Consider the following 121896-nt stretch of genomic DNA (forward strand, 5'->3'; position numbering starts at 1 on the left):
ACTTAGTACACTTAAAGTATATGGCTGTGTGTGCTAATGTACATACCCGACAGTTATAAATGAAATTAAATTATATATTTAACACTAGAAGCTCCGAGCCCTTGTGAAAAAAAAACACCTTAGTGTATTACAAATAAATTGAAATCCTCGATAGTACATTGCAAATATACTAACAAAAAAATTGTACCATCAGTTAATATATAAAAAGGAACTATCTAACATCATGCTTTTACCAAATTTTGGAATTAAACTTAAATCTACTTTAAAATAATTGTATTATAGTACACTTTCCAAAAATAAATAATTGGAAAATATACTTTAAGTAAAGGGTTGGTCTAATTTCCAAAGTATACTTATTTAAACTTTGTTTTTCAATTTATTTTTGGTATATTTAAAAAAAATATGCTCGAAATAATCATATTACAAAATGTACAGAAAGTACACATTTATGAATTAAAGGAAGACAATTTTTACTATATGGTAGTCTCTGTATATTATCGGTTAAATTTTAATTTACTTATTCATATGTACTCATATTTAGTGCACTACTCTCTCTCTGTCACTACTCTCAAACTCATTTTTGTGCGCTAAAAATCACTTTTGCCCATTCAAGATAATTTATGTTTGCACTCTCTCACTTATCTGTGCGCTCACTGTCATAAAGCTACACTTGGACAAACTGCAGCATCGTTATAAGTCTGCAACTATTCCAGCCAACCAGAGACTAGAATCAGTGCAACACCAGCCAATCATCTGTTTCCTAATTTTTTTTAGGAGAATTCACTGTTCTGTTCAATAATAGCAACATATTTCCAAAATCAATAAGTAATCTGGTAAAATAATCGTGATTTAAATCATGACCAAAATAATCCTGATTATGATTTTTTCCATAATCCAGCAGCCCTAGCTCTCGGCCTGTTTTCAGTCTCTGTGTAACAGCTAGAATAAACACACCAGGATTAAACTAATACTGTACCTGTATATTATAATGCTAATGTCTGTCTGTGTTAAGACAACAGTTCAAATTTAAATTTAAATTTGTGTGTTTGTAAACACGTTTTGTTAAAACACAAATAAACTATAGTAGTTCTTTTTTGTAACCTTGTGCAAATTAAATCTGTTGAACTTGAATAAAATCAGCCTCATAATTACTGATGTAATGCTTTTCAAAAACATGTTATAGTGTAGAAAATGCATTTAGCATTTGTCAATTATCCTAAACACCTTTAGTGTACTGGTAACAAATTTGCAATACTGTAGTATAGAAGGTTGTGTGTACTGTATGATATAATAAAGTATATTTGTATTAAACTCACAGTGTACTTTTTTAGTATTTGGAATTGACCAGAAGTATAACAACATTCTACTGCTGCAATAAGAATATACCCATAGTATATTAATCGTGTATTTTGTAACACAATAAAAATATCTGTAATGTACTTATAATATATTAAATATATACTTCAATTGTATTAATTATTGTCAGGTATGTAAGTTAGTACACACACAGCCATATACTTTAAGTGTACTAAGTGTACTTAAAGTTGTCTCAATTTAGCACATAAAAGTATACTAAATACACTTAAAGTTATGCTTTACTACCACTTAATTACAATTAAAATATATTTAGCACAAAATTAGTATGTCGAAAATAGCACACTTCAAATTAACTAATCATTAATACACTTAAGGTATACGGACAATTAGTATGGCTGCAAGCATACTTAGCACATTTTTTTTCACAAGGGAGTACTGGTCATTTGACCGCAATGGGGGTAAAAAAAAAAAAAAAAAAATCTTTACACTTGATCAAATTCCAAGTGGGGATAACTGCAGGCTGGAGCAAAAGGCGTGCCGAAAGGTAGGGGGCGTGTCGAAAGGTTTCTCATTGGTGAATGGAGTAAGTACCGTTAGTTTAGCGTAGAAGAACATGACGGCGATAAGGCCTGGTGTGGTTGGTCAATATAAATAATTTTTTTCTTTATTTTCGTCAATTAATCGTTGTCCACAGAAACATATTACTGTGGCACGGACGGAAAGGAGTGTTCACAGCATTTTATTCTGACAGAGTTTGACGGATTCGGTCTATGGACTGCTACTACAGCATGAATGAATGAGCAGATTGGGTGGAGGGGTTATTAATTGTTTTTTAACTTGTGAAGACAAGCTCTTAAACGGAGCAGCTCTGCCTCCACATTTGGAACTAAATAAATGTTTTATTGGCTAAAATTGTGTCTGTTTACTAAATTAGTGCCACTTCAAAAGGTTACTAAACTGTACTCCTCCTCATTGTGGTATTTTATGAACCATATTTGTCCTTATCAGGCAATGTGTTTTCAGTTTTTTTTATGCACTTTTAGTAAAACTACAGAAAAACAACCGTCAGTTTAAAACATTCTAAATGACTAATTCTGTAACTTTTTTTGGTCTTGTTTAACCAATACAAAGTTAATAGTATTCCAAAAATATTAAAATTACACTAAAAATTTTATGAACAGCTTGTGGTACTATATTCTATAAAATAATTGTAATTAGATTTTGATTATGGGTTTAATATAGTTAAGGCTAGAAGGAATACAGCTCGAGCTCTATTGGGCATGCGCACATCAACCTAACGATATTTTTCTCTCACTATACAACGATAAAACTTTTTGTATTACAGAAAGGATTCGATTTAGACGTGAAAAAAAGATCTAATAGATATAACAATTAGTTTCACTGTCAGTTACCGGTCGGAGCTATATATCCCTTCTAGCCACGACCATGGCTCAAACACGCGCGGATGGCATCAGTAACCCTTGGCAACGCAGTAGAATGTTTAGAAAGGAAATATTAATATTTTACAGGAAAAAAATGGAATTTTAATATAGAGGATTATGTTGGCTGCATTATTTAAACGCATTAGAAAGAACAATAGCGTTTAATATTAGCCTTTGTGTGAAACAGGCAACTTGTGCAACCAATGATAAAGACCTTTGGGCACGCCCCAACCTTTCGACACGCCCATTACTCCGATCTGCAGCTTCCCCCTCTCTCTTAAATTCCAGGAACCTCCTTTCATGACTTTTCCTAGATCTGTGAGCTTAATCACCCAGCATGCTTACGTTTTCAAAATCGCACCAGTAAAAGCCTTCAATCCATATATTATATATATCTCCACAGTGGTTACGCATAAACCTAAAGCTCTTCAGTTTCAAATAATCATTCAACGCTGAACCCAAACAGCAAAAGACAAACAGCACAACATGCGTAGTATTGTTATTAATCACTATACACTGTTTCTAATCACTCTACAATGTTTTACATGTTTTTTTGTAAAATAGCATAAAAAATCATGGGTTGTGTATAAGGCGTGTTATGATATGATAAGGAAACTTTCTTTCTCTTCCAATCCAGTGATTAAAAAACGGTAAAAATGTAAATTTTGGAATCTGCAGAAGCTCAGTGGTCCGAGAACAACGTAATAATCTTTGTATTATAAAATGACTCGTGGCATGACTCTGTACACCCACGACTGCGTGGCCACTACCAGCTCCACCACCATCATCAAGTTTGCTGACGACACTGTTGTGGTGGGCCTGATCACGAACAACGATGAGACGGCCTACCTGGAGGAGGTTGGAAATCTGGAGAACTGGTGCCAGAGAAACAATCTCCTCCTAAACGTCAGTAAGACAAAGGAGCTGATAGTGGACTTCAGTACAAAGCAGGTGAGGAACTACCAGACCCCCGTCGTCAACAGAAGCCCAGTGGAGAGAGTGGACAGCTTCAGATACCTCGGTGTTCACATCACGCAGGACCTGGCATGGTCCTGTCACATCAACACCGTGGTAAAAAAGGCCCGGCAGCGTCTCTACCACCTCAGACGCTTGAGAGACTTTAGACTGCCCTCCAAGGTGCTCAGGAATTTCTACTCCTGCACCATAGAGAGCATCCTGATGGGAAACATCACGACCTGGTTCGGGAACAGCACCATGCAGGACAGACGAGCTCTACAGAGGGTGGTGCGATCAGCTGAGCGCATCATCCGCATCGAGCTCCCTGACCTGCACTCGATCTACAGCAAGCGGTGCTTGGCCAAGGCCAGGAAGATCGTAAAGGACCTCAGCCACCCCAATAACGGATTGTTTACTCTGTTGCGGTCTGGGAAGCGATTCCGCTCCCTGAAGGCCAACACAGAGAGACTGAGGAGGAGCTTCTTCCCGCAGGCGATCTCAACCACAACTACACCACTATGCAGAACTAACACAATCTTTTCATAATTTATCAAATCTATCAATCTTTTTACATCCATGAACACTATGGACAATTACACGCACACCTACCTTCACAACTACACTACATGTTTACGTTTACATCCTGGACCAGTGCACAAAGACACTTTAATAACCTCTGCACAAAGACACTTTGGTTCTATGCATATTTGCACACCCAGTACAGTATATTTCAATTTGTACAGTATATTTCTATTTTTATTTTTAGTTCTATTTTTCTTAGTTTAATTTAATTTTTCTATTTAATTTCTATCGTATTTCTTTTATTTATATTTATTTGTTATTTGTAAACTTTAATTCTCTTTTAGGGTCAATGGCAGTCATATAAGCATTTCACTACATTTCGTACTGTGTATGACTGTGTATGTGACAAATAAAATTTGAATTTGAATGAATCTACATGAAGGCTTCAGTTTCAAATAATCATTCCACGCTGAACCCAAACAGCAAAAGAACATAATAATAATCAAAAGAATAATAATTTCTGTCCAGCATTGAATAATTATTTAATTATTATTAATAATTAAAGCTGCTCACATCGCGCGCGCTTTCACTTATAAAAAAATGCAGTGTTTAATCAGCAAGTATATCTCGCCTCTCTTTATGATAGATGAATATTCTGACAAACAAAGCTGCTTATATCGGGAGCATTTTAATCAAAGGGGAGGTGAAAAGTGGAAAGTGAAAGTGTGTACCAACAACACAGCACAATGCATGTGTGTGAATGGCTGAAAACTTGAAAAAAGCCATAGCCAACTACAGGGGACATGGGGATCAACTCTGGTATCACTTTTACTTCTTGTGTCTGACAACTTTGCAGGTTACACAATATCATTCAAAGTGGATTCAACTAAGTGAGAGAGAGAGCTAGGTCAATAACCTTAAATGAAAAAACAGAAAAGGGTACATCAATATTCCTGATAAATAACAGTTAAATCACTACTTCTAAAAAACAACATTTAAATAAAATGTAAACAAATACAACAGAATTATTTAACTAAGTTTCTAGCACAACTAACTAACACACTATTCTACAAACCTTTTAAAAGACATGTAATACACATTATATTACATTTTTTGTGAATACATGGAAACAAACAACAATCACAGCATACGTTACTTTTTCTCTCGTAATGAGCACTATGGTGAATAAATTAAATAGCAAGTAACTCAATCAAGATTCAAGTGATCAGTCCTTCGTATAAGTAAAGAGCGGTATTATCATACCATCAGTGTCCCTGAGATGACCAGCAGCCGATGCGCTTTTCTGTCTCACATATGCTTGCACATGGTGCTTGTTTGCTCTATTAGTGACTGTGAGGTGATGCATACTGTGATGTCATACTCTGTGATGTCACAGTTGTTGTCACTGTCGCCCTCGGGTTGCTCACCAGGGACAAACTGACCATTTTGATTCATACACATTCACATTTCATACAAACTTAAATAATTCTTTTGATTGTGTAAAGCTGCTTTGCGGCAATGACAATTGCAAAAAGCGCTATACAAATAAAATTAAATTGAATTGAATTGTTCCTTGTCGACTGACTTTAGCTCCCCCATTCCACTTATTTAACTTTACAATATCCTCAGGAGGGGTCATTACATTGTTTTAGCGATAATTTCACCGAAGCGAGTTTAGAACTAAATCGCTGCTCCTACTCCATCTAAAGCACTGTAACACTAAAAAAACATCCAAGCCGTTCAGAAGCTTCAAATAGAATGAACGAACTAATGAATTTTCTCAATATAAAATTAAGTTTTTTTCCATTTTTTTTCTTTCTTTGTCCCCTTAGAGACTCTGTAGTAGGTTTTCTCAGTTGAATATGAAAAAACATCGCTGATTAGCGCGGAAATGAATGGTGTATTGTCCAAGTGCAAGTTGATCTTGTAGCTAAACTATTTGCTTTGGGTGAAAGCGCCATCTAGCGATCATTGTGTGTCAGCGACAGCTTCCCATTCAAAACAATAGGCGGTCAAATGACCGGTGAATCGCTTTAAAAGTAGGTGACACTGGTGCGTCGCTTTAAGTATTATTGTATTACAGGTACATTACAGCAATTTGTTACTGTTACTAATACACAAGTAATATACCATGAATATATTCTTATTGCAGCAGTAGCATGCTGTTATACAACTCGTCCATTACAAATACTAAAAAAGAAAAAAAAAAAAAAAAAAAAACAGTACACTTTGTGGTCAATATAAATATACTTTATTATATCATACAGTACACGGTCTTTTTACCAGTACACTAAAGGTGTTTAGGATAATTTGCAAATGCTAAATGCATTTTCTATAAATACTGTAAATACTGGGGAGCCAATCAGAAAATGGACGGTCTGAATCTGCCCGCCTCCAGTTTCTGATTGCCTGGTATTGCCCCTACTCTATTCTCTGATTGGCTGGAATAGTTACAGAGTTATAACGCTGCTGCAGTTTGTTTTACAATAGCTTTACGATATTAAGTGCACAGAAGAGACAGATCAAACACACAAATAAGTGATGTGAAGTTTAAATCATTTTAGTGATTCGGTTCTCGTTCGGATCTCGTTCATTAAAATGAAAAATCTTTTTTTTTTGTGCGTCATTAAGTTCATTTCGTTCTCGTTTCGTACAAAATTTTGGCTATAGTTCCAGTATTGAAAATATTACAAAGCAGTCGAGGACATACTATGATAAACAGAATGAGCAGTTAATCTTTCATATCTTCTAGTCCGAGTTGTTCATTCTTTTCAATCTATTGCACAGCATAGCATCTATTGGAGTCACATGACAAAAGAAAGAATGATTCGGACCAAAAGACTCAAAGGTAACTACTAGTTTCTATTTCCTGTACATAAACTACGGAGGTTTTGCAATGCATAGCGTTTGCGCGCTCAGTAGAAAATGAACACATCACTGAGAATACTTGTTCTTTTAAGTCACGTTTAGACTCGTTCAAAAAGGTTCATAAATGACCCATCACTAACAAATGATCTTGAATGCGATTAAATGAGTTTCAGGGCACAAAAATGAGTTTGAGAGTGAAAATTTGAATATATTTGTGATATACTAAAATGTGTTGTTTTTTTTTTTACTAGGGAAAACAAAAAAAAGTTACTTGCCACCACATAAGGTAATGCAAAATTGCTTTCTACCTCGAAAAACTCTGCTGTAGGCATCCAAAATATGTAATAATCTCCTCTGAACAGTTGATATTAAAATGAGTCTGTTACTTATGCTCTGCAAAGCCTTTATACCAGCTGTAATATAAGTTGCTGTTAATTGGTGATTTTTAAAGCTAGTAACTCTAATTGAACTTCTGCTTTGAGGCAAGTTTTAATCTTTCCTGAGATGGTCTTCATGAAAGCCAGTTCCATCATGCTGGAGCACATTTACATGCTTTTGTTTAATATTCCATCATCCTGTGACATATCCCAATGGGAAGGGGAAAGGGGAAAAAAAAAAATCGGTGTCACTCTTGGGGAAGGATTGATCTATAGATAACACCCTGTAATATAGATAGCACCCTGCGCCACCCAGGTACACCACACAACCTGTATATCTTTTGAGCGCGTTATGCACATCACCCAAAACCCATCACAACTTGCATACTTCACACAATATGACATTATAGGGCTGATGTCATCACATTCAGTGACATCATGGTGTGAAGCATCTGGTTTTTCCAGCATTTGAGGCTTTTTAGAGGTCTAAACATGTACTGTAATCCCCCCTTTTCTAAAATTATGTAATAATATATTAATCGTATTGGGATATTCAATTCAATTCAATTTTATTTGTATAGCGCTTTTAACAATTGATGTCGCAAAGCAGCTTTACCCAATTAAAGGTATTTATTAAAGTTTGTGAATGTGTATAAATCAAAATTATAAGATTGCCCCTGATGAGCAAGCCGAGGACGACAGTGACAAGGAAAAAATCCGACATGGCAATAGGAAGAAACCTTGAGAGGAACCAGACTCAACAAGGAACCCATCCTCATATATGTGATAACAGACAGCAGGGATTAAAGGGACATTCTCTTTAAATGCATGTGCCCACTGTGCCTGCTGTCTTTCTGGACTGCCCGGGTCACAATGGCACAGGGTGCTCGGGCCCACTCATCGTTGCTTGCATCTATTTTTTCTAGCTTATTGGAAATTTCATTTTAAGTTTAACTGTGTTCTTCTAGTGCAGTTTTTTTCTTTTTACTGTAGTCAAATCTCTCTATTTTATCCACAGATGCACTGTTGATGCATGTGCAAAATTAATTAAATGATTTAGTTTAATTTCAGACATTCAAACAGGATCATCATTATGCATGTCAATCAAGGAAGCATGGTAAGAAAAAACAAAAACAAAACTGAACTAGTCTACACTAATTCAGTCACCATAAGCAAGCCAGATTTATTCTTATACCCTGCAAGATGTGCCGTTCCTCCCAGCATTTCTGGCGCTATTTTTTTTTTTTTTTTTTTTTTAAACAGTCTTGTGTTTGAGTCTGGCCAACCAAAAGAAACATAGTTAGGGCTTATAGTTCAGGACTGGAGTTTCCTACAGGCTACCTGACCCTCCAATAATGAACTGGACTCCATATTAACTTAAACACATCTCCTGTTCTACTGAACTTCCAGCCTCACCCAAATGAGGATGGGTTCCCTAGTGAGTCTGGTTCCTCTCAAGGTTTCTTCCTATTGCCATCTCAGGGAGTTTTTCCTTGCCACTGTGGTCGTCGTCCTCGCCTTACTCATCAGGGCCAATCTGAACATTTTGATTTATACAAATTCATATTTCATAAAAACTTCCATATTTCCCATGATTGCGTAAAGGTGCTTTGCGACAATGACAATTGTTAAAAGTGCTATACAAATTACATTTAATTCAATTCATATTTGGCTGAGATCAGGGTGGGTTTTGGTTAGCCAAAGAGTAAATAAAAGGTTTGCTTTACAGTAAAACAGACTTGTGTAAGATGTGTGTGTAGTTAAGTAGTTTATAGTTATTTTATCCATCATTATAAAGATCATTTTGTCAAAAATAATGAACTGAAAACATGTTTCCTGTAGTTAACATCATTTTAAAATATTTATTATTTTACCAAAAGCAATTTAAAATCTAGGAATTCAAGTAATGAATTATAAGGGCAGTGATAAAAGTGTTTTAAAGAACAGAATTAATCATTCTATTGACAAGATTATTTGATGGGCAAGAAATTTATTTTGAAAGACAAAGTTTCAATGTGCAGAATGAAAAAAAAAGGAAATGTTTGCAGAATGACAAAGAAACAAATAGTTCAGTCTGCAGCATCATATAGAACAAAAATCTAAATGGACTTTAAGAGTTAGTTTTAATTGCATTTTTAAAAGTAGTATTGATATCTTGAGATAATTTAAATAAAGTCAAGAATCTTACAACCTTAGTGTAAACAAGATTTATGACTGTAGCTAAAATTAACATCAACAACTCTAATGTAAATAACAATATATTGATCATTTGTGCCTGTTTAAATTTATGCAGCTTTAAATCCGCTTTACAAAAAGAACTACTTTTCCCAGAGCCCACCCTGTAAAACAATCTCGCAAAGCATGTCTTCTGGAAGTCGCATAGCAGTTATTCAGCCTTATACAGTATTTACCAACGCAGCCTGGAGGTGAATTTGTCAAACTGCCACCTATTTTTTTAAACCTGAACGAACATTCAACGTATATTTCACCCATTCTTTTACAGCACGCTTACTCAATTGACTTTGTTTATGTACAATTCCTTTTTGTGATTGTATTTGTTTTGCATTAGAGTTGTGAATAACTTGCGAAAAAGGGCTGTTAAAAGAATCTTTGGAAAAAGGAATTAATTCTCAACCTTCAAAGAGGCCAAACCAAGATGGCGTTGAAGCAAGTTCTACCAACCAAGTGTTTAAAGCAACCACACTTGGTCTGCATATAAAGTTAAAATTTTGTATGCAACAAGTGTGTAGAAATCCTTTTTATACAATATGTTTAATTTAAAAGGTTAAACGGTAAATAACTTTCTGGATTGTTTCAATTTTTTAATTCCGTCTTTGACAGGTAATTATAGTGAAGCACGTTGGAAGCTGCCTTTTGTAGAACAACAATCTCCAGTCAGAGGCTGAGCCTGACTCCTTGAGGCCACCAAAACAGAAAATAAAGTATGTTTGTGTATATTATGTATATTATGTTCTTTAACACAAACCTGTCTTACAGGCCCTTGTATGACTGTGCTGTTTAACATACTGTATTAACATGCACATTTCTTTGAATTCCAAAAATGTAATATTTTGCATAATAGTATTTTAATATGAATATGCCACCCTCACGCTATCAAATTTAGTAATCATTACATTTCTTGCCTTCGCTAAAGATGAAACAGCCGCCTACTGGATGATTGACATGGACGAGGAGAATACCACACCTAAAAAAAACAATTTGCCCCATGCCTCTAAAATACAGCCACTATCCAAAAGGATCTATTCAGCATATAATAAACTACAACCAAGTCCACTAAGACATAAACAAAACCACTAATCTCTATTGCACAAAAAGAGTCCAGGTTGTGGAAACTTCAAAAAAATCTTTGTTAAAGATAAGTCCTGCTTCTGAGTGGCATGAAATTAATCCCCGGGTCATCATCACACCAAGCGATTGACTTGCCTGAGCCAACTCACCAGATTTCCAAGCAGATTTCTGCCAGAGCGCCACAAGTCATTACAGATCACCACAGTGAATTTACATGGCAAGAGGACACAACTTTACAGTCTCCTGATCAGTCAGCACAGTCACCCTGGGATCAGGTAACACCAGGACCCCAGAGAAAAAGCCACTCAAGCTATAAACAGTTCATAAGATGTAAAATTTGTTCTGTTTTCTATTATCTATCGACTGATAGTGTAAGGCTCGTGTCTTAGCATGGATGGTGTGGTAGACCTTGCAATTCCTGTGTTTAATGTTTCAGCACTTCTATATGACATCAAAACTAAACAAGAAATTCTTTGCAGCAGAGGAACATTATAAGAATGGTGCAAGCTTTTAAAACAATGTTCGTAAAATCACAGAGTCAAAAGCGGTTTCCAATTGAAGCTTAAGGTCACAGTTATGCATGGTTGCCTACTGTGATGACTTACAAGTCTGGTTGTAGTTACCATCATAATTAAATGGTGTGTGTGTGTTCGTGTGTGCATGTTCGAGAAAAAAAAAATAATGTAAAAAATAAAAACTATTTAAATTTAGCCAATTTGTTGGATCTAATATCAGCAACAAACTGCATGTTTGGCTTAATAATAACATTTAGTTTTGTCTTAATAGTGACAGTATGTGTTAAAATAATTCAGGTGAACTTGGATTATTGAGTGGAGTGGATGTGAAGGACACTGTCTTGTGGATTATGAAACAGGCAATCAGAAATTACTTTGCAAAACTGGTGAACTTGAGAGGTGTAAATTGGAAAACACCTCTTCAAAGTTTGGAGCTCAAAAACATTGTGATTGGTAAGTGCATTTTTATTGTACAAGTCTTTCTTGAACTTTATTCTCTCCTTCATGACTTTTTCCCCACCTTCATATGTCATGAATTAATGTCATGAATTAAAGTCTTAGTTCTTATACCAGTGGTGTCTTGTAACATATAATTATTTTTCTATTACTATTAACTGTTCATTTTATTTGCAGGTATTTTTTCCTTAACTATGTGTATTCCTATTCAAGCGGCTGTAAGAATAAATCCTTGTGCAGACAACTGAGTTAGAGGTTAAAAAAAGTCTAACAGTGGTTTCATCTAGCTGGTGACCATGAGGGTGGCAGAAAAAGAGCCCCTTTACAAAATGTTAATGAAACTAAACATTTTAAGTTGATGTAGAGAGAGGAAGAAGCTGTTTTATGTTGTCTTTATATTTATACGTTTGTTTATTTTTCTTATATTTACACTTTTTTATTTTTGCACATCTGTAAATATAAACACATTTTATGTCTTTTTATTAATATATTTTTCTTGGTTGCACAACACATTTACCTTCTTTAAATTGCATTATTGCTTACATATTTGTTCAACAATTTAATTTATTGCTTGGCTTATTCTGTCATTTTTTTATTCTTGTATTGTGACTATTTGTTACTTTTGTTTTCCTTACTCGTTTTATTGGTTTTGAACATTGTTATTATTTTTCTTATTATTTTGTTGAGATTTTTTTTTTCTCAGCATCAATAAATCACTATACTTTACATTTGCGTAGTTTGGTCTTTTATTATCTCTATAAATAGTATAAGGTTAATTTTTGGTTCAATTGTGGGCATTCTAGCATAAAATTGGTCTAGTAATGGCTGTCTTCCAGACCATCTGGATAAGTTGTGGCTGAGTTCTGGGGTAAATGTGGTGGCAGCTTGGCTCTTGTCTGGCTAACTTCTGTGGATACCGACACTGCTGTGGGCCAGTTACAGTATGGCTGATTTCTGGGGACACTCTAAAGTTGTGGCTGAGTTTTGGTCTGATTTCGGCATTAGTCTGGTTGACCTTCAGCAAAAAGAATTTGGGCCAACTTTGAGCATTTGAGCCAATTTGCTAAGAGTGGTAAAAAGCAGATTTATCACTCACAGAGAGCTACACGAGATGTCAAGCTCTGTAGGAACATGAAAAATAATCTAATGTGCGTCAAACAAAGCAGGCACAAGCGACCAAGGTGCTCAGACTTGCTCAGGCACTACTGCTGGAATGTGATCAGACCACACGCTGGTTACATCCCCTTACCAAGCTTAAGCTGAAACTTTACTTCATTCCTCACCATTAGAATAACAATAACGCGTGTTATGCATGACTCGTGAACAAAAGAGTTTACTAAAAAGTTCAGAGCATGCTGACACAGCCTTATCACCTGCAACACTTGTGTGACTGAGATATTCTCCCCATCCAGCAGGAAACTCATTACTACAGCCTGATATCTAAATATCTGAAACACTTACTTTTATAGTGAAAGCGTTCTCTGATAAGGTCGGAATAAAATAAAAAAAAACAACAACACTGAACGTTTCTGAAAATGAAGTGTAAAGGTTAATCCGTTTCTGCGATGCGTTAAGAGGGAGGAGCGCTCTCAGGTGAGAGGACAATTAACTAATTAAACCAACCTGGGAGAAAACAGGTCGGAAAACACCATAAATACAGAAACCTGCAGTAACTCATAACGTCACACCAGGCCTGGACTGACCATAGGGCATACCGGGCAATGCTCGGTGGGCTGACGCACATTTTTGGGCCAGGGCTGTCAGTCATAAGTTAATATTTTTTAAAAAGTTCATTAGGCCAATTTATTTATTACCGCAACGGTAGAGTATCTGAGACACGAATCGCGGCCCATTGGTTGACTGTCTTAAAGGACATTAAGCTGGTCCAATGAAATCTCAGGCCACGCCCTGCCTGCCTCCTGGCCAGCCCTCATCTCCCGTTGACAAAATCTGCTATTTAGAGTTCCACCAGAGTTTGAGATGAATCCGTCTATAACAATGGATAAACCAGAAAAAGAGGGAAAAGAGTAAGGGGGGTGCAAAGAATCTGCGGGAGAAAAGACACAAAAGCCTACAAGTGGAAGCAGCAAAATGTGCGAAAATCACAGAAATGTTTGCCACCACCACACGTTTAATTGCAGCTGCTGGTGTAGGGCCATCAACATCTAGCAACAGTGCAGAGGCAGTCCAGAGTGCTCAGGCTGCCGGAGCGGCACAAGGGAGTGTAGAAAAGAGTAACCTTAACGTTAGTTACACAGGTGAAGAAGGAGTAGCTATTACAATTGATTCAGAGGAGGAGGAGGTGGTGAGAGACGTGACCCAGCAGGGACAGATTGAGGAAGGCTTTAGAATAGCTACGAGTCCGGTAAGAAGTAGCCGAAATGTTGTCAGAGTGAAGGGAGGGACATTTATGTAGGGAAGACAGAGGGCTTTTTTGTGGTGTGTGTGTGTGTCACTTGTGCACTTGAGTGTTTGTCGACAACTTGCACCACTAGACTCTCTAGCTGCTGCTGGCAAATGAACCGTCTGCCAATTAGGTACATTGCCATCCACATCAAATTAACGAGTGGTCTCACGTCTGTCACGATTATCCGAAATTGTTGTCAATCTTCACGCAGTACAAGAAATAAACCCCCAGAGCTATATCAATGACATGGCTGACTATCGGATTTCTAGGTAGACACACGTAGCCCTACACACACGCAGAATGATGATAGCCCATGGAATTAACAATGAAAATGTTAAGTGTAGCCTACATCTTCACTGAATAGTAAGCTATCTGGAGGATTTGGAGGCTAACACTGTGTAAATGCTCAAATTATTGCAGTCAGACTTAAAAACATTTAATAGTGGACTATGAGTTTTATGCAGAACTTCATCCTTGCTAGGTTGAAGGTCACTCACGTGTGTGTGGGTGTGTGTGTGTGACAGAGAGAGAGAGAAAGAGACAGAGAGAGAGAGAGAGAGAGAGAGAGAGAGAGAGAATTGCTAATAAAGACTGTATAATAACAATAATAATAATTAAGAATATATATTTTTTTGATTTTATCAAGGTTATTCACTTCCATGCAGGTTACTGTGGTTTAATGTTTGAAACAAAACAGTGAGCGCATCTATCCTTTGATGTGTCATATGTCTCAGCATATTGTTTAAATAATCATGGTGGGTCGCTATGGCCAAAAATGCCAGGGCCGTTTTTTGCTCCCAGTCCAGCCCTGTGTCACACTGTGTACTAAAAATGTATGTAAAATGAAGCGCGTGCAGGAACCACTCAGTTCCTCCTGACCGCATTAGACTCACAAACAAAGAACAAACATACAGACATATAATGTAGAGTTTTAAACACTAGGATGTGTACAGGATTCGCAGTTAGAAGAAGCAGGCGATAAAAGAGCGGTGTGTGTGTGTGTGTGTGTGTGCGCGCGCTTTACTTACCAGTCCAGAGTGGCGAGAGGAAGAAACTCTGCTGCGTGAGACACGCGCTCCCCGTGCGTTGAGTTCTCACCTGTCCGTGAAATCAAGCCACGCCCAGACCAAAACCACACCTAAAGGAGTGTGAGCGCGCGGATGTGTGTGTGTGTGTCTCTCTCTCTCTCTCTCTCTCACACCTGCTTAGGGAAAGGAAAACATTGTGGTTAAAAGTGACGTTCGATTCCCCCCCTGGGTCTGTGTGAATAGTGCGTGCGCCTCCATTGTTATCGCTTCTCGCTCACTCCATAGGCTCCCTACGTAGGCGCCCCAGGGACATTAAAGCTGTTCGAGCTCCCGCGCCGCTGAGAGGACTCCGTTAAGGCCCCTGATCCCAGCTGGGAAAACCGCCCAGCCGACCGACGTACAGGAGAGACTCGCACCTGTGGCCACGCCCAGATAGAGCTGGAAGAGGCGGTCTTGGCTCGTGTTCGGCGGGAAAGGTCGTCGTCATGGGAACGTGCTGGAGCGCTACCTCCGCGTGCTCCATCCTGCCACTCTGCCTTTCAACAGCTGTGTGCCCGCATGCCAGCTGGGCACTGCCGACGGATCTGCACGTGCACACCTTTGCTTTCTTTCCTTCTCTTTTTTCCACCCCCCCTTAACCCTTTTCTTCCTCTTTTTTATTTCTTAATAAAATTACCATTTTTCCAGCAAGACCTCGCCTCCTGTCTGTATGTCTGTGGTGCCACCTGTGCACAAAGGCTCAAACCTGTTACACTACATACATATATAAATAAATAATGCTTATAACTAAGATTGAATCAAGCCAGGTCATTTCAACCATATACAGTTCAGTACAATGAAACGAATCAAAGTTCCTCCAGGACCAAGGTGCCACACACACACACACACACACACACACACACACACACAAAAGCTGCCTCAACGTAAAACAAAAACAAGTTCCACAGCTTTAAGTTTACTCAGCTGACTTAGGCTGAGTCTTATTAACTTATAATTCAAATAATTCAATCAGCTCTAGTAGCTTTGGTTGTGGGCTCAATTAATTATATTTCTCTAGGGTTGGCTTAGCCCAACTTTTCATCTACTCAAAAAAAGTAAGCTGTCTCCCATTTTAGCCCATTATGTAGTTGGTTCAAGTGATTGTTTTTCAATAAAAACAACTTAGCTTAACTATGCCCCCAACAATTAAAACACACAAACATAAAAACTCTTTATTCTTCCAAAACTAATCAAAGTTAAGTCATGTGTATAAAACAAGAAAGCACAGGCTCTATTTTGCTTAAAGGTTAATAAAATACCAGATAACACCAGATGCTTATCAATATCTTACTGACTCTATCATATTACAATATTTTAACTTTGCTTGTTAAAAACTAGCAAAGATAAGTTTGCGGTTCGGGAGGTATGCAAATGTAGGTCGAGTGTGTCGGGTAGTGAAGAAATGATGAAGTCTCTGACCAGGCGCTCAAAGCACTTCATCACTACTGAGGTTGATACTACTACAGGGCGATAATCGTTGAGGGAAGCAGGATGAGGTTTCTTCGGGACAGGAACAATGATGGACTCTTTAAAGCATGTGGGGATCACTGACTGAGATAAAGAGATGTTGAATATCTCTGTGAACACAGGTACTAGCTGATCTGCGCAGGCTATGAGAATATGACTTGAGATGTCGTCTGGTCCTGCTGCTTGTGGTCCTACCTTCTCAGCATGTGAATCTGAGAAAAGAATATCACTCCAAGTTTAATATAAATTATTTCGATGGCTTCATAGGTGCACATCCAGTCCTTTGGAATTCAATGTACAGAGTAAAGACCTGACCAAGCATCACTCTCAAAACTGTTGTAGTCACTCAGTCGAAAAAGGACTACAGTCAGCTCCAACACCACAGCAACTTCATCAGCTTGTTCATGCTCCTTCAGTGGCTCCAAAAGGACATCCATCACTCCATATCTAGTTATGATAAAAATAAAACATATTAATCTGTTCTATATACTACCAGAGAGTGTAAAACACTGTTTCTGGAATTCTAATGATGGGATAAAGCTACGTATTGCTTCATATTCAAAAGGGTTTAATATTTTCAAAGGTTTTATTTTGTTATTTACAGGAGTAACTGTGTTGAGTTATGTCTTAAAATAACCAATAAAATAATCCATTAACTTCATACAGATATGTTAACCGATATAATACTAGTAGATTAACATTAGCGACTCTGAAGTCAAACTAACATGAATATTTTTATATCCCTTAACTTACCGGGTACTGAAGCACCGCTCAGTACTCAACTGTTAAACACTGGGTTTAAAAAAAAAAGTTTTGTTAGCTCTGCAGTGTGTGTGGGGTGGAACAGGTCAAAAGTCAGGGCAAAGTGGGAAAAAATAAATATGGTTATGAACGGTTAGCTAACTGCTGTACAGTGTATCTAAAGTTAACTAAGCTCACCTCAGTAATGTCAGGGTCCCACAGTATATCGATAAGTGGAAACACGACTGTCTCACCTATATAACGCTGTCTAAATACCTCTAAGATTACTGAAACATATTTTATTAAAAAGAAAAAAAAAGACGTACCCAGAATAAAAACACACATCTTCACTTCTTCACTGCAGTTTGATAGCGTCAGACCGGCACATGATTTCATCTCAACAAAGGTAAACTGCTGGCTCAGCTTGAGTTTCTTAGTTTATTCAGTCTGTGTTTCCAAACAAAATGTTCCCTGTTGTCTCAACAATACCAAATACCAAAGATGTGTCAACAATTCAAAAATAATTCATTCAACATTATCTAATTAGATTTTTTTACAGTGTACAGTACATATATACGACATAAATTAATACAACATTAATACAATACATTTACACTACATTAGATTAACTCTGATTTAGATTGGGTTTAATCTTGGATTGTGCGTGTGTGTGTGTGTGTGCTTGTGTGTATCAGTGAATTCAAGTGAGAGGCCACAATGGAACCCAGTCTTTACGATACGATAACCCCTTGTCGCTATGCCTGTGGTTAGGGTTTATTTACACAGTTAGCATTCATGTTTCATGTACAGTGTATATGAACTTGTTTAAAATCCATACACATGACTTATCTTTATCACAGTTGCTCAGGCATTCTAATGGCAGCTGATTTCAACCTGTCTACGAATTTTCATGAGTTTTTGAGCATGTTAAGACTCCCAAAAAGCCCCAAATGGTGGGCAATCTATAGTGCTTGGGCCCTAAAAAAACAACAACTTAGTAGATTGACTGGAAGTTAGGAACTGTCAAACACATTATTCAAACTTTATTGAGACTTTATGGAGTGTTGTGTCTATCCTATTATCAATTAAAGTTCTTACCCAACAATTAATGCAACTGGAAAAAAATATTGTGACATTGCATAAGGTTGTCATGACAATGCCTTAGTGAATATGAGCTGTAATCACAGCCGAAGGTGATCCAATGAAATATTAGTTTATGAGACTTATTTTTGCCACGCAGTGTATGTTTAATCCATCTTTAAAAAATACAGAAATCTACTGGCCTACAGACAGAGATTTAGCTTTTGATGATGTTTTTAGAAAACGAGGAGAGTGCTTCTTTATTTAATTATTAAAAAAGCAAGATGTGTGGCTCTTGGTACTTAAGATTACTAAGAGGAAAAAAACTGTAATATAACTATTAAAAATTGTAATATGCTTTGATTACTGACATACGTTTTCATTGAGATAATTGTGATTGTGTGTGGTTATAATTATAATTAGTAATGCCTGACAACTTGTCAACACTTACAGTATGAAAATCACAATGGTAGCATTATTCCATTTTGTATGACAGTGTGGATGCTCCTTTTTTATCAGAGCACCTGCCCCTGTAGAGCATTTAGCATAGCCATGTCATATGTTATTTGAGATAGCATACACGAGTCATGTGATCTTACTGTGTCTCTAAAAAGGTTTACCTAAATCAATATTGAAATGCATTTAACAAAGATAGAAATCAATATAACAAAGCCAGATGTCCACCCTGATCTGAAAAGTTTACCATATATATAGAGTGATGTTAACTTCATTGTTAGACAGTAATTACTGGAAAATTATTACTTAAAGGGCAACAATAAAAGGAACTGACACAGCGTCTAGACAGATAAACATATACAGTTTACACAGGCACATGCAAATACACAAGCTTGCATGCATTCTCTGCATACAAATCCCCTCCTTATCCCCAAAGTCTGCTCTCTTTTGTCCTTTTTCCACAACTTGCTGTTTGTGATTTAGGTGCAGTTGAATTGTGTAACTTGATGCACAAAGTCTTTAAATGCTTAATTGTTTCCCAGTGCTTAAACTAACTGGGCTAGTTAAAGTATTTTATGTATAGTTAACGACATTTTATACATACAGTGTTTTAGTGTGGGTGTGTGTGGGTGTGTGCACACAAGTGTCATTAGAGAGATTGCTTGTTAAAGAAGTTTCCAAAAGAGCAGTGTTTCCGTTTAGTGTGTAAGTGTGTGTGTGTGTGTGTGTGTCCTACACAGAAGCCCCTTTCCTCCTTCTCTCCTCTCTCGTCTTACTTCAGCATCACACACACGCATGTACGTGTGCAGACACACAAATAGAAACACTGCTCTGTGCGTATTTTTTTTTTTTAAATATAAAGTGCAGGTTAGTTTGTTTTTTCTTTTTTTAATATATTTTGTATTAATTATTTAAAAAAAACTGAATGCCCTGTGATAGATTGGCACCTTGTCCAGGGTGTACCCTGCCTTGTGCCCTGGGATAGGCTCCAGGCCCCCACAACCTGAATACAGGATAAATTGATATATTTATTGCAATGATTGAGTGAGTGATATATTTTTTGTGGAATGAATTATCAGAGTTTCCATTATTTCTTCATTATTATTTGCTTTAATATTCAAGTACTTTGATATACAAGTATACTTTCGGGAACAAATTATGCTTGCAATCCAAGGTTTAACTGTATACTGTATATGTGCATGAATATCAGCAATGAAACCAAAAATGAGTGCAAGATGTGTAAAGTCTCTTCACCTTGTACTACTATATTAAAAACACTACAATAACATTGTAGTGTTGAAAATATGCACTTATTTCAAATCTGGTGTCTCCAATGTCTTCCAAAAAAGTTGGGACAAGGACAGTGTAAGACTAACAATGTGACAAATAGAAATTAAAAGGCACTGAGAAATAAGTGCTGTTAAACAGGTGAACCAATTCCTTTAAATGCAAGAATTGGGTCAGGCTTGCCGATTTGCCAATAGATGCCCCAGCAGACTATTCAATATTTTCAGGATAACATTCCCCAACGTTATTACACAATATCATCAAGAAATTTAAGGAAATCAATCAAGTCTTAATGTGTAAAGGACAGGGCCAAAAATTATTTCTAAATATGCATCATCTCTGATTCCCCAGACAATACTGTCTTAAAGACAGTCATGCTGCTGTAGAGGAAAGGCTCCTGTGGGCTCGGGAACACTTTGAAAACCTTTGTCCATGAACAGCATTTGTCGCTGCATTTACAAATACAGGTTAAGGTTTAAGGAAGCCATACATCAATACTGCCCAAAAGGGGTCAAAAACTTATCTGGGCTCTATTTTATCCAAGATGGACAGGGCCGACGAGATAACATTTCAAATAGCCGTTGAAAGAGGTAAAGGGTCTGTGTGTGTGTGTGTGTGTGTGTGTGTGTGTGTGTGTGTGTGTGTGTGAGAGAGAGAGAGAGACAGAGAGACAGAGAGAGAGAGAGAGAGAGAGCTTTATTTGTCCTTTAAGTAGTTATTGTGCTTTAAGAGCTAAATGTGGCATTTAGGTTTTGTGGGTGAGGACTTTAGGGGAGTGTATGGCTCTTATTAGGCTGTAAGTCTTTTGCAGGGTTTATTGGTATAAACCCTTTTTTGTGAGATATTAACTGTAACCTTGATGCTGTAAGAGGAGAGTTTAAGGAAAATAAACATTAACATTAAATTACTTTTCACTGCAACTACCATACAATATAATACCAACCAGCCGCTCGAACATTTGGATAAATATAGACAAACAAAAAGTTATAAAAGATAATTAAATGCTTTTACCTCAAACAAATTTTTGGCAAATAAATGTATACATCACCATGTAACTAAGCATGAAAATAGCTTATCACATATTGGACATGGACAGTAATGGTGGTTTGTGACTTTTGACTGGCCGTGCTTGGACAGAGAGCCAGTGTGGGATTTCCATAGACTCCATGAATGGTAGCTAATGTAAATGTGTACCTGCCAGTTTGACACATTGTATGTTTCACCCTCTGTATGTGTTATGATCTACTGTTATGGGTGTAGTTTTCTTAAACTTTATATTGATTGCATTGTATTCCCTGTTAAGCCTTGAGTTCTAGTGAATTCTAGTCTATTCTAGTAAATGTCTCAATTATTTGCTATTGAATAAAAGCTATACAAAATCATTATTATGGTCTTATATATTATTTATATATACACAATAAACATGAATTCTTAGTCATATTTATTGATTACCGAAAAAAATATAGCATCCAAAACAATTCTATACTACAAACCACTTATTTATCTAACCAATACGACACTACTGTATGTCGCTACGTCATTTTAACAAATACATTCTATGATGACTTTTCTTCCGATTGAACGGGGGGGGCGAGGCGATCATGTTTATGGAGCGCAAGCATATAGAACAAGTGCAGCGCGCGCGAGCTCACACACACATATACTGTATACACACACACACACACTCGTGCGCAACTGGCATTTGGCACACTGATAAGCTGGTCCACGTCTGCTACTCTACTGGATGTAGAAAGAAAATAATTGAATTCGGAATACTTTTGTACTGGATTACCTAAACTTTTCTCGCCTTCGGATAAAGATGTATTTTTAAAAACATTTTTTTAAAAATGTTAGGACATGTTATTTGAAGAAAAATATAGAATATTTAGGGATAAACCGTGTGAATGTTATATAGTTGTTAAACAGCCAACCATCTACAATTTATAATTATGGCGCATTTAATACGGCAGAAGATTTCAAACCAAATCATTAACATAATGAACAGCGCGTCTGATAAATCCGAGGGGAAGGTGAGCGCTGTGTTTGCGCGCCTCGGCTTCCAGACGGCCACCGATGACGAGGCTCTGGCTTTCGCCGACTGCGACGTCCTGGACTACGATTACAGGCATGGGATGCGGATGGCTGAAGTAAAGACGAGTGGAGAAGGAGGGGAAACGCTGGCGGGAGACAGTCATTACCAAAGACACGGCAGCGGGAACACAGGAACCGAAAAAAACCGCGAGGTACAAGGAGACAAACCGAAATTAACAGCATGGGACGCGGGATGGAACGTCACCAATGCGATCCAGGTGCACAACCGCCGCTGCTAATGCCTTCGCCCGTTTCTAAATACCGGGAAAAAAAATTATATCAGTGTTTCCTTCAGTTTTATGTGTTTCAGCAAACAGTCCAGTTCTGTTTAGAGTAGTAATTACAGTAAGTCACTGAAATGTATTACAATAGTTATATATTTCTTTCTATTGATAGCTAATAATATTAGGTTAATTAACCTTAACGCTAATGTTTTTTAAAAAAAAATAGCGTTTAAAGTTTGAAATGATCGTTTAAAATTGGAAGAAATTAGATCACCTGCAATAAAATATTTTTTTAATTACTGCAACTTAAATTATTTACACTTAAATGATATCAAATGTGCTGAGTAAATTACTGATAACGGGTTGTGTGTACTGTATATATACACAACCCGTTATCAGTAATTTATCATCACTCCTGCTAAGACCTCATTCCATCAGATGTGATTTTATCCAGTGTCGCCCAGGGCAAAAAAAAAAATTAATGGACACCAGTGATGTGTGTGCATCAGCATTACATTTTACAATAAGTTATTTTAAAGTGTTTACAACAACAAAAAAATGCTGCGCACAGTCAGCCAAAAACTTGTACACACTTCATTGCTATACATAAATTTGCTATACACTCATATTTGATAATAATACAAAGATTTTATGAATGGATGGTTCCGTCTACATGCCACTTCGAGCATTTCTGTGGCGGTTCTTTACAGGGTTGGGTTGCTAGCTCGATGCCCAGTTGTATCTGAGCACTTGGGTGAAGGTCCTTGCGCGAGGGTCCTACAGTGGTAACTCGTGGTGCTGTCGGGGCTCGAAATGGGAACCTCCTGGTACACAATCCAACAAATTAACCACTGAGCCACACACTTGTGGGAAAATACTTGCCTTGTGTTCCATTCAGTCTCTTTTGATTTTGACAAAACAAAAATAACTATAGAGTGGATATTACACTTTTGCTTTAGGATACTGTTATATACTGTATTTTAGTTATTAAGTAAAAGGCTGTTGAGAATCAGCAATGTACAGTACAGCAGCTGGTTCGGGTCAGTTTTAACTATGCCTTTGTTCAACTGGGCTTGATAAAGCAGGTGTTTCCTGTTACAGTGTGCAATGCACACAGAAAAGCTAATGTTAACCAGGGCTACCAGCTTTCTTAAAATGCAAACAAAAAAACTGAAACCAGCCTGTAAAGTTTATGCAATCATCTTTTATTCAGACTTTGCACAGGAAACAAGGTTGTCATGATGCACACATATTTCTGACGTAAGCACAGATCAACTCCTTTAATCCAATTCTTATATTATACAGTTATTGACATCATAGACATAGGTGTATGTATGTGCCGTGAGTCAATTCCTCTTCCCATTTTCAAACACTCCATGTCTAAATAACAGTAAGAAAAGTTGAGTACAGAGTCAAAGAACAAGTGCAAAGTACACAGAAGCACACAGAAGCTGTTAGTTGTTATGAATAAGTTGTTAATCAATTAGTAAATAGATAGATAGATAGATAGATAGATAGAAAAAAAGGAAACAAGAACAAATACAAACAAATAAATAACCATGTTTTCATGAATCAACAAATAGTGTTTAAAAAGAGATTAGGTACATGAATAGTGCAATGTTAATTTACAAATTAGGGTTTAATGTCCACTGAAATTTTACCTCTTGATGCAAATATTTGTGTTGTCATGATTTTTCAAGTAATTATAATTATTTTCACCCTGCAGGGTATGTTTGTCTTGGGCCTTCCCTATGCTGTCTTGCATGGGGGGTATCTTGGCCTCTTCCTCATAATCTTCACTGCACTGGTGTGCTGCTACACAGGCAAGATCCTCATTGTGTGCCTTTATGAGGAGAACGATGACGGAGAGCGTGTACGTGTGCGTGATACCTATGTGGACATCGCAAATGCTTGCTGCACGCCACGATTCCCTGTGCTTGGTGGCCATGTTGTGAATGTGGCACAAATCATTGAGCTGGTGATGACATGCATTCTTTATGTGGTCGTCAGTGGCAACCTTATGTATAACAGCTTTCCTGACTTGCCAGTTTCACAGAAGGCATGGTCAGCGTTTGCCGCGGCAGCGCTCATGCCGTGTGCCTTCCTGCGCAACCTGAAGGCTGTTTCCAAGCTAAGTATGTTGTGTACAGTTGTTCACTTTATCATCAACGTGATAGTGATTGCCTATTGCTTGTCAAATGCACAGGACTGGGCATGGGACAAAGTCAAGTTTTACATCGATGTCAAGAAGTTTCCTATCTCTATTGGCATTATTGTTTTTAGTTACACATCACAGATTTTCCTGCCCTCACTTGAGGGTAGCATGCAGAAGCCTGCTGAGTTTCAGCGTATGTTGAAATGGACACACATCGCTGCATGCATCCTCAAGGGCCTGTTTGCCCTTGTTGCCTACCTCACATGGGCCGACGACACAAAAGAGGTGATAACAGATAACCTGCCGCCTGGTATACGTATGTGGGTGAATGTATTTTTGGTGGCCAAGGCATTGCTCTCCTACCCCTTGCCCTTCTTTGCTGCGGTAGATATTTTAGAAAGGTTATTTTTTCTAAATGGAGATGGGGCCCCATTACCAAACTGCTATGGCCCTGATGGGAGGCTTAAGTCCTGGGGTCTTGCCATGAGAATTGGGCTTGTTTTTTTCACACTCCTAATGGCTATTTTTGTCCCACACTTTGCACTGCTTATGGGTCTTACTGGAAGTCTCACTGGTGCTGGACTGTGCTTCCTGCTGCCCTGCTTATTCCATCTGAAGCTTCTCTGGCGCAAGCTTCTATGGCACGAGGTCTTTTTTGACGTCTCTATCTGTATAATTGGTGGTATATGTAGCATTTCAGGGTTTATTCACTCCACTGAAGGGCTCATTGATGCCTTTAAGTATAACATCCCAGATTAAGATACTATATATTGTTAAATGGAAATGAAATTCTTCTTGGTTGCACATATGACCAAGTTAGAGAATTTGGCTGTAGTGTTCAAGTCATACTGGGATTTTTGATTTATAACAAATTTCTTGTTAATGATGCTGTGAAACCCATTGACATTAAAAAACAAACAAACTTTAGGACCTTGCTCCAAGCAATTTCAACATGTTTGGGCGATTAAAGGAGTTCATAAAAGGCTAGTTGTTCAGATGTGAAGAATATATTCTGGTTCCAGCTGACAAAATGTTTTTGATCTTGATGGTATCCAAGCACTAGTGAAACACCAAAAAAGTGGTAGCTTTTAGTCTCATAACTGTATTCTGTTATTCTGCACAATCAAAAGTTAAGGTGTGACTTGAATGACAGTCATACAAAAAAACAACAACAACAACAACAACAAAAAAACATTTTCTTTTTCTTAAAATTTGTTGTTATAGTTAGTGTACTTACTTTTTTTATTATTAAGAACTCCTTACCAATAAATACATAAGCCAAAATGTGTCATGAGTGCCGACCCTGTACATATGCCTAATGTACAATAATTTCCAGGGGAATAAAAAGGAATATTAGTATTAGTGGTATTGGAATGTACAGTAGTATAGTCTGCTAAAAGGTTTAGAGAAACTGAATACAGCATTACAGTAAATTTGAAAGGCCATCAGGTTATTTCGACCTTGTAAAAAACTAATTACTGCCTCATTTTTACCAAACATATTTGGATTTTTCAAGCATAAAAATAAAACTGGTTAAAAAACAAATTAGAACTGTTCCAGCGTATTTAAAAGATAGAGGACAATAGAAGAATTAAAGTAACAAATGGACAGAGTTAACCATATATTTAGTGTCCGAAACCTATTTCCTTCCATTTTTTATGTTTACTTAGATTGTAATTGTTTCATATTTAGTTTGTGTATTCATGAATTTTGAAAATGTGGTGCTGGGTTGTGGAAAAGTGACTGATTGTGTGTTTAATGTAACCTAGGATGGCCTTGTTACACATTCATAATGTATACAAGAAGATAGACAATGTACACCATGAAGATATTCCTGAGGTTAATAAACTAAATATTTGTTTCAGCAGTGACCTCTTGGCTTTGTGTAAAAAAGAGTCATGGCTGAAGCTGGTCTTAATTGCTGTCCATAAATTTCATTTTAGCCATACCAATTGTGTTTAGTTTGATTTTGTTCACTTAACATAGCGCAGGTTTCTCATATAGATGAGTTGCACTACACACATTGCATGGTAATATGACATAATTACTGTACGATCAATGTTTTTATTTGAAGGTACATTATCATGTGACCATATATCCAGCTGAAACTAATGTTTTTTATACATTGAAGTATAGTGAAGTGTAGTATAGTATTGTAGTGTAACATGGTGTATTATTAATACATGTACACTAGATGGTGGTTAATCCTCAACTTGGTGAAAGAAATAAAGTGCCTGGAGATTACTTACTGTAAGGGCTTAGTTCAAATTCAGTGTAGAAAAAAATTAGTAGAAATCACAGCCTGGCAAGAAACAGTCACTGCCAGAAAACTAGAGACTAACTGTAAATGAAAAGCTTCAATTTGTCAGGAAGTATAAAACTTGGAGCAATAAAAAGGTCATGCAGTTTGATGAGTCCAGACTGAACCCATACCAGAGTATGGTTAAAAAGGGAAAGCTCGAGAAGTTATGCAGCCATCATGCATAGTGACCACTGTAAAAGCCTCTGGGGGCAATGTTATAATCTGGGGTTGCTTCGTTTGATCAGATCTATTTACTGTATGTGGCAGTTAAATAAAGAGTGAAAGAGTAGTTCTGGGAGGATGCTACATTCACATTACAAGCCACATTGCTCAATTCAGATTTTTGGACAGATCAGATCTGCATGTCATATTGGTTCACATTCGTAATTATTTGACTAATGTGGGTGCCCTTGTCCTCTGAAAAGCCACATATGTGCACATAAACAAGCTTTTGTTGGGGTTTAGGCCTCTAAATGTATAAGTTGCCTTAAAATCTTTACAGTACAGTGTACAGTGCATGTATTAGCTATTGACAAACAATAAAACAAAAAAGGTCATAAACACGCAATACATTTTACATTGGTGTGTGGGGTGCAAACGCTACCCTGACTGGTTGACCCTAGAGAAAAGTTACTATAGCACAAGCTTTTGAAAAGTACCTCTTCTCTTTTTATGAAGTGCATCAGAGCTTTCTGTGTATGGGGCTGTGTAGCCACAGACTGGTAAAAGTGGCTGTGCTGATCGTTGTCTAATGCCGAAAACGGTTACAGCAGTCGCATAATCCGCTCTGGGAAATATTCTCCTGGACAATGTTGGATCCAAACATTCATTTTTATTTTACTTTGATATGTAACACCTACCTAAACGTTGTTGCAGGCCCAGTACAGCCCTTTTTGTCAACATCATTTCCTGATGGTTCATGGTATTGACTTGGCCTTAAAACTATTCAGATCTCTATCTGATTGAGCATCTGTGGGATTTAGTGTACAAAAATTTTTCGATTTTTGGAGGCCCATCTTGCAACTTACAGGACTTAAAGGATGTGCTGCTAATGCCTTGCTCTCAGATACAGTACCATAGCACACCTTTAGAGGTCTTGTGAAGTCCTTGCCTGAATGAGCCACAAGGGGGATCTAGACAACAGGTCATTTTAAGTAGAGATGGCAAAGTATATAACTGGCAAAAAGTCAGGAACTAGGTGTAGGCTGTGATATACTCACAAGGAGTATAGAGGCAAGGGGCTAAAAGAGCTAAAAGCTAATTTACCTCATGAAGAGGTCCAACTCAATTTACTTAGTGTTAACTGCTCTATACTGTATATATATACAGTATAAGCTCACAGACATTTACAACTGGCTAATAGCCTAACTGCCATGGGAGAGGCAAATTCTATCCCCCACAACCTAAACGACTAGCCAACTATTCCCTGTTGGATTTCATCTCACATATGGCATTGGCATCTTACAATCTCCTAATGATAGCTGACAGCAGCATTTAAAATTTAGACAAAATCATATCAATACTATCTACAGTAACTCTTGAAACTATTTGGATGATTATCATTTAAAAAATGTATATAATTTTATTTGTGGAATTTGACAGAATTCATGTATTGTTTTATGTGTAATAACTAAAATAGAGTGGGTTATATTTATATTATAAACTGCAACAACAATCAAATTGATTAAAGCATTTAAATGTTTGTTAGATAACAGTTTGTATATTGCTTTGCAGCTGAGTGGACGTTGGAACATATTTCAATAAAATTTTATTTTTTATTTATCGACATCGACATCGACGACGACAACAACAACAACAACAACAACAACAATAATAATAATCATTATTATTATTATTATTATTATTATTATTATATGTAACCAGAAAATTTATTATAGTTTTTATATGAATTATTATTTAAATAATCAACTATTTATTAAGGGAGACTTGAGTACAAAACCGTTTAAGTCCAGAGCAATTTTCATGGTACTGTACCATCCACAGTCTTCTTGTATATATATTTAAGCTTCTATATGGGGCCATCTTTGGTTTTCAAGTTATAATATCTCCAACTCAAAATAGGGCATCAGAATGGATCAAGCACATCTGGAGGACAGAAGCAGTCAGGCTCATGTGTATCTCAGAAATTGCATGTGTAACTTAACAGAGAGTAAAAGAAGACCTCTTTGGTCTATATACAAACTGGAGGGGGTCAATTCAATTCAATTCAATTCAATTCAATTCAATTTTATTTCTATAGCGCTTTTAGCAATTTTCATTGCCGCAAAGCAGCTTTACACAGTCAAAAGAATTATTTAAGTTTGTATGAAATGTGAATTTGTATGAATCAAAATGGTCAGTTTGTCCCTGGTGAGCAAGCCGAGGGCGAGAGTGGCAAGGAAAAACTCCCTGAGATGGTAATAGGAAGAAACCTTGAGAGGAACCAGACTCAACAGGGAACCCATCCTCATCTGGGTGAAACAGAAAGCAGTAAATGATCTGCATTTATACAGTGTGTAGGGTGGGAGGCAGTTCAGCTATAATAGCTGATGTTAATTGATGTTAATATGGAGTCCAGGTAGTTATTGAAGACCCAGGTAGACTTGTAAGAAGTTCCAGTCCTGAACTGTCAAGTCCCCAGAAACATTTTCTAATCTGTGAAGAAGAATAGCGTGATCAACGGTGTCAAAAGCTGCAGTGAGGTCGAGTAATACAAGCATAGTTACACAACCCTGATCAGAGGCCAATAGGAGGTAATTTACTACTTTAACGAGTGCTGTCTCTGTACTGTGATGAGGCCTAAATCCTGACTGATACAGTTTATGTATGCCATTTCTATGTAGATATGAGCATAGCTGCTCCGCTACTATCTTTTCCAGAATCTTAGAGATAAAGGGGAGGTTTGATATTGGCCTGTAACTGGACAGCTGACAGGGGTCGAGGTCAGGTTTCTTAATTATTGGTCAGGGAGGGAGGAGCAAATATGAGCCTTGACTAGCCACTTGAAGCACTTTGTGATGGCTGAAGTTAGTGCCACTGGTCAATAATCATAGAGACAAACTATTTATTGTTAAGGAATAGGAACAATAAAGGTGCCTTGAACATGGTAGGGACCAGGCATCTTGGATCTTGAGTGTGGTCAGTGGACTTTACCCTCCCCTTGTAACCTCTCTTTTCATCTCTGATGGCCTTCCTGAGGTCATGAGGATTTGCTCATTGTTGCACACTGGTTAAGGAAAATGTTGTTTGCAAGTGCGAACTGGGACTCCAGCAAGACTAGTTAGGCTACAGTATGCTTAACATTAAGATCCAAAATTAAACACAGACATGAGGGTACCCATAGGCCTTTTGCTTTCATTATTTGGGGTACCAGCTCATAGCCATTACCTTCAAATCACAAGAAACCAAAAATTCAGTGCTTTATAGGTCAAAAGTGGTATTTTATAATCAACTATTCTATTAGAGCTAGTGCAGTGTGAATATGATGGTGTTGATGTGGTGATCTTCTGGTTTAGTAAGTACTACTAGTTTACTGTAGCTTCCTTACACATTTATGGTAAATCCAGATAGTAAGGCATTATAATAAATCAACCTAGATGTAACACAAAGTTAAGGTTTTAGTCCCACTTCTACATTTGTTGCTAAGAAGTAAAGCACTTTCACTTCCTTTCTTGAATAAATTTAGACATCTAAGAAGCCTTTCTGAAAAGTGCATGAAAAAAAAACAAGGCAGCGTGAACCATTTGTGTAAATGGCATATAATTGTGAATTTTGAGTAACTACAGTAGATTGTAAGTAACTAATAAACAGTATTTATGTTATTAGCTATATTTCATCTTTAACATGCTTCATATGTACAACATATTTAATCAAGTACTAAAGCTATAAGTACCCCTGCCATAAATATACATTAATTAATTAACAAAAAATGGAAACTAGCATTTAGATATGGTTAAGATATATTACTTTGACCGTGTAGGACCAGCATCTAAAGGGGAAGGTAAATTCTAGGCATGAAGAGATAAAGTAAAGCACTAGAATAAATCAGGCAGGTCTGGTATGTGAGAGAAGCAACAGCAGGATATGTGTCACGATCTGGAACTTGCATTATGTCAGGCAGCAGAATAACACCAGAGATTAGCGGGACAACAAGGAGAGGGAGAGAGAGGGAGAGAGAGAGTTATTAGGATTGTTCTGATCATACAATGGTTTAAAAGCATATATCATGAACAGAGTAAAAACCAAGGCTCTGGCAGTTATTGTTATTAACTTAATAAAAAAAAAAAAAGAGCCAGAAGGTAACCCAGGCATGGGGCACCCTGAGACATATGCCCCCTGCCATTCCACCAAATGTTTGAATGGCCTTTAAGGCTTAAATATGATCATTGCATATCATAATAGTATGTCAACCAGAAGAGCATCTGTTCCTCTTTTGGGGCTCGCTTCCTCGAATGGTTTGTTTCTCTAACAGTTTGTTGAGCTTTTTAGACAGTGCTATCTTGCCTGTTAGAGGGAATTATTACCTCCATAAATCAAATTTACACAAAATAATGTTACTTTATCTTATCAAAAATGAACCATGTGCTCTATAATTAGATTTCTTACAAAAATTAAATACAAATCATTGTTATATGACAAAATGTAAAAAAAAAAAAAAAAGATTTACATTAACACAATGTTTTTTTTTTGGTAATTATGATTATTATTAACAGAGTTAATAAACAAAAATGCATACATACCAGTATTGGAGCCATACTGCAAAAGCCTTATTAAGCAAATTTTTTAAGCAAAAGAAGTGGTACTCGCTTTGGTTTCAGATCACTATCTATAGAGGAAGTAAGTATTAAAATGAATTATGAGTCAAGCTTGAGGTACAAAATAGATACTCCTTTGGAATCAACAACCTCGGAGAGTTTTTGTAGGTATGTTTGTCACATATTAGCAACTTATTAACTGGCTAAACATTTCTATAATTATATATCTCTGTATGTTATGTGATAAGTTAAAAGGCATTTTTTTCTTAGTAGATTTATTTGTGATTTTTCTATTATTAACTCATCAGATCCTGCAAATCATTAGTCAAGACCAAAATGTGGTTGGTTACTACTTTCCTTTTAATGTCTATATCACGGACACATGCAGAATACCCTGCATTGCAGGCTGTTCTGTCACAGAAGGGGTTGCAAAAAGGTAAGAAATTTCATTTATTATCAAAGATTGACAAAAAAGTGAAAGTATCCAGAAACAGTGCAACTCTGAATATCATCCTATCTAGCATGTGTACTCTTCATAACCTCCATTGTAACAGGACTGTTGTTTTTGTGTTACTGTACATCACACTGATAAAACAACATTCCAAGTTGGTTTATACTTAAATCATGCTTAAAAATCTATGTGGCAATTAAGTTGGGCTTCTCCACTAGTATTTTTTTTGGCCTGTTTTAGTTAAGAAGCAAGTACACATCCAATAATACCTAGTGGAATGCCTTATTAATAGAATGGAAGTTATTATACCAGCAAAGCAGGGACTAAGTATGGAAATCGATGACCATGTGTCCACATACTTTTGACTACCTGGCATATGATAGAATGCATTATGCTTAAATTTTACCACAACAGAATTGTACATTAAAGGGCTTGTTTACTGTATATTAAAGTTAATAGAAAAGAGCCTACATGCTACTGTACATCACACTGATGTCACAGTAAAATATATGGGACAATAATTTCCTCTTTCCACACAATGTGTCCACAGTATTTGTACTGAACTTGATTTCGGGTCATTACCTGTAGAGGAACTAGGTATTAAAATGACTAATGGTTGAACTTTGTTAAGCACTTTTTTAAATGACACTGTCAGGAGCATACAAAATAAACAAAGACAAATTAGATTGGGGAAAACAAAACAAGAAGAATTTATTCATCAATTGATACTAAAATACAAATCAATCCTTAAAGTATCAAATATTTTGCTACTTCAACACTGATCATGCCATTTTAAATGTTTAAATCGTCATGTTAATACCACAATCTTGCGCAACATAACTCAGCCTTCAAAATTGGTCGCAACAAATCCAGCACCCACAAACTGGAATGTTTGCAGTCACCTTTATAGTAAACACATCTGGAATCAATTATTAACACTGCTATACACACAATAGCCCATAGTTTGTAACCAGTTAGTTCCTATGTATTTTGTGACTCTGATACTCTGGTTTTAATAGCCTGACCACTGCTTATTTCCTGTTGCTGTGTTAGTTCTATGTGTTGGATTTATTGCAAGATTTTCTAACAGGCCATTTTCTGTTACATCTGACACAATCAGAAGTAGTCAGAGCTATAATGAGCACTTTAGGTACTGTAGTGTTACTTATGACTGAAGTTAGTGAAAGAATAGGCATGCATTCATTTCGTTGGAATTGATAATTTCTGTTCTGATCTCAGTTCTGTAAAAAAAACAGAAAATAAACCGTGACTACAGCTATTTCCAAAGTTTGTCGGCGGATATTAATTAAAATAGATTTTTTAAAATAGAGAATTGCCAATAACATCAGTGCACATTACATTCTGAATAGCGGCGGCCATGTTTTAGGACATGCTTCTTCGTCTTCTTCGCAAAATATAAATAAATCAACAAAAATCAATAAATCAATAAAAAATAAGAATGCGCCACGTGAAAATCAGTGCCAGGCAAAGGTCCATTACTTAGAAAAAAAAAAGAACTGAATGGGTTTGATCTGTACAGTGGAACCTTGGATTATGAGCATAATTGGAAGCAGGCTTGTATTCCAAAACACTCGTAAACCAAATTTTCCCATAAGAAATAATGAAAACTCAAATGTTTCGTTCCACAGCCCCCCCCTAAAAATACATAAAAATAATTAACACAAAATATTAAGTAAAAATAAAACAAATTAACCTGCACTTTACCTTTAAAAAAAGTAAAAATGAATACAGATGTGTACTGTATACAGATAAGTATACGCAGGCGCTGTGTATGTGTGTGTGTGAATCTAAAGTAAGCTTCCCTCTCCCCTTCTCGTCTTACACAGTTACCCTTCCTCCACTCTTTTCACACACACGCGCACACACACAAAAATTTTTTTTTGCTAAAACGTATGATCTATTTTAGATTATATCCAACAATAAAAAAAGCTGACCATCTGTACAATTTTACATATTTGCTTACATCTTGATAGGGACCCAGAAATATCTTTATAATGAATTTTTACTTATATTTAAGATATTGAACACTTACTTTCAATATTTAATTTTTTAAAATACAATTCACCAGATTAACACCGGATTAAATGATAAAACGGTTGGGTATTGATATAAACACAAAAAAATACAGCAGTTCCTCATGTCAATTTTTTCACATTTCCCTCTTGCTAATGATAAAGGGGGGGAGATTCACAGAACTCCCTCTGGTGTTCAGATATTGTAAATGTAAAGTGTGAAGAATTTTATGTACAGTATGTAATGTATATACTGTATGTATGTACTTTATGTGTCTGTGTGGGTGTGTGTTAGAAAGTACAATGATGTCCTACTTATTTTTTCCTTACATGTGTTCAGTATCTCATTGGATGACTGACTGGCTTCAGAATGAACTGAGTACAATTAGGCTCCCAGAGTTCAGAGGGAGTGTTGATATTTATGTGGGCACAGTTTATTACAACCTGCACGAGTAAGTACCTTAAGCTATTATACATATTGTATTTACTAAAACAAAGCAAAAAAAAGATGGGAACCTTTTTAAATTTCGTGGTTTTCTGCATTGATTTATCATTAAATGTGATCCGATCTTCTTCAAAGTCAAGTTTGGACAAATATAATGAACCTAAAATAATAACTCAAAAAATTCTGATATTTCATGTCTTTATTCAGAACAATCATAAAAAACTCATAGTTCTAGTGGATAAGGTATGTGTATCCTTGAGTGACCGTAAAAAAATCTTATTTGAGTCAGGTGTTAGCATACCTGGACTTTTTAGAAAAAATGAGTTTGGAGATGTGGACTAGAGCTACTTTGGCAAATACTGCCCTTCTAAATCAGAGCAAGAAAGCTCTGATAGGGTTGAGTACATCTGGTCCCTTTAGGAGAAGATCATTTATGCTTAGTCTATTACATTTTTGGCTACTATTCCATACAAACCACACAGAGTGGTTGTCAAGTGGGGGGTTAGTGCCACTAACACTAACCCGTACCCAACTGGTCCCATCCACCTGTCAATCACTTCCTTGGTGAGTTTTATTGCTGCCCCTTTTTCAAACATATCATGGATCTGAGCTGGATAAATACCCTGCCATTCTAGTACTCTCTTAAGTTTTCTATTCTTAGGAAAGCACCTTCCCCTCCACCTCTATTGTAAGGAAGGGTGGATGGGTCATGGATCCATGGATACTTTGGGAATCTTACTGTGGGAATCTTTTTGAACTTAGGTAAAGTTCCTTCTCTTTAGCTAGGGCCATTTTTTTTTTATCCACTCCCAACCAAGATCCCATCTTCTCCCTCTCAGAGCAGTCTGCCATCAAGAGCTGTCTGCCCTTTTGCACCTGTCTGCTAGTTTTGGTGCAGAAAGTTCAGCCAGAAACTCCTCCTTCTTACTGTATGTCAGTCTGCTTCCTTTACTGGGGTCTCTGGTGGTGACTCTACCACCCCCACCCACGCCCATATTCTTGAATTCCTTACTTGGACAAAAGAAGGAATGGTTGTCTGACGAGGCTCCCATTTTACAGTCTTTGTACCTTCAAAGATAGTTGTCATTGCATCTCTTACCATCCTCGTAACACCCAAGCACTTTCTACACGCACCCAGTTCTTTTATGATGGATTGCTTCTCCGCTACTTTTAGCTCTTTGAACTTTTTGCAGAAGAAAATTTTGTCTATATGCTTCCTGCTCCACACACAATGCACCCACTTTCTGTGGAAACTTTCTTTGTTGTTTTGCTAAAGGTATACCTCTGAGAATTTAAGCTGCTTAAGCCTTTTAATAATCTCTTCTTCTTTCATTAGGAACTTTAATAGTGCATCAAAGTGGTTCTCTGATGTGATGCTTTTTGCAGGATCCATCATGTAGACCAACCATTCTCTTTTTACAAACTCTGGTAACTTGCACTAAATGGCCTTTATTACAAGTGGGTTCCTGATTGTGCATTCATAATAACCCTCTGAGTACATGCAAATAAAATTGTTCTTGCCACACACTCATTGCTAAATTCTTTCAGCTTCCATACACGACCCTCTAACTCTACTCTTTCAGTTGTTGGAGTCCATCTTTCCAGTTTACCAGAGCCTTGGTTGCCTCTTTCACTAGTCTCATCAAGAGTTTCAGTTGCATACTATAGCCGACGGTATCGACAGGCATGGTGACAGTGCGTTCACAAGCTGTCTCTGCGGCAGAGATAGTAGCTGACATCTCGGCTTGTCCATATATTTTCCAGAAGTTAGTTTGCACTAGCTCATCAATTAGCTCGAGCCTCCTGTTACATTTTTCCTCGGTTTCTTTAAGATCAGCTTCTTGTGTGCTGAAAGTAAGACCACTGCACCGTCTTTTTGTATTCTTCTTTAAGTTTTGTTTCCAACAACCTATGTACCTCTATACAGAGAAACTTAGATTGCTTGGTGAAACTACTTTTTGCGAAAGTTTTTTGAGTTGATCGATCGTTTTGGCAAAAGTTTCCTCAGCCATTTTCCTTGGATGTTATCGAAGCAATGTATGTTATGTATTTTATTGTCTTAACTTGTGTCAGCAGCACCTTGTCTCTGGACTTTACTGAGCCGTTGATTGCTGACCACACTGCAACAAGTGGTTATCGTCACATCAACTTCTCCTTCTAACTAAAAAAGAAAGCTGGTGGCCAACTACTGGGGACACAGGGAACAACTCCAGAATATTTTTTTAATTCTTGTATTCGGTATCAGGGCAGGTTATTAAGGTGGATTCGACTAGTGGTCGATAACCTTAAGTGGAAAATACATCACCATTTTAATGAAATGTAAACAGTTCACACTGTCACCCTGCACCTCTAGGTCCTGGGTTTAATTCCCGTGTTGGGTCTGTGTGCGTGGTGATTGCCTGTTCTCTGCATGTTGGTGGGTTTCCTCCTGGTTCCTGAGGTTAATGTTGCCAGAAAGGGGTTTACCAGTTATTCATTCCGAGGGTTGACTTACTTTTTCTTCTACCATTTTGAATTTTGAATGGATGTGTTCCATAAAGATATGAAAGATCAAAACTGTTTTTTTTGTGTTAATATTTTGGGCACAATATATTTGTCAAGACTCTTGACTTAGATGAAGATAATTTCTTAATAATTAATAATTTATCAAAATAGCCTATGATATCCCTGTTGGTTCTATACATCATCTGTATTTCATTGTTGTATTTTTGTAGCATCGTTTTAAATGTCAAAAGTATTTGGTTTATGGCGTCGCAGATAAATGGGTGCATTACGTGATAAGTTCCAGCTGTCTGTAAACCAGTTCAGAGTTGACATGCCCCTTTACTGTTAAGTGCTCCACAACAAAGAGACAAACATAGCTCACATTTCATATGTGTTATTGACATACACGCAGCTTTTGTTGATATTGGTGCTATTTAGTTTATGTTGATATGAAAGCTCTTTTCAAACAATAGCTAGAATATAGATGTTGGCATCTGCGGTTAGGGGGCCTGAATAAACAGGCTGCAAGGTTAACGATATCCAGTTAAAAAAATTTCAGCATCCACAAATGCTTTGCTCTTTTTCATTTCTTTATGACAGAATCCCATCTTAAATCCTTCAGTGTGACGAAAAGATGATTGGATAATATGTTTAAACAAAATTTTTTTTTTTCATTATTAGTGCCTGAAATTGCTGCTACACTAACTTGCTATTCTTACTATTTTATTCTAACTTCTCAGCATGACTGTTGTGCGCTGCGATTTGCCAGAACCCTCTGTAGCCTTTTCAGAGGGAACAGGTGTATCTCTGCAAGTGAGCGGACTCTCCATTGCCATCGCTGGTCTCTGGAACACAGACTTTGGAATCATGTAAGTGGGGTGGTGCTGGAGGTGGTGTTTTATTTATTTATTTATTTATTTTTATTAAACTTTATATTACATTACAGACGTGTACAGTATTTTTAGTATCATATTATATAACACTATGTTTACTATATATGATTTTAGATTAGTAATATTAGCTTTTGTTAGACACCTAACATGCATAACAGTTTTTATGCTCTGATGTTAGTGAGTGAAGTGCCAAAATGGAGTGTGCTTTCTCTTCGACATTTCTGAGTGCAAAAGTGAAAGCAAAACTAACCTCCCTTTTCTCTGTGTTTCCATAATGGAGCTGTTGAATTAGCACATGTTCAGTGAAGCAGCCTTATTAGCATACTGTACCCTGTAAAAAGTACTTTTACAGCAAATTTGATATTAAGATATTTATCTACTATACATTATTCATCAACATAAATGTACTAAATATAGCTTACAAAGGGAAGATTTGCCATTCTGTTAAACGTGTAACATCAGTTGGTTTATGCTTTACTGTTGGGCTTTCAGTTTCCATGAACGCTTTTAAAACATTTAGTGTACACATGAACTAATTTCATATTAAACTACAAGCTATGAAATATTGAAGCAACTGGAAAATGCTCAGCAACATTTTCCATATATTCCATATACAGTGGGGGAAATAAGTATTTGATCCCCTACAGATTTTCTAAGTTTGCACACTTACAAAAAAAATGAAGGATCTATAATTTTTATCATAGGGTAATGGAAAAAATCCAGAAAAAGCACATGATACAAATGTTATGAATTAAGTTGCGTTTCATAAAGGGGAAATAAGTATTTGATCCCCAAGCAAAACATGACTTACTGTAGTACTTGGTAGAGAAACCCTTGCTGGAAAGCACAGTGGGAAGATGTTTCTTGTAGTTGTTTACCAGATTTGCATACCCCCGGCTTTGGAACGAATAATTAAAATTTCCATTATTTCTTATAGGGAAATTTGCTTTGGTTCAAAAGTGTTTTGAAATACGAGCCTGCTTCCGGAACAAATTATGCTCGTAATCCACGGTTCCACTGTAAATCAAAGCGAATTTCCTCATAAGAAATTATGGAAACTCAGATAATTTGTTCCACAACCAAAAATATTCATATAAAATAATTAATATAAAATATAAAGTAAAAAATAAACAAATTAACCTGCACTTTACCTTTAAAAAATAACATGACTGGTGTTAGAGGATAGAAGAGGTAGGTGCCTAAATCCTATTGAGGATTTAGTGGAAATGTGACATTACATTGCCTTAAACAGATTCAACTCCCGCACTGCTACAGCCCTATTAACCTTTTTTTTTTCTTTATGGAGGCCGTTGTTGCAGTACAGTTACTAAAGAACAGTCACTACACTTGGACGGAAAAAGAAAGCTTTATGCGCGCATGCACACACGTGGTAACAGTGTTATAGTAAACAGTACCCGCACATGTTTAAAATGCAATGTCAATGTCAAGGGGCTCTGCTCAATTAAAAAATACGTAAATAAGACATTACTAAACTAAGACTTACATACATACTTTGGTGGCTAAGTGGAAGTCTTCTCACCTACCAGACATTTTTTTCTTATAGCTAATTTTTGGAATTTTATGGAGACAGCTGTGTCATGGTGCTATTGACAATAGCATCTAACTTCTTTTTTTTTATTATGATCATGAGAATTTCACAAACATTTGATCTGCTCAAAACAGCATCTGTAGTAAATTATTCGCCAATGAAAATAATTCAATCTACTCATACAACAGGCACACCCACAATCAAGAATCCATGTGAATTTGCCCTTATGTACCAAGCACATACTAATAACATGCAAAGTACATCTGTATATTGAAAATGTACATTAACGCACTGGCAAAATGTCTGTTGCCAATGTAGTAAAATGGTTTTACAATGGTGTAGTACAAAGGAAGCAGCCATAGCTTCTTATAGTTACTAGGCCAGTTACAGTTGTCTAATGTATGTAAACTTGCCATTATAATGTATGAACCTTGTTTACATAGCCTTAGTACTAGCCCCAAGGTTACCATGTTTGTGTACTTCCTGTATGTACACAAATCATATGTGCACTCCATATGGCAACTGAAAAACCCGAGCTTAAAGACACTCCTGTTTCTATCAGATCTCATTGTTGAAAACATTTTAGTTTTTTAAAGACTTCAATTAAGCATAGAAGTTAACTTCCCAAAAGTCCAAAAGTTTTATATATATATATATATATATATATATATATATATATATATATATATATATATACACACACAGTATATGTGGATAATCATATTGTAATTATATAGTATTACTATATTGCACTGTTTATTGTTAATTACTGCAAGTATATGTGTTAAATTATACTATGGACATAAAGTTTGTGTACTAAATTCAGAGTATACTGTAGTACATCTTAAGTCCACTACTGTGCTTTAATGCAGTCACGATGGGGGTTCGTTCGAAATGGCTATATTTGGCATCAGTCTCAACACAATGTTGGAGTTTCAGAACACTGACGAGCACCTTTCCATTTCCACTGTCATGTGTTCTGCTGATGTGGGAGATATTGAACTAGATTTCCATGGTGGTGCAAGGTAAGTCCAGATGTACTATATTTACTTTCAGTGTCTCATACCTGAGAGAGAGTCCAATACTGCTCATACCCAACTATACAATAAAATGTCTACTTTTTTCTGATACTTTCTGCAGACTACTTATTTATTTTATGGCCAAAAGTTTGTGAACATTCAGTCATCACTTTCCTACAGTATGTACTGTACATATGTAAAAAGCCATTCCAAATTTACTCCTGAGGTTGCAGGAGTACTTGCACTCTCTTGAGAAGCCTTTACATTAGATTTTGGAGTGTGGTTGTGCTGATTTGCCAATTCAGCTACAAGTTTAAACATTTGAGGTCAAGAGCTTATGTTATACTAGAAGTTCTGCTTTCAGTTCATTTCTAGGTGTTTAATGGTGTTGAAGTTGAGGGTTCTGTCAAATCACCCTTTGCAACCCATGTCTTTATGGAGTTTGCTTTGTGCACGGGGACACTGCCATGCTCAAAAAATTTTGGCGCGGAACTTGCATCTTACATCAGTAACCTGTAAACAGGATTACCAGTGTCTTTAGGGATCTGTGATGGTCTAAGGGTTAAGGGTTAAGAGATTTTTTTTGTGTGTGCATGCTGCTCACTGTATACTATTGGCATTAAGCGCAAGATTTATATTACTGCGTTTACTTCATCTAATCATTCTAAGCCATCATTTAGCTCATCTATGTATGCAGATGGCATATCATAAGTAAAGTGGATAAATAATTTCACCCTCTTATATTTTCCAGTTTTATCTTCCAACCATTTGTAAAAAGCTTCAGTGGAAAAATAAAAAATATGATCCAAGGAAGGGTAGGTAGGAAGCTTTTGGCTTAAAATTATGATTCCTTGCATCCAGTGCCAAACATTAAATCTGTTATAATGCTTTTCTCTATCCAGATATGTCCAGAATTTACAAAAGGAATTGAAGCTCTTGACACAGATCTAGCAGCAGCAGGTACTTCAATGATAGGTTGCTTACATTATTTAAAAGTTATGTAGGTAAACATGAATATTACTTTGTCATACTAAATATTATGTCCCCACACTAATCACAAATTTAATCTGGCTATCAAGTAGACACATTTACAATGTTAGAAGAGAGTTATCGATATCAGTAATTGCTCATAGAAATAAAGGATAGTAAAGGATAGTTTGCACACCAGACATACGACATAACAAAAATACTAATTAAAAACATTATTTTGCAAGGTAATTCCTTTTATTCTTATTATCACAGTACAACTTAATAAAATGAAATATGCATAATGTTTTGAATGATAGTCTTTTGAATTACAAGAAATATGTGGTAAATATCTTGTTGCCTGACATTGACATTAAAGATGTGCTTTTTAAACCGTCTGTTATGCTCTTTCATGTAACAGAAGCCATAAAAGTGGATCCCTATGTATATTTAAATGTTTCTCTGACTGACTCGCCTGTTGTGTTCGACAATGGATTTGAATTAAATGTAAAGGTACGATCAATAACTCATTTACTAATGAAATATTACTTACTTATAAAAAAGATCAGGTTCTGAGTTTAACTGACTCTGTAGATCACACAGTTTAGGGCCAATTCATCAGTTCATAAATGTACATAATATACATCCCCTGCCTGTTGAACTCTAGACTATAAGTTTGAAGCTGGACACATATTATTTTTTTAATGACTATTTTGTGATTGATATAATGATATTTTGTTTTGTTTCTTTGTAATAGGGGGAATTTTACAGTGTCAGTTCTCCTTCTGAGCCCCCATTTTTTCCCAACCAATTTGAACTGCCATGGCAAGCAGATTACATGCTCTCAGTGGGTGTATCCGAGTTCTGCGTAAACTCAGCAGCATTTGCCTATCAAAAATCTGGACTGTTCCAAATCACCATCACCAATGACATGGTAAGGATATGAGCTGAAAATATTTGTTTATTCAACTTACTTCAAGATACTTGTATATATATATATGGCAAATGATTACAGCCTCAAATTTGCAGGGTGAAGGACAGGGCATTAGTCTAGAGCAAATCAGTGATGTTTTTCACACTTCTTTTTTAGTAGTTTAGTTTTCTTATTTGCAGTCCAACCTGACATGCATAGTGTTTGTGCATTAGAACATACTGTACATTATATCCTTTTGTTGCACATGGGCCTCTCATGAGAAGTTGTGAGAAATACAGTATAAGAGGTACAGTTAGAGATTGGTGTTACTGGACAGCCACTATTACTTACAGATATTCATTAAGGTCTGCTTCTTTTACTTTACAATACTATATTGAAAGGCAGCAGAAGTAGACATGCAAGTTTATAATATATACTGACACTATGGAATTTACATAATAAATATGTATAGTTTTGTTTGAATTATTGTAATACAATTTTTAATAGACTTGCTCATAACACCATGTAACATAGTGCATTATTAAATTCTCTTAGCATCCGTGCTAACAGGTATTTCATATGAATTCTTGTTTTAAAGATCCCCAAGGCCTCTCCCATTCACCTGAACACAAGCCAATTTGGAATTCTGATTCCTCAGGTTTGTATTAGGTTTTTACAGTATATGGTATATACAGTATGGTCTAATGTAGCTGACATGATGTATAGATTAATGTACTGTAAAGTGATTTATGTCATTTCTTGGGTCATTTCTTTATTTGCAGCTTCCCAAGATGTATCCAAACATGGAAATGGAAATATTGCTGTATGCCAGCGATACCCCCCTTGTTTCCTTTAACCAAACACTCATCAATTTTAATTTACCCACTGCAGCCAAATTCTCTGCTCTCAAGACACGCGATGATTTAACCCCCCTCTTCAGCCTGGATATGGTAAGGGCTTTCTTTTCTTTTAAACATTCAACCTTGATGCACATTCTATGCCTTTTAAAATACACAGTTGCATTGGTCACTGTTCAAGTTTTCAAGTGAAAAACAATGTGGGAAAAAAAACGTTTTTGTTAAAAAGCTAACAAAAGCATTGAAATCTGTGCCACACTACATTAGAAATGATTTCAATTAAATAGGGGGATATACTGTATATTCTCTATTAACAATTTTTAAATTAGTTATAGCCCATATCTGTAGATTATGATAAGTATAAACTTCACAAATAACATTCAACATCACAGGCAAGCAAAGGATTCTGTTTTGTACATCAATGTTTTTTATCCGGAAGAAAAGGGTTTTGATTTTAATTCTCAAGTGTCTGCGCATTAGAAAAATGTTTGTGAATGCTTCTTTACAGTACATAGGTATCCCAAGGGTACCTGTGAGACTGACATGATTGTTATTTGCAGTATAAGATGTCTGCTCTCAAATCTTGTTTAATTACTTGTATTAAAAAGACAAACCATTCACTTCATAACCACTGTGACCTACTCACGGTAGAAATGATTTGATTTTCCTATATAATTGCTCTTTGAAGTCACTTGATCAATAGTCACTAGGTCAATATAATTGAAACTTGGCTTAACTGCAGTAAAGCCGTGGCCAGAAGATGCAGTAATATTTGATCAGGATCACATAATTCTAAGATAACAAGTCATAATTATCAGATAGTAAGTCACAATTATAACACATTTGCCTAAATATAAATAAACTAAATTACATTGAAAAGCACTTACCAAGTACACTGAACATACCTTAAGAACTTAAATAACATATGTTCAATTTATGCAAGGAGTGCAGATGACAACTGTAAAAAAAACACTGGTGTATAAGTAATTGTTATAATAATAATTTTATGTATAATTATAAAGTACAATGTATAAAACTCTTTCCCCTCTTCAAGCTATTTTCTTTTAATGCTAAAGTCAACATCGACCAGCAGCTACTGAAGGGTGTTTTGGAAATGAAAAAGTAAGTGTATAAGTACTTGTTTTTATAATAAAAACTTTTTTTTTTTTTTTTTTTTTTACAATAAAAGGAAAAAGTAAAACAAACAAACAAACAAAAAAATCTCTTCCTAACTTTACAAATCTTGTGTGTAGTTTGACTATAAAGCTTGGATCTACAGAAATTGGCCCATTCGATGTAAGTGCTTAAGACCTTCATAGAATTAAGGATTTATAATTAACATTAATCGATTTTAAGTATATAATAACAGTTACAGTGCTTCTTTGTTACATCTATGTGACATCATTATAATAATGTTTCAGACTGCACCAATTGAGCGTATGGTGAAGTTAGCAATGAGCACCATTGTACTTCCAAAATTGAATGGTAGGAAATAAATCAATCTGACATTAATTACATTTGTATTTTACCTATTAATTTAACATTAAACAGCAATATAATGTTACAGCTCAACTGCAGGAAGGCCTTCCACTGCCACTTTTGAAGGGTTTCAGCCTTACTAATTCAGTGATGACTATTGAAAATGTAAGTACCACAGAATTATTAGTTATTAGTCCAGTAATATGCTAAGAGAGGGTGTAATAATGTATGTTTTTAAAACTAATATAAACATGAATGATTCAGTTTAATAAACATTATGTTGAAGTCTTTGGAAAAGTGAACAGTAATCCAGCAGGAACATAAACACTGGATGACATTATCAGATAGTTTTCCTTTGGTTGCAATGCCATACATCCAAACACAACACCAGGAAAATGTTATTTTAAAAGTAAGACTCATTTTGATAAAATGATGTTTTAGATAATGTTAAAACATTATCTAAAACAACAGGATCTTGGTGCTTCTAAATGTGCAATGGAACTGTGAGTTTGATTAATTTCCTGGATGATGCTACAGCCATCCACAGCCTAAAAAACAGATTTTCTCTACTTTCTCGATAGTACACTAGCCAGTATTAGAGAAACAGCTAGCACTTTCCTCAACGTGGTCTAAGCGGAAGTTCAAAACTTTAGAAAATAATTATTCATTGCAGTGCCAGGAGAAAAGGCCTACCACTGAACCACTAATGCCTGCTAAGTATATACAGTACTCTATTGAAGTAAAGTACTTGCACCACATCTAAACAGCATAAAGTCTGGTTTCACAGAATGGGTCCCAGGTGTTATATGGGCTTTTTCTCTTTTTCCATAATAATTTAAAGATTTGTTAAATAACAGTTATCAACCACATTAAGGTAAATGAACTGAATGTCAAATGGCAAACTACTGTTTTAATCGAACTTGTGCTTGAGGTATTTTTCTTCAAAACAAATGTTTATTGGTTATATGACTTGATTTGGTTTAACATATTGTTTTATAATGCCGTGAAATTTATACATTTGTGAGTGTGGCTTTATACTTTTTGGGCTCACCGGGAAAAAAAGTCCTTTCAGTGTGAGCTAGTGATGACATAAAAAAAAAACACAACAGTCAATCACTTCATAGACATTTTCATTTATTTAAAATATATAATTTTGTACGTATTTAGCAATGTCAGTAAAGCAATGGTTAGATTCTTATACATTTTGAAGATTTGGTGATACATTCAATAGGAGTGTTGTTACAATGTGATTGCACATGTATAGGATGCATAAACTGTCTGTGAACATTAGTTGTATTTTGATAAAACTGTGTTGTCCTATCATCTTTTTGATACTACCTGTTTCCTTTTATTCCCACCCAGGGATTTTTTGTTGTTGCAACAGACATCAATAGTCTCTTCCTGCAATCGGACAAACTCTGACATTTTTGGACAACGATGAACAAGGCTTATCCCATATTGCTATCCTTAGGAGAAAAAAAAGAATTGCTGCTGCTGCCAGATTTCACTTTAATTTGTGAAATAGAAATAACTGTCAAGTAATCATTTTCTAACTAGTTTGGTATTGCAGGGTTGATTCTACAACTTATTTGATTATCTTCAAATAATCTGTCAATCTGTGTCAATCTGATCTATTGATTCACTGTTCAATCACACGCTAAATAAATTGCTTTTATTTTGGAGTTGGTTTCCATTATTATTTTTTTATCCAGTATGTTTCGTAAGGTGGACCAAAGATACTTGATTATCGCCTATGATTTAACTATGATTTGAAGGTTTTTAAGACATTGCAAGTCCTATTTGTGGAGAGATATAAGATCCTACAGCAAACCAAAAGTACATCTTATATATTATAATGTATGTAACATATGGCATAAAGTAGAAAAAAGAAGTACTGTATAAAGAATTTCATGCTCAAAGCAAAAAGACTGATAATACATAGCACTGTGGAGACAAGTTCTGAGAACCATTTATAGCAAGTATTTAAAAAGGGGAAGAACAACAACACTATTAACACTAAAATGCAAGAAATGTCAGTCTGTTTTCTTTTCCCTGGTCATTTTGATCATGGTTTCAGGTGATCGGTATAAGAATATGAGTTTTTCGAACAGTTGCTCTTCCAGTTCCATCTCGCCAGTCTCCCGGACAACAAAAATGTCGGTGCACAGTTTCAGCACACGGTCCACATTTGGAAGTTCCTCAAACATGATGGAGCGGGATATCCCATTAAAAAACTCGCGCACAAACTTACCAATCACCAGCACCACTGACATGTACAGACCCACAATCCTGCACAACACAGAAGACACAGATGTGAACTTGCAGTCTAGAGTGCTATAAACAGCTCATGCCATAATTACAAAACTCACTATACATAACTTGTGCATATAAATCAATCTACATACTGTGCCTATGTAATGCATTTTGAACACCAAGGTTACATTAAACAAATGTTTTAATAATAATTTATCACTTATAAATTTAAATGCTGCATAAATCAGTGGAAAACCAGGCAACAAGTGTTCAGCATGTCAAATAATATCTTCAATCAATAAGGCTCCTCCATGAAGCTTGTTAAAAAAAAATTGCACATTGCATTACCTGATCACAATTACTTCCAAGATCTTAAAAATATAGTGCTGTGGTCAGACATTTACATAAACTCATAGAGAACAGTAATGTCATGGTGATGTTTGGTCTTTCAATAATTTAGTTAAACTTTCTGTGGCAGAACAATTAAAGACTAAAATCTTACACAGACATAAAACAAGAACCTGGAGCACAAGGTTTAATTTTTTGTAGGTTATCAACACAGAATTTAAAACGTGCAAATGTTTTGCCAGTGAGCCAACATATAATATACATCACCATTCAAAAGTTTGGGGTCACTATCTCCATGATCGTTTCTGATTTTTTGTTTTTTCTACATTGTAAAGGAATGCTGAAGGCGTCCAAAAAATGCATTAATCTCCCTTGAACAGTTGATATTGACATGTTTCTGCTACTTCTGCTCTGGAAAGACTTCATAACGCCTCTAATCTGAGGTGCTGTTAATTGGTCATTTTTCAGGCTGATAACTCTAAATGAACTTCTTGTCTGCGGCAGAGGTAGGTTTTGGTCTCGCCCTCCTGGGATGGTCTTCATAAGAGCCAGTTTCATTATTTTGCTTGACGGATTTAGCAAATGCACTTGACAATACTGTTCTTGCAAGAACTATTACAGAAAGGCTGACCTCTGTGTCTTAAAATAACAACTAACTGTTGTTTTTGTTGTTGTTACGTAATTACCTAATCCCATATGTGTTATTTTATAGTTTTGAAATCAGTATTGTTGTAGAATGTAGAAAATACGTAAATCACTAAACAAAAACAAAGAAATTTGCAAGTGACCCCAAACTTTTGAACGGTAGTGTATATATAATAGGAAACTTTATGGAGCTCAGTGCAGAAAAAAAGGATAAATTATTTACACGAGACCGGAATGTAATTTAGACAGAAGTGCAGATTCCAAGATCAGAATCAGAATCGGAAACATAAAATACCGTAGTTCAGTTCAAACTATTGTACATGCAGTAAGTACAAATTATTTGATGTAGCCACTTAGTTTGGGTCTTTCTCCAGACAACCTTAGTTGAAAGGAAATTGGATCAGATGGTCAGGAACAACTCAGGAACCACTGAAAAGCTGGTGGAACACCAGTGTCACTGCCTACAATCATGTCAATTTTACATCACCATTGTCGAAGAATGAAGACCCTGCTCCAACAAGATCTTTAAGCTTAAATAAAGTTTGCAGCCAACCACATGGCCAAAGAAAAAACATTCTAAGGTAAAGCTTTGACAAGAGCTACAGTATGTTTGGAAAAGTAAAGGTGAGGCAATCATCCTAAGAATGCTGCAACACCTGTTGAGCATTGTCGTAGTAGCATCATGCTTTGTGTCTGTTTCTGAACTGGACGGAATAATGAGGAAGAAGAATGTGACAGAAAAACTTGGAGGAAGGAAGATGGACACAGGCAGTAGATGGAAGGCAAGTTTTATTCTTTTGCCCAATGTGAATTTTATCTTTGCTCTTCCACGCACACATAGACACACACACACGCACACACATATATATAGGGTGCTACGACTAGATTTCTCTCTCTAGCCCACTCTCTTTGCTTGCTTCTCCAGCTTACTGCAAACAAACTAACACAGTGCTCAAGCATTCCCTTCACTGCCACAGAAAACTACCTGAGAATTCATTAGTGTAACCATTAAATATTAATTAGACAGATGATTTTAAAGTTCAATGACAGAATCGGCACATGGGAAGGCAAATGTTAAGCTTTTAGTGCCTTAACCCTGTTGAAGATTTGTGGACCATGCTTACAAGTCGGGACTGTGACAGAAAACAAACTAAGTGTTTTAATTAAATTAAATATCACTTTCTTGATGTCATTGCTCCCAAGGGAGGTTTGACCAGCAATTAACTCCAAGGGTTTACATAGTTTTTCCGCCATTACTGTAAATGTTTACTAAGTGTGTTTAATAAAGACATGAGAGATTCGAATTTGTTTGTGTGTTATTAACTAAAGTACATCGTGACTTTAATGAAGATTAGATAATGTTATGGCAAATTAATGCCAATGCAGAAAACCAGTTAAGATATTTTTTTTCTTCCCACTGTATCCAACCAGAATTGTGTATATTTTACGATATATCTAGAAGTTTGTGTGATCCTGATACCAAAACACCCAGAATAAATTAAAACTTAAAAAACAAAATCCATGGGGTTTTCTTCTATTAAATATGTAACAATCTATCTGTGCCTGAAAAAGACCATGACAGTCATTATATCATAATGTCTAATGATATACTTACTAACAAGCAATAGTCTATCTATCTATCTATCTATCTATCTATCTATCTATCTATCTATCTATCTATCTATCTATCTATCTATTCATCCATCCATCCATTTATTTATTTTGCTGTTTTACATTAACCATTTAATCAGTTTCACTTGAAAATTATTAAGAATTGTAATACACACTATTGTGCTAAGAGAAAGTAAACAGGTCTCTTACCCATATCCAGCTAAGAAGCCCAGGCTAGATGGACTGACTTTATCATTAAAGACCACTATTTCAATGTTTTGGCATCTGGTTATTGGATGATCTGGACTGCACTCCTCCACCAACCACCAGTAAGGTCCATTTCCCGCTGTGCTGCTGTTGGCTTGCTTCAGTTTAATGGACAGGGAGCGGAAGAAGACTAAATGATGGTCATCTGGGCGATCAGAATGTGCTGTAAAGTAGTTTATTACAGATTTACATCATTATTGCAGGATTCAATACAATATTATTAGGATGAATTAAGACTATTGTTATCACTATGGCATGTTTCTAAGCTAAGAAACTTTTAACTGGTTAAACAGCAGTCATATATACAGCATTTCGAAACCTTTAATACTTTATTTTAACTTTAACTGACATCAGTACACCATCCAATTATTGCATGGCTTGTATACAGTAGCAGAAGATAACTAGTACAAGCTTGCACAATAAAAAAAACACAATAAATCAAAGAAGTTTGTGATCACTCTGTACAACATCTCACACAGGTTGATGCAGGGTATTTGTCTTTTACACGAGAGCACACACTTGAAGCACATGGGCAAGTATGAAGTCGGTTAAAATTAAAAATTATATTCAGCACACATGTGCGCACAGTTAGAAGAGGTAGATTTTTTTTATATAGGGCATTTTGCATTTAAATTTAAGTATCATATCTTCTCTAAGGGCCGATTGTGACGAAACAGAGCCTACTGTATATGTTACCTCAAGGTTGGGCAAATACAGCTGTAAAAACCCCCATTAAAATTTGTTCAGTGGTTTAACATGATGCATGCACAAACAAACAAATCACACAAATGACTATAATTTAAGCAAATATTATTGTATTATAAGTATTATTTAGACATTTGCATAACAAAGTAAAATAATATATAATTAGTACTTATATAATCTTCACTTTAAATTTAATATTATAAAAATGTATAATTTGCAGTAGTTTAATATTTACTAACATTTTAAATTAGTATTTAAATTATTAACAATATTTATTTAAAATTCAATATGTTTAACTTAAGCTATCAATGTGTTTTTTTTTTTTTCGTGCACTTTGGCTCCATGTCATTTTGGAGCATATAGCCTACTGTATTTTCACTTTGATGATGTGCTCATATTTTTATCCATTCATGTAACCTGTAATGGCAATAAACGGATGATATTTTTGAGGTCTGTGCATGTTCCAGTTTCATGGACTGCCCTTTTTAATGGCTTATTTTTTGTAATGGAATAGATTTCACAGAGCTCCTGAAAAAATTAAAAGCTATGTGTAACGACGCGAGTCGCAGAGCCGCGCATAAGCTGTTCGGAACAGGCAAAGGCGCGGCCATTTATACACGCGGTTGCCAGGCAACGCCGCCGCCAGGCAATCAGACTAAACGAGCCGCACCTGGCGGCGTGTTTATTTAAAGGGTCCTGGCCCTACTTCGGCCATTTTGTGGATTATTTAAAAAGCACCGGTAAGGTGTCAGGGCCCAAGACAAAGCAAAAGAAAGAAAGAAAAGACAGACAGATAGAGAAAATGTGCTGTTCAGAGGCAAAGCCCCCGCCTCTGTGTGTCTAAGCGAGAGAAAGAGAGCGGCACGCTCAGTTTAACAGAGCAAAGCACAAATTCTCACAGGCTTTCAAATAAATCCTCGGTAAGGGCGAGTTCCCCGAGAGGATCTTTAGTTTTGTTTAAGTTTTCAGAGCCCTGTCCATTCTCGCGTAGACGGCGGAGCTCTGGTTATTTGTGTTTTCAGTTTACTTTATTTCCTTTTAAGTTTCTAATTAATAATCCCACGCCATCTCCAAACAGGAAGGCCTTCCCGTGCGTATCACAAGCTCTCCATACCGCACACGTGACAGAATGACCTTCTGAAGAGCCCGCGGGCTTGGAGAGGGTGCAAGAAATAGTTGAGGGTCAAGCGAGAGTGCTGGACAAGCATGAGGAAACACTAACCGTTTTAATTTCGGCAATGTGTGGGATTAATAAGAGCATCGAGCTAATTTTGGGCAGCTCGAGGCGCGCGCCACTTCCGGGTTTACTTATGGCCGTGAGTCGATTCTGGAGTCGACTCGCGCCCCCGGATCAGTGGCTCAACTACTCCATCTGGTGGCCGAAACTCAACTACCATCTCCACAACCGTATGCGGGCAAGCCAGAGAGGTGCAATGCCTTCATCCTGCAGTGCTCACTAACATTCGCGCTGCAATCTTCCCAGTTTCCATCAGAACGGGCGAAGGTTGCATTTATGGTGTTTCTGCTTACAGGCAGAGCACTAGAGTGGGCTACTGCAGTGTGGCAGCACCTCCTCTCTGAACACGCCACCCTAAGTGCCGTCGATTTCACTATCCGCATACGGCGAGTAATGTAGTGTCGGTTGCAGACTACACAGTTGAGTTTCATACCCGGGCTGGCAGTTCAGGGTGGAATGACGCAGCCCTTATAGCTGCGTATGTTCAAGGGCTCTCCGAACGGCTGAAGGATGAGCTAGCCATACATGATCCTTCACAGGATCTGGAGGAGTTTCATAGGCTAGCCGTCCAGGTAGATAACCGCCTTAGTGAGAACCAGGCCGGACCTACCGGCAGCTCCAGGCGGGGAACATCTCCTCCACCCAACAAAAGCCGCTCCAAGCGCATAGCCGGTCTCTCTCTCATTTCTGCTCATGGAGACAGAGCCTTTATATCCTGGAGGCTTTATATCCTGTCCCTGATTTTGATCCCGAGTTAGATCTTGAGCTGGAAGTCATGGGAGAGCCCATGCAGATAGAAAAAGAGAGAAAGAGAAAGAGAGTGGCACGCATTAATCCAGCGTGCACGCTTAATTTAATAGTGCAAAGCACAAATCTCTCTTGCTCTCAAATAAATCCAAGATAAGGGTGAATGCTCTGAGACGATCTTTAGTTTTGTTTTAGTTTCCAGAGTCACGTCCTTTCTCGCGTAGACGGCGGAGCTCTGGTTATTTTGTGATTTCAGTTTTCTTTATTTCCTTTTAAGTTTCTAATTAATAATCCCATGCCATCTCCAAACGGAAAGGCCTTCCCGTGCGTATCATAAGCACTCTTACCACTCTTATTTCACTGACCCCCTTTAAAGCCCTGCGTCAGGGCTCTTACTGTTAAAACATTCCGTGCGGCTCTCCATACCGCACTGCACGTAACACTATGCTGATGTAATAAAATCCCCCCCGCCCCCAATAGCTTAATATCAAAGGCTCAAGAGCAGTTCATTTGTCTACATGACATCATGAGAGTTTTACTGACTATTATACTGACTATTTTGTGTATGTGTGAGCATGTTTTTGATCATCAGGATCGAACTAAACAGATTCTCCAATTATATACTGATATATTGTTAAAATTACAGGGAAAATTCTGTCAGAATTGATTAGTACATCAAACATAATATCAGCACATGCGCCCTACTATTTATTAGAACATTATTGACTTGCCAACAAAAAGTCTGTGTGCCATTTTTGCTTCTGGTCCTGAGGGTCCTCTGATATATTTAGGCATCAGGTTTTGAATGATCCTGGAATAAATCAAAAGAAGTAAACCAAAATTTAAAATTGCATACTAATTGTATGCAAAAATATGACTGAAAAATCTTAATTTGTGTCTTGATCCTGAAGTATTTTGATATATTGCAACAAACCCATCTATCGATAGATAGATAGATAGCTAGATAGATAGATAGATGTTCAAATAAAAAAAAAGTAAGAAAGAAAAATGCATATTTTATAAGTTGCTCAAAAAAGTGATGGGAATATTGCATTCAGGTTGTATTATAGATCACATGGCTCATAACTTGTACAAAAATAATGGGATAGAAATATAAAGAAACAGGAAAAGGAGTGTGTGTGTGTGTGTGTGTGTGTAAATACTTACACTGGTTCAGTACGTGTCCCTTTAAGCATTTGCACAAGGTTATCTTGCAGCTCTTTGTCCTCATACTTCACAGTGTGTTCACCTGTTGTCTCAGCATTCATTGCAATAGATGCATTTCTGCCCATAATAAACACACAAAATGTTTCATTTTTGCAGTTGGATCAGAATTGTTTGTCCAGCACACAGGTTTAGGAAAATTGAAGACCAGAGCAACCGTCTTAAAACTCTTTGCTTGCCAAAATACAGCAAGCTGTGGTGCACTGGGTTTTCTGATATCTTTCTATGATAACCAGCATTGCGTGCTACATAATAGTGCTACATTGGCTTTACCTTGGGACCAGCCTTTGGTCTCCACACGTATTAATGATCCTTGGGTGCCCATGATACTGTCACGTTATGGTTACTAGTGTATTACTGATGATCAACGTCATTAATTTCACCTGGTTGTGGTGTAAAATTTATGGGCTGATTGGTGAAGCCCTTATTAGATGCATTAATATTTATCAGTGGACGGTCCTTTCAAGGATAGTAAGACAAAAAAATAAAATAAATAAAATTATTACCTCAGTATGGTCCAGCGCAGAGTGATGTAAATGTGTGAAGTATTGCTCAGTTCATATATCATGGCTTCATGGCTAGCTGGACTGATGCTCCACAGCAAACTGGCATCACTTTTTATCTTTGCTGTTACTATGTCCTCTGCCATGTAGTTTACTATGAACTGCATTGCAGACTAATTAAGGTTAGAAAGAGTAAAGGGATAATAATAGTTAGACAATGTAATCAAATAACAAATTGGTCATACATATACTAGCTACAGTACTCTTTGTCAATTGCTTTGCTCATAGCATCAAACTGGTTTATAATAAAAGTGGTAATAAAGTAGTAAAAAATGAAAGAGATTTTTTTCCCTTTTAATCAGATTTATTAGATTTGAGGCCAGGAGTCACTCTTTACACTCTTGCTGTCATCTACACTTGTCTTGCTGTCATCTACACATGTCTCTACACTTTGAACCCCTAATAGAACCCCCAATGTGAGAATCCTCAAAGATCTACAAAATAAGGTAGCTGTCAAAAAAGATGTGCTTGTACTAATAAAAATTCGTACATATTGGCCTAAATTTGTGCAAAAATGTGGTTTTATAAACTCTCGTATAAGTTAAATCATACATAAAATATGTAGTGCGTGTTCTTATGTGAGAATACAATTTATTCTTCATGCACACAGAGACGCGCCGAGAAACAAAACCAAGGTAACAGTGATTATTAATACACCACCGTGCCGTCCAGAAGAGGAACTATTACTACATTTTTTAGGCTCCCTGCATTAGCCTAAAATTATTTATTGTAGCAAAATATCAAAAACTAACAGCAATATACAACAGTTCCATTATGTCTTGTGAGTTTACCGGGTAAGTGGCATAAACATTTGTCATCTTGTGGTATGCAGCTTCAGAAAAAGGCACTAAATTCTGTTCTTGGGCATTCATTGTAAACAAAGGCTGAAACAAAAGAAAAACCACAGACAAAAATAAAATGAGAAAAGGCTTCAGTAATCCAACTTTGAAGTTAGAATGATTGAAATAATGTAAAATTGCAACCTCATATCCTGATATGCTAAGTTGGATGGAAACATCTAATGGTTGATTGGTTACTCCAGCGACTGATTTGACCAGTGACATGAAGAGAAGGGGAAACCACACGATGCAGATAAGGGAAAAAATGATTACACCACCCATACCATACTTGACCACTTTATTTTTTTTCTGTCCGGGAATGTGAGGATATTTCTACAAGTGAGAGAGAGGAATATTAATACTTAATATTTAATGATTATAAACAAATGATGTATTGTTAAATGTAGGTTTATATGACATCTCTTATAATAAAGAAGTAAAGTTTAAACTAAACAATTGTGGGCCTTTATTAATGTAGGTGGGCCTAAACAAAATTAGTTTTGTTTTCTTGAGAATTAAGGATTTATCTGCGTAAAATTTCTTTCACCTTCTCAGACTCCCTCCAGCACTTGAGAATGAATATGTTGGCATAAATGTCCTCTACACAAATCCAGCTAGACAAGCTGAGAGTGGTATCTGTCCATACCCAGTCCATCACAGCCCGTAGTTCGGTCAAAAAAGGAACCATTCTGAAGCTGTGGGAGAATAAGAACAAAGATAAAGGAATGGGAAGAGAGAATGTACAGTATGTATGTATGTATATACATTTTAACTATTAAGCTAGAGATAAACTGCTCAGGGAATAATGCAATAGATAGATTTAAATGTCACTGAATAAAATCTTAGTGCAGCCCATGTTTTATGTTTATTTGTTGCAAAGAGCAAGTCGGAATTACTTATGATCCAGCCAAACAAACAACTTTCAGAAATTAGAAGGTCTATAAGAAAGCCACACCACATTTGTTAGAAAGCTATTAGAAATTTTGAAAGTGAGAGTTTACACAGGAAAAGTTGAAAGAGCAATTATTTGCAAGCAGTCAATATAAATCAGTATTTTTGATTTTATAGCCTGATTATCATACATTTGGGTCATCAGCTGACTTCATTTTATTGCCACATAGCATGACGAGTCTAGACTTGACCAACTGGATTATTGCACAGCCTCCAGAGGCTTATACATTATGGGTGCATTGATTCATGCTTTCCTCTTCTTACCCTGATCCACCCTTTGCTCTGGTACAAGGCAATATGAACTCATCAGACACATGGCCTTTTTCCATTGCTCTAAGGTCCAATCTTTATGCTCCTTAGCAAAGTGAAGCCTTTCACTAGGGGTTTTCACTGATTAGTCCCACCAAAAAGTGGAATTCCTATGACCAAACAGTGTTCCAACCCTGTGAGTTCTCGTTGCACTGTACATGTAAAAATACTCTTACCTCTACTATTAAACACAGCTATGATGTTTACTGTTTTTTTTACAGTGCGAGTTTGCCAAGTGTTTAAGTGATCTCCATTCATTTCTTTTATGACCACATTTATTTCACAAAGTTCATGGTTCAGCACTATCCTTCCCGGTTGTGTGTTCGAGGGTTGTTAACCTGATTCCAGTCATTTTAAATCTAATTAGCTGTTTTATTTGGTTGATGCAGGCCAATAATTTAAATCTTTTGATTTTGTTTGTACTGCAGTTTACTACATGAATGCAAAATGCAAGCATGTAGACATGTCAAAGTACGTTTCAGGATGTCTTGAGCATGTCTATGTATGTTTTAACAACAGGGATCAGTCAGTCAGTGAGTAAAATAGTTTATGCAATATACGGTAGATATTCTGTGGCATGATAATAAAATGTTGCTGTTAAGTATAGCAATGCAACTTTCCAAGCATGTCATTAGTCATTACACAAAATCTGGTATAGCCTTACAGTAATTAGTTATAAAACTTAAAGGTACCAACCCCTGGAAGAGGAAGAGGTTGAGGTAGTTGTAGTTCTTAGTGAGAAAATTGCCCAGAACTCTATTTGGGTAGCCACATTTGATCTGATATGCTGACAAGCCAAAGTAGATGCACTTTACAAAGTACCATAGCTGTGCAACATGATTTCTGTTAAATCTCCTGCAAAAAAACAAAAAAAAACAATACAAAACACAACTGATTTAGTAACTTAAACCCTAAGGCACAAGAACACACACTCTCACACGAAGGGTAATTTAGAAATGCCATTCAGCCTTCATTGCATATCTTTAAACATTGGTACTTGAAGGAATCAGAAAGAACATGCAAACACACACATACACATACTGGAGGGAAGGTTTAAACTTTCAACCACTAAGCCACCATGCACACATGAAGACAAAATTGTAGAATCTTGCTCAGACAGCTGCTACAGAAGGCTAATCATGATCACAATATAAAGCCATGAGTTTGTTTACCTCTCAGTGACCCCAGGGAGTATAAAGAACATCCAGAAGTGTATTCCAAAAACTAAAACCACTTGGAACACACACTTTCCTAGCAAGGTTTTCCTTAGGTAGAGTGCCCGGTCAACAACCATAGTAGCAAACTGGATGAGAAGCATGACAAGGAAGGCTTCAGGTACTTGGTCTTCTGACAAGGATTCGGTGATATCAGCTGCTGCTGTATGTTTCTATTTCAAGAAATTCAAGAATAGATGCATGGTTTATCAAATAAGTGAAAATGTAAATGTAAAGAAAAATTTATCCATTGAACAAAGACAGTCTTACCCCAAAAGCCCAATAACCAAAGATAATAATAATAAAGTTTACAACATCAATCAGGAACATCAGAGCATAGACATCACAGACAGGGCTGTACTCGGGATGGATGATGTCATAAAAAAACTGCCTGATGGGTAAATACACATGTAGCGCACTAGAGGAGTGGAAAGAGAAAGAGTGTTGGACTATTAAAGGATATTAAATGTTCTTGATGGATATTATTTATCATTAAGAAGCAATACAGCAAGCAAGTGAAATCTTTAATATATAATACAGTATTTAGGAGAGATCCAGTCAACTCTGATAAAATGTTTCTGATGGAGTAACAAAACAGAATATTATAGCATACTCTGATTACATACATACAGTGGATACAGCATAAGACCTAAAGCAAGTGGATGACAATATGTGCTTGTTAGACATCTCATTCTAGTTCCCCTTAACCTCTATGCTTTGAGAAGGTGTTCCACTAGTTTGGAGATGGTCTGAGTGTCCACATAATTTTGGCCATATACTAGTAGTGTATTGTACCTGATCAACACCTTATGTAGTCATGCATTACACAACACTCAATGTTACGGGTAATTATTAGGCTAACAATTAATAATAGTACATTTTTTGCTTAAAATATTTTTAATAAACACAAAAGCCTTGTTCTCAAGTAATGTAACACACACATATGGATGCCATTTTGAACATACAATACTAGGAGTCCTTACATCTGTATAGAGTAAATGAACCAACTGCATTAAAACCTGCATTAAATGTAGATAATAATATTCCTAAAAAAGATTTATTGTCACTGAAATGAAAATGTGCAAAATAATAATTTGGTCTGAACATAAACTATTTAATATTTCAAGGCAACTTTTTAGTGAGGTACACTTTCATTAACTCAGTTAATAGATAAAGGAACATCTAAAGTACATTTATGTCACGTTATGTTGAGCTGCATTTGGCAATTTGCACATTTTTCACCAAGCTACCCATTTTGAGAATTTATAACTGTAATATATAATACAATTATTTTAAGTTAAGCTTATACTTACACTTCTATAATAGCAGCCTTAGCTTCCAGCATTCTCTCCCTGATCAGCTTTCTGATCTGCTCTTTCCTTGATAAAGGCACTCTGTGATGGCGTTTCTTCCTCTTTGCACGATTTTCCTTTAACTGCCCAACATCTGTTGAAAATATACCAACAAACATTCATGTTATTCAAGAAACACACATCATATATTATCTCTCAATCACTTACTCACTCACACTACGAGCAATTTGGCAATGCCGTTTTGCCTACCCTGCATGTCTTCGAATGGTGGAAGGAAACCAGAAAAGAAACTCACTAAGCATGGGGAGAACATGCAAACTCCATGCATTAGGCCACAGGGCTAACACCAATGTCAACAACAGCCCCAAACTCCAACTCCCAAGATGCTCCGTAACCTACAAGTGGCTGTTCAGGCCTACACATCACCTCAATGAAGCAGCTCGGCACACCTGACTTTAGATCATGTGCACCTGTTTCTAGTCATGATATTATAACAAAGTGGAAGTGATTGGGAATGACAGCATTTTTGGCACAAGGTGGTAAAATCACAGAGCAGGGTCAGTGGATGCTGAGTCGCATAATGCACAGAGGTTGCCAAGTTACTGCAAAGTCAATAGCAACAGACATCCAAATGTCTTGTCAGCTTTAGATTAGCTCCAGAACAGAACATAGGGAGCTTCATGGAATGACAAATCGTGCTTCTTTGTCTGGCAGACTGTGGGACGCATCTGGGTTTGGCAGTTGCCAGGAGAACGGTACTTGTCTGCTTTGTGCCAAATGTAAAGTTTGGTGAAGGGGAGATTAGGATGTTGGGTTGTTTCTTCAGGAGTTGGGCTCGGCCCCTTGTGTCCAGTAAAAAGAGCTCTTAATGTTTCAACATACCAAGACATTTTGGAGAATTTCATGCTCTCAACTTTGTGGGAACAGTATGGGGATGGTCCATTCCTATTCCAACATGACTGCACACCAGGGCACAAAGCAAGGTTCATAAGACATGAATAAGCAATTTTGGTGTGTAAGAACTTGTCTGGCCTGTACAGTCCTGACCTCAATATAAATTAGAGCAGAGAAAATGAAGACCTGGCCTTCTCATCCAGCATCAGTGTCTGACCTCACAAATGCGCTTCTTGCATTCAAAGAATGTTCAAAAATTCCCATAAAAATATTTCTAAACCTTGTGGAAAGCCTTCCCAGAAGAGTTGAAGCTGTTATAGCTGCAAAGGGTAGGCCATTATCACTCTCACTCATCGTCATTACCCCTTAATCCTGTATTCAGGGTTGCGGGGAGCCTGAAGCCTATCTCAGGAGACTGAGGGCACGAGGCAGTTATGGGCTATTATTATTTGGCCAAAATAGTGTACATGGGGTGATGGGCTTACAAGGGTGACATAATAGACAATAAATATGCTGTTTAGTTGACAATAATATGTTGGTTGATGCCTCATTTGTCTGGTATAAAGTGCCTGTGCTGACAGAGAAAAGTGCAAAAATAACCTAGGCACAATCCATATGGGAAAAAAGACTGACAGAATTAATTTTACTGTTAACATGCTCGGTTCCGTGTTTTTTGTCTGCCTGTCTGCTTTCAGTATATCATCACAGCTGCGAAACCTCTTCTGTCTGACAAAAGTGTCCTGGTACACTTTGCTTTAATACTGTACCTGATATTGACCTCAGGTGCATTCAGCTTTAACTAGTCATCCTTTAATATATTACCCAGCTGATTGAACATGATGAAAAAAACATAGCTAAGGCAACAAAGGAGTAGTTTTGGGAAAGTGAATGTAACTGTTTTTTGTTTAGGGAACAGGCTGGAACCTAATTAAACACAGAGGCTATGAAACAGCAACATCATAATGCTTTCCATTCCAGCTGACAGTGTCTGATTGTTTTGTGGTTATTAATTGTACTTTAATTTTACATGCTGCAACCACTAGTGGAACATAATAATAATAATAATAATAACAATTTATTATTATTATTATTATTATTATTATTATTATTATCCTCACCCATGCAATAATGCCTTTAATATTACGCCAACTTTTGCATACCATGGATTTCAGAATTGCCATTTCTTCTTTGTCTAGAAAAGAGATTAGCAGTTGATGCCTGAAGAGGAAAGAAACAAATACGTCTTTTTGTATCGTCTTTTTCTTCTCTTGTCCCTCCACTTTGCCTGTTTTTTTCTGCTTTCCTTTTCAGCTTCTTAAGGAAATCAGGCATCTCCACTTCTTTGTTGTCCCAGAGGCCATGACACTGCAACCACATACAAGTATTACATTTTGTTTGTTCATCATCACTTTTTTTTCTATGACACAACACAACATTGTAATCTGTAGGGGTGGAATTATTAATGATTTTGTTTATGCTTAAATGTTTTAATTTTTTGCCACTAAATTATCTTGTTTTTTATCTTGAGTATTAAACTGGGGCATTTCTAGGATTTTCAGCTAAGGGGGGCTCAGCCCCCATAGATGTTTAACACATATTTGGCTTGTTCAGAATCAGTACTCAAATCAGTCTTCTTGATCACACACGCTGTTTACTGTATAAGCCTTTTCTATGTACAGATACAATCAGAAAAATGTAACCAGAAAACAGCATATAACTTTAAACTTACACTGATTAGCAATATAAACAACACACCTACAGCATAAGGCTGGACAAGGGAATAAACTGTGTGGGGGCCAATAATGTCAAACATTTATTTGTAAATTCTTTGACAATACTGCTTTATTCTTGTGTTAAATACCATTTAATTGATTATGGAGAAAAGGACATGTTTAAATGTATCATACATTCTATATTAAACTAATAATTATCTTTGCAACATGTATAATGCCTGCACAACCTTGAGGATGGAACGATGGAAGAAAAGAGCAAGCAGCTGAATAAGATCAAACAGAACATATCCATCTTTCTTTTCCACTCCAATGATGTTTGGCAGAGCAAACGGCCGCTCTGCATTAATGCCACGATATGCAGAGGTAGTCCACGGAAAGAAGCCGAACTGGAAGAAGTACTTTACTACCACTGTAAGCTGTAAAATAAAGGTAAAAAATCCAGATGTTTTAATACAGAACAAGTACAGTAGTAACTGTAATAGTGACTGCTAGCTCGGCTGGAACAAACTAAGCCAAAAATGCACTTTAGAACAACTCTAGAAAACAAGGAACATTTTATTTTTAATTTTAGACTACCATAGATTCAACAACTTTTTCAACACACAGTGCATGATCTAAGAAGTTTCTACTTTTCTAATGACATTGTAGAATTTGACTGGTCTTCCATGTATTCTATGTCTGATTAAAACATTATCTCGAATCCTAGATGAATTTATCTACATAATTCAATAAATCTGCATAATGCCAGAGCCAACTTATGATTAGCTTCAGTATGTAATTTGGTGGTAAGCTTGATCGTGTGTGTTTGAAGCATCCAAAACCTCTAAAAAATACTTTTTCACAGTACTGTTGAATTCTGAAAATCCTGCTTCCGACCTATTATCAGTTAGTAGCAAAAACTAGTAATGAGTAAGACATATTTAGTTTCTCTGCACATATATTAGTATTCACATTTCTCTTTGATTCAACACTCATTTATGCATAAAAACAGTTGAGGGTTAAGATAAGGCTCAGCAAAAGCAGCATGACTTTGAAGGACAGTTCTTACTTTTTCAGTGTATGACAGTAAAAGCTGTCCAATTGCCGTCCAAGTGGCAATCATAGGACAAGAGGCAGACATTTTTTGGTTTGTGAGAAAATAATTAGATGGCTGTTGATCTGTGAGCAATGGCTTGATTGCTGGTTCACATTTTAAGCTTATTTTAAACAAAGAGCAATAATAGCACCATTTCTGTACAGCTGTGGTGCCCTCTGTGTGCCCAGTGTGCGCCAGTGTTAAATATCATAGCCATTTAAAGAATCATGTCTGTAAGACTGGGGGAAATACTACAAAAATCTAGATCCATATCTAGAACTAATATGGAAAATACAGCATTTAGTACTTTCAATATTATCATTTAGTAAAACAATCTTTTACTGGTAAATAAGTTACATGCAAGATTTGTTAATTTATAAAAAATATATATATTATAAATTAGTTCCAGCTTTGTATAGAGTAATGCATTTAAGGTTCATACTGTATTTCTAAGTTCAAAGTAGACAGAAGCTTAATTAGGCACAAGTGACTGCACAAATTATAAAGAATTGGTAAATTGGTTTTGGTAAAAGGAAAAACTTGATGTCTTTATGTACTCAGGGTACTCAGGGTCACTTCACATTTCTATGTAAAACACACAGGGAACACCGTGTACAGTAATTGCACTGACCTCAGTGTAGATGATGGCAGTCATCCAGAATCGCTTAGTGGGTCGAGGAACAGAGAGCATAGCCCAGAGGAATATGAGGATGGGGAGGAAGAGCGTGAGCAGAGATGCAGACACCATGTGATTTAGAATGATGACGAAGTAGCAGAGCATCTCTGACTGTGAGACCATGGTGTTATAGAGTGCAAAGATGAGCTGCAGGAGACGTGGCAACGTGTGGTAGAACTTATCTGACTCATCAATTTCTGGGATCTGGAACATACTTTAGGGTTTTGGGGTATTTTTTTATTAATGTCTTTTTAATAGACCATAAACATATACTGTAGCAATAAACATGAAAATATCTGTTGTTACAATATGTTGCCGCAAAAAAAATTTCAGTTTGACAGATTTTCTTTTTTTAGGTGGAATTGTGAATTTGTTATAATTTAAAAAACTAATCATGTTGTTTAGTTGTTAAATTCCATAAACTAAAGAGAGAAGCCCACCTGATTACATTGTCATCTTAAACAACAATTTGTCTCCTTATTCATTATTTTAATGTTTTTCCAAATTATTTCTGAATTTCTTCTGTTTTGTTCACAGCTAACATGATAACAAGCTTTTACTACAAGGCGGAATTTCAAATCCCCTCTGTAACCTTCGATCAAGTGCACTACCTGGTGTGTAGAACAAGGTCACACTAAGAACACCCTAAGGCACTAGCTGTCCAATTAATCCAAAATTACTTGGGATTTAACCCCAAAACCCGGGAGTTAACTGATATTCTAAAACCAGAATAAGAGAAATAAGCAAAATATAAATGAATAATAAAACATAAATGTGTGTGTGCATGTGTGTGTGTGTTTAACCGAGTTCATGTGCCTTACTTGTTTAGCAGCAGTTCGCTAGCAGTGAGGGCTCTGGTCTCCTGAGTAAGCGGTTGTGGTTCTGAACCACTCTCACTCTTCACTTCAATGACTACTGAGTCCAGTGATGCTGACTTAAGCAATTCATATTTCTTCTGAAAGTGATCATCATCATCTTGTTTTATCTCCCATTTTTCTTTCTCATTCTTATCTCCAGCCTCCAGATAACTATAAATTTTGTCTTCTGCTGCTCCATCCTCTTTCCATAAAGCCACTGGTTCTTGGCTTCAGAGAAAAAAGAAAATGACAAAGACCAATAAGACCAATATGAGACTTTCTGCAACAGTTGCAGTAAAAAAACAAACAAACATTTAAGCCGATCCTTTGGGTGCTGTGTTGTGGGGTGGGGCCGCCATGGATAGGACTTGCTTGTTTGTATATGGATTGGGCTTGTTTTATATATAGAGATGCCCAGAAAAATTATACACACTTCAACATTTGTTATCTAATCCATTATTTAAATTGAATTTTGGCAGCTATGTATAGCATTATGTTTCTTCAGATGTCAGTAGTCACATCATCATCAATGCTATCATGTGACCATCAGAAGAGAGGCATCTATTTTTTATTTTGAAGTGTGCATGCATGTTTTTGGGCCACTCAATAAAGTATGAAGAAAGAAAGGAATGGCTTATGATCCGAAACATCTGTTAAACATGGTGGAGGTAATTGAAAGGGATAATCGTGTAAGGCTGCCAATGAAACCGTGTCCCTGGTGTTTATTGATGTCCTGACTGCCAATAAAAGTAGCAGGATGAATTCTGAAGAGTATAATGTTATATTCTCTGCTCGGATTCAACCAAAGGCTGAATAACTGATACTGTAGGATACCATTTCATATTGCAGAGGGATAATCACCCAAAACATACAGCGAAAACTACCCAAGAGTTTCTCAAGGCAAAGAAATGTGATATTCTTCAAGTCAACACACTAGAACATGCTTTACACTTATTAAAGACATGATTTAAGGCAGAAAGACCCACAAATTAGCAGTAGCTAAAAGGAGCTGCAGAATGAAAATCATTTTAATCCAAGTATTAAAGACAATCCTTATGTTTGTAATTATGTTAGTTTGTTCCATTGTTAATGAGGCACCAAAACTTCATCTTAATCTGTAAAACTTAATTTATAAACTTGACTAATATACTGTACATGCACATGTGCCTTACTTGTTAAGCAGTGGTTCGCTAGCAGTGAGGCCTTTGGTCTCCTGAGTAAGCGGTTCAGGTCTTGAAACACTTTCACTCTTCACCTCAATGACCACTGAGTCCAGTGATGCTGACTTAAGCAATTCGTATTTCTTCTCAAACTGATCATCTGCTTGCTTTATATCCATTTTTCCTTTCTCATTATCTTCTCCATCTTCCAGCTCACCACAGAAGTTGTCTTCTGCTTCCTTGTCCTGTTTCCTTAATGTAGATGTTTCATTATGGCTTAAAAGAGAAAAATGACAATGACTAATAAGACCAATAAGAGATCAAATCCATTTAGCAGTTCATTAAATATAAACTTAAAGTAATAGAACTAATAAGAAAACCTACTCTAGCAAAAGGCTTCCTTGATCGAAAGAGCCTATATCTACATTTGCTGATTTGCAAAGTTTCTGACGACGCTGTTCAGTGGAGAGTTGAAAAAGAAATTCCTCAGTTTTGGGCGATGCTATACAGAGGACATCATCAATGTCATCATTGAGTGTTGGTTGACGTGACATTAGCATGGTCTCTTCCGTCTGACAGCTTGAAAAACAACAAAAAAATATATATATAAATTTAAGCAAAAAAAAATGTAAACACATTATATTATTATTTATACACCATATTACTAAACTGTAGTTATTAATATTAAACAGTTAACGCTGTTACTGTTATTTTATCCATCCATGCATGCAAGAGGTGTTTTCTTTGTTTGCTTGTTTGTTTTTGTTGAACATGTTAATCTCAGACAATGCATCATCTTTTATACGCAAATGCAGTATTTATTATCTTCTATATAATGTGACTGATTAATACAACCCATCAGCTCACTACAAAAATGTCTTTAAAAATAAAACTACAAAAATGAACACTTTACTAAAAACTAAAGTCTTTCCCTGAAATTGGAACTGCTGTTTATACTTTTCAGCTTTCTAATATATTTTTTAATTTTCTTAAAAATTGCCAGTCCTGATAATGAGCTTCATATTTACGCTAATCATAACATTTAACTTTAAGCTCAATATTGAGTAGGTTCCCCTTGTGCTGCCGGGCCCCCCAGGGCATGACTCCAAGCACTGCAAAGTTAGAGCGGGATCCTTTAAATGCTGTGGATTGCAGGTTGGGGCCTTCATGGATTGAACATGTCTGGAGAAGTGCTCAATATAATGATATCTAAGGAATTTGGAGGCTGGATCAACAACCTTGAGCTGTTTGTCTGTTAAGTCCCATAAGCAGGAGGTAGTGATGCATTGGGTGTTCTGATACCTTTCTATTGTGGACATAGCATAGATGATCTGGTCAACAGTTTATTCGTATACAACTAACAATCAATAGTATTCCACACACCTGCTGGTGGTGTTAGTGTTAATGTTGATTGATGCATGAAAATAAAAGAATCATACTTGTGAACTTTTTGTTTAGTCCTGCAGGTCTTACCTATGCCTGCAAATTATTTTCTTATCTGTATTGTACTTGTTTGTTATTGTTTATTATTATTTTATTTATTTATTTTATTTTTTTGTCAGGCCACCTGGACAGACTGCTGTTCCAAGATAGCTTGGAGTTGACACTCCTTAGTTTGGTATAGCCACAAGCAGTGACTGGAAGTGGTGGTGGCGAGTTGGCAGGTGTAATTATCTCCTCGACCAACAACGACTGTGTGCTCTGTCTTGAGAGGCGGTTCTGGTAAAATTCATGTATACTTTCATGGGACACATCTCGACCCTAAAAATAGATAAAGAGAAAAAGAAATCAGCTAGAGTGCTATTAGATCCCTACATAACACAACGTGAAAAGGCTATTTCTCATTTTGTTTTGATTGATCTAAATTAGCATACTGTGTCAAGATTGTTTTAGTCATGTACCTTGTTTTGCTGCTGACCCAGCAGTGCCCTTTCTAAGCGCAGCACCTTTGAAATGTCCAGATTATCCTTACAGAATGAGTTCAAACCTGCTGCTATATCATCAATAAGTGACCGGAAGAAGACCAAGCTAAACTTCAGACCGTCAATAATCCGTTCAGAATTTTTAGCTGTAAGACAAAATAGGATTTTTTTTTATTGGCATGACAGTTACAGTTAAACTTTGGATTGGGAGCATAATCAATTCTGGAAGCATGCATGTACATAAAAGCAGGCGAATTTCCCCCAACAGAAAATAATAACAAATTAATAGCCTAATAACCTGCTACAGCCTTTTTAACTTTTTTACTTTATGGAGGCTGTTTTTGCAATACAGTTGCTTTGCGAGCTCACACACGTCGTCACAATGTTATAGTACAAATGTTGACTATATGAGTGACACATGTGCACTGCGACTGAGCATAGGAGATGATTGTCCACAATCCCACAGTGCACGAGAGAGAAGAATCATTGGCTCACTTGTAACCATGTGACACTCTTTTGACAGACAAAGCACGTGTACTGCAGTCCTCATATATCAAGACCTTGCACGTTTAACAAGTTTCCACTCTAATTATTTATTGCTTTTCTACATATTTTAATTTTAAATGTATCTAACTCTTTAATGTTCTTTAAATAAACAGCACCAGAAAAACATGAAAAAGTTTTAAAATATGCATAAGTTGCATAAATACAGAGTCCTACAATGTTTAATTTCTTAATAACCAGAGGACAATGATACCTTTCTCTCCCTCCTTTGCCTCAGGACAGGAGTCTTCCAACTCATCGTCACCTGACTCTAAGCAATCTGTGCCTTTACATATTGGAAATGCATTTTTTAAATAAATATTAGTTAACAGAGTAAATCTTAGTACAACAATAAAACATGGTTACACCTTTAGGGAAAACATCACTTATCACCAGGAGCAGATGATATACGGTAATACATATATTTTAAAGTATGTGAAAACTTCATTTTTCTTGAGACTGTACCCTGTTCTTGACACAGTTCCCTCTTCACTCTGTCTTCTTCTCTCTTCAGTTGAACCTCATCCCTCTTATGGGAGATGAGAGCAGCCTTGGACCCTGCCACCCAAGCCTCATGTGCCAACTATTAAGGCCAAACAAGGGAAATCCCTGTGGTAAAACACATTCTGTGTGGTGTTTCTGGTACTGTTTTATCTCTTCTATATTTCTAACCTGAAAGGCACTTTTCTTTTTTGGCACAGGCTCTTCCTCTGTCTTGGTATCCACTTCACCTTCTTCTTCCTCACTATCACTTTCAAAGAGGCGATACGCACAGGAGTCCCAGACTGCATAACACACACATGCAGATACATTTATCAAATCTTTAAAGTACATTCCATATTTTAATATAGATTTAGGGGATTTACAGTGCAGTATGTATTGTCTAAGCCTTGAAAATATAGATTACATTTTGATCACATATCAACCTTTTGCAGTCACGTGACTACCATGATGTCAGTTACAACAATAGATGGCAGAAGCACTGTTAACTGATATTATGTTTCAAAAAAGCTGTTTAAAAAAAAAAGGAAAAATTACCTGACACTTCTCAATGTCATAGCCAACTATTATTATAAACACACTCATTTGGGGGCTCAGGTATAATGGAATATATGGCCAAATCAGGTGCATCAGTTACTGTTGGAAAACTGTCTGAGTTTTACATTTAAGCATTTGGCAGACGCTCTTATCCAGAGCGACTTACATTTTTATCTCATTACACATCTGAGCAGTTGAGGGTTAAGGGCCTTGCTCAAGGACCCAACAGGGGCAACTTGGTGGTTGTGGGGTTTGAACCTGGGACCTTCCGAACTGTAGTCCAATGCCTTAACCACTGAGCTACCCCTGGCCCATTTTTACATTTGCATTTGGTTGCTATTCATACCACATCATCTGTCAAACATAAAGGAAGCAGTGTTATGGCATAAGTGTGTACAGAAGTGTACAGTATAGGGCAGATTCAGACAAAAAACGAATAGGACGCCACTTAGGACACGGAGATAATGCTGAGATCATAACTCAGCATTTGGACATGTCCATGGGTTCCAGACTTCAGGCAATAATTAAATGCACTTTTTTTTATCCAAGGATTAAAGGCAGTCCCCATACAGGTATTTGTAATTACAGAATGTTAGTTTGTTGCATTATTTATGAGCCCCTTAAATGGGTGCATGCATGAAACTGTCTGTAATTTCGGAATGGTTACTGCCACACTTTTGTCAAACCCCTCGAATTATAGTTGAAAATCTTTTCAAATTCACTGTGATGGTGTGCAGAGGCCAAAAGCCAAAAAAAAAATCATTGTTCCAAAATTCATGAACCAGACTCTAACTAATACCTAAAAAGATTATTTGAAAAAAAGGTTTCTGAGACAACCAAAAGCATCTACTGACCGGAGGGGCGAGAGGTCCATGGTTTCCACCATTCTGTATGATCACCTTCCTCTACAAAATAAAATAACATGCATATTACTATGTTTCTACAACTAAACGGAGCATTGTGCTAGTGCAGTATTCCTACATGCTCTGACATATCACAATGACCTCCATACATTATATTGCCAAAGGTTTGAGGACACCTGACTTTCACACTCATATGTGCCTGTTAGACATCCTAGTGCAGGTTTAGTACACTCTTCTGGGATTTGCTAATTTAATTTAGCCACAGGAACATTAGTTGTGCACGGGTGTTTGATGAAGAGGCTTGGGGCACATTTAGCATTTTAATTTAGGCAATGCACAATTGTTCTTTGGGGTCGAGTTCTGGAATCTGTGCAGAACAAGTGAGTTCTATTACTCCAACATTGGCACACTATGTTCTTCATGGGCACCACTTTGTGCATAGAGGCATGCTGAACCAGGTTTAGACATCTTACAGTAGTATAAGTGACCGTACATTGTAATAATAAAGGAGCCTATAAAATCATGCACTTCTAACTGGTAAAGGCCCATATGGTGTCTACTTGTAATACGATGTACTATGTGTAGCCTCTAAAAGCTCCTTGTTATGTCATGTTCATTCTCTGACCATAGCTGACAGATAGATTAACCTAAGTGTATGCAGTACAGGTGATCCTTTAGTCCTGCTCTCTTATTAAAGAAAACAACCCATGACTTTTGCAAATATGACTCTGCCCAATGGTCTAACCTGTTTTTAAAAAGAAATAGACTGTTTTTGTTTTTTTTTGCAAAAAAAAAAAAAAGAACAAAATTGGGCTATTAACAGCAATATTTGCATAATCCTTTTTTATATATTGCTTTTTCCATGATATAAAAAGTTTGCTCAACATCACTTGTAATTTTTTTGTTCCTTCATAGTTGTAAAACACCATTATGTTCCATACTAGCTACTACGTTTAAAGTTTTGGGACACCTGATTTTTTATTTATTTTTTATTTATTTTTTATTTATTTATTTTTTTTTTACAGCATTTACTTTCCTGTTACACAATATCATTTGACCATATAACAGTTTTATAAATAATTTATTTATGATGGAGAATAGGTACCCTTTTTAATCTAGTCCCTCTCATGGTTTCATTTTTGCCACTGTCATCTCTGACTTGTTCATTAGTGTCAAATCAACCAAGCTATTTTCCCCTCATTTTTGCTTTTTGCTTTTAAAAAAAAAATTATGTCCAGAAATTTAATTTCTGTAAAGCTACTTGGCCACAGTGTTTATTGTTAAAAGCACTATACAAATAAATAAGTTTAATTACTATGAAAATGTTGGAAAAAGAAAATAAAATCAAGGTATAGTTTTAGTATTTTAGTGTTTACGGTAAATTCATTTCTGAAGAACAAGAGTTTTATTTTGACTTAAAATTCCCAAACCGGCCAAGCACTTGCCAGAATAAAAAAAAAAAAAATCTAAAATTGCTTCCTTAATCCACCACTAGTGGCCACTATTGTCTCAGCCAGTGGTAGAGATCTCAACTGTAATGCCTAAACACATAAAACTGAATGTTATACTGAGTAAAATCCCAATAATAGACTTTGGCTAAACATCACAAAATGAGTTAGTTTTAGTTATACTAAGATGCTTTTTCATAAAACTGTTGAGCTGCAGCACTATCCAGGAGATTAAGAATACACCAGGGTCTATTTGTGGAGCTACGTATATATAAGGTCAATCAGTAATAACAGTAATATGCTGCATTTATAGCAAGTCTACCTGAAACTAGCAACAACAAAAAAAAAAGCAGGATCAATGCAAGAGGTTGACAAAATGAAAAGTGATGAAAGTCAATATAAATTGTCTTGAAAGTCTCACCCTCATCTCTTTAGCCACGACAAGAAATGATAACCATGACATAGCTGTGGATTTTTATAGGCAACCGACAAGGGACGCATATCTTGATAGAAACAACCACATGAAAAACTTCAAGGAATTAGTTATTGTAAGTATAAAGACATAATCTGATTACCTCTTCGTTCTGCATCACTTTTTTGTCCAGGCCCTTTTGTGTCCAGTGCTATGGCAGGCTGTTCTGGTTTACTCTTTTGTTTTAACTTGATTTTCTCCATCCTAGAAAGAAACAAAAAGGCGATACACGATTATAGCAGACACAGTAGAAAAAAAAAAAAAAAAACTTTAAAATCGGTTAGTTAGTGAAACCCCAACCACTTCTTCCTGGCAACTAAAGCTTTGGTTGAATGTTGGCTTTCTACTTGTTTCAGTAGAGTTGCACTTAAGTTTTTACAAACCAACCTTGACAAACCCTCACTTTATGACCCTGGCATTGTACACAGAGGCGTTGGCATGCTGGTACAGAGTTAAGCCTCCTAGTTTTAGTAAACGAATATAATGCTATGGCAAAGAAAGACATTATAGGCAATCATCTGTCTGCAACTTTGAAGCAAAAGTTTAAAAAAGGCCCACATATGGTGGTCAAGGACAGACTTTTGACCATATAATGTAGTTGTATGAATGAACCTACTTATGCTGAATGTAATGTTCTGTATAACATCCACAAAACTGTGTTGTTAAAAAATTAATAGGAAATTGACTTTTTATGCTCTGACAGTAGTAATATACTAATACAGACAGACAGAAAGACACTCCCCCCACACACCACACACACATACTGTTTTTTCAGCAGCTCCACAGATTTCTTCTCTAGCTCCAGCCTGGCTGCTACACGTTTCTTTACCTTGGCTTCAAATAGCTCTGCACCTCTTGAACACATGAGGACAACGGATTATTTTATTTTAAAACAGTCTATTATTTTGGATACATACAGCAATCAATTTACCTGTAATTATTTGGTGGGCGTTCAAGTCAAACTGAGAATTGTAATGAAATTCCTTTCGAATGAAGGTGTAAAACTGATTAAGCATTTTCAGAAGACTTCAAGCACAAGTATGGTTTTGACTTGAAATGCCCTTCATACAATCAACATAATAATCATTCACCAGAAAATGTTTTAGCTTTTAGAATTCAAGGACAGAAGTCTATTTTTTGTTTCTTACCTGGAGGCAAGGATCTTGCCGGCTTTAAGGTCAGATACAACATACAGGAAGTAATAACTGAGAAATATTCTCCTTTGAGCCAGTAGTACAGTAAAACAAACTGCATCCCACACAATACCGGCTTCTCCCACTGGCAGCTCGCAGTCATCACTTGGCTTAGCTACATGTGCAGATATAGAAAAAATATCTTCATATATAAATTCACATAACTAAATTTGAATAACCCAATAATTAATTGAATGTTGAATTAAAGTAATGTTTTATTTATAAACAAATATGGTGATAATACCTTAAAAATTTAGATAATCCTATTTACTATGCTCTTTATAATCTTTTATTATGCGCCCATATACTGTATAAGTATATGCAATAAAACACACGCAACTTCATTAATCAATTAAAATTTACATTTATTTTTGTTTATCTGAATTACTATGCTTATTAAACACTTTCAGGCCAAGACAAGGTTAGTGATTACTTACGCAGATCATAGCCTTTGATCGTACAAAACATACTGAATGCCTGAATGAGCCAACAGCCTTTTTTTAAAAGACTGTCCAGATAAGCACAGGATCCCAGCTAGATTTACACACACACAGACACACACAATAAAAGGTGAATTAATAGATCATAGTAAACAACAACAACAATAAGGAAAAAAGACTGAAGGATATAATGCATTCTAAGGCATCAACTTAAACCACATGTTAAACACAAAGACATAAATGCTATTGAATTTTCTTTATGTATGTTAATTTTATCTAATGAACCTACCAAATGATCACCTTTGGATTATGTTATGATTATGTAATTGCGTTATATAATTATGTTGCATAATTACCACTATCCCCATCACTCATTCTCTATACAGCTTATCCTGTACAGGATCACAGAAGACATGGAGCCTATCCCAGGGGACTCTGAGTTGGGATAGACCCTGGATGGGGTCTCAAGCCATCACAAGACACCAGTACATGCACACTTAAACAATCATTCACAAACTATAAGCAATTTGGAAACACCATTTAGCCTAATCTGCATGTTTTTGGATTATAGGAGGAAAGCGGAGTAAGTACCCAGTGGAAATCCACTAGGCATAAGGAGAACATGCAAACTCCATATACACAAACTTGAGGCAGGACTCAAACTTCTGACCCTCAAGGCCACAAAGCTAACCACTGCAAAACCATGCTGCCCTGGTGCACATTTATTTTAAGGAAATATACATAAATTCAAATAAGGATTATATACTGTAAATGGCAATATGTTCAGTAATGTGCATCATGCTACAACCCCAGTTACAAAACAGTTGGAACAGTATAGAAAAGGGCAATAAAAACAAGAAGGTAATCTGTAATGCCTTTTCACCTTATACTATATTGAAAACTCTACAACAGCTCATTATTTAATAATTTACTGTAAAACTTTAACAAACCACTGTTTGTTAAAAATATGCATGCATTTCGAATCTGTTGGCTGCATTATACTCCAAAAAAGTTGGCACAGTTGACTGTTTACCAATGTGTAACAACGTAATTTCTGTTACAGGAATAACAGAAAATACCAGTTGGTCAAGTTTAGCTAGCAGGAGTTTCCCTCATTCTTCCATTACGCAGGTCTTCAGCTGGACACGTGTAAGCGGTCACTGCCATCTTTTGCACTTCATAATGTCCCACACCTTCTCAATTGGAGTAAACAGGCCTGCCTAGCAGCATACTCTGTGTTTAGGAGCCACGCATGTGCAATTCAAGCAAAATGTGGTTTGGCTTTATCCTGCTGGAAAATACAGGGATGTCTTTGAAAAAGATGGTGGATGGCAGCATATTTTGGTCCAAAAAAACCCCATATTTTTCTAGATTAATGGTGCTCTCACAGATACAAAATTTACTCATGTCACGGGCACTGGTGCACCTTTATACTCTATACTCTTACTTTAGAACAGGTATGCGCACACACACAAACTAATATACTACAGACAACTTTGAAATACCAGGTAGCCTAATCTGCATGTATTTGGACTGTGAAAGGAAACCGGATTCCACTCAGAAAACCTACCAAAGCACAGGAAGAATATGCATTAGAGATGCTGTTTGGCATACCTTGGTTGTAACAAGATGCTATCTAAGCTTTGGAAATACTCAGACGAGTTCATCTGGCACAAACGACTATGCCATGTTTAAAGTCACTTAAATCACCTTTCTTCCTTTTTATGATGCTCAGTTTAACCTTTTGCAGATGGTCATGTGATTGGCGGATTAGAACCAGTACGTATTTGTGTCAACGAGCAGTAAAACAGGTATACAGTACCTAATGAAGTGGCTTGTACTTGCATACATACTTACAGAGATAAAGTTCTTCAAGCAAATCACCAAACAGGTGTAGGCAATAAGGCAGTCCCACAGTCTGAGTACATAATGTACAGGCTGCAGCAGCACTGTGTCTCCAAAAAGCATGAAATAGAAACAGGCCACCAAATAGCCGAGGCAGAAGATGTTAATCCGTGTGGTGCCGGTGATGAACACTAGGCATAAAACCAACCAAAAGAAATAACTGAACACAAAAACCTTTGCCATGTCCAGATATGACCTGAAAACATACACATAAATATAGAAATAAGTTAATATAATACTCTACACATTTATTGACCACCTTGCTTACAGTATATGACCACCATTAGTGACAAAATCTCTTCAACAAACATAGTGAAAGCTTATTGCCTACTTTCTAACTCTGTATAATAACTTTAGTGCTTAAACCAATAACATCAATACTCTATACCTAATGAAGCTACAACACATACTGTGAAATGGGTGTCAAGTATTCCCTGTTGACTTAACAAATACAGGTTTAGTTTAATTTAGATTTAATTTGTGTTTTTTAAAATTGGTATTTAATTAGTTGAAGTGAAATTTATTGTAAAACCCCTTTAGAGCTCATTGGAGATATCATTATTAGTAGATCATAGATCAGTATCAGTTATTGATCTCAGGAGCAGGTACTTTGCAAGCTAGGTATGTCAATCGAATCTAGTTCACTGATCTTACAAATAATAATAATTATAATAATAATTATATATATAAAATTATTATTGATTATTTGTATTATTTGATTATTTGTATTACATTTGGATGTTAATATTAAATGTAAGATTTAAGTAGGAGGAAAAAACTTCAAAGAAAAATGAATGAAAAATAGATGACAATGTGTTTTTAATTAAAACTTGTGTTTTAATTTACTATCATTTTCCTTGATACAAAATTAATTTCTCGAATTTATCTGAAAAGCTGTGCTTGATTCCACCTAGCCAGATAGGTAGACAGGTCACGTCTGCATGGGGATGTGGCAATAACTCCAAGCAAGTTCCTGTAATGTGCAAGAGGTACTTGTGAATGATTGTGTGTACAGTTCCCACAGACAGTTATCTGTCAATTTTCAAGGTTTAGGTGCTCTAATCACTGAACGTCTGCAGTGAGCTCTGAGCCACCAAGGCCAGGATCATTATTCATGGACGTACGGGCTTCTTTAAAATGTTTGCACCATTCAAATGTTTTACTGCAGGCAAGAATCTCATCACTGTACTGTGCTTAAAGTCTTCCGTAAATGTCCATTGGGTTTAATGCCTTTATTCTCAAGAAAATAAGTCCCGGTTTGACTTGAAGACCCCTTGTGTGTGTGAGTATTAGGACTGTCAATATTAACACATTAACACGTGATTAATCTAGAAATTTTTTTAAACAAAAACTTAAGAAATGACCAAATTTGAGCCAATGGATTCCCATAATCGCCGCACAGTTACCCTTCGGAATGAGATAGCGGAGCGTTTAAAAGAGATAAAAAGATGACTGAGGAAAGATCACAAAGTGTGCTAAATGGCAAATTTCATTATAAAAAGCTTTACCTTTTGCCACAGAAATAAACATTGGATGAAAAATTGTGTACTCGAGCTACCTTCCAGGGGTATACATACAGTATACACTAAACATAACATGTGGGAGTGGTGGCTCAGGTGGCTAAGGATCTACAGTAGACAATTGAATTTTGGGTCTGAGTATTCAGGTTTGAGCCCCACCATCAGGGGGTTGCCGCCCCCCATCCTACCCAGCCACTGAGTGAAGTGCCGGTACCATTTGAGAGATTTGAATTTAACATTTATTAAAGATATTATAAAACTGCATAATTTGCTTTCTCTAACCCGTTTGTCATGCATCTAACATTGCACTTCTATAATACAAGTAAATCTAAGTGTTTTTTTTAATATTTTTAATCAAGATTAATCACAGACTGATCATCATGATTGTGATTAACTAGATAAAAAATTTTAATAGATTGACAGGACTAATATACAGTATATGTTATACTGTATACCCACCGGCAGTGCAGGAAATTGCCAACTCTTGTATACTGGTTAAGAGAGCGAGAGTCTAGGTTTCTACTGATCTCCACATTTTCCCCTGCCACAAGTCTCACAGAGGCCTTATTTTCATCTTCAAACACCTGCCACTGGAGAGATGCTACCATCAACAACAAGAAGTCATCTATAAAGAGAATGGAATAATAATTTTGTTAAGAAAAATAGCAAAATATAAAGACTTACAAAATATGAAGATGGGGTTAGGCTGCATAGCAAAATCTGGCAAATACAACCACTTTATCTGATTGGAGCTGAGAGCCCTAGAGCCTGTTCTCCAAGGATAATCTGTAGCACAATGTACAAATGATTGCCACTATATTGTAGACAGCCAAGAATCATTACTGCAAATTATTTTCTATTGATTGCACAAAATAATATTTATTGTATCTTTCTTTATTGTTTATTTTTTGAGTAATATACACATAATGCCTCTTTAAGGATGATACTGTACAGTATGTTGTGGCAGGGTTTGAGTACTTTCTCCAAAAGCTTAATGACTTTACAAATAAATAATACATTTTCCCAACACAAATAATATTATTAAATAAAAATGATGTATTCAGTGCTATTTCAAACCCCTAAAATTAACATTGTGGACGTTGGTTAGCAATTGTTCTATTCTGTGCATTAAAAATATGGTTTCTTAATAAATATTGTTTGACATACCAGCACAGAGTGCAGGAGGCACCCCGATACAGAGCAGATACTGAAACACCATAAGGGTAGCAGTAAAGCAGCAGTACTTGGGCCAAATTTCCCCAATAGCCTTCCTGCGACGACGTCCCAAAACTGTGATCAATGCAAATGAGTGCAGAAGGGCAAAGAAATCCATCCGCTGGCCAATCACATTCACTGCCACTACAAATGAAATCTTTCACAAAAGCATGTGTGTAAGATTAAAATAATCCCCTTTGCATTGATAATTATAAAAGTATGCTGACTAGGCCAAAAAAAGAAGTCAAAATTTTGTGTAGAAAACAACTAAGATGATTGCTGAAATTAGAAAAAGACCATCCAAGGCTTTATTACATTACATTGGAAAAATTTCAGGAATCATTTTCAAACATAAATTAGCCACCAAATTGCACACTAGAATCAAAGTATTAGAGTGTGGAACATTTTCTTTGGCCAGGCAGTATATTTAGATTTACCATAAGGTTATATAAAATTTGTTGTACCTCAAGGCCAAACTTGTAGAAGAAATAATTGCAGAAGTATTTAAGGCAGGGCAGGATGCCATGATCAAGGTGCTGCCATGTTACACTGCTGAAAATGGTGCCTTTGGGAGGAGGTTTTAAGTTTAAATGAAGAGAATTGTAGAGCTGGTGCCGATGGACAGTCACGTCAAACACAAGTAGTCCCAGAATTAATAAATGATTCTGCAGACATATTGACAAAGTATAAGAAGGCCATTAAATAAAGTCATTCATGTTGTAAGATGTTGTTTTGAATAAGTTGTAAAAGCTAGTACATGCAGTAATGAATCAACATATCAGGGGTATTGAAGAACAAAAATGAGTCCAGTTAAATAAATTCCACCAATTATAAATAATCTGATGTGGCAACAACATTAACAAATATGACAACTGTTTCCTTTTGATGTTTAATCATTCATGGTTTGTTCATGGATATCAAAATGTGGTTGTGTGTTGCTTCAAAAGTATGCCTTATATTTAAATATTTGACTATCACCATGGACTTTAAACTAGAGTTGCAATGATTTGATAGTTTTATTCCTAATGTACTACCCATTTAAGAAGTATTCTGTTGCTTTAAAATATGTAAAACCTGAGCAGCACACCTGTAGACAAGGCAGAATGGCATCTCCACATTTTTTCAGGCTGCCAACCCACAGAGATGGATCCACTGGTTCAATATACAAAACAGACTTCTGCAAAAGCTGTGCTACATTCTCCCTGTGCCAACTCTGATTAGACATCAGGAAAACCTTAAATGAAACAGACAGTGTGCAAAATTGAAACAAAATCAATGCAAGTAAAATATACAGGCTTAAAAGGTACTGTTCTTTCTTTTGCAGTATCATTATTTGCTATACTCTAGTACTAGTATGCCCAGGAGCTTGCCAGATTAATGAGAAAGCAAAAATAATAAAGAAACTCACAGTGGTGCAGTTGACAGAAAATTCTGTCGGTTTGATGAATTTTAACTGATACATCATTTTACATACAACCATCACACAGGCCCAGACAGAGGACACTGTGGATGCCATTTGCCGCAGTCTTACATAAGGCACAGCAAATGTCCACGAAGCCAGGAACACAAAATTCATCAAAGACACCTGCATAAAAAAAAAGAGAAACATGCTTATTGCTTGAGATTTTTGGCAATGCTGTAAAATACACAGTTCAATATGTAACAATGAAATATATTAAACACAGGATCCAGAGCTTATTAGAGGTAATTCTAAGAAGGAGATGGGGAAAAAAGGACAACAAAATTAAACAGAACCAAACATGGTTAATACCAATAAAGGGTAGTGAATAAATAAACCAAAATAAAAGAAGAGATGAAAGACAAAAACTAATTTGAAAAAAAAAAAAAAATGACTAGAAATGCCATCACCAGAGATGCAGACTTTACAGTTAGATTAGATTAGGTGAAGCAAATGGATTTATTTATATATATATCCGAAAAGGACTAATAAATGTAAGACTTAGTTATATTATATATAATAATAATGTATTATTTAAAAATTAAATATTAATTCCGGGGCCATATATCATAAATATGTGATGTATTTACTATGAAGTTATACTGAGCTCCTTCCAGACAGGGCCATCCCTCTTTGAAGGCTTTCCAAGTAAGCTTCCTTTTATGAGCATCAAATTGTATGCATATGTAAGATTGAAATAAAAATAGCATCAAAAACTTAGGATGCATTCATAAATTATATCCCTTTATGTTAAAGACAAAAAAAGGTTTTAAGTAGGCCATAAATCAGAAATCTTTAACTCCAGGAGGCACAGTGTCCAACTGGACAGTTTGTAATTCACTAACAATCACTAAATAAATGATAAATCTATGGGCTTTGGGCCACTTTGGACCAATTAAGCATTGTTTAAATGCCACAGCCTACCTGAATATTGTTACTGACCATGTCTAGCCCTTTATCAAGCAGGATAAAATGACATATAACAAAGCTAATATTAAATTAAACTGATTTCTTGTACACAACAATGAGGTCACTGTACTCAAATGGCCTCCACAGTCACCAAATTTTAATACCTAATAAAGTGCCTTGGGATATGGTTGAATGGAAGATCTGCATCATGGATGTGCAGCCAAAAAATGTGCACCAACCGCATGATGCTATCTTGTATATACTGTATGTTTTAAAATCTCTAAGGAATTAAGATTTACAGCATTTGGCAGACGCTCTTATCCAGAGCGACTTACATTTTTATCTCATTACACCTCTGAGCAGTTGAGGGTTAAGGGCCTAGCTCAAGGGCCCAACAGTGGCAACTTGGTGGTTGTGGAGATTGAACCTAGGACCTTTCAAACCATAGTCCAATGCGTTAACCATTGTCTGGCAGAATAGTATTCCAGCATCTTGTTGAATCTATCTTTTTTCTTCTTTTTTAATTTTTTATGTTACACATCTCCTATTAAAATATGGTTCCTTAAGTAATTTGTAAAAACTCAATATTCTTATTTAACATAGTGTGTGTGTGTGTGTGTGTGTGTGTGTGTGTGCGTGTGTGCGATTGCGATTGCGCAAGTATACCTTACCTCTTTTAGGCTAACCCAGATGATGCCTGCAGCAACAAATTTAAGGCTATGGAGCTCTAGAAATCTCCAACAAAATTCTTGACCCTTAGACAACCACAGCAGAGCATGTAGCATGAACCAGCTTATCTGATCCACAACTAAAAACCATTTGTTCACTGTTGATTCTAAAATACAAAGACAGGGTAAAGTTCAATCATCATCTCACTGCTTTCAATGAGTGCTTGTCCATTGATCTTTTACTTTTAAACCAAATTCCATTAAGACGAATTTATGTGGAAGAGGAAACACATGAGATCTGGTACTAACAGTTCATCTAAATTCTTACCTTTTTGTTCTGTCTCTTCTTCTTCCTCCTTTACTGATAAGGAATTCAGTTCTAAGCTGCCCAACAGATCATCACCTTCTGCATCCATCTGCTCCTTTGCCAGCCTATCACAGATATTATATTATATTATATTATATTATATTATATTATATTATATTATGATTTATGTTAATATTTATGTTAATATTTATGTTAATATTCATTTTAAATTGTAAAAACAAATATTTACCGGTTTTGAATTTTTTCAATGTTTTCCTTCACCCTGAAATGAATATAGATTTTCATTTTCATTACAAATGCAATAATTCTATAGAAATAAGAATAGGATGGTATGACATGCATTATAGAAAAATGCAAGAAGTAAATAAACACTCATATTTTTATGATAAAACATATGCGCCAAAATGTGTTGCCATCATTACTGTACAGTTTGACAGCCAAATCTTACTAATTTTGATAAATTATTTTTCACAGGCACAAAGATTGTCCATAACAAAGCATTCAATTTGAAACCAGCTACATGTGCTTATTTTAGACCTTTAAACTTTTATGTTTTAGAAATAGACACCTTACTTAGCAAATCTCAATGTGTCCTGAAAAACAATTGTATTTCTTCTGTATTCCTTTATTGCTGGGCAAAAACCACAAGTGCCATAATTAAACTAAGTGCATTCAATGGATTTTTGGAGAAATTTAAAGCCAACAAAACACATGATTACACTCCACTACTGCAATTGCACTTACTCTAGAAACTACTTTTTGATCTATATTCTTATCTTAGGGCACAACAGAAGCTTATGATGCAGGATAAGGTGCTGTCAATGTTCTTCTCATGATCTCATTAGTTAAAAAATATTTAGTGTGTAAAGTCTCAGTTTAGTCAATTTCCTTGTTCCAATAGTTTCCATAGATACTGTACAGATAGGTCTTATATACATCAATCAGCCATAATATCAAAATTGAAGCCAGCTGAATTGAACACTAATTTACAGTATAAAGGTGACAAGACCATGGACATCCAAGGCTCATCACTGACTGTGGGGACCAAAGGCCAGCCCAGCTGGTCCGATCCCACAGAAAAGCTAATGCATCAAACATTGCAACAAAAAAAGTCAATGCTAGTCATGATACAATGGCAGCAAAACATCTCGTACACCACAGCCAAGGGTTTTGACCAGACTCCCCAGGTCTTATTCCACAACCCACAGCATGCAGAGGGGCCATGCAGAGCCATGCTCTGTGGGGCCAGAGCCACTCCACTGGCACAAGAGAAAACCAAAACCTAGGTGAAATGTTTATTACAAAAAATAGTAAGCTAATCTAGTTGCAATGAAACTATTAGGCCAAAATCTTCCAGTGTCTATGAGTTAATTTTCCATGTGCACCTGACTTAATGCACCTGACACTAATGTAAGTGTTTAATTAGGAATTGACAGGAAAAAGATAGAACATTCCATTTGTGTTTTCATATTTAATTGCATATAACTTATTTTTATATTTTATTAAGACTATGGTAACAATAATGACCAAACTGTAATTGAACATAAAATCTCTCCAGAACAAATCTAAAGATCAATTTCAGCCTGTAGATTAGAATGAAAACTGTACATTAAACATATAATTACAAGCAAACAGAAGGCATGGTTTGTGGACTTACATGTCTGATATTGAGCTTAATGTCTCTCTCAATTCTTCTTCCCTGGATTGAAATATGTAGAAAATCCAAAGATGATTAGTGTCTACATCGCTGGTGATGCTTGATGATATAAAAATAGACTTATACTAATATAAACTCCATAATACACACATATTGGATTACACTTCTACTTCTATCAAAGCAGATCAGACCCTAGATCTTTGAGAGAGGAAGAGAAGTATTTAACTCACTTAGATGTGCCATCACACACAGGTACATTCTGTAGGTCAGTAAGAGTGAGAAATTCGCAGTTAAAGTAGTGCAGTTGTAGAATGCATGCCAGTAGGAAGGCAGCAGGAAGTAAAATCTGTGCAAATAACTCTACAGTGTCAAATTGTTCCAGGCCGAGATCACGCAGTCTGAAACAAACAAATAACATGAGTACATGTTTTTTTTTCAAATGTGAAATGCATTAAAAGCATATACCTTTCACGGACCTATATTCTAATCACATTTTATACATTCCACATCCGTTTTTGTGCAAACAGAAATGTTTAGTCCACATTACATGGTTAACAGAGTTTGCCACACTTACCCTTCTTCTGACATGCCTATGATTTGACGGAACAGGCCTGAAACAGTCTTAAACTGGTACATGTAAATCAGAATCAAAACCATCATGGAATAACCAACCACCACAGCCCAGAAGTACTTCAGGACATTCCGCCACACATCATACTGGACCTAAATAAGAGAGAATAACATTACAGTATACTGCTGGGTCTGTTACTGTGTAAAGACATGTGCTTTCATAGGAAAATAGTTATTTAAGTAATGCTGAGACGCTGATCATCCCACAGTTTATTATATTCCTAAAGCAGCACATCCTGAATTTTTGTGCCTCTTAATGCAACATTTATTTATTAAAGAATGCCAAGTCATATTTTTTCAGCCATTATCATTACTTTAATGTGGCGTATTATCATATGCAAGCTTCTTCCTGTTATCACTTGTGTTATAGCACCTATGAACAGCAGTTCTCTCACTTTTTCTTAAAGTTAAGACATAGAAAGGCAAAATGCAGCTTGCTAGCAGGGCACACCAATATGCTATCTCTAAATTGATCCAGGCATAAGGTCCCTAACAGGTGAATGTTTGCAGCTGGAAATGTGATTGGAAAAAAAAATACCTGGTAGAGAACCACACAGAAGAGGAACAAACAGATGTAAAGGATTTTGTAGACAACCACTTTCCCAGAGAAACTGATGACAAAAAACATAGAGCAGCAGCAGACAATCCAGTACTTCACCAGCAGGCCTTTAAGAAAAGCTCCCATTCTATTCACCATGCTAGATGATTCAGTTTTATCAGCTATGCCTGGACACAAATACAAACATATATCTGTTTCGGAAGAATAGTACCTGGTTTGTGCAAAATAATAACTTTTAACAGGAAATGTCCACACTTATCACATTTATTCCATGTTCTGCATCATTATTCAACAGCTGCAAAATAAAGACGCTCCATTTCAAGTAGCATAGTAAATGCTAAACATTAAGTTGTAACAGATGTTACTGTTTATTATTATATACCCTGGTTTTATTAATTCTTATAATAAAAAAAAAAATCCTTACTTGTACTTTTGACATCATGAAGGCTTTCTTCTTTTGACTGTTGAGCTTCCTGTTTCTCAATTAACTGTTGTCGTAGCAACATCCAGAAACTAAATGTATAAATCATCTTCAAAGAGATTAAAGAAATTAATGTTATTGAGATTAAAATCTAAAGCATATGAACATTATTTTTTTCTTACTTGTTCATTTTCCCAGTCTATATATATACAAAACACATTGTAATTCTGTCACACTACAGTTCTGTCCTCTCATTCATTTTGCATTTCATCAGCTTGCATCTAAAGGACTGCGACCCACAAGGCGTGGCATAACTAGTCCTCTTCTCTTGAACTGGACCTGGGTCACACTCTCAGACTGGGTGACATGGTCCTCATCAGAGTGTGTATGCCGAGATCTTACCTGTCTACTGTAGATACACTAGGACTTGTTTTAAATGGACAAAATGTTGCATATGTTAAATCACTATTTACATGTAATTACAAATACAATTCTATTAGTATAATGATACAGGAAAAAAAAAATAATACTGTTGTAAGTTCTACTTAATAACGTTTTCCTTCAAGATATATTTCACAGCATAAGACTATGTGCCATGTATGTGAATTTGTGCAAATGTGACTTTAAATGTAGTTTTTAATAAGGTAATTCCATTTACTGTAAATGTTTAAATGAATGCATTTTTAAATATAATCATTGACTTCCTTTTATTTTTTGTCATGCATGCCGCTCTGGTGATCAGGCTCTAATTTACCTTTGCTCCCAGGTGAAGACAGGGTGTGTGATAAGTGTAGAGATCAAAATCAACCAGAACAGCCTTGGGGAGAGCAGGGAAAAGCTCACGATGGTGAAGACGGAAAGCACTAATAAAGCCAGCCACCAACAGCAGCGTACAATAAACAGCGAGAAATGGAGCGCTAATCATGGTATACTCCCGTCGGCGCCTTGACATCCAGATTATACAAGACCACACCAACAAGGCAAATGTAAGCCAGGAATTGTAAGTGATGCTCCATACCTGTTTGGACACACACATGTACATAAACACATTCATGATTTACTATGGCATATATTTTTTTTTAGGTGACCACACAACATGGTTACAGTTAGGCAATATCACACAAGATGTAGTGCTGTTGTACTGAATATTAGCACAGCTCTCATGCAGTTGTTGACACAATGGTGCAGTTCACAGATATCACGGATATCACAACGTATACAAATATTTAAAAATAAGTGCCACTGGATTAATTAAAGGACAGGACAGTATGACTGTGTATAGCCTAAAGTTGTAAGCAAATCCTTTAGGTAATGGAATGACATAACATGAGTAAAAGTTTTACTTTATCTACCCGTTCCTCTTTTTGTTAATTTGGAATCAAAAATAACATTTCTGCCTTTCAGGTTGTAAAATTGTATTAAGTTTTATGGCACGTAGATGCATTTTATTGGTGATCAGCATATACAAGAAACATAAGTAAGACGATATTGGAATTTTGAAAAGTTGTTTAAATCTGGCAGAAATTTTTTTCTTTGTTTTAGCTTACACAAAAATGTATGTACTAAGAAGAGTAGGCAGGGCCAGCCCCAAGTCTGTTGCCCCCACCCCACACACACAACATTTAAATGTACATAACTAAGTGTAAATAAAACTATAAATCATTTCCCTAAACTATGTAAAATTACCTTCCAAGCAAAGTGGTGTGGGGTGTAGTGGTGCAAATAGATTTTTATAAACATAACATTTTATTAAGAGAAATTAAATATTAATGCACTAATTAATGGCTACCAAGGACAGTATCAATTTTCTGTGTTAAAATGATTTTAAAAAATGATTACTAGATCACTGGCAAACAGAGTTAAATAATCGAAATGCTACTGAAATTTAGGTAATTATAATCCTTGTGTGGTTTAGGATTGAGCCATATCTGCACTATCAGTGTATTTCTACAGACCTTGTGCTGAGTTGCGTTTCTGATCACCAAAATCATATGTCACAGAGAAGCTATTACAAATTAAGCAAAAAAGGCTGAACAACACACAAAAAAAAAAAAAAATAATAAAAATTTAGCCAAATTGTTTATCTGAACAAAAAAAAATCACTTAAAAAATCTATCATTAAGCATGATTCAGAGCAAAGGGAATCGTTTACATACTGCCCATTGAACCAGTACACATGCCATCGCCAATATACAAGATCTGCACAGGTGATAAATAAAGTTAGATTTCTTGGGAGTTGAAAGTGTTAATGAGTCAAATAAATAAACTGTTTTAAATCCAGTGCAGCAATACTGTTCAAAAAGTAGAGCAAAAAATAAATAAATAAATAATAATAATAATTAAAAAATATATTCAAGACAAAATAAACATAAAAGCAAAATGAAATTTTTTTGTTATTTATTAGGGCATAATTTTCTTTAAAAAAGTTCTGCCAAAAAAGTCTGCTTTACAAGCACACATGCAAAAGCACATACTTTATACACATAAAAGGAATGTTACCATCATAATGATAAGAGCAATAACATAGCTCTGTCTCATAATGGACCGACCAAGCAGAGTGAAGGTGTTCATTTTAGGGGAAGACAAGAGCTCTTCAGTTAGAACTTCCGTTTGTCCTTCTTCATTATTGCTGCTCTCTTCTTGTTCATCTGCAACCTCTGAGAAATGCACGGATGTAAAGTTTGTGATTTCAATTATTATATTTAATAAATATAATGTTTTATTGGAGATTTGATGTTTGGTAATTATACCATAAGAGCAATCATGTTGAATGTACATTGGAAGGGAAAGACACTGTAGATAGTCAGCATCTGCTGACAGCAGTGGGTCCAACCCAGACGGATTATTATTCTGCCAGCTGTTGTTGAGCATCATAATATGCTGATAGAATAAACAACAAGAATAACTGTTAGATTATTAGTGCTGAAAAAACTCCCAAATGTTTTAAAATTTACTATATTTCTAACCCTACATAATAAAATAAAGAGTATAAGATGTCTAGATGAAGCAGTGAGCTGTAACAAAGATGAAATTATTATGGTGTTAAATATAATATATAGTTAGAAATATAGAGTTTCAGGTTCAATCCAAGTAATTAAAAAATAGTGCATTTACTTTTTAAAAAACACAACGTTTATTTGTTTGTTTGTTTTTAAAGTCCCTCCAGTTTGATTCAAATGTAATTGGACCACTGATGAATAAACAGTTTGATAGCCAGCCCTAGCTCTTAGTTACTTCATAACAAATGAAGCGAAAAAAAAAAAGTCTGATGTTGATTCCATGTGCTGAATTTGCAATTGGTAGCTGTTCATAAGAACTTTGAATTTGCAAGTCTGTGTTAACAGAAAAGCAATGCATTATTATTATTATACTTTACTTGTTTAGATATGTGTGTGTGTGTGCGTGTGTGTTACGTTACCTCTGTCATTCGGTAGTCACCATCAGATATTTTTGAGAGACTAGGCAGAATGTTTGATTCTTTTAAAGGACTTTCAATCTCTCCTTCAACTTCCTAAACGAAATTGCTATAATTATTTATTTATTTTCCATAAACACTCAAAACATAAGTATGCATTTCAGTGTCAAAAAAAGAAACTCTATGAAAAAATGGAATTGACTTATAATTGCCCTTCACCGGTGGCCAATGTGCTCCAGTTTTTTCTCGCTTTTTCTCAGCAAAAAACATTTATGTTGCATCATGGTTGAAGAGACTACTTCATTGTTGCATTAAACAGATTTAAGGATAGATTTTGATGCCAGAATATTCAACCTTGCATAGCACACTTCACATGTATAAATTTTAATAAATCTGCAAAAATGTCAACAATTCTGTGTTTTTCTGTCAATATGGGATGCAATATAACAAAAAATGAAAAAAAGGGGTCTGAATGCTTTCCGTACTCACTGTATATACACTCAAACACTTGGGGCAAAAACGTATTTAGTCAGCCACCAATTGTGCAAGTTCTCCAACTTAAAAGATGAGAGAGGCCTGTAATTTTCATCATAGGTATACCTCAACTATGAGAGACAAAATAAGAAAAAAAATTCAGAAAATCACATTGTAGGATTTTTAATGAATTAATTGGTAAATTCCTCGGTAATATAAGTATTTGGTCACCTACAAACAAGCAAGATTTCTGGCTCTCACAGACCTGTAACTTCTTCTTTAAGAGGCTCCTTTGTCCTACACTAGTTACCTGTATTAATGGCATCTGTTATCAGTATAAAAGACACGTGTCCACAACCTCAAAAAGTCACACTCCACTCTGGCTCCAATAAGACAAAAGAGCTGTCAAAGGACACCAGAAACAAAATTGTAGACCTGCACCAGTTTGGAAAGACTGAATCTGCAATAGGTGAGCAGCTAGATGTGAAGAAATCAACTTTGGGAGCAATTATTATAAAATGGAAGACATACAAGACCAATGATAATCTCCCTCGATCTGGGGCTCCATGCAAGAGCTCACCCAGTGGGGTCAAAATGATCACAAGAACTGTGAGCAAAAATCCCAGAACCACACGGGGGGACATAGTAAATGACCTGCAGAGAGCTGGAACCAAAGTAACAAAGGCTACCATCAGTAACCCACTGCGCTGCTAGGGACTCAAATCCTGCAGTGCCAGACGTGTCCCCCTGCTTAAGCCAGAACGTGTTCAGGCCCGTCTGAAGTTTGCTAGAGAGTATTCGAATGATCCAGAGGAGGACTGGGAGAATGTCATATGGCCAGATGAAACCAACATAGAACTTTTTGGTAAAAACCCAACTTGTTGTGTTTGGAGGAGAAAGAATGCTGAGTTTCATCCAAAGAACACCATACCTACTGTGAAGCATGGGGGTGGAAACATCATGCTTTGAGGCTGTTTTTCTGCAAAGGGACCAGGACGACGAATGGGGACATGTATCGTGAGATTCTGAGTAAAAACCTCCTTTCATCAGCAAGGGCATTTAAGATGAAACGTGGCTGGGTCTTTCAGCATGACAATGATCCCAAACACACGCCCGGGCAACGAAGAAGTGGCCTTGTAAGAAGCATTTCAAGGTCCTGCATGGCCCAACCAGTCTCCAGATCTCAACCCCATAGAAAATCTTTGGAGGGAGTTGAAAGTCCGTGTTGCCCAGCAACAGCCCCAAAACATCACTGCTCTAGAGTGATCTGCATGGAGGAATGGGCCAAAATACCAGCAACAGTGTGTGAAAACCTTGTGAAGACTTTACAGTACAGAAAATGTTTGACCTCTGTCAAGTATTGAGATGAAATTTTGTTTTTGACCAAATATTTTTTTCCATTATACTTTGCAAATAAATTCTTTAAAAATCCACAATGTGATGTTCTGGATTTTTTTTTTCTTATTTTGTCTCTCATAGTTGAGTTAAACCTATGATCACAGGCCTCTCTCATCTTTTGAAGTGGGAGAACTTGCACAATTGGTGGCTTACTAAATACTTACTAAATATATATATATGGTATATTGGGTACATCACTTTCCCATGAGAAAAGGGTCAAAAGGCCAAACAATGCATCAGATCAGCATCTGCATCAGATGAACTTATGATGATCTTGTGGTCAGTGTTCAATACAATTGATTGAATATGTCCATCTATAACGAAGTGATGTTTAAATCACTATGCCCTGCACTGGAAATACATTTGCAGCTATCCATCAAATATAATTTCTGTTAAATTGCCTCCTGCTGTTTTTTTCCTTTCTTTTTTTTCTTTTTAAACCCATACCTCTGTAGCTGAGAGAGCCCATTTTTGTAGAAGAGCCACCAGTGTGTAGTAGAGTACTAGCAGTAGCAGAGGGTTTATTATCATAGGCCAGCTCATATCAGGATGCAGGCCCAGACTATATGGCTTTGATGAGTTTGTGTGGATGAATGCAGTCATGCCAAAAAGCCTAAGAAACAAAGATAGGAAGAAGGAAGAAATAAAAGATTCTTACATTAACTAAAGAAAAATTCAATTAAACTTCATACTACTGATGCTACAGTACCTGGGATAAACGTCCTCAGGGGATATAAGTTCCTGAAACAGAGGTAACTGATAGAGGTAGAGGACCAGGATGTGTCCACCACTAAATATGGTCATCATTATACACAATGTGCTAAAATGGAGCAAACCAATAGAGTAGTCCAGGATCCAACACCACACAAGACACAGGAAGACCCCAAAATATAATGCTGATGTCAGAGACGGTAGGGCTATACCTTTAAAATAAATGAAACAATGAACCAGAATGTGTAAACAGACAGCAGACAGATAATGTGGCATTCACCTGCTAATTTTAATATGGAGACAGAATGTATACTCCCTAACATGTATTTAATATATGTGCATGCTAAGGATGCAACCAAAGTAGTGCTCAAATTTAAACACACACACACACACACACACACACACACACACACACATATATATATATAAACATACCACACTGTTTAACTCTGAATACAAACACCAATACAGATATAATAATTGTGTTAAACCTTGTGTTGTTTGTATGCGTTACCTGCAAGCCCCAGGAGGACAGACACTACCACTTTTCCTGCAGTGTTCATCATAGTGGAGAGCAGTAGTCTTAGACCAGTCGCAAAGACAATTAGCTTCTGTACAAACTGAGGAGGTCCTGATGGGGCTGCTTTTGTCTCCACAGAACTCTCTGTAGATGATGCTTCACTCTCCTCTTCATATTCTGATTCAGACGTTTCAGATGCTTCCTAAAGAACCAGTATAAAAGTTTTAATTTAAAAAAATCTATATATATTCATAGATGTACATAAAGCTACAGCTTTGGGATATATGGAATTGTGTAATAACAGCACAATTTGTAGATAAAAATATTGCAATTAAAGGGAATTTAGCAAAACTACTAATATTCCAAGATAGGACAATCATGTTACTAAATGCTAAATGTAAAAAGGATGGTTACACCTTTCTAATCATTGCAATCACCCCAGCAGCAATTAATATCAGGTATGCATCACTTAATGACGGTGCTAATGTAAGTTCTGTGAAACAGGACATGATTTGGATGCTGTGTGAACATCATATTATATACAGTACTTAACAAAGCTATGTGGGATACTGTACTGTTAGCACTGTGGTAAAATTAGTTTGCTGTGCAGCTTTCTGGTTCCCTTCCCAATTGATATGTCTATTATTTTCTTCTTTTCCTATTATTATTACTAGCAGAAAAATAACTTTGAAGACACACAAGTGATTCTTGTGCCTATAGGTGCGAGACGCTCATACTCTGTGTGGGACGCTGTTGCATTTCCTTTGTCGGTTCTGTCCACTACTCCTAGCATAACCTTAGGGAACCACTGACTTGGTGATATGTGGTCAATTGTTGCAGGAACGAAAGTTAAATGATGTTTACATGTATTATGATTAACTGCTGCTGCTGTCAAGTACTAAAGTAAAACTAAAACTTTACGATGACGTGAACTAAGGTTTTTGTATTGCTTATATTTTTTCCATTTTTATAATCTGCATCGAAAAATTTCCTTTATCTAATTTGCTGCCACTACTTTCTGTTTGACTCACTACAAAATGAAGATCAAAGCACTCTAAATACAGTTATTGTATTAAAATTTAGCTGACATATTATTGGAACTTACATTATTTTTCATTAATAAAAACACTGCAGGCTGGTGTATACTTTGTGACAAAACTGTAGGAGATGGAGTTATAGATTTTTTTCAAAATCACAAAACATTCACATTTACATAACAAAACTATTTTGACAATTTGTTTTTTAACACTCTTATAACAAAGAGAAAACACTTTTCTAATATTATACACTAATATTCTTTATTAGTTTGCAATACCTGCTCACTTCATTTGGGATTTTTTCTTTTTCTGGAAACTATTTTATTATTTAATTTTTTGTTCATTTTAGTCACACCATACTTGTACCTTTATCATAAAAAAGTGGTGTTGTTGATTTTTTTTGTGTTAATTTATTTTTTTAATCTAACATCATGTCTCTTACATGACTTGTTCTTGTCTCTCGCATTACTTGTTGCCACACAGTATCTATATGAAGTATTAATTGTTAATAAATCCTTGGCAGGCTATTAGTTGCTATTTACTCATCTCATCAAATCCGGGGTAGAATATGTTAATTGAAGATAATTAAAAAAACTTTTGTACTTTTTTAAGGACTTTTGTGCTATTAATTAATAGTGCAATTTTTATGTAAAATATAGTTAATTATGTACTTAAATATAATTTTATATATATTACACTTTAAAACAAACCACTTGGAAATTAGTATGCAAATGGCTTCAAACTAAATTGCTAGTATTACAAATAGCATGGAAGGAGAGCATCCTGAACTATAAAAAAAAGCACTCAGTGATGCTAGATCATTGTATCTTTCCACTCATATTGGAAATAACAAAAATAATACTAGTTTTTTATTTAATACCGTAGCAAACAAGACCACTGGAGAAATCTCTACAACAACATACAGTATATAAGGACTTCATGAACTTTTTCAATAACAAAATCATAAATATTGGGCAAAAAATTCAGGCTTTGGAATCAGACAATTTAAGTTATACAGATGACAAACTAACCACATCACATCAGAACCTATGTTCGCAAATCCTTTAAATTAGCAGTTATTAAACCTGTAATTAAGAAACCTGACCTTGACCCTTGTCAGCTGTCACAGGCCGATTTCAAACCTCCCCTTTATCTCTAAGATTATGAAAAAGATAGTAGCACAGCAACGATGTTCATATCTTCTGTACATAGAAATGGCATAAACGAACTGTATCAGGATTCAGGCCTCATCACAGCACAGAGGCAGCACTTTATAAAGTAGTAAATTACCTCCTATTGGCCTTTGATCAGGGTTGCGTCACTATACTTGTGTTTCTCAACCCTTAGTGCAGCTTTTGACACTATTGATCATACTGTAGTATTCTCCTTCACAGATTAGAAAATGTAGTAGGAATTTAGGAAACGGCCCTCTTGTGTCTCAGATCCTATTTGACTGATCGTTATCAGTTTGTAGATTTAAATGGTGACCATCCTGCTTGTTCTAAAGTTTGGTGTTCCACATGGTTCAGTTTTAGGCCCACTGCTTTTTTCTCTTTACATGCTTCCTCTGGACAACATAATTTGTAAGCTGGTATAAGTTTTTATTGATATGCTGATGACACACAGTTATACATCTCAGCAAGAACAAATAAGAAAAAACAGCTTACTAAAGTTGAGCAATGTGTGCAGGACATAAGAGGTTGGATGCTAATTAACTTCCTTCTGCTTAATCCTGATAAGACAGAAGTTTTAGTCATATGAGCTAGAAGCAAGCTTTCTGACCACTCTGTGACTTTAAATGGCAAAGTGAAGTGATTGGTCGCTTTTTATCTCAGGAAGCCCACATGTCTGTGTTTCCTTCTGGCTTTTTAGTTATGCTGTTATAGTTAGTCCTGTCGGAGTCCCTGCTTGCACTCTGCACTAAATATACATTCACATTTTACATTGTTTGACTGTGACCATACCTAACTGCCTTCTCTTCTGCTCTCTCCTTTTTTTTTCTCTTCTCCTCTTTCTCTCGCCCTCTTTCTCTTTTCCTCTACCTGTCTCTCTGTCAAGCTATACATGTCACTCCTGAGCTGCCAGTGATCCAGACCCCCTCTGCCTCTGGAGCTGTCTGACTCGTCCTGGTGTCCTGCCTCTGGTTGGAAATCTCGTTGCTTGGATGCCCCATGTGGTCTGCCTTGAATTTGTGTGGTGACTAGGGACGGTTCCACTTTTCCACAAAGACGGTTCTGTCCTCAGCTGATGCAGACAGCCGTTCTCTGAGGACTTGTGACTTCAGTCCCTAGATATTTCATGAATGGCGTTTCCTACAGTCTACCTGAGCCTCCAATAATAAACTGTCTCCATTTTAACTTAAACACATCTCCTGTTATACTGAACTTCCAGTCTCACACTGTATAAATGCAGATCAATCCTTGCTATCTGTTTCACCCAAATGAAGATGGGTTCTCTGTTGAGTCTGGTTCCTCTCAAGGTTTCTTCCCATTACCATCTCAGGAAGTTTTTTCTTGCCACTGTCGCCGTCCTCCTCGACTTGCTCATCAGGGACAATTTTATCTTTTTGATTCATACACTCATAAAATCTCATAAAAACTTAAATAATTATTTTGATTGTGTAAAGCTGCTTTGCAACAATGTGAATTGTTAAAAGCGCTATACAAATAAAAAAAAATTGAATTAAATAGTTAAATGAAAATATTCTGCTGCTTGCTCAAGCTACATTGTACAAGAAAAATGGGCTCAAGTTCAAGTTCTTTATTCCTTATAGTGCATGCTTAACTTACAGACCAATCTGCACAAACAAAACATCCTTTTAACACACTTAATACTATTTATCTTTCCCCATTTAACTACTATATACTATAATAATTTATAATCTTACTGCAGTGTATCACCTAAAAGAAGATGAATTATTTTGAGTCTGATTTCTCTTAAGGTTTTTTCCTAATGTCGTGTCAGCCCTGGTCATGATCAAATCTAGGTCAGTCATTAATAATCCTAATCACATATGTAACTCCTTAATAATGCTTTGTAACAATTTTTAATTGTAAATATGGAATATAAATAAAAAGTAACTGAATTAAATACCTACTACTATTAACTGCATTAACATGAGTATTCAGTATATTCTATTCCTCCTTGTAATCACTTAAATATTGTTTTACAATGTACCCCAGGAGTATACAAAACTGTTATAAAAAAAAGTAAGCTGGTGTCAGGATCGTGAGCACTCAATGCTTACCCATGCCTGTGGTGACCAATGGTCAGTGCATTCAGTCTGATAATACAGAAAAAAGAAAAGGCCACCAGACCACCTAGTGCACCACTGTACACAGGATCTAGCAGACAAAAAGCCCAAGGATGCCAACCCAGCCGCCAAACCCCCCAGATCCCAATCTGATTGAGCATGCAAGTGATGCACCTGATCCACAGAGGCCCCACCATACAACCCACAGTACCCAAAGGTATCACTGCCAACATCCGGGTGCCAAACATCTAAGCACACCCCAGAAGTCTTGTGGAGTCATGCCAGAACTGTCCCAGTGGCAAGTGGCATAACCTTACAATAATGGCCATAATGTTTTGCATTATAATGTTAAGGCAGATCTTTATAACCCATTAGTGCCATATTTAAATTAGCACATGTCTGACCTTTTCAATGTTTTTCTGTGTTTTTTGGTGAATAAGCTTGTACTCTACCTCAATTTCGGATTGTTGCTCATGGTCATTGGTAGGTGGTCTCAATAGTTTGTTAGACAAATTCCGGATGGCCAATGACGACATGAATACACCAATATCTGGCACCAACAGACGTATTATGTTACCAGCATCCACATCACTGAATCTAAAAAGAAAGGGATAAGAACATATTACAGGTTAAGCCCTAGTACAAGTACAAAAGAGGGTTTGTGACACAGACAACACTGCTAAACAAATTACTATTCTGCATGCAGAACACTTCAATTTAATGCATTAAACATTCTGAAAAAGGCAAGAGTCAACACATTAATTTTAAAGAGCTTTCATACCTCACAATCCCAAGATGAAAGAATACATTTTCCATTGGTCCACTCACTACAAATATTGAAATATGTTAAAACAGTTTTGACTGCATACATTACATGTATAACCCTATTTAAGGTCAATGACAACAGTTTTGTAACCAATAAAATATCATGTATAAAACAGAAACAATTATTTTGTGTAAAATTAAATAAAAGCTTAAGCATGATATCGTTTATTCCTAGTTGAATTGATATAGAAATATCATGTGATTATGAAATGTAATTTATTTTTTAAAAAGAAATATTTAATTAATTAGGCTCATTCCACTGAGTGTGTTCCCGAATCTAGACTGATGCAAATTCGTTATGACCACTGGAGAACTCGGTAGAGGACGGTAACGACTGCTTACAGCCTCTTCTGGGCTCTGCATGAATTCTGCTGTGGTCGACAATCACGTTATTGTCGGGAGGAAAATTGGAGCATGTTCAAAAATATCTTCTGTCTCCTTCTGACATAAACGCCTTGTTAATACCTGGGATATTCTATCATAACCACCGTTATCAACTCTTCAGGGTTTTTTTGCTAAATAAAAGTGCCTTCGATTTGAGCAGCTTTATTTCAGCCATAATAATATTATCAGATCACAAAAAAAACACAACAAATACAAAAGACATAGCATATCATAATGAGGTCATTACCATATTGTTAACACCTCTGTAATAGTTGTAATAGTCAGTAGCGCATTTTTAATTTCGCTTTATGTCGATGTCGATTTAGGATCTTTAGAACAATGTTAAATTCCTTAACGACCAACTATAGAACCATTATTATGTCAATATCCTTATTGTCCATGTTGCATGTACAGTATTGCTTTTTATTGCATAAAATGCTCTGTAGAGTCGTTTTCATGTCCTTATGAATTTGTTTACATCATTAACCTCTTGATGGGATGCTGCTACGCTTGAAAAAGAACCAAACTGGAAGTAACCGCAAGGTTTCAAAGCCATCTTTAAATCTGGAGATGTCAGGAGAGGTCGGTAGCTAAAGTAATTCGGCTTATAGTGGAATAGGGGCCTACAGTAAGTGTTGCTGTGCCTTAATATTAGCACATCATGGTTATTCAGTACAACAGGATGACATCAAGGGTGATACTACTTTTATACAATAGTTCCTCAAATGTCATTTAAGAATATGATTTGTTTGTTTATTAATCAGGTATGTGGCTTCGCTAACACACATTCTTCTATGACTGGCAGAACTAGCGTTAAGCCTGTGACTTACTGTACAGGTAGTGACCAAGAGTTAGTGCAGTTAATGATTGTTAAAACACTTTTGAAGTGGAGTGATCCATATAGTCTAACATCACAGTGCTGTTATGTTTTATATCACCACTCATGGAATGCCTCTTGTCCAATCAAAATACCTATGCAAAACTAACATACGTATGTATGACTACTTGTTGCTTCAATGACATTGCAAGGTTTGGTGTGAAATACTGTGATTCCAGGGAATTTACAATAGTTGCAAAAATTATCTTTTTAACAGCTAAAGATTCAAATTTTTACATAATACAAATCACAATTACACTAGTTAATTAGAACAATTAAAAGACAGGGCACTTACTGTGGGACATTTATATCTTAGACTTGCCCTTTAAAGTATATAGGAAAATGGCTAAGAAGAATATAATCATACTACTTTGTTTACCCTGAGTGGTTTTACTGTGGGTTTAAAAAACAATGACAACAACAGTAAATTATGCCTATTTTATTAAGGACAACAAGTGACAAAAAACAAACATGAGTAATTTAGTAAGCTTATTAATAAACTGTTGTTAATTTATCATTCATTTCCATTTTTAATGATGGAACTATTTGTTTATTAATTATAATTGTTTTATCAGCAACCTGAAAATCAAAGAAGTATTGATTTTTGTCCTGGAGTTTATATTCGCTATTATTATCAGTGTTGGGGGGGATGTTACTTTTTAAAGTAACTAGTTACATTAGAAAATAAATACCGCCTTTACAAAGTAATCAGTTACATTACAGCGTTACCTTCTGATATAAGTGACTAGTTAGAGTACTTTTCCATTGCAGAAAATGAAAACTTCTTTGTGATTCCAGTTTTTGTGGTCTCCAGTTTCCTTCCACCTGCTGGAACATGATTGTTGACAGATTGTCTATACTTAATAACCTCTAGTTGTGACCCGTGGGTGGTTTAGTGCTTTGTGATGAACTAGCATTCCATTCAGGGTGCCTAGTATTCATTAGAAAGGCTGCACTTTGATCCTGACCAGCTTAAAAAGAAGTTACTGAAAGTGCATTAATTAAGTAATTATTTTTGTGTATAATGTATATTTTATAAGGGATATTTTGTATAATATTTTGTGAGCCTAATGTCAAATTCCACACAAGACACTTTATAGCCACAAAACAACAACAACAAAAAAGGTTCAACAGTTTTTAATAAGGTCTACTTAATATGTATTTTTTCTGAAAGAAAAAACGCACAGGAGGAAGAATCTTACTTTCTTTAGGAATGTATGCAAAGGTGATCTGTATCCCACACTGTAAGGCCAGAAATGTTACTGCTGTGGAGCAAACACACAGGAGAAACCGGCCTGTCTTTCCTATATGTCACACACAGACACACACACACACACACACACACACACACACACATACATAGATATTAGCAAGCTGGGAAAGCAAGGTGTAAAAGAACAACCTGCTGCCAAACAGGAACAATTTTTAAAAAGGTTAAACAAGAAGAAATAATAATAATAATAATAATAATAATAATGCATGCTTCATCTGATGTTTTATCTCATGCAAGTAACATTTAACAGTTTTGTGGACTCCCTTCTGAGTAACCACTACAAATTTTTATTAGTTTATGAGTCCCTGTCTCTGGGCAGAGAGCTTAATGGATTAGAAAAATGACAGCTGTAGAGATAAATCAGTGATGCTATTACAGACATTATGCTTACAAGGATGTGGTCAAGCTTTTATTGTCATATCCTACTAATACAAGCTGCAGAAAGTAACTACTACAGCTGAATCAGCATGTTGGCTAAAACTGAAAGCACATTCTTTAGGAATATGGGCTTTAATGGTCCACAACCCATGCAGTTAATCTTTTTTTTTTTTTTTTCTTTTTTCTTAAAAAAAATTTACATTTGACATATTAAATGTTAATATTGTGTGTACAATTTTGCACTAAAATTAATTAAAATAAGAGAGAAACACAATAGCCGTTCAAGTCAAACTGGGACTTCAAGCACTGCTGAAATGCTAGGAGAGAAGCATTAGCGTAGCAAGGGATTATATAAAGAAATAATGTGTTTTACTCTCATACCTGTAACTGAGTTTTTCTACAAAAGGGAATTTTAAGTTCCTTTTAAAGTTTTTAAGGTTTTTACTAAAATTGGACACATACTGTACATGTAATAAGACTGAGACACAGTGAAAGGACCATGTTTAAGATAGACATATAATAATGTCATTCAAAGGATAAAAAAGTCAGAGATAAGCTGTGTATAGGAAATTCCAATAACACTAGATTCATATTTACAATCTGACAGGCTCAAAGACACGTCTCTGGGCACAAGTACTACTGTGTAAGAGTACCCAGTTTGTATATAGTATATCACATGGTGAATATAGCCCTTAATGATTAGTACACACGTTATTTCTTTTGGCACGTGTTGAATGACTTCCAGCACAAATCAGGTTTTGTTTTGATTACAATCCATGAACATTTTGTTATTTGATTCATTCATGTCACTCCTGTCTTGTCATTAGATTATTGCCTAGTTTGTCATTATTTTGTTCACCTGTTTATTATACTTTTCCAACTAGTTTGTCTTCAGAGGGCAGAAGTAGCTCAGTGGTTAAGGTGTTGGACTACTGTTACTGGTAGGTTCAAACCCACCACCAAGGTGCCACTGTTGGGTCCTTGAGAATCCAGCTCAGAATCCATTTTTTGTCAAATGATAAAAAATCTAAGTCGCTCTGAATAAGGGCATCTGCCAAATGCTGTGAACCTTTTTCCCAATTCAGTTCTTGGTCAATTACTACTATTTGCACTGTTGTCACTTTGTCATAAATACAATTGTATTTTAAGGTTTGACTGCATTTCACTTATAAATATTATTCATTTATGCATTTTATTAATTATTACATGTGACTTATTTGTTCTTAGCATTGCACTAGGAATTTTTGGTCAGCTCTCACATCATGCCGCATTTACTAACTTTATGTACAATAAACAGTGTGTAGACACTGGATTTGAGATTCACCTTTGTGTTACAAGCTAGTTAGCTAATTATTTTTTATTTAATTTTTTTTACCAAAAGTGCTACTGCGACTGTTTTTGAAAGTGGGTTTTGGCAGACAGCTGCTCTACCCTCCTTCGTGCATACTGCCACTGAATCTTTAAGCGATACACAGTACTGGACCATACTGGTCTACTTTTTTCCATGGTCCAAATGTGCTGAACACCACCATGTTCGATTCAAGGTGCACAATCTTATTGCAGCAAGGAATACCACTCCCCTCCTAACAACCAGGCACTGTATATTACAACACCTCCTATATGAAAAATATCAACCCACAGAAGACTGCTAGACCAGACGACATAACTGGCAGAGTGTTCAGAGGATGACAGCATCTAAAAGAGGTGCTCACACACACCTTCAAAATCTCCCAACAATGTCAATGTCCTGTCTCAAGGACTGCTGTTCCATTGCATTTACACGCATCATCATAAAATAACTTGAGTGGCTACTCATGACGCACATCACAAACCTGCTCCCCTGCAGATTATGTATCAACAGATGATGCTATTGCCAGCACTCGCCCTCGGGCACCCACACATCTGGGCAATAAATACACATACATTCAAATGCTGTTCATACATTTCAGTTCAGCATTTAACATAAACATTTCTCAGGAATTGATTAGAAAGCTGAGCCTCCTGGGTCTGAACACCTCCTTATGCAACTGGATCCTGAAATTTCTGACTGGGAAAACAGAGTCAGTCTGGATCAGGAACAGCATCTTTAACACTACCACCACACTAAACCATGAAACCCTTAACACTACCACCACACTAAACCATTAAACCCTCCAGGTAGGTGTTCATTGCTGTTCACTCTGCTGACACACGCCTGTGCAACAATGCACAGCTTTAACCACAACATTAAGTTTGGCAATGACAGCAAGAACAACGAGTCAGCAAAAAGAGAGGAGGTATGGTGGCTAACAGGCTGGTGCAGAGCCAACTACCTGCCTCTGAACATAAACAAAACACAAGAGATGGTTTTTGCCTTCAGGAGATCTGTGACGATCTTAAGAGCACCAAATTTTGTCGGTTCTCATCTGGCGAAGAACATTAATTCTTCTCTTAACACCAGATCCAAACCAATGAAATCCCAGTCTGCTTTCAGCAAAAGTTGAGAAAAACCCATCTTCCACCTACTGTCTGCTGTATCACTGACTGCACTGTCTCCCTGAGGTGGAAAATAAGGACAGCTGAGAAGATCATCTGGGTCTCTTTTTTCTCCATCATAGACATTTACAGTACATCACTTTCTGTATTTGCAACGTCACTCTGTATTTGCAACAGCATTGAGAAAGACCACACGCACCCCCTACAAAAATTCTTTACCCGCCTGTTATCTGGCAAACGGAACTGAAGTATTTGGGCCCACACAACCAGACTGTGTTAAAGTTTCTTTCCACAACCCATCAGGTCCTCAATACTCAGGGACTGGACTGACACCAACGTAGACACCAACGTAAGAACACCATTCCATTCCACTCCCTTTGCAACTCTGGCACATTACTTTCCTTGGAACTGACTGCTAAAACAATAAACAAAATACTGTACTTTATTGAGGTTCATTATGGCTGTCAAGCACCATGTTTGTTTATACTCACCAATACCTTTTAATACACTTTATTCACACTAGAACTTGCAATGGTCTGTACAGTGCTGTCCTTTTCCAGAGCTGGATAGTAACATTACATTTACTTCATTACTGTACATTTACTTGAGTAACTTTTTGGGGAAAAAATACTTCTATGAGTAGTTTTACTGCACCATGCTTTTTACTTTTACTTGAATAGATTTGTGAGAAAGAAACGCTACTCCTACTCCGCTACATTTAGCTACACTCGACTCGTTACTTTTCTAACCATTTATTCTACACATGCAGCCGGTGGATCTACCGCATGACTGTTTCACCAATCAGATGCAGCAACAATAATCACATGACCAATCAGCCACAATAACAATATCCACATCTTCAGCCGGTGTTATATAAATTCATTCTACCTTTGAATCCATCCTGTGTACACTCACTGCGCATGCGCACATAAAGGTTTCTGCATCTTTCTCTAATTTTGGAGACCGCCCATAAATCTATGCTGCTAATAGTGGGATCTTGCGGTTAGTGTACAATCTCGTGGTGAGTATATATATATATATATTATATATATATATATATATATATATATATATATATATATATATATATATATATATATACACTCAACAAAAATATAAACACAACACCTTTGTTTCTGCTCCGATTTTTCATGAGATGGACTTAAAGATCTAAAATTCATTCCAGATACACAATATTACCATTTCTCTCAAACATTGTTCACAAATCAGTCTAAATGTGTGATAGTGAGCACTTCTGCTTTGCTGAGATAATCCATCCCACCTCACAGTTGTGCCACATCAAGATGCTGATCTGACATCATGAGTAAAACACAGGTGTACCTTATACTGCCCACAATAAAAGGCCAGCCTGGAATGTGCACTTTTGTCTCACAGATGCCACAGATGCCACAAGCACTGAGGGAGCGTGCAATTGGCATGCTGACAGCAGGAATGTCAACCAGATCTGTTGCTCGTGCATTGAATGTTCATTTCTCCACCATAAGCCGTCTTCAAAGGCGTTTCAGAGAATATGGCAGTACATCCAACCGGCCTCACAACCGCAGACCATGTGTAACCACACCAGCCCAGGACCTCCACATCCAGCAGGTTCACCTCCAAGATCGTCTGAGACCAGCCACTCAGACAGCTGCTGAAACAATTGGTTTGCATAACCAAACAATTTCTGCACAAACTGTCAGAAACTGTCTCAAGGAAGCTCAACTGCATGCTCGTCGTCCTCATCGGGGTCTTGACCTGACTTCAGCTCGTCGCCGTAACAGACTTGAGTGGGCAAATGCTCATGTCAATGTTGTGGATCGAGTGGCCCATGGTGGTGGTGGGGTTATGGTATGGGCAGGCATCTGTTATGGACGAAGAACACAGGTACATTTTATTGATGGCATTTTGAATGCACAGAGATACCGTGATGAGATCCTGAGGCCCATTGTTGTGCCATACATCCATGAACATCACCTCATGTTTCAGCAAGATAATGCACGGCCCCATGTTGCAAGGATCTGTACACAGTTCTTGGAAGCTGAAAATGTCCCAGTTCTTGCATGGCCAGCATACTCACCGGACATGTCACCCGTTGAGCATGTTTGGGATGTGCTTGACCGGCGTATACGACAGCGTGTACCAGTTCTCACTAATATCCAACAACTTCGCCCAGCCATTGAAGAGGAGTGGACCAACATTCCACAGGCCACAATTGACAATCTGATAAACTCTATGCGAAGAAGATGTGTTGCACTGCATGAGGCAAATGGTGGTCACACCGGATACTGACCGGTTTTGAGTCCCCAGACCCCCAATAAAGCAAAAAACTGCACATTCCAGGGTGGCCTTTTATTGTGGGCAGTATAAGGTACACCTGTGCACTACTCATGATGTCAAATCAGCATCTTGATGTGGCACAACTGTGAGGTGGGATGGATTATCTCAGCAAAGCAGAAGTGCTTACTATCACACATTTAGACTGATTTGTGAACAATGTTTGAGAGAAATGATAATATTGTGTATCTGGAATGAATTTTAGACCTTTAAGTCCATCTCATAAAAAATCGAAGCAGAAACAAAGGTGTTGCATTTATATTTTTGTTGAGTGTATATACAATAGGGCAAAAAACTATTTAGTCAGCCACCAATTGTGCAAGTTCTTCCACTTAAAAAGATGAAAGGCTTGTAATTTTCATTATACTTAAATTATGAGAGACAAAATAAAAAAAACAAATCCAGATAATCACATTGTTGGGATTTTAAAGGATCTATTTGCAAATTATGGTGGAAAATAAGTATGTGTTCAATAACAAAATTTCATCCTAATACTTTTCAGCCATGTTTCATCTTCAATGGAAGGAGGTTTTCATTTAAAATCTTACAATACATGGCCCTATTCATTCTTTCCTTTACACAGATCAGTCTGTCCTGGTTGCTTTGCAGAAAAACAGCCCCAAAGCATGATGTTTTCACACCCATGCCTTACATTAGGTATGGTGTTCTTTGGATGCAACTCAGCATTCTTTCTCCTCCAAACACGACAAGTTAAGTTAAGTTTTTACCAAAAAGTTCTATTTTGGTTTCATCTGACCATATGACATTCTTCCAGTCCTCTTCTGGATCATCCAAATTCAATCTAGCAAACTTCAGACGGGCCTGGACATCTACTGGCTTAAGCAGGGGGACACGTCCGGCACTGTAGAATTTGAGAGCCTGGCGGTGCAGTGTGTTACTGATGGTAGCTTTTGTTACTTTGGTTCCAGCTGTCTGCAAGTCATTTACTAGGTCCTTCCGTGTGGTTCTGGGATTTTTGCTCACAGTTCTTGTGACCCCATCGGGTGAGCTCTTGCTTGTCTTTACACCAAGCTGCTCACCTATTGCACATTCAGTCTTCCCAGCCTGGTGCAGGTCTACAATTTTGTTTCTGTTGTTCTTTGACAGCTTTTTGGTCTTGGCCATGGTGGAGTTTGGAGTCTGACTGTTTGAGGTTGTGGACGGGTGTCTTTTATATGATAACAAGTTCAAACAGATGCCATTAATACAAGTAACAAGTAAAGGAAAGATGAGCCTCATAAAGAAGAGCTTACAGGTCTGTAAGGACCAGAAGTCTTGCTTGTTTGTAGGTGACCAAATACTTATTTTACCGAGGAATTTACCAATTAATTCATAAAAAATCCTACAATGTGATTTTCTGGATGTTTTTCTTATTTTGTCTCTCATAGTTGAGGTATACCAATGATGAAAATTACAGGCCTCTCTCATCTTTTTAAGTGGGAGAACTTGCACGATTGGTGGCTTACTAAATACTTTTTTGCTCCACTGTACAGTATACATATATAATCTTATATATAATTATTATCATTTCTAAAAAATATTACCAAATACTTTTTACTTCTACTCGAGTAATATTATTTTGAAGTACAGCTACTCTTACTTGAGTACATTTTTTGGCTTTACTACCCACCTCATTTTTTCTATGCCCATTGTTCTTGTTAGCTAATAGTAATTGTACTGTTTGCCCATGCTTACACTTTTGACATAACATTAAAACACAAAACATCAAGCCTTGGGGCAGGACTCGATCTGTTTTATTCAAATTATTGTGATATGGAAACATTTCACAGAATTGCAGCACACAACACCTTATTTACACCAAGTGACATCTCTTTCCTAGTACAGTTTAACAGCAGCAGTGTGGGCACCACATAGCCATTCAAGAAACTTACCAAAAACTACTTGCTTGAACTAGTTCTGGCTGCTGAGCTACCCAGAACGCCACCAAAGCTATTGGCCTTTAACCTTATTTGCCCGGCAGCTTTAATTCTGTTTTGGTAAGAAAAAAAACTTTTGCTCGCAGAGATAATTTTACATATTTTCATGTTTCCTGCCATTAAGTGATTACTAATTGGCAATGCTTTTTTAAATAAAGCTTTCAGGATGTACTATGTCATTGCGAATTAATGTTATGGCGCTCAAAAAGCAATACAGAACTCCCCTGTGTTCTAAATATGAGAAGAAGGCTGGTGGCCGACATCTAGCATAATTCCTTATTTGGTAAAGGGTTGGAGACAAGTGATGTCATCACCCAAGAACGGTTTTCATATTCTACTTTCTGTAAACCCTGTATATCCTGGACAGAGAAGGAAAGAGATTCTAGCTTGGTCTCTACTGTAAGTATCATTTATAAAGCATCAATCACCATTTGTCTTGACCTCAAGAAAGTCCTGAGATTAAGCAAGCACCAAAAAAACACCAGAACTGTTTCAATATTAACACACCAGGATATGAACCAGAGCAATCTACGAGGGGTGTTCAAGTCAAACCAGGTCTTTCAATTATGAGAGTCAAAAATACCTTTATTTCTCTACATAACTTCTTCCTATTGTACTCATTCCAGCATTTCACTAGGGCTTGGAAACCATCAAGGTAGCAGGTTTTCTCAGTATGCTGAAAACTGGCCTCCCAGGAACTCCTTTAATAGCCCAAACATGTGGAAATGGATTGGAGTGAGTTCAGGATTGTAAAGGGTTTGTGGGAATAACTCCCACCAGAGTTCCTGTAATGTACAAGTTGAGTTTGTGAATGGTGGTGTGTACGCACAGACAGGTGCCTCACTTCTGGAAGATTTTTAGATATTTAAAAATATGTCAATTCATTGGAGTCAACATTAGAACCTTTAAGACCAGTTAAAATTTTATATTACATGCATCGTTCCTTATGTTTACATTTTATATTTTATTAATATAAAATAAACTCAGTGCTTTCACAGAAAATAAACGGAAAAGGCGTTATTTCTTCCACATGGACAAGGAAAGGAGGTTGCTATTGGGACAAGTGTTTAGTTTTTGTTTGTTAAGCAGAAAACCAACTCTGCTCATATACAACTTTAGCTGAAACAGCAAATGTGTTTCCGATAACTGGATTTTCACTAAAAGCTTTATATCATTTCTGCCATATCCATTATCATATTTACTGAAGACCCAGTCAATGCATCTAAAATATATTGCTGTTTAATCAGCATTCACCTTAGAGATAATGTGCATATGCATCTTGTGAGTGAGAAAATATTTACAGGCATCTAAAGCGGAAAAGACATTTCATTGCTTCCCATGAGGGAAAGGGAATTTCTTTAAGGGAAAGCTTTTATGTTAAATAATATTAAACACATATACAATATATAATAAAGTCAAAAGTAAATGAAATGGAAAATAAATAAAATGGAAAAGCTAACTGAAGTGTAGGATAAAGATTAAGGAAAAATTTTAGAGAAGAAAATGAAAAGGAAATTGCTGACACCACAGCTCTTAATTCCACTCTGTAATTATGCTGTGATGAAAAATGTATGAGTCCACAATGGACCTGTCTCTTTACAAAGTACATAGTAGCAAAGGGCACTTCTTTAATTTAATGGTATGTATTGATCGGTGGAAGACAGTGATTACCTATTACACCACTGAATACAACCAGATTACAAATACAAACATATTTGTGAATCTTATAATAAGGCATAAAACATACAGTAGCATGTGCAGTTGTAATTACACTAGTGATTGTGTCAGATGTAATTACATTAACAATTTATTACAGTTGCTTTATGAAATTGAGTAAATAGAAGAAAAAGCACTGAATTACACATCAACTTATTTATACGTTTTTAAAAGCCCTTATATAGCCCCATTGTTACTTTTAAAAACAAATGCCAGATAAAATATCTATCTATATCTATCTATATCCATACTATTTCATTTCTATTTAATCTTAAATTAAATAAAAATATACACTTGTATTAGACTTTCTAACATCAAAATTAATCCCAAAATAAATTTTCCAAACTTCTGACTTCACCATGTACAGTACATTTTATGCACATAAACATGATAAACATCAAACATACCAACACACTTCCTGGTATATTCTCTTTAAATATTTGCTCCCTTTGCAATAAATCAGAAAAAAAAAAATGTGCAGCTGCTTTAAATATTGAGAGATCTTTCAACACTTTCACACCTTCAAATTAAATTATCACTGGTGCTACAGTACCTGGTCAGAAAATGATTTATTTTTTACATCAAACTAAGCTTGGACTGAGTTTTCTCCCGATTTTTCTACTCAGCTGTGGATTTGATATGTGTTAATTCTCCTGACTATTAAAAGTATGGTTATCTTTCAAAGCTTAAATTTACATGTGTAAAATTAACATAAGTATGCATTCACCTTCATGTTTGTACCCATTTGGACCAACAGCTGCTGGCTGAACAAATAGTACTGAAAACCTCTACACTCAACAGTATAAAGGAACAAAAACACTATGCAACTGCAAAACAGCCACCACAAATCAATAAAAAAAAAAGTTTTTTAAGCCAGATCCAGCTCAGAACCAGTATCCCTTAGCCTCACCTCTGTTGTCAGTTAACCCTTTATTCTGCCTCAGACTCTGCATCACCTGTAGACCACTACTGGTGCCCTTCAGAAACATCTGGTACAAATCACCACAGCTTCAAATCGCATCCATTACACGTGTACCTGTTTCACGTTGGCAGCTTCACTTAACATTTAATACAGTAATAACATGCTGCCATGTTATGTCTGCCATGTCTGCCTCTCTAATACTGGATGTGTTGGTAAAACTTTACAAAATGTTTTGGGGAACATTATTTATGACACATACAGTGGTGTGAAAAACTATTTGCCCCCTTCCTGATTTCTTATTCTTTTGCATGTTTGTCACACTTAAATGTTTCTGATCATCAAAAACCGTTAACTATTAGTCAAAGATAACATAATTGAACACAAAATGCAGTTTTTAAATGAAGATTATGTTATTAAGGGAGAAAAAAAACTCCAAATCTACATGGCCCTGTGTGAAAAAGTAATTGCCCCCCCTTGTTAAAAAATAACTTAACTGTGGTTTATCACAGTTAAAAGTTCAATTTCTGTAGTCACCCCCAGGCCTGATTACTGCCACACCTGTTTCAATCAAAAAATCACTTAAATAGGAGCTACCTGACACAGAGAAGTAGACCAAAAGCACCTCAAAAGCTAGACATTATGCCAAGATCCAAAGAAATTCAGAAAAAAATGAGAACAAAAGTAATTGAGATCTATCAGTCTGGTAAAGGTTATAAAGCCATTTTCAAAGCCTTGGGACTCCAGCGAACCACAGTGAGAGCCATTATCCACAAATGGCAAAAACATGGAACAGTGGTGAACCTTCCCAGGAGTGGCCGGCCGACCAAAATTACCCCAAGAGCGCAGAGACAACTCATCCGAGAGGCCACAAAAGACCCCAGGACAACATCTAAAGAACTGCAGGCCTCACTTGCCTCAATTAAGGTCAGTGTTCACGACTCCAACATAAGAAAGAGACTGGGCAAAAACGGCCTGCATGGCAGATTTCCAAGGCAAACCACTTTTAAGCAAAAAGAACATTAAGGCTCGTCTCAATTTTGCTAAAAAAAATCTCAATGATTGCCAAGACTTTTGGGAAAATACCTTGTGGACCGACGAGACAAAAGTTGAACTTTTTGGAAGGTGCGTGTCCCGTTACATCTGGCGTAAAAGTAACACAGCATTTCAGAAAAAGAACATCATACCAACAGTAAAATATGGTGGTGGTAGTGTGATGGTCTGGGGTTGTTTTGCTGCTTCAGGACCTGGAAGGCTTGCTGTGATAGATGGAACCATGAATTCTACTGTCTACCAAAAAATCCTGAAGGAGAATGTCCGGCCATCTGTTCGGCAACTCAAGCTGAAGCGATCTTGGGTGCTGCAGCAGGACAATGACCCAAAACACACCAGCAAATCCACCTCTGAATGGTTGAAGAAAAACAAAATGAAGACTTTGGAGTGGCCTAGTCAAAGTCCTGACCTGAATCCTATTAAGATGTTGTGGCATGACCTTAAAAAGGCGGTTCATGCAAGAAAACCCCCAAATAAAGCTGAATTACAACAATTCTGCAAAGATGAGTGGGCCAAAATTCCTCCAGAGTGCTGTAAAAGACTCGTTGCAAGTTATCGCAAACACTTGATTGCAGTTATTGCTGCTAAGGGTGGCCCAACCAGTTATTAGGTTCAGGGGGCAATTACTTTTTCACACAGGGCCATGTAAGTTTGGATTTTTTTTTCTCCCTAAATAATAAAAACCATCATTTAAAAACTGCATTTTGTGTTTACTTGTGTTATCTTTGACTAATAGTTAAATGTGTTTGATGATCAGAAACATTTAAGTGTGACAAACATGCAAAAGAATAAGAAATCAGGAAGGGGGCAAATAGTTTTTCACACCACTGTATAATAAAACATCACTGCCAATATAGACACAGATATACAGTAGCCTACACCTTTTTTGAACTACAGATTAAAAAATGTTGCTCCATATCTACAGCCCTACACAGTGAAAACAACAGCACAGTGTGCAATGTGCAGAAAAAAATATTTAGCTGCCACAAATTGTTCTTACTGTTATACACAATACTGTAAAAATATCTTGATACTTTTACAGTATATCATTTATATTTTGCTTCCAAAGAGCCAGACTTTATTTTGAAAACTTGAGGAATAGTCCTCCAGGCTGACCTTCTTGGCTCCCTAAAGCCCCCTGTCCCTCAGCCACACCAGCAGTGACCTATGAATCATTCACGCACAAAAACCATTTAATATAAGGCATGAAACAGTAAGAAACAGCAGCAGATGAGGACAGATGATCAAACTGGTTATTAGTGCACTGGTGATGCTGAGTGCTGAGTTGTTTGAACGGACAAAAGGGGAAATGAGGTTGCTGTTGAGGTTGTTATCTAAACAGACAATTTTTTAATTGTATCTTTAGGCGGTTGCAGTAGGTGCTTTCTGTTGCAGTAAAACATTTGTTCCCTTTTTTATTAAGTCTATATAATTTAATTGAATTTGATTAGAAGAGATGTGGCGTGGCTCAATGACTTTGATTGTTCAAGATTTTTGCACAGTACCGTACGCTACATTTACATTAATTATGTAGAAATTGTCAACAGACCAAATATAATATTATCACTCACACGTGCACACACACAATTACAAAATGCATTAAATGTAATGCATTTAAAACGAATAGGAATTTTCAAATATACACTTACACATACCCAAGGTCGATTTTCAGGACACAAAAAGCACCTAGTCTAAAAACTCATTGATAATTAATGTAACGTAAAATAGATGTTGAAAAAGCAGATATTTTAATATGTCCAAGTGTTTCAATAAATAATTTGTGTTTGAGTCAAGCTTTATAATTATATTTGTGTTTTATGAAAGTATGCTTGCTTACTCACCCTTCATGGAGGACAGAGCAGGGCTTGGTAGAAGAGGTACAGACAACAGAAACAGCAGATACACCACAGAAAGTCCATTGTATCGAAAAGCAATTGCTGTGTGAATATGCAATATAGATACAGAATACAGATTAAAAAATAAAATCCAGTACAATTAATGTGTACAGATGTTAAAAACAATTTGGTCTGAATTTGGTCCTTGATTTTAATATCATATTCATCTTTTCCTTAAACTCAACACCTGCCAAATGAAAAGGCTGAACATGCAGTTAATATGTTTAATACAAGCATGTACGTTTTTCCACACTTTTGACTAATTTAATACTAAATGGTGAGGTCTTGAGAGTGGATTTTTATGAATAGTTGTAAACTATCCAAAATATCTAAAAGGACATAAAATGTTTTTTTATGTATGTAAACAAACAAAGTAACAAACAAATAAATTACAGTAATACTTATCATAGATGTTTAAATAGTAAATATTTTCCAAAAATATTTATTTGGTGGCACAAATGTAAAATGGTTGGCTTTTAGAGCCTTTTTTTTTTTTTAATTTACATGGACATTAAAACAATTATATAACTGCATTTAAATGTAAAGAAAAAAATACTTTGTCTATATCACTGCAAACAAAGGTATTTAAGGTCTTTTTACATAAAAAGATGACATTTAAGTGCACATTGCTTAAATTTTTTCCATGGTGTAAATATTAATAAAAAGCACTTCAGAATACACATTACAAATAATTTTATTAATTAAATACATTTGTATTACTTAGGGACTATATATTAATTGTTGACCTAAATTTTTTCATTTTTTCATTTTTACAGTAAAAAAAATATATTAGGAGAGTACAAAGTTGAATTTCACTTACCTGTTAGTAAAACCAGTGGTAAGGCAACATTATAAAGCATTCCGATTACAATATCTCCTGCCATGTTTTTGCAGAAGAGTCCACATTCGCTGATTTCTAAAGTGGACAGTTGGAAGGAAACTCCAGCTGTTACAGTAAATCCCTACAAAAGCATTATCCCCTGTGGCACAGAATATGCACAACATGTATTTTTTTGCTAATATTGCTTGAGCCGATTGCTTGAGCAATTCAGAAACTATTTGTAAGATTTTCCATCATGCTATCAACTTTTATAGGAGGAAGCATATCTAATATTCATAGAGGCTTGACCATTATCTACTGACGTCTGCCGCTGTAATAGTGCAGCTGAGTGCTCGAGTGAAAATATAACACACTGAGGATAATAGAATGTGTCTCACCTCGGTAATCAATACATAGAGGTTGTGCATGTAGTCAAGCACTAAACAGATCAGCCTAACTAAAATTATTAAGACCCTATTTCTTCAGGGAATCTCTAATGCATTAAAAAAATAATATTACCTTCATCATGAAGTCAAATAATCTAAGTCTGCTGAGTGATCTGCACTGTACATTGTGCATGATTACATTCTCTTTAAATTTGTATGACAATAAATATAAAAGACAAGGTTACAGGGAAATTAATAACACTTATTTTTATTATCCAGGATAATCTCTCTGCTTTATACAAACAAAAAAAAAGAAAAATGAGATCAAAAGTGTTTATTCGATTATTTGTTTGTTTGAGAATATTAAAGAGTTGTCACTTGAAAGAGGTGGCCTGTACCAGACAGATGTTTCTGCAGCTCCCAAAACGTTGCTATTGTTCTCTTAACAGCCCGTCTGACAAGTTTCTCTCCTTTTGTCAATTTTGGAGGTTGATCCTGTACTTGTCCTCCTGTCATTGTGTTCTTTTTTTTTCAAACTGAGAGGTCAAACAAAGAGAATTTCTTATCTTATGGAATAAAAAGACTCCAAAGATTAAGGTTACTGGGACATACCCCTTGCAATAGATTGATTGTTGTCAGTTTATAGATGTAAATGGAGACTTTTCTGAGTATACTAAAGTAAAGTTTGGTATTCCACATTGTTCTGATTTAGACCCATTGCTGATTTCTTTATATATGCTTACTCTGGAAAATAACATTTATCAACAAGTATCCACCATAATAAATACTGTATAACACACATCTGTAAGTTTCAGCAAAGCCAGATGAGAAACACCAGCTCATTAAAATTGAGGAACATGTAAAGGACATTAGACACTGGATGTTTATTAAAGTCCTTCTACTTAATTCAGACAAGATAGAAGTATTGGTAATTGGACCTCATGTGGCTAGTAAGCTTTCTGATTAAAGGGTAACTCGGGATAGCCTTTGTGTTTCATTGTGTGCAGCAGATCTTGGTGTGATTATTGATGCCAGTGTTTCATTTAAAGATTACTATGACAACCTTATTCCTTTCAAAAATATAAATAAGAAATTAGGGCTCTCTGAAAAGTAAGGCAACCAGTCATTTCATTGCCAACAGACCAGTGAGTAGGGAAAGGCACCGTCCAAACATAAAGGTTTATGGTGAATTGGTATGTTTGGACAAAATATACATATACAGTCATGAGAAAAAGGGCATCCTACAAAAATCTGGGTATTTTATGACATTTTTTAATATATGGATATTTAATCCCAATTTGAGGAAAAAGTTAGGACACCCTACCCTTTAATAGCAAGTGTTACCCCCTTTGGCTGAAATAACTGCAGTGAGACGCTTTTTATCCATCTACCAGTCTCTGCCATCGGTCTGAGGAAAGTTTTTCCCACTCCTCAATGCAGAATTCTTTCAGCTGTGAGATGTTTGCTGGGTTTCTTGCATGTACAGCCCATTACAAGTCACCCTCAACTCAATAGGACTAAGATCTGGATTTTGACACTGCCATTCCAGGACTCTCCATTTTTTCATTTTTAGCCAGTCCTTGGTTGATTTACTGGTATGTTTTGTGTCATTGTCATGTTGCATTGTCCAGTTCTGCTTCAGCTTAAATTTTCTGACAGATGGTCTCACATCTTCCTTAAACACCCCTGATACACAATAGAATTCATGGTGGATTCTATGATGGTGAGCTGGCCAGGTCTTGCTGCAGCATAGCAGCCCCAAACCATCACACTTCCACCTCCATGCTTCACAAATGGTATGAGGTTCTTTCCTGGTTTACACCAAACATGTCCTCAGTTCTGGTGTCCAAATAATTTAATTTTGAACTCATCTGTCCAAAGAACATTATTCCAGAAGTCCTGGTCTTTAACATTCTCTTTGGCAAACTTCAGTCTGGCCTTGATGTTTCTCATAGAGAGCAAAGGTTTCCTCCTTGCATGCCTCCCATGGAAGTTAAACTTGTGCAGTCTTTTTCTAATTGTAGAGACATGCAATTTCACATCAACAGTAGCCAGAGCATGCTGTAGGTCCCGTGATGCATCTTGCTGTCTGCTCTTTGAGTAAACTTGCTAGGATGACCAGACCTGGCCATGTTGGCAGTTGTTTTAAAAGCTCTCCACTTGTAGACTATTGGACAGTGGAATGACTGATTTTAAAATCTTTTTAAATCCCTTACCAAAAACATAGGCTGCTATAATTTTTTGAGCAATGATCTACTTATCATGTGCACCTGGTGTGATCCACCTGTGTGTGATCTGAGCCATTTTAAGTTAGAAAAAATATGAGAGTGGCCTACATTTTTCCTCAGAATATGCATTTTGTAGAATTACATTTACAGAAGATATTAAAAAGACTTTTCTTCAGTTTTAATTGTTAAGTTAAATTACTTTAACCTCTCAGTACTGTTAACATAAATAATCATATATTAAGACATGTATGTATGTAAGACATCATATATAGTGTAAGTAATCATATATTAAGACATTTTTTTCATAGGGTGTCCTAATTTTTCACATGACTGAGACCATACCTAACAGGTCCTTCTAAAAAAATTAGCATATTGTGATAAAGTTCATTATTTTCTGTAATGTACTGATAATCATTAGAATTTCACACAACTGAAGTAGGTCAAGCCTTTTATTGTTTTAATATTGATGATTTTGGCATACAGCTCATGAAAACCCAAAATTCCTATTTTAAAAATTTAGCATATTTCATCCGACCAATAAAAGAAAATACAAAAAATTTGTTTTTAATACAAAAAAAAGTCAACCTTCAAATAATTATGTTCAGTTATGCACTCAAAACTTGGTTGGGAACCCTTTTGCAGAAATGACTGCTTCAATGCGGCGAGGCATGGAGGCAATTAGCCTGTGGCACTGCTGGGGTGTTATGGAGGCCCAGGATGCTTCGATAGCAGCCTTAAGCTCATCCAGAGTGTTGGGTCTTGTGTCTCTCAACTTTCTCTTGACAATATCTCACAAATTCTCTATGGGGTTCAGGTCAGGAGAGTTGTCAGGCCAATTGAGCACAGTAATACCATGGTCAGTAAACCATTTACCAGTGGTTTTGGCACTGTGAGCAGGTGCCAGGTCATGCTGAAAAATGAAATCTTCATCTCCATAAAGCTTTTCAGCAGATGGAAGCATCAAGTGCTCCAAAATCTCCTGATAGCTAGCTGCATTGACCCTGCCCTTGATAAAACACAGTGGACGAACACCAGCAGCTGACATGGCACCCCAGACCATCACTGACTGTGGGTACTTGATACTGGACTTCAAGCATTTTGGCATTTCCCTCTCCCCAGTCTTCCTCCAGACTCTGGCACCTTGATTTCCGAATGACATGCAAAATTTGCTTTCATTCGAAAAAAGTACTTTGGACCACTGAACAACAGTCCAGTGCTGCTTCTCTGTAGCTCAGGTCAGGTGCTTCTGCCGCTGTTTCTGGTAGTCCATTTCCTGCACACGCCTGTATTTCCGCAGGTCCCCCAAGGTCTGGAATCAGTCCTTCTCCCCAATCTTCCTCAGGGTTCGGTCACCTCTTCTCGATGTGCAGCGTTTTCTGCCACACTTTTTTCTTCCCACAGACTTCCCACTGAGGTGCCTTGATACAGCACTTTGGGAACAGCCTATTCGTTCAGAAATTTCTTTCTGTGTCTTACCCTCTTGCTCGAGGGTGTCAATGATGGCCCTGGACAGGTCAGCAGTCTTACCCATGATTGCGGTTTTGATTGTTAGGTTAATAGCTCGTTTAGAGAACCTTTTCATAATATGCTAATTTTTTGAGATAGGAATTTTGGGTTTTCTTGAGCTGTATGCCAAAATCATCAATATTAAAACAATAAAAGGCTTGACCTACTTCAGTTGTGTGTAATGAATCTAACATTTATGAAAGTCTAATGTTTATCAGTACATTACAGAAAATAATAAACTTTATCACAATATGCTATTTTTTTTAGAAGGAACTGTATATTGATGCCCTACTTCTATTTGGAGTTTTCTTTATATGCAGACGACTCACTTTTGCTGCGCATTGCCCCATGTGGTCTGCTTGAGGAAGTGACAACTGTGACCCATGTGACAACTCAGTTCAGTTCCACTTAATATTCATGAGGAGGGCTTGGACTGCATTGATACAAACAGAAGTCTTTATCAATGAGCAACTGGCAACATCAAAAAACTTCTTGTTAATTAAAATAGATTTCCTGTGGTTAAATTCGCAGGAATTAAAGTTCATACATGCAGTGAGTTTGGAGAGTACATGGAAAATAACTTTTGTATAAAATTTGTTCTGGCAAACTGTGTGGCATCTTACAAAGGAAAATGAGACTATGCAAAAGCTTTACTTAGCAACTGCAGGGTAATGTTTATGTCTTTTGGTGCTATTTTTGAAGGACCCCCTTAACCCAGTACATATGACTGCCTATAGGGGATTGTGCCAGAAATGTCTAGTGTTTTTGAGTCCCTCATTGTAACTGATGTTAATATGGTAGTTACAAATGTTCAGAGCGGCAGGGGCACAATGCTGGCTTTTTAGACAGAGATGTTGAAATACCAGACAACGTTGGGTTTGTGTGGTTAACATGTCTTTTCAATGGTGCAGAGATATGGGCCATGTGAAATCTAAGATTGTGGATTTTTAAAGGCAACAACAGAGGATGTGTTCCCATTTTAGGGGAATCACACTCCACATCCTCCCAGGAAAGGTTTATACTTGGCTTCTGTAAAGAAGACTGTCTAAAGTGTGCAGGTTCCACCTGGGCATAACGGGAGTATATTAACCAAGTCTACATAAATTGTGTGGATTTGGAGAAGGCCTATGATTGTGTGTCTCAACATTTGGGAGGTAATTCATGCATTCTATACAAGTCTATAAATTTGAGAGTTGAGTCTGCATATTAACATTAAATGAAAACTATTAATGGTGGGTGCCTCAGTTTATCAAGAGTGTTCCCTTTTGAAAATGTGTTTAGTACAGGGGAGGTCTCTGTTCTTTGCAGATGATGATGTCACCACTGTCACTTTTTGGTCACTCTGGACCTCTGGACATGTACTCACTATGTGTGTTGCTGTATCTCAGTTCTGTGTAATTTATGAGCCCATAACAAGCACAACAGAAAAGATAACTAATAGAAAAAAAGAAAGAAAGAAAGAAAGAAAGAAAGAAAAATTTAAAGGCAAAATCCATAATACCAAACAGAATGTCAAATCGGTCAGGACAAACACAGTAATCCACAAGATTTACGAGATCAAAAGGGCAAACACTTTCAAAAGTAAAGTAGTCAAAAACAGAGAAAGGGTCAAACACACAAATAGGGACAACACAAAAGGCTTAGAACTTGCACAAGAGATAGCAGTTGGCAATGTTTTACATTGACCATAAAAACACATCCTGATGGACAGAAAATAGTTTTTTTAAATATAGCTGGTGAAAAGGGAATGTGTGACAACCAAGCAAAAGAAATTCAATAGACTGTGCTCTCTGGATATAATGGATTATTTAAAACATTAGCTGGCTAACATGCACTTGTTTCCATACTGGTCACTGAGAAAGCTACTCTCTTCATCACTTTGTTTAAGAATAATAATACCAAAAAAACACAGTAATTGATACTGTGTCACATCATAGTTCAACAAATATTGCAACAAAAGTATTGCTTTTAAATTCATGGCAGCACAATTATTACTGTCATGGTCTACCTCCAGTCATGGGTTTTGGAATCTTAATTTCAGGCCTAAGCATGTCTGTTTGCCCCATTCTTGGTCTGTTTACTCCGGGTACTGTTCAATATCATCTAGGATGATTTTTTAAAAATTGCCTATATTTTTGTAACAGGGTTAACCCAGGGATTGGCTCCAGCCCTTAAGGCCAACCAAACACACAGAAAGAATAGGCTATATAAATAATGGATTAATTTTACATTAGTTTAGACTCTTTTTATACCATCAAGAATTATTTAACAGTCCGATCTAAATGTGCATCAGTAATTTAATTCATGCTTTAATTAACTTTTTAAAAATTCTATACCCTTCCAAGATAGATAGATGCTTATCCTAAAGGAAATTCCAAACATCGTCCTTCTGTCCAGTACTTCCTCAAGAGAGTCCAGCTCCAAACCAACCAGCTTTCCTGACCACTTTGTCCAATCGGGTGACATCCCTGTTTTTAACGCTATCTCCCCAACACACTACTGCATAGAAAAGTACAGTGGCTCCTCAATATTTCAGATCTCGCTTCCTTAAACTCAGGATTTCACTTGCTTTCACATAACCCACAGCAATCATATAAGGTTTTAACGATGTAAAAGGCTATTAATTAAATACATTTTATTTATTTTTTTATATTTAAGATTAACTTACTTAATTTTGCTGGGCTCAAAAGGAAATTTCAACAAGTAGCACTAAGGGTTCTTTTTCTGAAATCTAAGAACAGAAAGAAAAACAAAAACATTCAGAACCCACCACCAAAGTGTTTGGGGCACCAATGAGGCATAGAAATTAACATCATACATGCCTTCTTCATGGGTTAATTCCAACATTTTAGTAGGATTAGTTTGCTGTTCACACTGAGAGAGCTTACAGTACCTAGGTTTGCTGTTTTAAAGAATTGTCGTGCATAATGCAACTTAAAATAGAAGAAGATGTACTGATTATGTGAATCAGTACTTTACAGATGTGGTCTATGGCTAGAGTGCCTATTTGGAAAACTTGGACCCCAAGTATGTTTAAAAACTGAAATGTCGGGCTGGTTCGAAGACTCGACTAAATCACCATCTACTGGACAAAGCGCATCACTGCACTACAATATTAGCAATAAACATGACTTCTGGAAGTATCTTAGGCAACCAACAATAGTCCCAAATTATGCTAATATTAATTAAATCTTATATGCTGATCTTGATTTTTCCTGATCTTTGCATTTCTTCCTTAAGATTAGGAATAAATGATATAGGAAGAATATGGCACAGTGACATGCATGTTTATGCAGGAATATACCAGTGTGGATGTTATGCTTTTATTTACATTAATAAAAAAAAATGAACCAATGAAACATAATTAGTTCTTGGGTTTGTCATGTTGATTCTTTTCTGTTAAGCAACTCTGCATACTATAGCATATATTTTCTTTCAAGAAACAGCTTAATTATATAATAATAACAAGACATTTTAAAAAAAAATTCTGCATAATAATATTACCACACAGTGTTTATATGCTGGGGAAATACTGGAGGGGTAAGATAATCCATATTAAGTTGCTAGTGTTTACCAAATCCACTCTGTATATGGTTACCCTCCTAATGAAGTGTTTCAGTTATTATTAGCTCAATAACCCAAGAATGATAATGTGAAGCCAGGAAGATGAAGGAGACCTAGAGTTGGCGGTTATGTGACCAACCTGCTGGACTCCAACCAGCAATGTTCTACTGAATATACACAGACAGCCATAATATTAAAACATTAAAACATTAAGCTTAATGTTAAATGGGACTGCTCTGACCCCTCAAAACATGATTCTACAAGACCCCTGTAAGTGTGCTATGTTTAGGGTTAGGCACCAGGACATTAGTAGCAGATCCTTTAAGTGCTCTAAGTTGAAAGGGTAGGGCCTCCATGGATCAGACTCGGTTATCCAGCACATCCCCTGGATGCTCAGTTAGAATTAGAATCAAAAAGAGTTTTATTGCCAAGTACACTTGCACGTACAAGCCATTTGTTTTTAGTGACAGAGCTTCCAGAACAAAAAATAAACCGAGATCTGGAGAACCACCTTAACTTTTCTGTCGGATTAGGTGAGTCTTTGGTCCCTACTGACCTACAGTCATAAATGAGCCTTGGATGTCCATGACCCTTTCCCTAGTTTACTGTTATATAATTTATAATTTCATGGCTCATCAGTATCGCAACACCCTTACAGGGTTTACAAATAAAAACAAATAACTCTGAGGCCCCCTAGTGGCAGCCTTTTGTACATTTCGACCCCAGCCATTCCCATACTACTCACTCATACTGCATGTGTTTGGACAGTGGAAAGAAACTGAAGTACCAGCAGGCAACTCCACAGTCCCACCGATGTGAGAAGCAAACCCTCGACCAAGGAGGTGCGAGGCCACATGGTAACCACTATGTCACTGTGACATATTAGTTAATGGAAAAGTTACTTTACAATATAGAGTATAGTCTTTCAGTTCTCAAAAACAAACAAACAAACAAACAAACAAACAAAAACAGAACCTAAAAAATGGTTATTAATGCATTGGCAGCTTACTTGAACCTTTTTTTCCCCCAACGGGTCAAAAACTGACAGCAAATAATGTAGTCTTGGATGGTAATTGCTCAATGTTCTTTTTCCTTTGCTTGCATTACACAGCTGTGCCAAGAAAAATGTTAGAAAAGTAAAAGTTAAAAAACTATTTAAGGAGAAAGTTTGTATAAAACCTCACCTACAGTATGTCCAAATTTTAAACAATTTGACTCTACTAAATGCTGAGAAAATGAGGCAGTCATTACTTATGATATTGACATTACAATAGGATACATAAAACTGTCATATTAATATAACAATATTTAAAATAGTAGTAAGAATAATAAGCAGAAGAGAATTCCAAATGTCACAATTATTCCTCACAAATGACCCATCCAAAGGAAGAAAGGAAAGGAAAAGATCCATACGGGACATTTACCACAAGAGATTAAAAAAAAATTTCAACAAGTATATTTACCACATTTAATCTATTTAAAACCCTGGTGTGTTAAGTTGGCAAAATAATTGATTGTTAAAAGTCCCTCCTGGTGTAGCTTCCCCTGGTGTCCTTAAATATGAGCTCTGGGCTGGGACATAAGTCCCTGATGTCTTCAGATCTTAGCAACACCCCCCTGTGTAATATATTCATTTGTGACTTAATTAAAGGAAAGCAAAAGAGCATGGTGGCAATATGAATGGATCTAAGCTCATAAAACGTAATATATATATATATATATATATATATATATATATATATATATATATATATATATATAATAAAAAAAATTAACCAAAAGTATGCACTCAGTTTCTGGTTGACAATTACACGAATTATAGTA

General features: G+C 36.3%; 3 protein-coding genes across 4 annotated transcripts; 2 read left to right on the forward strand and 1 right to left on the reverse strand.

The window, feature by feature from the left end:
• The first annotated feature begins 21984 nt into the window (after positions 1–21984).
• LOC128530529 (vesicular inhibitory amino acid transporter-like) lies at positions 21985–26597 on the forward strand. Its single transcript, XM_053504531.1, has 2 exons — positions 21985–22577; positions 24310–26597. The coding sequence occupies exons 1-2, from the start codon at positions 22218–22220 to the stop codon at positions 25495–25497; spliced, it is 1548 nt and encodes a 515-aa protein (XP_053360506.1). The 5' UTR covers positions 21985–22217; the 3' UTR covers positions 25498–26597.
• A 5236-nt stretch (positions 26598–31833) lies between these two features.
• On the forward strand, positions 31834–46565 carry bpifcl (BPI fold containing family C, like). Of its 2 annotated transcripts, none has more exons than XM_053503982.1 (16): positions 31834–31962; positions 32103–32230; positions 34619–34730; positions 37948–38076; positions 40522–40674; positions 41420–41483; positions 41571–41628; positions 42056–42147; positions 42392–42568; positions 43146–43205; positions 43330–43497; positions 44459–44526; positions 44658–44700; positions 44826–44889; positions 44972–45048; positions 46246–46565. In XM_053503982.1, the coding sequence occupies exons 1-16, from the start codon at positions 31889–31891 to the stop codon at positions 46303–46305; spliced, it is 1527 nt and encodes a 508-aa protein (XP_053359957.1). In that variant the 5' UTR covers positions 31834–31888; the 3' UTR covers positions 46306–46565. The 2 variants fall into 2 exon arrangements, with proteins under 2 accessions (XP_053359957.1, XP_053359958.1); XM_053503983.1 differs by having other exon boundaries at positions 31883–31958.
• A 63-nt stretch (positions 46566–46628) lies between these two features.
• si:dkey-11f4.7 (piezo-type mechanosensitive ion channel component 2) lies at positions 46629–112452 on the reverse strand. Its single transcript, XM_053503838.1, is given in 51 exon segments — positions 46629–47172; positions 49951–50170; positions 53428–53525; positions 53789–53980; positions 54427–54596; positions 55275–55367; positions 55467–55655; positions 55870–56017; positions 57279–57437; positions 57755–57969; positions 58067–58214; positions 59110–59242; positions 61164–61368; positions 61964–62152; positions 63443–63701; positions 64309–64572; positions 65517–65780; positions 65889–66083; positions 67072–67265; positions 67406–67572; positions 68184–68255; positions 68435–68552; positions 68642–68754; positions 71894–71994; positions 72555–72644; positions 72939–73098; positions 73421–73517; positions 75281–75524; positions 77308–77473; positions 77533–77634; positions 78016–78220; positions 78528–78728; positions 79151–79297; positions 79472–79648; positions 81103–81266; positions 81428–81531; positions 83315–83482; positions 83659–83807; positions 84253–84440; positions 84704–84803; positions 85449–85712; positions 87194–87351; positions 87445–87574; positions 90429–90594; positions 90691–90904; positions 91207–91414; positions 95907–96099; positions 96284–96329; positions 98791–98892; positions 111515–111610; positions 112389–112452. Coding segments are annotated over 51 exon segments (8265 nt in total). The 3' UTR covers positions 46629–46916.
• Positions 112453–121896: the final 9444 nt, after the last annotated feature.

Source organism: Clarias gariepinus, chromosome 9 (assembly GCF_024256425.1).
Source record: "Clarias gariepinus isolate MV-2021 ecotype Netherlands chromosome 9, CGAR_prim_01v2, whole genome shotgun sequence".
NCBI lineage: Eukaryota > Metazoa > Chordata > Actinopteri > Siluriformes > Clariidae > Clarias > Clarias gariepinus.

Bases quoted from the DNA above. Each gene is read 5' to 3' on its own strand.
- LOC128530529 (XM_053504531.1), top strand. From the start codon at position 22,218: ATGGCGCATTTAATACGGCAGAAGATTTCAAACCAAATCATTAACATA. The intron at 22,578-24,309 runs GTGCACAACCGC...TTCACCCTGCAG, and splicing joins ACGTCACCAATGCGATCCAG to GGTATGTTTGTCTTGGGCCT.
- bpifcl (XM_053503982.1), top strand. From the start codon at position 31,889: ATGAATTATGAGTCAAGCTTGAGGTACAAAATAGATACTCCTTTGGAA. The intron at 34,731-37,947 runs GTAAGTACCTTA...CTAACTTCTCAG, and splicing joins GTTTATTACAACCTGCACGA to CATGACTGTTGTGCGCTGCG. The intron at 44,890-44,971 runs GTAGGAAATAAA...ATAATGTTACAG, and splicing joins TGTACTTCCAAAATTGAATG to CTCAACTGCAGGAAGGCCTT.